This window comes from Schistocerca cancellata, chromosome 5, assembly GCF_023864275.1.
Source record: "Schistocerca cancellata isolate TAMUIC-IGC-003103 chromosome 5, iqSchCanc2.1, whole genome shotgun sequence".
NCBI classification, from domain to species: domain Eukaryota; kingdom Metazoa; phylum Arthropoda; class Insecta; order Orthoptera; family Acrididae; genus Schistocerca; species Schistocerca cancellata.
In genome coordinates, this window is record NC_064630.1 from 242,886,189 (window position 1) to 243,008,084 (window position 121,896).

General features: G+C 42.5%; 1 protein-coding gene and 1 pseudogene across 1 annotated transcript; both read left to right on the forward strand.

Moving 5' to 3' along the window:
• The first annotated feature begins 50,309 nt into the window (after positions 1-50,309).
• On the forward strand, positions 50,310-111,114 carry LOC126187604 (peptidyl-prolyl cis-trans isomerase B). The gene is made up of 6 exons (XM_049928793.1): positions 50,310-50,491; positions 100,320-100,524; positions 106,677-106,796; positions 108,706-108,788; positions 108,883-109,025; positions 109,837-111,114. The coding sequence occupies exons 1-6, from the start codon at positions 50,327-50,329 to the stop codon at positions 109,931-109,933; spliced, it is 813 nt and encodes a 270-aa protein (XP_049784750.1). The 5' UTR covers positions 50,310-50,326; the 3' UTR covers positions 109,934-111,114.
• Positions 56,466-56,583, forward strand: LOC126189250 (5S ribosomal RNA; annotated as a pseudogene).
• Positions 111,115-121,896: the final 10,782 nt, after the last annotated feature.

The window sequence follows — 121,896 nt, forward strand, 5'->3', positions numbered from 1 at the left end:
GGTAAAGTCGTAGTGTCATTACTTTCTGAACCGTCTATATTGCTGCCAGAAGCCGAAGCAACAAGTCATTGTCGATTGTTCGCGTCACGTCTTTGATTATTCCCGTCATTTCGCGGATCAATTTCTACTATTTGCACTTGTCTCTCTGAATTTCTGTCACGCGTAAGATGCCAATTAGGTCCCTCCTGTCTGTTACATGTAAATTCTTGGTTGTGTCTGTTATTAAAATTTCTGTTTTCCTGGCTATCTGCACGACTACTTCTTGTGTAGTTTCGACTGTCACTTCTGAAATTATTGTTATATCTACTACCCTGGTTATTTCTGTAGTAAGAATTCCTATTGTTGTATGAATAATTTCTGTCTTGATGATACCGATTACTGTTTCCGTATGATTGATCATTCCGGTAGGAGTTTCCGTTATTATAACTGTCTGTGTAATTTCTGTTAGAACGTCTGTTATTGTCATAAGGCTGATATCTATTATCCTGACTGTTTCGTCTGTCATTCTCAAAATTACCCATATAACGTCCGTTCCGATCATTATCCCTTCTCTCTGAAAATCTATTGTGATAACTGTTACTGAAAAAATTACAAGAAGTCCCGTCGTCGTTGTCATACTCAAGTTCTTGTAGCAACGTCTTAAAAGTCTCAATGCAGTCTTTACATCTTCCGGCTAAAGCAATTTGTCTTATGGATTGTGGCAGCTTAGTTAAACAAATGCGAATTAATTCAGTCGGGCTATAAGGGTTGGACAGAAATTGATTCTTTCGAATCATGTCTTCAAAGTATTCTGCCGGCGTGCGGAACTCAGACTGTTTAAAATTACGCTGCATAATAAGACTATGTTTGACTCTGTCTTGCGTGTTTTCGGACCAATATGCCGATAGAAATGCATGATAAAAATAGTTTAGATTATTACAATCTCTAATAAGTGCACGCATGCGCGTCGCCGGTTCGTTTTCTAAATATCCACACATAAATTCCAGTTTGTGACGTACAGAAATTGATCTAACCATGAACATGGATGTATGTCGTTCTTAGAATTGCGGAAGATCTTAAATTTCCGAAAAGTTAAGAAGTGTTTATAGTCAAAGTTTTCTCCTTGTGGCGACAAAGACCTACCGCGTCTGTCCCAGTCCCAATGTCGATTATTGTCAAGTTCGCGCGCCTGGCGCTCTCTTGTTGCTTCTCGTAAATGAAATAAATTACTTTCTTCAAACCCCTCTGCTATCTGTGATTCTAAATTTCTTCTGCTGTCTTTTCCTACGATTTCGCCTTCAATTTGTTTGACTTGCTTTCGTAATGCCTCAAATTCCCTTTTAACGCGATCATTAAATTTTCCCTGATTTTCAACATGCTTATTTATGTTCTGGTACTCTTCGGTTTCTGAAAATGGCAATGGAGCTGTATCATCTGAATCTCTGTCCCCATTTAAACTAAGACTTATCAATTTATCTGCAATCTTCTCAACTCTTTCCGATAAGTCACCTATTTGTTCTTTCTGTTTATTTACGTCTTCCGTAAGTGTCGCGACTCGGGTTTCAGTATTGACACATTTAGTAGTTAACTGTTCATACTGTTGTGTTAGGTTATTTATTCTGTCATTTGGTACGGATTCCTCGATTCTTTCAAGTATTTCTTCCTTATCGTGTGCACGTTGTAAATTTAACTCTGAAAATTTTTGTACTATCACGCGATCTCTTTCTTCCTGTTCACTATCCTGTTCCTTTTGTCTTATTTCTATTGAAATTAATCTATTATCGTGAGCATTCAAAATCGGTTGTACTTCTTCTCTAATTTCTTTCTTTAATTCATCTTTCATGTTTTTGAAACATGTCCCTATTCGTGAGTCTAACCGTGTTTCCATTGTTCCCATATCAGTTTTAATTGTTCCTATCTCTGTTTTAATTGTTCCTATTTGTGAGTCTAACCGTGTTGCCAAAGTTCCCATCTCTGTTTTTAATTCAGATCCTAACTGCGATCCCAGTGAGTCTAACCGTGTTTCCATTGTTCCCATCCGTGATCCCAAATTTAATATAGCACCCATCAACTGCTCCATATTAACTGGTTCGAAATTCTTTTCGCCCTTAACATTTCCCGCAAAACCAGCTTCCTTCGTCATAGCTGTAAAGCTATCTGTGTTCGATACTATTCCAGAATATTCTGTCGTTAATCTCGTATTCTGAAAATTCCTTAATCGTGAAAAGTTTTGAACTGGTTCTGGACTATTTTCCCTGCTTATTAAATTGTTTTCTACTTCATTATTCATCATACTGTTCTGCTGTGTTGGCGAGTTCGCCATGTTAACAATTTCGTCATTCTCACTATTCATCATTTTTGCCTTTTTCACCGACCGCCTTATCATTTACAAAACATACAGAACTCGTCACTATACGAAAATTACACACAATGACACTTTATCTCCAACAATACCAATGTTTCCCAACAAACACGTCTAACGAACAATTAAAACCTTCACAATTGCACAAAATTGTCAGACCGGTATACAAGACATCAAAAATTAAATTCTGCAAAAATACCATTAGAAGGAAGACAAGACAACTACAAATGTTCAATTACCAAATCTACACATGCAACATTCTATTACTACAAATTACTACAACAATACTACTGTCTGCTATTTTTACTATCAGAAGATTCCAAGGGACGATCCGAAGCAGCGGTCGCCACGTGCATGGGGGCTTAATTAAATAAAATGCAAATAATTTTAATTTTAGTAGCTGACTGTCCGGTTACGCAGTCTCGTAACCGGTTGGCCCTGACTAGTATTAGTACGCAATCTGACTGCATAGAATAACAACAAAGAATGAAAGAAAACTTCCGTTAACACAATAAATTAATTAAGCCCCCAGCAACTATAAAAGCTACGAAACAACAAAGCACAAATGTAACTGTTTTGTGTGTGGAAGTATGATTCAACGTACACATCTGGCACGGATCTTCCTCAATAAGACAAGGTATTTTAAGCACCATTTACACTGAAGTAATTTAAAAAAAAAAAACAGAAATACTATAATTGCACATAGAAACCAGAATTACACTCTAATACATGAACACAAGCCAGATGCTTTGTTGACTGAACCTGTGACCAATAGACATTGTTAGTTAGGACATTTGAAATAAAAAAAATTTCTTTACCTTCATACATATTGACGAAACATACACTCTGATCATTACAACATCCGCAATCGAATAGCATCGGCTGTCTAGCCCATCACAACAACTACATACAACATGCTCACAACTAGTCACGGCTACATCAGAACTCCTACTGCCCACTTCTCAATAAGCACTCTCTACCATGACTTCTCAACAAGCACTGCCAGTGGAGTAGACTTGGCCACTGTTTCTATGTTTCGATACAGTGTATCGATACCTGGAACTGTTTCAGTGTTTCGGAACGGCTATGGTTCACTGTTTCGAAACAGTGGTGTTTCATTCCGCCCTTGTCTCGGATCTCGAGCCAGACACAGAAACTGTATCGTTGTTTCAAAATAAGACTGTTTTAGTCCACCTGCGCCTGGAACGGACTAATTGTATCGAAACAGTGATGTTTCATTCCGCTCTGTGTCGGACGAGATTCGGGCTCGGCACGGGTACTGAAACACAACATACCACTTCATGAACCACTTTCAAGAGTGTCGAAATCTTTTGACAAGCAATAGCATGAAGCTCAAGATATCCGAAAATAAAGCTTCGTTTCTAGCTGACTGTCCTATTCCGAAATGGCGTAACATCTGCTTTATAAACACTAACCAAACAATAAAACAACGCATACTATTCGCATTCAAAATAATAAATATGTGAAAATCATTCAGTTAAATTACACTTTTTTTATAACATACGCTTCTCTGTTCATGTACAGTAATCATATTAAGAAACGCAAGTAAGACTACAACATTTTAAATAAAAAAAGGCGTAGAGTGACAGTTATTAGACATGTATATAAGTTTGATGTAGGTATAATTGCAAGCAATCTGTTTGACATATCACTGATAGTGTAATGGTGAACGGGAAGCATCGTAAATTCATAGTAACGGTTCGAAACACCTTGAAAAACAATTTTTTTCTGTTATATTTTGTTATTCGAATTATTTGGCGTTATTTGTGAGTCTATAGTCACTGTGTCTATTATCCACAATGATTCCCTTTGTGTGCATGGAAATTAGCAGGATGGGTATATTAGTCATACTAATGGAATGTGGGAATCCCAGTAGCATATCTTTTGTTTCTGCAGTTTGCTCCCACCTCCAGTTCCGTTCGTGGTGGTTCTTCTGTCTTCAGCTAAGGCTTTCCTCAGCCAACTGAAAAGTATGAAAGTCACATGACACAAAAGCAGCGCATTAGCTGCAGGAAATACGAAACTGCCAAGACGCCTAAGTGATAGTTTCATACTTTCTGCGATATGATTAGCGCTCTCGCACCTCATTTGTGTTTATATGGACATACTTATACAGTAGACATTCAAGATGATAAAATGTGTAGGTTTATTAGATTACAAAACAAACTGTTTCACTGTTTCGAAACACCGTATCGAAACATTACATTGTACTGTTTCATTTGTTTCGAAACATTTACGTGTTTCAGTTTGCCCATCTCTACAGTGGAGGCTGCTGAATAATACTCTTTGGCGCAATCTCTGGCGCTGTGACTCAGTGTAGCCACCTTTCACAGTTCAGAAACTTGAAGACAGATTACACAGAATATAAGACGGCAAATACTAATCTGGAAGCTGTGCTCAGTGCCAAGGGTGTGGAAGTCTCAGAGTTGTTTGCAGAACGTGAAATACAGAAAGCAGAGTATGTCAAAATGAATCTGAAGCAGGATACAGATTTTAAAAACTTAATAGAACAGTTTCACGATTTGGAAGATACATTTTGTTGTGTAATAGATTTTCAGAGAACTACGCAACGGTACTAAAAGAAATAAGTTTCAAATTTGAAATATTGATAAAACATATTTTGCACTTGAATAGCAATAAAGCGAAGGAGCTAGATAATTATATAGGTTTACAGTTGGAAGGTATGATGAGAGACTCAGAAAAAGCGTCTTCTGATTTGTAAGACTCGGTTTTAGGCTTAATGAAAGACAAAGGCAATACTGAGGCATAGTTAGTTCTGAAAACTGAAGAACTACACGGGATACCTACTGCTTTAACTGTGTTACACAATTAAATAAGTTAGATTACAGTTTCAAAATATGTTGAGCAGCAGGTAACAATTGCAGAATAGCGATACAAACTAATTAACTAACTAACTGATCATATCAGCCCGCCCGGTTGGCCGTGCGGTCTAACGCACGGCTTTCCGAGCGGGAAGGAGCGCCTGGTCCCCGGCACGAATCCGCCCGGCGGATTTGGGTCGAGATCCGGTGAACCGGCCAGCTGTGGATGGTTTTTAGGCGGTTTTCCATCTACCTCGGCGAATGCGGGCTGGTTCCCCTTATTCCGCCTCAGTTACACTATGTCGGCGATTGCTGCGCAAACAAGTTCTCCGCGTAAACCATCATTACTCTACACTCGTCTGGTGTGAGACGTTCCCTGGGGGGTCCACCGGGGGCCGAACCGCACAATAACCCCGGGTTCGGTGTGGGGCGGCGGAGGGGTGAAGTGGACTGCGGTAGTCGTCGTGGGGTTGCGGACCACTGCGGCTGCGGCAGGGACGGAGCCTCTCCTTCGTTTCTAGGCCCCCGGTTAACATTAAATACAAAACAACTGATCATATCACTGATTAAACACCCAGTTAGGTTTGTTTCTGTCAGATAAGTAAAGTGAGTACCACACGCTAAGTGTACTTCGTTGGCTCCTCGATGCACAAACACCAAAGCATCTTTCATTAGAGATTAAGTGCTTGTCATGTGATCATAGTCAGAACACAAGGTCTTGCTTATCCAGTACCCTAGTTGTGCCCATCCACAAAACAAAAACAATCACAAACTCCTTTCGTGTTGCTGCCATCCACCTTCGGGCCAAGCTGCCGTGCACTCTGGGCACAATTATATGCTCTGTTGCTTTTAAGAAGAAACTGAAATATCTCCTCCTATTACACCCAATACGGTTCCCCAAAAATTAACGCGAATGACAAGTTTTCTGTCTATCGAAAAGTAAAGCAAATGCCCAGATCCTCTCCTATTTACGCTTTTTCCTCTTTTCATTTCTGGCTCCGGTCACTTTGTTCTCCCCTACCTTCATAGTATTGTGTTTCCACCACGTTCGTCTTTTTCTCTCTCTCTTCAGCACATTCTGCCATGTGCATTGCTGCTACAACTCATAGTTTAAAACTACCTCCCTGTAATTTGTCTCTGTAACGAATGTAAACTGCGCTTATTTTTTTCTGTTTCTGCCCCAAAGAGTATTAATTACTAAACGTTTTACACTCATGTTCAGGAAAAAACTGAACACCTTGAACCACTTCATGTAGGACGTTTATATTCATAGGACGTACACATTAGTATGTTCTGCAGAAATGATCAGCATTTGAACCATGTCGGCCCACAGCTTCAAGGTCAACGTCGATGTGGTAAAAAGTGCCTGCGGCTCTCGTTGTCGCTATAAACCGAAGGTAATGGATCAGTGTGACTTGAGCAGACGTGCAGGACGCCTCGCAGACGTAAGTCCGGACCGTACCATTAAATCAGTGAGTTTGAATGAGGGCGCATTATTGACATGAGGGTATGTAATGCATTCATCCGGGAAATCGTTGCTCGTGTGGGACAAAGTGTTTGGACAGTGTAACAGGTGTGTGTAGAAGGGCTCACGAAAGGCCCTAGAACATGATGCGATGGATCAGGTCGCACCATCCAGACCACCCTCCGAGAAGATCGACACCTCATCCGAATGGCATTGCAGGATAGATCTCCGTCCTCCCCGGCTCGGCCACAACAGTGGAATAGTGTGATACATCGTATACTATCAGGGGTGACAGTCCATTCCCAGCTTACGTTCACGTCGTCCACTTCTCTGCCCATCTTTGACGAATGTGCAGAAACATGTTAGACGGCAGTGGTGTATGGAACGTCACTGGGGACAGGAATGGCATCACATAGTGTTTTGGGACGAATCCAGGTTCTGTTTGTTTGAAAATGAAAGCCGCATTTTGGTACGCTACGGACAGGGCGGTGGCGTCACAGTGACTGCATTTGCACAAGACATACAGCGCCAACTCACGGCCTTATGGTATGGCGCTATGTTTACTACATCGATACGGTGTGTCGTGAAATATAGCCGGGTTGGAGATCGGTTTCACGCTGAAATATTCAAGCCTCCGTCGTCAGTGGCAGACCAGTGTATACCACTTTTGCAAGTTTTAACTGTCAATGCGATATGGCGAACGGTACAAAATATTTTTGCTGCTGAAAGTCTCATCTGTAGGAAAAAAAGGCGAACAGTGTTCCCACACAGGCAGAATCAGTAATTTGTCAGGTAAATTCAGTAAGAGCCAATCAGAATGCTTCATTCATTCACAAGACATCCTTTGTGCTGGGGCTTTGGAGCCTGTACAGACTGGTTGTAGCAAGATGGGGGCCGAGGTATCTACAGCAGGATGCTGTCCCTCATCTGCCCTTGTGGCACTGGGACATCTCCAGCAGATGTAGGACACCGAAAATACCAGCCATTTTTTTCTTCTGCAGGACAGAGCTTCGAATGCTTTTTGCATCATCGTTCTGATTTTCCAGTCTGTGCTTAGACAGTGCTCGCTTTCCAAACAATGAGAATGCTTTTATGATTAACGGTGTTTTCCCAAGCGTGCAAATAGATGATGTAGGCTTTTAGTGGTGAGAACCTTTACCGTTTCTGAGACGTATGTTGAAAGCAGGCTGTCACGATTTCTAGGAAGGGTAGCATGGGATGCCTCATTAGGACCATCGTGAAGAATGCATTCGGCGTTATCTTGGACTATTTTCGTAAACAGGTCCTGGTAGGGCGAGAATTTCCACGCAGACAAGCTGAGACATCACGAAAGTTCCTACAACAACAAAAGCGACCGTTCACTATTTCTACGACTGTTTCTACGATTTTCAGAGGTAGACTTGGCTCTTATTTACAAAGACATGTGATGTCAGTATGACACTAACAACATTTTAGCTTAGCCTGCGTGGGTGAACCACAATGCAAACGTCTCTCGCTCTGTGCTGAACCCCCAGCTCTGAAAGCTATGCATCAGCCACAGTAAACATGTGCACGGCTGGACGCATCTCTCGTGTCCCGTTAGGATCTTTCAGAACAATGCATCCTGTGCTATTCTGGGAAGGCTTGCAAAAGATTTCTATAGTGTGCCCAGAGGTAGACTTGGCTCTTATTAACATAGACCTGTGACATCAGTATAATACTGATAACCTTTTAGCTGCGCTTGAGATGGTAAGTCTCTCGGTCTTCGCTGGACCGCAGGCAGAAAGGCAACGCACTAGCAACGGTAACCACGTGAGCGCGGCCCAGAGGTGTCTTGCATATGGGACTGGCGTAAGAGAGCTGTCCTGCGCGCATGCCTTGCGACTTCTCTAGGGAACAGTTTGCTGATACGTTTCATTTGACGATAGTCCAAAATCGTTTTTAAATGCAATGAGTATTTGTGCCCTGCATTATTTTTGGCTGTTTAAGTGTTGTGAGCATGTTTGCATAGTGTTACACGTGGATTATTTTTTGATAATTTACGAGTTGTTTTTGTGTCTGTTGCATTACTTTGTGAACATGTCTGCAGGCTGTGCAATGCATTATTTCGACAGTTTGCAATTAATGAGCTTGTTTGTAGAGCGTTGTACATGCATTATATCGACAATATATGAGTCGTTTTCTTGTCTGTACATCAGTGTACTGTATTATTTCGGTGATTTACGAGTAGTTTGGAGGTCTGTAGGCTGTGCAACGCACTATTTCGACAGTTTACAATAAGTGAGCATGTTTGCAGAGCGTTTTATATGCATTATTTTGACAACTTACGAGTTGTCTGCATGTCTGTACATCAGTCTACTGCATTATTTCGGTGACTTAGGAGTAGTCTCCAGGTCTGTAGGCTGTGTATTGTGACACCAAGCATGTCAGAGCGAGTGTTTTGTATCAGTGTAATAAATAAACTACGTGAAATCCATACCTAAATAAATTGTTCCAAAATAAATAAAGTGCACTCCTTCCTCTCCAGCAGTCCAACACAGGCTCAGTCATTGTCCCATCATTTTTCCCCAGACTGACATGGGATGACAGTGCCTTCAGGGAGTGGTACTCTATACTAGATCAGTTGGACTCCAGACCTCATGGTGAACCCACTGGATGGAGCTACTGCCTATGACAACTCGAATTGTTTAAATTAACACTGAATGCAGAATAAAGACTTACGTCTGTCCAATCCAGCAGCCCACTACAGGCTGAGTCCTTTTCCCACTAATTCCGAGGAAGAGGTGGCGGTTGGTTGACTTAGGTTAGTGTAGGTAGCCCAAGTGACCTATTTTCCTACCAAAACTTTCACGCCATTTGCTTATGTTAGTGGAGGTAGCCTAAGTGACTTTTTTTCTGCAAAAATTTGAACTTCCTGCCTTTTTCTAGGTGGAGAGGAGGGGGGAGGGGAGAGGGGTAGGTTATTGGAGGTAACCCAGTTGACCTATATTCCTGCCAAAATTTGAACTTCCCACCATGACGTCATTGCGACATTGCCACATCTATTGCTACCATCTTGGATCCGCCATCTTGAATAAATTTGGAACAATGCAGAGTGTGGTGACACAAACTTTGTCCCACCTGCTCTTCGAAAACGAAGCCAATCACTTTCGACTAGACTTTAAGGCAAATGGATGGGGAACGCTGTTTTTGGTCATTTGTAGTTGGAAAGCCATTGAAAGGGTCCTGTAGTCCCCTTTCCTTCTCATTGTATTTGCTTTCCAGTGCACTTTGCATCCTACAGAACAATTCGGGTGCTTTCGTTGCTAAATTTCGTACAGAGAAGACTGAGCTATGATTCAAACCAGCTGTAGCCTACTTCTTTCTACGATTTGCAAGCATCATATGGCTATTATATTGTTTTTTAAAGACTTTCGAATGCGTCTATAACGCCATTATAAGTCTTCCATGTTTTATACGTAACCCGACTCACGACTATGATTCCACAAAATGTTTATCCCTTCTTCTCCAATTCCAAAACTCTCTGGCATGTGTGAGTGAATGAATATGGGTGAGTTTCATTTTGTTGTGCGGTGGTTTAGTATGCTGCAGAGAATCAGCGGGAGTCTTACAGAATGGCCAACCCTTGTAGTTTTCAGGTAGGCAAAGAGGTTTGTTCCCTTTGTGTAAAAGTTACGGGTGGTAGGTTGGTGCCAGAAGCCTCATCTCGGGGTTTTCCTAGCCAGGGGTTTGTGTGGGACAAGATGTAGTGTGAGATGAGCAGTCTGCTGCCAGCTCTCCGAGGGTCTGCAGCCAAGGTCTCTTCAAAGAAGGGTGAGCTGATATAACCGCGTGGCACTATGTCTCGCAGTGAGACGGGAGCTTTTTGTAATTCTGTCTCACACTGAACTTGCACATTGTGCAGCTTTTGTCCTCGTTTTTTGTCTTATAAGGATGTTTAGCTGGGTCGCAGCAAGGAATGCAAGGCTTTCGCAGACTTTGATTCCTAATGCAGACGTTGGTGCATAAGAAGAACGTAGCACAAAGGAGTTGCGTATGTTGAAGCGACCTCACGTAGGAAGTGCGCCCTCGGTTGAGTGTGCATGTTTGTGTGTCTGAAATGCGTGTGTACACAATCTAATCTTTTCCGAATCTTGATAATTTTTTCCTCTTTGTGAATTTTCTTTGTTTCATTACTATATGTCCGTTGGAAACAAGCCACGTGGGTTAATGATAGAATTTTTTAGCCCTCGGCCGTTAACCTTTGTCTATTCACGCGTGTCCTCTGTAAAATGTTAATTGTTCACGACTGTGTGGTTTAATGTTGCTAAAATTTGGGCACAGTACGTAGAAATTGTGTTTCCGCGAACCACGTGGCCACACGAGTTAACTGTGAGCCTAACTTTCCCGTGGCCCCTTATCTCTGTCCTACAGATTACTTATTGCTCTGGATTTAGGAATTTTAAATATATCCTGTCCGGATTATTCAATTGTATTCGTGTATGTGCGGACCTCGTTGAGGCTCTTTCTCCAAACCGAGGTTCAACCTTAAATGCAACCGTGAAATTCGGATTCACCCTTTGATTTAATCATTTGTCAACACAGCCTCGTTGCATGTTGGTGTTGCGGCCGTCCTTGCTGTCCTTTGAGTGATTGTGGGTCTGAATACGAGTATTAATTCTTTCCCGTCCCCCTCTAATTATGACCGCGTTTCTAAATTAAGAGATTCTGTTGTGAATCGTTTAGCGTTTCACAAGCAATCGGACGTAGTTACCAGGCAACAGCAGTTATATAAATGTCTTATATCAATGTCTTAAGAAATAAATAATTCTGTTTCAAGACTTATCCAAAAAAAATTGTTCGAATGGTTCTGAGCACTATGGGACTTAACTTCTGAGGTCATCGGTCCCCTAGAACTTAGAACTACATAAACCTAACTAATCTAAGTACATCTCACACATTCATGCCCGAGGCAGGATTCGAACCTGCGACCGTAGTGGTCGCGTGGTTCCAGACTGTAGCACCTAGAACCGCTCGGCCTCTCCGACCGGCAAGTCTTATCCAGTTTACCGATGTTACGTCTCCTTTACCTACGCCATTTACCTTGCTGTTTCCTTGTGAGCCCATCAATAGCGTTTTCATGAGAAAGGGCCAATACTTAGTGTTCCATTTTTATTTAAAACAAATTCTTTAGAATAGATCTTCTTTTTGGGAAGATTGCTGGAAGCTGCTCTTATTCAGTGTTCACACACTTTTTACTTTATTTAATATTTGATTCATGTGAACAATAACTGGAACATATTAATAATTACATGCCATTTTTATGAGTGACAGTACAATGAATGTTCTTTGTTGAGTTTTTTCTTATGAGTCGATTAATTAATTTTCCAACTCTGTTGAACCTTCTGTATGTCGTGTGGATTGAGTTGGTGGCGACCCAATCTTTTACTTTGATTTTAATGTCAGATAGCATTTCCATTTGCGTGTGGCTCTTTTAGCCATCAGGATATAGCTCTGGGCTCCACTCATTTCACCACTCAAGTGCACGTCACTTACACCAAAGCATATAGTGTCGAAACGCTGGTTAACAAGCACTATTTTCCAAGGTTTCTTTCTTTTTGGTCAGGTTTCCTCATTTTCCTCTTTCCTACTTTTCATAACATAATACCAAGGGAAGTGGCGGAATGGTTAGCACACTGTACTCACATTCGGTAGGACGACTGTTTCATATCCCCATATGGTCACCCAGATTAGGTTCCCCGTGATTTACCTAAATCGCTCCAGGCATATGCCGAGATGGTTCCTCGGGAAAGGGCACGGCGGATTTTCTTCCCCATCCTTTCTTAACCCGAGCTTGTGCTCAGTGCCTGATAACGGCTTTGTCGACGAGACTTTAAACTCTAATCATCTTCCTTCTTCTTCCTACAGTAGTCCCAAATTGTTAATTCTGAAATTTACATGTGTTCTCAGCTGTGAGCGTTTCCAGTTCTTTATTCTGAGCAGCATGGCATTCAGCCCGAAGAACGTGATGTGAACCACGTGTGCCTTTTATTCTTATCATTCAGCGTCGCAGAGACCTTACTTGTTGAAGAAAATAATTATGACCTATTACGATAATTAAATTTAGCTACAATAATTAGAAGAATATGAACTTGAAGATAGGCGAAGAAAGACGCCAAATAATTCGCGAGATAATTCACTAGTGTCTTTCACAACAGAAACTACGAATATTGTTCTGCCCCATGTATATTCACACTGCAGACGTCGTGCTGATGTAAAATCAGGTAAGCAGTAGGTCCCAAAGAGGTGTACACGCAGTCATTCATACCACCCTCGATCAGCAAATGGGCCGGGAACACAAGTTAATGAATAAAAAAAAAATGGTTCAAATGGCTCTGAGCACTATGGGACTCAACATCTGAGGTCATAAGTCCCCTAGAACTTAGAACTACTTAAACCTAACTAACCTAAGGACATCACACACACCCATGCCCGAGGCAGGATTCGAACCTGCGACCGTAGCAGTCCCGCGGTTCCGGACTGCAACGCCAGAACCGCTAGACCACCGCGGCCGGCAGTAAATGAATAGTAAAATAAAAATTACCCTCTGCTACGTACTTCACAGTAATTGGCAGTCTAGATGTAGACTAAATAAAAATTCAACATCAGTTAGATGGAAGCTTTAACCTGTTTCACAGGAGTTATTAGAGGTGAAAAAATTAAAACGCAACAAAACGCAGAGCTCCTATCAAAAACAAAAAATGTTGTGTGGGCGACTGGTACATCCTTCTCTCCCTTTAACACGCGTGAAGAATCTTGGGTCACTTGACGTCTTCAAAGTTTGTCTTCTCCGTATTTCGACCTCTCGGAGTTTTGCTTGCGCAGTAAGGTTGCATGAACTGATCGCTGGGTCATTGCCTGAGCTGGTGCAGTTTTCAGATTTCGTCTGCTCTTAACTTTGCGATCGTCGCTCCCCGATGACCTGCATGCTGAGGCACCACGTACATGCCGCAGACGCTTCTGAGCTCAGAAAGCGACAGAATCCTGTATTAATATACAGATCTCTCCCATACAACGGCCTCAAAAATGGTTCAAATGGCTCTGATTACTATGGGACTTAACATCTGAGGTTATCAGTCGCCAAGAACTTAGAACTACTTAAACCTAACTAACCTAAGGACATCACACACATCAATGCCCGAGGCAGGATTCGAACCTGCGACCGTAGCGGTCGCGCGTTTCCAGACTGTAGCGCCTAGAACCTCTCGGCCACACCGGCCGGCAGGTACATGTATACCTGCGTAGCACGCAGGATACTTTAGCGACGTTATAGTCCCTCCCCCCCCCCCCTCCCGTCCACACATGAACCATGGACCTTGCCGTTGGTGGGGAGGCTTGCGTGCCTCAGCGATACGGATGGCCATACCGTAGGTGCAACCATGCAACCACATCGGAGGGGTATCTGTTGGGAGGCCAGACAAACGTGTGGTTCCTGAAGAGGAGCAGCAGCCTTTTCAGTTGTTGCAGGGGCAACAGTCTGGATGATTGACATGTAACATCAACCAAAACAACATCGCTGTGCTGATACTGAGAATGACTGAAAGCAAGAGGAAACTACAGTCCTAATTTTTCCCGAGGGCTTGCAGCTTTACTGTAAATTGTTGATTGATGATGGCGTCCTCTTGGGAATATTTCGGTGGTAAATTAGCCCCCCATTCGGATCTCCAGGTGGGGACTACTGTGAACGACGTAATTATCAGGAGAAACAAAACTGGCCTTCTACGGAAGGTAGCGTGGAATGTCAACTCCCTTAACGGGCAGATAGGTTAGAAAATTTAAAAACGAAAATGAAGAGGTTTAAGTTAGATATAATGAGAATTAATGAAGTACGGTGGCAGGAGGAACAGGACTTCTCATCAGGTGAATACAGGGTTATAAATACAAAATCAAATAGGGAGAATGCAGGAATAGATTCAATGATGAATAAAAAATAGGAACGCGGATAAGCTACGACGAACAGCATAGCGAACGCATTATGGTAGCCAAGGTAGACACGAAGGCCACGCCTACAACAGTAGTCCAAGATTATGCGCCAATTAGCTTTGCAGATAATGAAGAGATTGAAGAAATATACAATGAGATAAAAGAAATTATTCAGATAGTTAAGGGAGAGGAAAAATTAATAGTCATGGGGGACTGGAATTCGGAAGTAGGAAAAAGAAGAGAAGGAAAAGTAGTAGGTGAATATGGACTGGGGGTAAGGAATGAAAGAGGAAGACGCCTGGTAGAATTTTGTACAGAGCATAACTTAATCATCACTAACACTTGGTTTAAGATTCATGAAATAAGGTTGTATACGTAGAAGAGGCCTGGAACCGCGCGACCGCTACGGTCGCAGGTTCGAATCCTGCCTCGGGCACGGATGCGTGTGATGTCCTTAGGTTAGTTAGGAGCGGGACTGGTGACCTCAGATGTTAAGTCCCATGGTGCTCACAGCCATTTGAACTAACGTGTAAAAAATAAAGAAACACAGACCTTCAGGTGTGTGTGAACTTTATGACGCAAACCGCAACTTCCTTTCTATCCCCATTTCTTAAATAAATGTTACCATAGTTATAAAGGTCATTTTGGAAATTCTTGTATGTAATCTACCTCCAATGGGCCACCTTAGCGACCCCAACGTACTAACATAGCAAACGCCTGACGATGTTTGTTGTTTTCCGTGTGAGCGGATGATTAGTTGATTAATAACAGTAATTGTACTCCTATTGAAACGCATTATGCAGTATGAGGCACGATCAAAAATGTTTACTCAATGTTTTAAACCTTAGTTTTCTTCATCTCATTGCGTTGTATTACAACATTCTCAATTTAATTTAGTATTCCTTGGCACAAATATGTACCCCCTTTGAATATGGCGGTCTCTATAATGCGCATACACGAATCCATATTACTTCCGTTTGGAATTTATACCCTAGTAACTGATCGTACGTGTCACACGCACATTTGACTTGTCGGTACTGGAAGACAAACAATTAAACATTCTCTCTCTCACATTCTTTAACCTCGCAGTGACCGTACTAATTACCTCTCTGCCCCTGAAGTAAGTGGGCCAACGTCACGCTGACGGCCCAATTCGCCAACGTCAATTAAGCACGTCTTAAAAGACACACTCTCTGTACTTCTGTTCGTTAAGGAGCAGTAAAAACTATACTCTTAAGATGTGCTTAACGTTAGAAGACGAATTTGGATTCGGTTGTTAGTTACTAGACGCGCGTTATTACAAAATTCGGGTCAGAATCGCGGGCCACACAGATACTTGACTCGAGTTGCATGCGGCCAGTGGGCCGCAGGTTTACCACCCCTTGTCAATACCGCAGTCACCATTCTATCGAACTGCACAATTAAGCTGACCTAGCTCAAATTAATGAAGACTATCATACTAATTTTAGGAAGCTCTTTAGTTTTAAAAGATCAGACGTCGCTTACTCAAACACTGTCGCGCGAATGTTGGAAAAAAAGAAAAAGTTATATAAAACATTTCAGTTATTGTTTTACAAAAGATACTCTCATTTCGTTCCCAGATCCCGTCTCATCTCCGTAATCTAAGTTGTTTTATAATATCTGCCACACATTTAATTATCTTTCCCGGGCCACACATTTAATTGCCTTTCCTTGGGCGCATCGGGAATTATAATACTTCATACTATCAGGGATCGATGTTACACAGTCATCATTTTCTTTTATTTATTTCTTACGCGTTACGGGAAAATATTGTAATTCTCAAGAGCGTTTTTCGAGTATTTTGACAGTTATGCGTGTTTTTCATGTGTGAGCTGCTGCATTATTTTCTTGCCTTTACAATAATACATAAATTTTGCAATTAATAGCGGATCATCTTACATAGTTTTCGGCGAATTTGGAAAAAACTTTTAATTGCTGTTTTCTTGTAGTCATCTTATGCAGAAAGTCTCAAGTATTAAATCATCAAAAATATTTTGTGAATGTTTGCTATCGTACGTTTCTGTTTTCAACGTGTACTTTGCACTGTAAATTACGTGAGTGTCGTTTAGTATGAGAAATATTCTGTACGAGAGGACTACAGAAAAAACCGTAAGCAATTTTTTTCTTTAACAGGTTTTATGTGAAGTGCATTGTTCCATAGTATGGCACAGACCTAACGCTGGGTAGCACTGAGCAGAACAAACGAAAACACCAACCAATCATCACTATGTGCTACAGAAACTGTCCCTGAAGACTACAAGTATACACAATACTTCATGTCTGACTCTCCCTTCCTTAAACACTTTGAACTCGCTTGATACGAGTATACAGGGTGGTCCATTGATAGTGACCGGGCCAAATATCTCACAAAATAAGTATCAAACGAAAAAACTACAAAGAACGAAACTCGTCTAGCTTGAAGGGGGAAACCAGATGGCGCTATAGTTGGCCCGCTTGATGGCGCTGCCATAGGTCAAACGGATATCAACTGCGTTTTTTAAAATAGGAACCCCCATATTTTATTACATATTCGTGTAGCACGTAAAGAAATATGAATGTTTTAGTTGGACCACTTTTTTCGCTTTGTGATAGATGGCGCTGTAATAGTCACAAATGTATAAGTACGTGGTATCACGTAACATTCCGCCAGTGCGGACGGTATTTGCTTTGTGATACATTACCTGTGTTAAAATGGACGTTTACCAATTGCGGAAAAGGTCGGTATCATTTTGATGTACGGCTATTGTGATCAAAATGCCCAACGGGCGTGTGCTATGTATACTGCTCGGTATCCTGGACGACATCATCCAAGTGTCCGGACCGTTCGCCGGATAGTTACCTTATTTGAGGAAACAGGAAGTGTTCAACCACATGTGAAACGTCAACCACGACCTGCAACAAATGATGATGCTCAAGTAGGTGTTTTAACTGCTGTCGCGACTAATCCGCACATCGGTAGCAGACAAATTTCTCGAGAATCGGGAATCTCAAAAACGTCGGTGTTGAGAATGCTACATCAACATCGACTACATATCGATTGCACCCGTGCCATATTTCTATGCAACAGGAATTGCATGGCGACGGCTTTGAACGTCCTGTACAGTTCCGACACTGGGCACAAGAGAAATTAATGGACGATGACACATTTTGTGCACGCGTTCTATTTAGCGACAAAGCGTCATTCACCAACAGCGGTAACGTAAACCGGCATAATGTGCACTATTGAGCAACGGAAAATCCACGATGGCTGCTACAAGTGGAACATCGGCGACCTTGGCGGGTTACTGTATGGTGCGGCATTATGGGAGGAAGGATAATTGGCTCCCATTTTATCGATGGCAATCTAAATGATGCAATGTATTCTGATTTCCTACGTAATGTTATACCGATGTTACTACAAGATGTTTAACTCCATGACAGAATGACGATATACTTCCAACATGATGGATGTCCGGCACATAGCTCGTGTTCGGTTGAAGCGGTATTGAATAGCATATTTCATGACGGGTGGATTGCTCGTCGAAGCACGTTCACCGGATCTGACGTCCCCGAATTTCTTTCTGTGAGGAAAGTTGAAGGATATTTGCTATCGTGAACCACCGACAACGCCTGACAAAATGCGTCAGCGCATTGTCAATGCATGTGTGAACATTACGGAAAGCGAACTACTCGCTGTTGAAAGGAATGTCGTTACACGTATTGGCAAATGCATTGAGGTTGATGGACATCATTTTGAGCATTTATTGCATTAATGTGGTATTTACAGGTAATCACGCTGTAACAGCATGCGTTCTCAGAAATTATAAGTTCACAAAGGTTCATGTATGACATTGGAACAACCGAAATAAAATGTTCATCTATCACAAAGCGAAAAAAGTGATCCAACTAAAACAATCATATTTCTTTACGTACTACACGAATATGTAATGAAAAATAGGGGTTCCTATTAAAAAAACGCAGTTGATATCCGTTTGACCTGTGGCAGCGCCATCTAGCGGGCCAACCATAGCGCCATCTGGTTCCCCCCATCAAGCTAGACAAGTTGCGTTCTTTGTAGATTTTTCGTTTGACGCTTATTTCGTGAGGTATTTGGCCCGGTCACGATCAATGGACCACCCTGTATAAGTGTGGTGAGGTGACCATATAGATAGCTGAAGCACTCAATATTGTAACTATCTTATTATAACATATTAATTATAATTATATTAATTATTTAATAATAATAATATTGTAATTTTAAGTAAACAACAGTAAATCAAGGAACAGTTTTGTCTTGATAACACTCATAAGTGTTAATGTTTTAAATTAAAAGAACAAATATTGCAGATTTAAATCTAAGCTGGTATTATGAGTACCGTACACTATATTGTGGCAGTTTTAGGTAGGGAGTGTTTTCAACTATAGTTGCGTAAGATACCGGTAGAGGTCGGGTCTGAAATAACACTGCCAACCGTTGCGAACACTTGCGCTGCAACCACTACCAAAGCTTGGTGTACTCTAATTTATTTTGTCTTGTGGATGGCTTGTTTCTTTTCTTATTTTGAAATGAATGGAGAGTCTAATCCTGGTGCATAAAAGAATTCGAATGCGTCTCTCACCACAGCAAAGGGAATCAGCGATCGCTATGACTGTTATGTCAGTTCTGCTTCTGTGGAAGCACAGAACGAGGACGTAGGGTGGCAGCCCTTCGAGAGGGAGGCTGGGCTTATTTGCCCCCACCGCTCCTCACCCCTAGGGCAGTATAACCTCTCGTTTGTTTACGAGCTCGCAACCGTCCATCGCCAGCTCCAACAGCTGCGTGATGAAATGCGAGAGCTGAAGAAAACGACTGCCGCCGCCACCGCCACCGCCACCCCTGTGAGGCGGCCGGCGGGGGTGGACGCCGCCACTCAGACGTCCACAGCCCCACCCCCTGCAGAAATGCGGGAGGCAGAGCATCTGCTTCCAGAATGAGATTTTCACCCTGCAGCGGAGTGTGCGCTGATATGAAACTTCCTGACAGATTAAAACTGTGTACCAGACCGAGACTCGAACTCGGGACCTTTGCCTTTCGCGGGCAAGTGCTCTACCTCCTGAACTACCCAAGCACGACTCATGCCCCGCCCTCACAGCTTCATTTCTGCCAGTACCTCGTCTCCTACCTTCCAAACTTTACACAAGCTCTCCTGCGAACCTTGCAGAACTAGCACTCCTGAAAGAAGCCCCTCCTCTGCACATTATATTTATATTATCGTTTCAAAGAACTTCTTTGGGCTGAGAGCAAATGTTAGGCTCTAAATTTGAGCATCTCATAGATCAAGCTAAACTGGGGATGTTGAAGTTGGCTTATTATACACAGAATCATGTACCTTTCAGCCGCTGCTCCAATGAAGTTCGCGATGATCGCTGCTCAGTTGCTACGTCAAAGTAGGAGACGAGGTACCGGCAGGAGTGAAGCTGTGAGGACGAGGCGTGAGTCGTGCTTAGGTAGCTCAGCTGGTAATGCACTTGCCCGCGAAAGGCAAAGGTCCCGAGTTCGAGTCTCGGTCTGGCACACAGTTCTAATCTGCCAGACGAGGAAGTGTCTGAGGAAGAAGACCTGCCCCAGTTCCTGCCGCTCCCAGACGAGCGCATCGTACAGCCCTTCCTAAAGAAGATCGCACCCCCTTTGGGACAATCCATACCCATTCACCCCAGCGGACACGGCCAAACCTCCCCTTCCCCACCATCCGTATGACCTTTGCCACATCCGTGGCTTGTTGTACGAAGTCGTCACCAGCAAGGAGCTACGAATCATCAACGACCACCCAATCTTCACCCCCCCCCCCCCCCAGGACTGGGAGCACGTCTACCGGCTCTCAGAGAAGTGGGTGAAGGAAGAGTGGAGCTCTGGCAGGAAGAAGCCTGCCCCAGAAGATCATGCCACCATCGCCTGCTTCACCAACTTGAAGAAATAGCGCTATGTCAATCCACAAAAGAGGTCATCACATCACCAAAGAAGACAAAGGAGGAACAGCAGCCATGCTGCTTACCATCTGCCACATTCGAACTCTATGATCAGTCCGTTAATTAGTGCAGTGCAGTCGCGGTTGACTGCCACGTTATACTGCCCGCGTAATAGTAGTTTCAGCTGAAAGAATAGACACTGAATTCATTAGTCCTAATATCAATCTATACAACTATATGCAAACTTTTATAGAAAATATGTAGTGTCTGGCTGTAAACTCTCTCTTCACACTTCGGTAGGTCACTTTTGCAGGATCAACAGAACTGAAATTCCATTCTTATCTTCAGGGAAGTAAATTTGGTGGCTACATCCTCAAAGAAATGTTCCTTCTGTCTAATGGTGATGATGTTTGGTTTGTGGGGCGCTCAACTGCGCTGTCATCAGCGCCCGTACAAAGTCCCAATTCTTACACAATCCAATTTTTTCACAGTCCACTCTAGCCACTGCCACAAATGATGATGAGATGATGAGGACAACACAAACACCCAATCCCCAGGCGGAGAAAATCCCCAACCCGTCCGGGAATCGAACCCGGGACCCCGTGATCCAGAGGTAGCAACGCTAGCCACTAGACCACGAGCTGCGGACTCCTTCTCTCTCAGTTCTCCTAGTAGACGAGCTTCAGTTGAAATAATTACAAGGTGTGAGAGTCTCTCTTCATCACTAGGATTTCGAGAGTAGCTTTTGATTCTCTTCAGCGCTGAAAACGACCTTTCTACTGACGATGCACTCTCAGAAATTGAATACAATAATTATACTAGCATATTAAACTGCTGAAAACTTACGTTTAGATTTGAATTAGTGCTCAGAAGTTTTTCAAGCTCACTCACGGTTTCATTTATAAACTCTTCAGTGCTGTACTCCACAGTCAGTTCATTTTTCAATCGAATGGCGTCGAAGATCTTTCCATATGCATTTAAGAGACAACTGAAGCGGCTTTCGTAGAAGAACTGGTGAGAATATTGTCCATAGTTTTCATGTGAAAATAAATTTAAAAATTTCAGTTTAGAATAATCCAGAAATCTTAAATCCAAGGGCTCTCATAAGGTTATCAAACACTTCGAAATTAATGTGTTTGTAGTTGATATTTTTCCGCTTCGAAGGTTGTTCTACTGGAGACAAAGTTTCTTGGAAAACTTGTTCAGTCGTCAAGTGACGCGGCTAGGGATGGGCAAGATTCTTAGATTTTCTGTTCACGGCACGGTTGCAAAGAACGTACAACACATCGGTGAAGGTAGATATTTGGTGGAAGGTGTTCATGAGAAAAACGAATTTGAAACTTTAGTTCTTTTCCTCCACACACTTTTTACCAATCCTGATGCGTAATTCTGTCACTTTGGACAGACGTGTGGAAGACGACGTTGCAAAAATTTATGCAAAAAATTTAAGAGCTTTGGGAGGCCTTGGAAAAAAAGCTCCAAGTCCATTAAGCGAACTAAAAACTATTATATACTCCGGTATTTGGCTAATGGTTTGACACAAAACGAGGTTTAGTAAAGTGAAAAAATATGGCTTCGGGATATGTGACTGATTTCGGGCCGTAGTCGCCGCACAATGACACAGACGTTTGTGCAATCAGTTTTTCTTTACATCCGAATTCTGCTAAGAGGTGCCAGATAAGTTCTGCAGTAGCCTAGACATGTTTGTCACTACTTATATCACAGAACCCCCAAGAATCTTTCCTTTATCTTTCCTTCGTAAACATAACACAGGACAACGGAAACCTGTGCTTATATGTCACATTTGAAATTTTATCAACCATGTCGGCTACAAAAGGAACATCCACAATTTCCTGCTTCGTACATGATAAAACGGTTGAATCCATGGCTTATGTTAGATCATTTTGAATTCGCTTAGGAATTTTTTTATACACAGTAGAGGTTTCTATGTGCTCCGGTAAAAGAGGATCATATTCTGCAGTTTACTTCAACAATTTCACATACTTTCCCTGATTAATAAAGTTTGTTGTTTCGTAGTGTCCGCGTGTCCTCGAAGGGCCGGTTGTTGTTTTCCCAGAAAATATATTTCATTGCTAAGTCGTTTAAGGACGTCCCTGTTCCGTCTTACCTTTTGATTGCATAGGGATATTTCATTTTCACACTGTTCGTCAAGCGCAGTTTCTATTCTTTTTTCCCCAAAAGCAGCTATAGCTACAATCTGTGCTCGGTTATCGACTTCACTAAATTTCCCAAATGTTTGTACCCTGTTTTGGGCCAGCTAGCATTTCTATACTTTCCAAACAGGCAATACAAGAAAAACGCCGCATTTAGATTACCACTGCCGGCTGATCAGTATACATACTACACTGAAAATGTCTGGTGGATTTACTGATAGAGAAGAGTTCGACATTATATTACTGGATACTACCTGACACTTCGACACACTTTCATACACATTCGGCAAACCCGTAAACCGAGCAAAACAATACATTTTTATTACTGATACACTTCGTTTCTCTGACAAGGGAATGGTCAGACTTGTCATGCCGAAACATGTATTGCTTTTTTTAGCACTGTTATTTAACTGTGCAAAAAGGTCCGTATGCAAAATTTTAGCTGCTGACATGAACTGGAAGTCACCTAAAAAAAATCACGAACATGGATATGTTTCCTGCTTGGCGCTTGCAGTGACGGCTGGCCACCCCTGGAAATGGCGAGTCGCGAGCGTTGTGCGCATGGTCTGGAAGTGCGGCCGTCTTATCGCGGCGTTCACTAAAGAGGAATATCGCTGCACGGTTTTGGTGGGAAGGGGAAACGAATATTCGTTTCTGTGGCATGCACGTCCTTTTAATTTCTGGTACGTATTTCGAAACATACCGTCCTGAAACTGGTTAGAGATGTGAAAGATGTTCTGTACATGTTCATCTATACTCCGCAAGCCACTTTACGGTGACCATTCAATCTCCCCTCACAGGTGATGGCGAACCCTGTAAATGGTTTGCTGCTTACCATGGAGATATACCACAGACGCCAAATGAAGCAATCAACAGAAAACACGCGTGAAGACTATGTGTTGTGCGACATGGGTGTTAAACTTCTAGACGAGCATGTAAATGGCGCAGACATGTGGCTAGAAACAACTGAAAAACTCGATATTGCAGACTGTGAATCTACAGACGGCGAAGACACCGACGAAATTTGCACTCATGAAGACTCTTCTAGTGATAGTGCCACGTACCATAATCAATTATCTCCTAAATTAACACCAGCAACTACAATTACCTTATCAGACAAAGAAAAAGCGGTGACGTACTGATTGAACAAAAGTGGTAAGAAACGCCTACGTGTCAGTACTGTTCAAAATAAGTATCGCTTTGTCCGTTCTGAACGTGAATTGTATAGATGGAAAAAGGAAGTCGCTGGACGACGTTAAGAGTCGACTGGAAATTGCGACGGAGATAAATGCGCGATTTTTTGAGCTATTTACCGATGCCAGACAACAGTCATTTAGTGTCAGCAATACAACTTTGCGTAATTGGGCGTTAGAGATTGCCAACGCGATAGGCGCTAAAGAATTTACAGCTTCTCAAAGTTGGATTAGTCGCTTCAAAAGATCACATAAAATTGTGGCACGAAAAATAACAAAATTTGTATCGAGAAACAGGTCGGAAAATGAAGTGACACAAATCGAAATGAAAGAAGCTTTTCTTACGAATGCAAAAAAGTAAGATCGCTAGTTTTAGTGAATCATACGTGTACAATGCAGTACAGTCAGGTTTTCAAAAAGAAATGCGTACGAAAAGAACACTGTCATTCAAAGAGGGAAAACATATTGAGGCGATTGCGCAGTCCACGACTTCACTCATCCATTCATACACTATAATGTCCATAATTAGTCTGGATGGTTCATTGCTGCCTAAATTATATGTGTGTCTTCAAGAAGCAACTGGACGTTTTGGACCACGTGTCAAAAGAACAATGTTCTACGCAAACAATCTTGCGGTAGACGCATCGAAGTCTGGAAAAATGGGAAATGAAAACGTTACACTTTTCATGCGTCATGCTTTTATTCCGATCTGCGAGAACACATCTCTTCTCCTACATTCGTGGTCAGGTCATAAATGGTCTTATTCATTAAAGCTGTATTTCGAGCGCACCCTGTCAAAGAAATAGAGATACTTCAGATTCCACCCGGCACAACGAACGTAATCCAACCTTTAGACAGAGAAAATGGCTCTGAGCACTATGCGACTTAACTGCTGAGGTCATCAGTCGCCTAGAACTTAGAACTAATTAAACCTAACTAACCTAAGGAGATCACATACATCCATGCCCGAGGCAGGATTCGAACCCGCGACCGTAGCGGTCGCTCGGTTCCAGACTGTAGCGCCTAGAACCGCACGGCCACTCCGACCGGCTTCCGTCAGTGGAAGGCATTTTACAGAAAACTAACAGAGAAAATTATTGTGTGCAGATCACTGCAGTTTCCTGTCTATCACCGTGACAATATTATAAAGCCGTAATCAGTAGTACATTATCAATTTTCCTCCCCACGGTTTCAAAATTTGATTAAATATGCGTGGCACTCCTCGAAATATACTGATACTAGGCCTGATTCATTCCTAACACCAGCCCAGTTTTGTCTGCGGACATCTAACAACGTCTGTGATTCGCACGGTCGTCTTTGCTTGTATATTCTTGGTGCACAAAAAACCTAGGTTTTGAACATTGTATCAATATTTTGCATTTTTGCGCTAATTACAAGAAATAAAATTTGGACGTGTTCTAAACCGCATATTTATTTGTGTCTATTTCATTGCTATTTGGAAAGAATGTTGTAGATAACATATCAACCATATTTGTCAACGAATGTTTAATTATCATACGATCGCTTTCACTGGGGAAACAGCTCTCTCACTGCTGCGGCAAGAGAGCGGCGCATAGCTAACGCCACCTTGTCCCTAGATGTCGTTAGTATAACGTAGCGAGAGAGGTCAGGGTTGTACAAGAGGCAGTTATAAGCGCGGAAACCATGCGACAATAATGTCTTACTTCATAAAATTGTTTACAGACTTCCAGGTCATGTCAGCAGCTAAAATTCTGCATACAGACTTCTTGCAATGTTAACTCACAGTGGTAAAAAAAGCAACACAGGTTTCGACATGACAAGTCTGACCATTCCCTTGTGAGTCACATGCCTGTCGAACAAAACAATACTGATACACTTCGTTACTCTGTGTTACGTGCCCATCCATAGCGTCGGTTATGCCAGAAAAACACATACGCCGCCCGTAACTAACACAAGTGCGCGCACGAAGTTGGTCGCTGCCCAGCTAAGCTACTTGGACTCAGCTAACAATGCTCTGTCAGTAATGTTACGCAACGAACGTATTGGTTCTACGTGTTTCGAAGAAATGTAAAGGTTTTAGCTAGATACTGTTGAATAACCGTGTGATTATAATTACGTAATTTATTAAACGTAAATTGAAGGTAGAGAGGGAAAGAAAAGTAAGGGGAGAGATCACTGCTGTCAGCCGCATTGGGACATCAGACGTAATCGGTGGTGACGAATGAAAATGTGTACCAGACCGGGAGTCGAACCCGGGATCTCCTGCTTACTAAGCACGTGCAGTAACCACTGCACCATCCGGGACACAGCGTTATCGCAACTGCACGGACTATCTCGGCTCGCCTCACAGCCGATCTACACTCCCATCGAGCGCCACCTATCCGCAGTCCCTGCCCACGTACCCCACATTCGCTCTTCCGAGACTCCCACAGGAGGTCGGACGTGTTTGTGCATCCGCACTGAAGAAGGTGGAGTCATTGCCCAGCTGGGCCTATCAAATCATATGAATGTTTGTGTCCGTGTTGTGTTGGCAGAAGAGCTAACACCGTGTTACTAGTGGAGGCCGAAATGCCCGCGTTTTAGCTCACGCAGGCTGGCGTGAGGAGGGAAGAACTATACTGACGTGAGGTCTGGAACATGACAAGGAATGAGAATTCAGAAAGCAGACGTAATTGGTTTGATACTTAACTTTAATCCATTAATGATGAACGTCGCTCTTAACGGTACATGATTCACAATGTTACCTGTTCAGAATACATTCATATAAACTGAATATGGCGCCTTGCTAGGTCGTAGAAAATGACGTAGCTGAAAGTTATGCTAAACTGTCGTCTCAGCAAATGAGAGCGTATGCAGACAGTGAACCATCGCTAGCAAAGTCGGCTGTACAACTGGGGCGAGTGCTAGGAAGTCTCTCTAGACTAGACCTGCCGTGTGGCGGCGCTCGGTCTGCAATCACTGATAGTGGCGACACGCGGGTCCGACGTATACTAACTGACTGCGGCCGATTGAAAGGCTACCACCTAGCAAGTGTGGTGTCTGGCGGTGACACCACAGTCCGAAAGAACAGACGCCACACATTCACGTGACATAATTTATTTGTTACAGTTATTGTTACTGAAGCAGTGTTTCATTTGCTTCCCCTAAATGTGCGCCACTGGAATATAATTTCAGAAGAACCGGCGCTACGAGGTACAATCAGCAACTTGCCGTTCCGAGCGGCCTTCGTAAGTCGTTTTCCTTTCCATTACCGACGAACCACTATTTAATTCAGAGGTTAGCAGTCTCCAACAATAACAAACAACAATCACGTACTGACGGCCGTACTCAAATTGGCCAAGGGTCGTACTTATAACCATCTTAATTCGTTGCACTATTTCAGTTTTCTTCGGGTCCTGCAGAAGTAGTAATTACTATCTCATGAGCCGTGGGACCAACACGATGCATTCCAAGATGCTGTGTCAGAATTTCATGACATGTTCCAACTGAAAAGTTAAATTCTTCGGCAATCTCTCGTACAGTCAGTCTTCGATTGGCACGCACAATTTCGTTGACATTCCTGACATGAGCGTCGTCGGCATACGTCGAAAGCGTCCTGAACGAGGGTGAACTTTAACTTCCGCCCGCCCATTTTTAAACCGTCTGAACCATTCGTAACACCGAGAACGATTTAAGCACTTTTCACTGTAGGCTAGACACACCATGATGTGGTGCGTCTCTGTAAAGGTTTTATTGAGTTTCGCGCAAAATTTAATGCAGACGCGTTGTTCCTCTAACTCTGCCATCTCGAAATTCGCAAACTGTGTGACACAACGTTCTACTCAAAACAGCTCTGAAGAATAACTATCACACATACGACAATGAAACTTCCGGCAGTTACAAATTTAACACAGGCGTGTGCAGGGTGCCAACCGCATTCCGCTCCATCACACCATTGGCCCGAAATTACGAATGTTCCAGAATTCTTTGAACAGACCTGGTATAAATGAGCTAGTAGATAACGTCAGAAGTTCCAAGAGGCTTTACGTGGATGACGCTGTTGTACACGGAGAAGTCGCGAAGTGCACGAAGATATGCAGAGGATCGACGCCTGGAGTACGGAGTGCAAATTGACGGTCAACATACGCAAATTCAGCGTATTGCGAATACACGGACAGAAAGATCATTTATTGGATGATTAGAAAATTGCAGAACAATCGCTGGAAGCAGTTACTTCCATAAAATATCTAGGAGTATGCGAACAGAACTCCCACATAAAATTAATGGCGAATAAGGCAGACGCCAGACTGAGATTCATTGGAAGGGCCTTCATGAAACAGTCCATCAACAAATGAAGTACCTTACAAAACACTCGTTCGACCGGTTCTTTAGTATTGTTCTTCAGTATGGGATCCGTAATCGATAGGCTGATACAGGAAATAGAAAAGGCTACAGACGAGTGCCACGTTTCGTCACTGGTTCCTTTAGTAAGCGTGAAAGCGTGACGGAGATGATCGGTAAACTCTGTGGCAAACGCTGCAAGGGGGCATTCTGCATCACGTTATACACTGAAGATCCAAAAAAACTGGTGCACCTGCCTAATATCGTGTGAGGGCCCCGCCGCGAGCACGCAGAAGTGCCGCAACTAATGTCTGAAGTAGTGCTGGAGGGAACTGACACCATGAATCCTCCAGGACTGTCCATAAATCCGTAAGAGAACGAGGGGTGGAGATCTCTTCTCAACAGCACGTTGGAGGCAGATATGCTCAATAATGTTCATGTCTAGAGTTTGGTGGCCAGCGGATGTGTTTAATGTTTAAACTCAGAAGAGAGTTGCTGGAGCCACTCTGTAGCAATTCTGGAGTTGTGGGGTATCGCATTGTCCTGCTGGAAATGACCAAGACCGTCGGAATGCACAATGGACATGAATGGATGCAGGTGACCTGACAGGATGCTTACATACGTTTCACCTGTCAGAGTCGTATCTAGACGTATCAGGGATCCCATATCACTCCAACTGCACACATCCCACACCATTACAGAGCCTCCACAGGCTTGAACAGTCCTCTGCTGACATGCAGAGTCCATCCGCTCGATACAATTTGAAACGAGACTCCTCCGACCCGGCAACACGTTTCCAGTCATCAACAGTCCAATGTCGGTGTTGACGGGCCCAGGCGAGGCATAAAGCTTTGCGTCGTGCAGTCATCAAGGGTACACGAGTGGGCCTTCGGCTGCGAAAGCCTATATCGATGATATTTCGTTGGATGGTTCACACGCCGACACTTGTCAATGTCCCAGCACTGAAATCTGCGGCAATTTGCGAAAGGTTTGCACTTCTGCCACGTTGAACGATTCTCTTCAGCCTTCGTTGGTCCCGTTCTTGCAGGATCTTTTTCCTGCCGCAGCGATGACGGATATTTTCTGTTTTTCCGATTCTTGATGTTCACGATACACTTGTGAAATGGTCGTACGGGAAAATCCTCGGATATGCTGTGTTCTATCATTCGTGCGCCGACTCTAACACCACGTTCAAACTCACTTAAATCTTGATAACCTGCCATTCCAGCAACAGTTACCGATCTAATAACTACGCCAGACACTTGTCTTATATAGGCGTGGGCGACCTCAGCGCCGTATACTGCCTCTTTACGTATCTCTGTGTCTGAATGCGTATGATTATACCAGTTTCTTTGACGCTTCAATGTAATTCCGAGAGTGTACGTTCCTATTAGTCACCCAATACATTGCTCCCCCTAGGTGCATCTCGCGAAAAGTCCAAGAAGATAAAATCAGCGACATTCGAGCCCACACGGAGGCTCATCAGCAATCGTTCTTCCCCGGAACCATCGCGACTGGAGCACGAAATAGGAGAGAGTGACACTGGTACGCACACTGACCTCTGCCACAAGCCGAATGGTTGCTTACAGAGTACAGATATAGATAGATGTAAATGTGACGGTAGTTTTGAGTTTTGCCCTCTCTAAAGATGAAAGCTTCTGAAATAGAAATTTCCCATGAAAGAAATCAGTCAAAATGACCACAAGTGTAGTGCAGCATTCAAAAAAATTTACTTGGTCTGCCATAAATGATGCGTAACTTACTTTTTGAACTTCCCTCGTATATTATTCGTTACTCCCCAAAGCTATATTTCTGAGGATTTCAGAAATTTTGCACTACTTTACACTGCCGAACGGTTTCTCTAGGTCGACAAATCCTACGAAAATGTCTCGATTTTTCTTAACTCTTGCTTCTATTATCAAGCGTAAAGCCAAATTTCTTTTCTGGTCCCTTTGCATTTCGGAAAGGAAACAAGTCGTCATCTAACAGATCCCCACCCTAAACCGCTTCCTAATTGAATAATAACTTGTGGAAGAAAGTGTTGTTTTTATTGCTATAAAATGATTACACTATAATCAGGTCTTCACATCAAGCGTATATTTTTTCTCGATTCGACACACACACACACACACACACACACACACACACACGCTGGCAAGTTGCTCTTACTGATCCGTTTTAGAATAAACCACACGAAATAAGACTAACAGGTGATATTGAATGTATACAAAAAAGGTTATCAAGAATGATCACATGACCCATGGCATAGCATCACAGAGGTAGTGAAAAACCGGAAGAAACCTGTTCGTTGAAGGTAGAAACCAAGTATCCCGCGAAAGCGTACTTACGAAAGTTTCAAAAAAACAGTATTAAGTGAGCATTCTAGAAATATACAGCAATCCCTCACCCAGGAAACAATTAAACAATATTAGACTAATTAGAACGCCCATAGAAGCTTTTAAGTAACAATTCTTCCTGTGCTCCGTATGCTGATGAAACGGGAAGAAACATTAATTCACAGTACAGTGACAAGTATGCTATGCCATGCTCTTCACAGCTGTTTTTAGAGTACAGATGTAGATGTAAATGCAGAGTTGTACAGACAGGCCTTCTACAGTTCTGCAGATGGCTAAATAGACTCACAGTGGACTGTCAGTTGTGTAAGTGATGTACACAGATCAAAAAACGTTTTGCATCGCCCCGGTTCGCATAACTCCTGAAGATGAGCCCCTATTAGACGGGGGGGGGGGGGGGGGGGGGGGGATCCGACAGCCGATCAGTTCCAGTCATTCTACCAGAAAGGATGTACACAGCTCGTGTTGTCTGTAATCCAACCATGCCTAGACGGTCAATACCGGGTGTCGATCGCGTCCGCATTGTTACTTTGTGTCAGGAAGAGCTCTTAGCAAGGGGAGTGTCCAGGCGTCTCGGAGTGAACCAAAGCGATGTTGTTCGAACATGGAGATACAGAGAGACAGGCCTCGCTCAGGCCGCCTGGGGGCTACTACTGCAGTGGATGACCGCTACCTACGGATTATTGCTCGAAGGATCCCAGATAGCAACGCCACCATGTTGAATAATGCTTTTTGTGCAGCCACAGGACGTCGTGTTACGACTCACACTGTGCGCAATGGGCTGCATGATGGCGTAACTTCTCTCCCGACGTCCATGGCGAGGTCAATCTTCGCAACCACGACACCGTGCAGCGCTGTACAGATGGGCCCAACAACATGCCGAATGGACCGCTCGGGATTGGCATGACGTTCTTTTCACCGATGAGTGTCGCATATGGCTTCAACCAGACAATCGTCAGAGACGTGTTTGGAGGCAACCCGGTCAGGACCGCTACAGTCGCAAGTTCGAATCCTGCCTCGGGCATGGATGTGTGTGATATCCTTAGGTTAGTTAGGTTTAAGTAGTTCTAAGTTCTAGGGGACTGATGACCTCAGAAGTTAAGTCCCATAGTGCTCAGAGCCATTTGAACCACATTGTCCAGCGAGTGCAGCAAGGTGTAGGTTCCGTGCTGTTTAGGGGTGGCATTATGTGGGGCCGACGTACGCCCCTGGTGGTCATGGAAGGAGCCGTAACTGCTGTACGATACGTGAACGCCATCCTCCGACTGATAGTGCAACCACATCGGCAGCACATTGGCGAGGTATTCGTCTTCATGGACGACAATTCGCGCTCCCATCGTGCACATCTTGTGAATGACTTCGTTCAGGATAACAACATCGCTCGACTAGAATGGCCAGCATGTGCTTCAGACATGAACCGTATCCAACATGCGTGGAGTAGATTGAAAAGGGCTGTTTATGGACGATGTGACCCACCAACCACTGTGAGGGATCTACGCCGAATCGCCGTTGAGGAGTGCGACAATCTGGACCGACACTGCCTTGATGAACTTGTGGACAGTATGCCACGACGAATACAGGCATGCATCAACGCAAGAGGACGTGCTAGAGAGTATTACAGATAACAGAGTGTAGAGCAATCTGGACCACCACCTCTGAAGGTCTCGTTGAATGGTGGTACAACATGCAATCTGTGGTTTTCATGAGCAATAAACTCTTTTCCAATTTTCTGTACAGGTTACGGAGCTCTCTGAACCAAGGTGATACAAACCTTTTTTTGATGTGTGTATAATGGGCGATCAAAGAATTTCCGTTTGAGAGCGTTGCTGCAACGTATATGCAAGGTAGTGCGACACCTATAGTGGTACGCAGGGTATCTTCTCTATGAGCCGTTAGGCGTATTTTCTCGGATGTTTCGTCAGATACATGCAATTTCGGTTTTGCAACATGTAGCTGGTGTGAGCCCAAACAAGTACTGCTTATCACGTCTTTCATACGAAAGCCAGAGTCGACGGAAATGTTCGGATGTTTCCCTTAAAAAAAAAAAAATACACTCCTGGAAATTGAAATAAGAACACCGTGAATTCATTGTCCCAGGAAGGGGAAACTTTATTGACACATTCCTGGGGTCAGATACATCACATGATCACACTGACAGAACCACAGGCACATAGACACAGGCAACAGAGCATGCACAATGTCGGCACTAGTACAGTGTATATCCACCTTTCGCAGCAATGCAGGCTGCTATTCTCCCATGGAGACGATCGTAGAGATGCTGGATGTAGTCCTGTGGAACGGCTTGCCATGCCATTCCACCTGGCGCCTCAGTTGGACCAGCATTCGTGCTGGACGTGCAGACCGCGTGAGACGACGCTTCATCCAGTCCCAAATATGCTCAATGGGGGACAGATCCGGAGATCTTGCTGGCCAGGGTAGTTGACTTACACCTTCTAGAGCACGTTGGGTGGCACGGGATACATGCGGACGTGCATTGTCCTGTTGGAACAGCAAGTTCCCTTGCCGGTCTAGGAATGGTAGAACGATGGGTTCGATGACGGTTTGGATGTACCGTGCACTATTCAGTGTCCCCTCGACGATCACCAGTGGTGTACGGCCAGTGTAGGAGATCGCTCCCCACAGCATGATGCCGGGTGTTGGCCCTGTGTGCCTCGGTCGTATGCAGTCCTGATTGTGGCGCTCACCTGCACGGCGCCAAACACGCATACGACCATCATTGGCACCAAGGCAGAAGCGACTCTCATCGCTGAAGACGACACGTCTCCATTCGTCCCTCCATTCACGCCTGTCGCGACACCACTGGAGGCGGGCTGCACGATGTTGGGGCGTGAGCGGAAGACGGCCTAACGGTGTGCGGGACCGTAGCCCAGCTTCATGGAGACGGTTGCGAATGGTCCTCACCGATACCCCAGCAGCAACAGTGTCCCTAATTTGCTGGGAAGTGGCGGTGCGGTCCCCTACGGCACTGCGTAGGATCCTACGGTCTTGGCGTGCATCCGTGCGTCGCTGCGGTCCGGTCCCAGGTCGACGGGCACGTGCACCTTCCGCCGACCACTGGCGACAACATCGATGTACTGTGGAGACCTCACACCCCCACGTGTTGAGCAATTCGGCGGTACGACCACCCGGCCTCCCGCATGCCCACTATACGCCCTCGCTCAAAGTCCGTCAACTGCACATACGGTTCACGTCCACGCTGTCGCGGCATGCTACCAGTGTTAAAGACTGCGATGGAGCTCCGTATGCCACGGCAAACTGGCTGACACTGACGGCGGCGGTGCACAAATGCTGCGCAGCTAGCGCCATTCGACGGCCAACACCGCGGTTCCTGGTGTGTCCGCTGTGCCGTGCGTGTGATCATTGCTTGTACAGCCCTCTCGCAGTGTCCGGAGCAAGTATGGTGGGTCTGACACACCGGTGTCAATGTGTTCTTTTTTCCATTTCCAGGATTGTACAGTCCCATTAGTTAGGGCGGTCCCAAATTGGTCTAGCGCATCTTTCGTTTTATCGATACGCATTAACAGGAAGAGTAAAAGACGAAAAATAATTAGTACTCCAACAGCGACTGAGCAGCGCTTCTGCATGGCGGTAGCAGTCAGCCCAGGCCAGGGTGGTGCTGTGGCCGCCTGAGTGCTGGTTATTCCCCGAGTTTTACTTTCACTGTTAAAATACATTGATAAAAGTAATGTCGCACAAGACCAATTTGAGACTGCGCTGGCTAGTGGGCGCGTAAAATAGCACTGCAAAAATCATTTTCTTTGTAACCGGAAACAAACCGGCGTTTTCCATCGACGATGGGCATCACATGAAAGACTTGATGAGCAGTATTTGTTTTGGCTGACGACAGCTACAAGTCGCAAACAAAAAAAAATTGCAAATATCTGCCGAAAGATTATGATGTTGATGTTTGATTTGTGGGGCGCCCAACTGCGCGGTTATCAGCAACCTTTGCTCAGTCCAGTCTCGATTCTTTCATGAATGATGATGAAATGATGAGGACAGCACAAACACCCAGTCATCTCGAGGCAAATGAAAACCCCTGACCCCGCCGGGAATCGAACCCGGGACTCCGTGCTCGGGAAGCGAGAACGCTACCGCAAGACCACGATCTGCGGACTCTGCCGAAAGAAACACCGGAGAAAATGTGCCTGACGTCTCTTAAGAGAGACACCCTATACAAACACTGACATGTAGATAATGGCTTAGTGTGGCAGTCTTTTCTTTCTCACGTGCGTGCGGTAAATGTAGAAATGTGAACCGTGGTGGCATTATTAACAAATGCGTCCAAACAGGACCATCGTGCTGTTATTTCTTTCTCGGCTGCCAAAGGACAAACACGCTACACAACCATCGGAGAATGAATAATGTGTATGAGGCAGCCTGTCTGTCGAAAAGCACCATTATGGAATGGTGCACCAAGTTCCGTGCTCGTCGCGATGCGACAAAAGACGCCAGTCGAGCTGGGAGGCCAGCAACATCCATTATGGCTGATGCTAACTGAAATGACACTCGAGCACTCGCCCTATAGTCCTGATCTCTCCCCATCCGATTATCATGGCTTTGGTCGCTGCTAGAGTATAGTACAGAGGTGTCCAAAAAAATGTATCCACTGTTTAAAAGACCGTAACTGGCAGACTAATTGACAGTGTTGTCTCATCTTTGGTAGTGTAATAATTTGTAGTTCCGGAAATCGCCACACAAGCGTTGTATTGCGTTGTTTTGTTTTGTCAGATGACAGTCGCCAGATAGTCAGTCTTTTGTTCTTAGTTGCACCTGGTTACTCTAGTAAACATGACTGGCGCAAGGCTTACATTCGATGAAAGGAAGGCAGATTTGAAGTGGTATTTTAAGTACGAAAACATTAGTGGGGTTGAAGGGCAGTGGCGAAATGAGTATGAAACAGAGCCACCGACACGTTTAACGAATCGTCGCCTTCGAGACTGTTGTGTCTAGACAAGACAGCCTAGACACAATGAGAAGGAAGCCGAAAGGCACGCGCTTAAACTCACGCAGGCTGGCGAGAGGTCTGAAACAGGATACGTAATGAATGCTATAAAGAAAAGTACGTAGCTTCTGGAATACTTAACTTTAATCCACATTTGTAGAACATCGCTCTTGATGATACATTAATAGAATATCAATATCAATTGAATACTGGTAATGGCGCCTTGCTAGGTCGTAGCAAATGTAGCTGAAGGCTATGCTAACTATCATCTCGGCAATTGAGAGCGTAATTCTCAGTGAACCATGGCTAGCAACGTCGGCTGTACAACTGGGCCGAGTGCTAGGATCTGTCTCTAGACCTGCCGTGTGGCGGCGCTCGCTCTGCAATTACTGACAGTGGCGACACGCGGGTCCGTCGTATACTAGCGGACCGCGGCCGATTTAAAAGCTACCACCTAGCAAGTGTGGTGTCTGGCGTTGACACCACATTCCTCCCCCGCAAATCGGCGAACGGTTGTGTTATAAGGCTTCCGCCCGCCGTGGAGAGGACCCCATGTTGACGTATGCGACGAGGTGGGGAGCCTAACAACAGGCGAAGCTGTGCCACCCGCACCCGGCCATTCGGTCCGAGGGGAGCTAGGAAACGCCTGAAAACCTAGTCCAGGGTGCACGCCAACATGAGGTGTATGCGCCCGTAGATAGTCAGGAGGGGCCGAAGGGTCGACCTCCATCGAGTCGGAGCACCTGACTGGCGAAGACGACAGCTGGTCCGGAGCGGGCAAGAGTTCCACGTCGGAGGACAACCGGTCACGGGAAGCGATCGGCGGCGCGTGACCCAGGGAGGCGCCCGGCGGTTGCAGCGACGCGTCCACTGCGGGCGTCGCCGGCGGGAGAACATGCGGCGGCGGCGCGTCGCCATGGGGCAAAATGGAAGGCAGCGTCGGTAACACCTGGGGATGAGGCGAGCCAGTAGATGGGTCCCCAGGGCGTTGACCGGACGGCACCGTCGCTGAAAGCAGACGGGGAGCGGCACAACCCGTGCGACGACAGAGGTGCAGCTGATTGAGATGCCGACGCACCTCACCAGAGGCCCCTAAAACCAGATACATCGCGCGGCCGAGGCCGCGAAGAAGGCGCCCTGCGAGCCAACACCGTGAACCGCGATAATTGCGATAGTATATAACGTCGCCAGGAGCAAAAGCAGGCGTCTGCCGCTGCACAGGAACCTGATGCGGCGGATGCAGCAAAGACATCAAGGTTCGATGAGGACGACCATGAAGCAATTCAGCCGGCGAGCGACCATCGCGGGGCTGAGAGCGATACGAGGACAAAAAGGTGACTTGAAAGTCCGGACCAAACGTTCAGCGGCACCGTTTGACTGAGGCGAAAACGGCGCGGACGTCAGATGTTGAATACCATTGGCCTTGCAGAATGACTGAAATTCTGCGGACATGAATTGTGGGCCATTGTCGGAAACAATAGTCTGTGGAAGACATTCAATGCAAAAGATAGCGGACAACGCTTGGATGGTGGCAGAAGACGTCGTGGAAGACATCCTGACAACAAAAGGAAAATTACTGAAGGAATCGACAACAACCAACCATCGAGCATTCCAGAATGGACCAGCAAAATCGATGTGTAAGCGGTGCCAAGGGGAAGTGGCTTTCGGCCATGCAAAGAATTTCCGCTTTGGTGCGGATTGTTGTTCGGCACACGCCATGCAAGAAGAGCACATAGTCGTAATCGCAGCATCGATTCCGAACCAAGTACAGTGCTGACGAGCAAGTTGTTTCGTGCGCACTATACCCCAATGTCCTTGGTGGAGAAGCTTTAAGACAGAGGACTGTAACGAAAGTGGTACCACGACCCTGGACTGATCATTATCAGAACGCAACAGCAAAACACCACGTCGAACAAAAAGTCTCTCCTTGTGAGCAAAAAATCGGCGAACCAACGGATCCTCGATGCGTGACTGTGACAAGGGCCATTGCGTAGCAACAAAACGCAAAACGGTAGCAAGGACAGGGTCAGCAGCTGTGGCTGCAGCTACACGACGAAAATCAATCGGAAACGATTCGACCACGTCATCGGTTTCCGTATCAATGAACATGCAAGCAAGTTCGGAGGAATCGAATGCTCTATCCTCAGCAACAGGCAAACGGGACAACGCATCGGCGTTTCCGTGCTTAGCAGTGGACCGATACAAGATATCGTAGCGGTACTGCGAGAGGAAAATAGACCAGCGAATGAATTTCTGCACTGTACGTGGAGGTACAGGCTTGGACGGATGAAAAAGTGATGTCAAAGGTTTGTGGTCTGTGATGATGGTAAAGTGACGACCATACAAGAAATCGTGAAACTTTGTAACACCAAACACGAGAGCCAAAGCTTCTTTCTCTATCTGTGAATAATTTCTTTGCGCTGACGAGAGCAATTTGGACGCAAAGGCAATAGGGCGATCATGCGAGCCATCTTTGTGCGCAAGCACAGCACCGATCGCGAAATCCGATGCATCGACCATCAATAAAAGGGGTTTCTGGGGATCGAAAGGCGTAAGGCAAGTATTAGAAAGCAACGCCAATTTCAACTGGTGAAAGGCGCGTTCGCATTCCGTCGACCAGACGAATGGAACACCTTTACGGCGTAAGCGATGAAGCGGAGCTGAAATGGAAGAGGCATGGGGGATATAGCGATGGTAATAATTTATTTTACCCAGCACACACTGTAGCTGCTTCAAATTCTGCGGCGAAGGCAAGTCTTGTATGGCACGAAGGTGCTCTGGACTGGTATGTATGCCTTGGGGATTGAGTACATGTCCCAGATATGGCAAATCACGAGCAAAAAACACACATTTGTCCTTCCGCAAGCGAAGACCATTTTGTCGCAAGACCTGAAATAATGTTCGGAGATTGTCTAAATGTTCTTCTGCCATCTTTCCGGAGATCACAATATCGTCCAGATAGTTTGCAGCAGTAGGGACCGACGCACAAACAGTTTGTAAATATTGCTGAAACAATGCAGGGGCGGATGCACACCCGAATGGCAGTCTTTTGAATCGATACAAACCAAGATGCGTGTTAACCACCAAGACACGCTGGGATTCTTCGTCCACCGGTATTTGCAAGTACGCATCTGCTAGGTCCAACTTCGAAAAATATTTACCCAGGCACAGTTTGCCAAAAAGATCTTCCGGGCGGGGTAAAGGAAAAGTAGCAAACACTAGTTGTGGATTCACTGTTGCCTTGAAGTCCACGCAAAGTCTCAACTTTCCGGAAGGTTTTTGCAAAATGACTAAGGGTGAAGCCCAGAGAGAAGCCTGCACACGTTCAATTACACCTTGTGATTCCAAATCATTTAATGTTCTTGCGACCTCATCACACAATGCGTGGGGAACATTGCGCGCTCTGAAAAATTTCGGTTATGCGTTGACTTTCAGTTCCAAGTGTGCTTTATAGTTCTTAGCGCAACCAATGCCCGGTTCAATAATGTCTGCAAATTCTTCACGTAGACGAGAAACACTGGCTGAAGGCACAGTCTGGTTCACTGATAGGACCTGATTTACGATAGACAAGTTAAACAACTGAAATAAATCTAAACCAAACAAGTTCACCACAGAAGAAGAACGAAGAACGTAAAATGACACAAGTTTTGTTTGTCCCTTGTATGTTGCAAGAAGGCTGCACTGTCCTAACACCGGGATCTGCTGTCCGGAATAACTATGTAACTTAACATGTGCGGCACGCAACCGAGGTGTGCCCAGTTGTTTGTACGTGTCTTTAGTGAGCAATGAAACTGCAGCTCCGGTATCGAGCTGGAATGGCATCACGTTGCCATTAATTTCCAAGTCTACAAAAAGTTTATTGTCCTGCTGACGACAAGAGCGACTGTTTCGTGCAACGTGAACTGTTTCTGGAACAGAAGCACTTGCGACGTGACGGGATTTCCGTCGACGTCGACGCACACTGTTTGCGGGATGAACACAGTCACTGTTAGAGAGAGAAGCACTGGACGGAGTGGCATTAACTACATGAATTTCCATGGGCGAAGGTTCACGAGCCTGAGTATTCTTGGTTCGATTCCGGCGCGAAGCAAAGGGCCTGGAATGGGTGTGAGTGTCCGATCGGAGCTTTTTCTGGCAAACACTCTGAACATAGCCTTTTTTATTACAGAAAAAGCAAATAGCTTGGCGTGACGGGCAATTCTCACGCGAATGTCTAGTTGCACACCGCGGGCATGATTTTATTACTGAATTTGCGCGCTTGCGCGGCACACATGGCTGCGCGGACGTGCGCGAGGGCTGTTTACAGGTCCGTGCAGCTCGCCCGGCGGGCCGGTTAATGTGACACACAGCTGGCGAAGTTTCAAATGATTCCTGAGCAAAGTCAACTGTGTCTTGCCTATCCAATATGTCTATCACTTGTTGAAGGGAGGGATTGACGAGTTTCAAAATCTGTTCCCGTATACGAACGTCATAAACGTTCTGTGCAATTGCATCACGTACCATAGTATCTGAATAAGGGAGTCCACATGCACACTCAAAAGCACAATCCCTTGTAAGGCCTTGCAAAGTTGCAACCCACTCCCGATTAGTCTGACCGGCCGTACGTTTTGTACGAAAGAACGTATACCTTTTTGCAACGACATTGACTTATTCCTTGAAATAGGCATCTAAAGCAGACAAAATTTCTTCGTAGGACAGAGTTGCTACGTCGCGTCGGGGAAACAATTTCACTATCACACGGTAGGTGGACACACCTACACAAGAAAGGAGATGAGGCTGCCGTTCGTTACCTTGAATTCTGTAGGCGGCGAGATGGAATCCAAATTGGCGTGACCACTCCGTCCAGCTTTCCACTTCCACTTGAAACGGACGAAAAGGTGGTGCAATTGCGTGTTGTGGCTGCTGTAGCGGTGGAGCGGCGGCGGCCGCATCGTTTTGCAGTGCACGTTGACCCTGGACGAGCTGTCCAAGGACATCCAATAAGGCCTGCGTCTGCTGATTCTGCAAGCGATAATATTCGGACAGTACATCTGGAGAATGTGGCGAAGCCATTACACAAGTAAAGTAAGCAAGTAGAAACAACAAGATCCTTTTTGATCCTCGTCGCCAAATATGTTGTGTCTAGACAAGACAGCCTAGACACAATGAGAAGGAAGCCGAAAGGCACGCGCTTAAACTCACGCAGTCTGGCGTGAGGTCTGAAACAGGATACGTAATGAATGCTATAAAGAAAAGTACGTAGCTTCTGGAATACTTAACTTTAATCCACATTTGTAGAACATCGATCTTGATGATACATTAATAGAATATCAATATCAATTGAATACTGGTAATGGCGCCTTGCTAGGTCGTAGCAAATGTAGCTGAAGGCTATGCTAACTATCGTCTCGGCAATTGAGAGCGTAATTCTCAGTGAACCATGGCTAGCAACGTCGGCTGTACAACTGGGCCGAGTGCTAGGATCTGTCTCTAGACTTGCCGTGTGGCGGCGCTCGGTCTGCAATTACTGACAGTGGCGACACGCGGGTCCGTCGTATACTAGCGGACCGCGGCCGATTTAAAAGCTACCACCTAGCAAGTGTGGTGTCTGGCGGTGACACCACAGAGACAAATTTGAAGCCGAACGCTGTGTTAAAGACGTACATAAACAACGATCTGGACAACCTGTAACAGCTAACTCCCGTCGTGTGTTACAACAATTCACTCGCTCACCACAGAAGTCTGAGACAGTGTGCCCGTGAAACTGGAGTGAGTCGCTCAAGTGTTTGGCGAATTTTGAAGACAGCAAAGTGGAAATGCTGCATCCCACGATTGCTACACGCAATGAACAAGGACGACCCAGATCGTAGAATAAAGTACTGCGAGTGGTTTACTAACATGGTGCGCAACGATGAAGAGTTTGCAGAGATTATTGTGTGGTATGATGAGGCACAGTTCAAACCCAATGGTACAGTAAATCGCCACAATTGCATCTACTGGGCCGCCGAAAATTCGAACGTCCATGTAGACAAAGCCGTGAATTTGCCAGGAGTAAATGTGTGGTGCGGGTTGTCTTATCGGCGCTTGATTGGGCCATTCTTCTTTGACGGCACAGTTACCGGTGAGGTGTACCTTCAGAAGCTTCAGACATCCATTCCACCTGCCATCCAAGACTTTTATGGAGATGGAAGAGCTTACTTTCAATAAGGTGGTGCCCCAGCCCACTACCAAAATCGTGTTAGGGCGTATCTCGACGAAAATCTACCAGGAAGATGGACAGGCCGTAGAGGTGCTGTGGAGTATCCACCCACGTTCCCCAGACCTAACTCCTCTGCACTTTTACCTAAGGGGAACGCTAAAGGACGTCGTTTATCGACAAAAGCCACGCACATTGGGTGAACTCCGAGAATCCATCGCACATTCATGTGCAAATATCCAATTGAACACGTTGCAGTCAGTAGTTCGTGCTGCAGTTCGGCGGCATCGTTTGTGTGTGGATGTTAATGGTGACCATTTCGAACACCTACAGTGATAGCTTTAAGTATGATTTTAAGCTACACTTTCATTAAAAATGAGACAACTCCGTCAATTAGTTTTCAAGTTATGGGCTTTTAAACAGTGGATACATTTTTTGGACCCCTCTGTATATTACGATGGTAATCCCAAAAGTAAGGTCTCCTATTCTTTTTATAAGTACATAGACCTGTTTATTTCTACAATGCTTAACATCAGTTTACAGCTTGAACATTTAGTTATTTTTCGACATAATCACCATTTCTGTCGATGCATTTTTGTAGACGCTGTGGCAGTTTTTGTGTGCCCATGTCATACCAGCTCGCCGCCATGCTATTCAGAAAGTCATGAAGCTCTTCTTTCACCTCGTCGTCGAAGCTGAACCTAGGAAACAGGTGATAGTCACTGGGCGCCAAGTCAGGACTATAGGGTGGGTGGGTGATTATGTTCCACTGAAACTGTTGCAGGAGAGCAACGGTTTGCCGAGCGATGTGTGGGCGAGCGTTGTCATGGAGAATGTGCACGCCCTTGCTCAACATTCCTCTTCTCCGGTTCTGAATTGCCCGTTTGAGTTTTTTCAGAGTCTCACAGTACCTGTCAGCGTTAATTGTGGTCTCAGCGATTCAGCTCCGACGGCGAGGTGAAAGAAGAGGTTCATAACTTTCTGAAGAGCATGGCGGCGAGCTGGTATGACATGGGCATACAAAAACTGCCACAGCCGTCTACAAAAATGCATCGACAGAAATGGTGATTATGTCGAAAAATAGATAAATGTTCAAGCTGTAAACTGATGTAAACCATTGTAGAAATAAACAGGTCTATGTACTTATAAAAAATAGAAGACCTTACTTTTGACCGTATAATACGGAAGTTAACTGAAATCAGCAAGCCTTTAAGATGAACAGGAATGTCACTTTTGTTAAAAGACAGTAATTACACTGAAGTTAACGCGAATCATGATAGTGCCTGGACGTTACAAAAGGGGTGACATGGTCCTTAATAGGGTGTGTGATTATCCCAGGCCAGTCGATTCGCGAAATATCCTCTCGCTCCAAGAGCTCCTCCGACTAAGCTGTTCGATGCGGTCGCGCATTCTCATCTATAAAAATGAAGTCAGGGTCGAGTTCATCAGTGAAAAGACGCACAGGGAGAAAGAGTACAGAGTCACAATAACACTGACCGGTGAAGGTACTATGTTCAAAGATTTGAAGGTCAGTACGCCCGTACAGCACTATATTCCCTGGACCACCAAAACGATCACGTTAGACGATGATCCTAGGTGCATTACGTGTTCTCACTCCCGTACGAGAGTACGCCCAGTATTGTCGAACATGATCGTTTTGATGGTCCAGTTGTCATGTTGGGTGGGCGTACTGACTCCAAATCTTTGAACACTGTTCACTGACCGCCAACAATATTGTGACGTTGGACTCCTTACCCATGTGTGCATTTTCTGGTGTACATTCGCCGCTGACTTCATTTTTATGGACCACAATGTTCGACCATATCGACCAGCCCAAGTAGAGGAGCTTTTCTAACGTGAGGATATTCAGCGAATGGACTGGCCTCACTGTTCCCCCGATTTACGTCCCGCGAGTGTGATGCGAAGGTGAGAGATGTATTGCAGCAAGTCCGCACGTACCAACGACTGTCCCCCATCTGTAAATCGCGCTGGTGGTGGAATGGAAATCAAATCACAAGAAATCCTAACTAGCGTTGCGGCCAGCAGGGGAGCAGTTGCAGAGCATGTACGAGGGGCGTTTAAAAAGTCCGTGCAAAAATAGAAACTACTTACGTGTTTGGGGTAAACCTTTATTATTTTTCGACATAGTCTGCTTTTATACTTATACACTTCGTCCAACGCTGTTCTAATTTGTTGATCCCTTCCGAATAATACACTACTGGCCATTAAAATTGCTACACCAAGAAGAAATGCCGATGATAAACGCGTATTCATTGGACAAATATATTATACTAGAACTGACATGTGATTACATTTCCACGCAAGTTGGGTGCATAGATCCTGAGAAATCAGTACCTAGAACAACCACCTCTGGCCGTAATAACGTCCTTGGTACCCCTGGGCATTGAGTCAAACAGAGCTTGGATGGCGTGTACAGGTACGGCTGCCCATGCAGCTTCTACACGATACCACAGTACATCAAGAGTAGTGACTGGCGTATTGTGACGAGCCAGTTGCTCGGCCACTATTGGCCAGATGTTTTCAATTGCTGAGAGATCTGGAGAATGTGCTGGCCAGGGCAGCAGTCGAACATTTTCTGTATCCAGAGAGGCCCGTACAGAACCTGCAACATGCGGTCGTGCATTATCCTGCTGAAATGTAGGGTTTCGCAGGGATCGAGTAAGGGTAGAGCCACGGGTCGTAACACATCTGAAATGTAACGTCCACTGTTCAAAGTGCCGTCAATGCGAACAAGAGGTGAGCGTGACGTGTAACCAATGGCACCCCATACCATCACGCCGGGTGATACGCTAATATGGCGATGACGAATACACGTTTCCAATGTGCGTTCACCGCGGTGTCGCCAAACACGGATACGACCATCATGATGCTGTAAACAGAACCTGGATTCATCCGAAAAAAATGACGTTTTGCCATTCGTGCACCCTGGTTCGTCATTGACTACAACATCGCAGGCGCTCCTGTCTGTGATGCAGCGTCAAGGGTAACCGCAGCCATGGTCTCCGAGCTGATAGTCTATACTGCTGCAAACGTCGTCGAACTGTTCGTGCAGATGGTTGTTGTCTTGCAAACGTCCTCATCTGTTGCCTCAGGCATCGAGACGTGGCTGCACCATCAGTTACAGCCATGCGGATAAGATGCCTGTCATCTCGACTGCTAGTGATACAAGGCCGTTGGGATCCAGTATGGCGTTCCTTTTACCCTCCTGAACCCACCGATTCCATATTCTGCTGACAGTCATTGGATCTCGACCAACGCGAGCAGCAATGTCGCGATACGATAAACCGCAATCGCGATAGGCTACAATCCAACCTTTATCATAATAGGAAACGTGATGGTACGCATTTCTCCTCCTTACACGAGGCATCACAACAACGTTTCACCAGGCAACGACAGTCAACTGCTGTTTGTGTATGAGAAATCGGTTGGAAACTTTCCTCATGTTAGCACGTTGTAGGTATTGCCACAGGCGCCAACCTTGTGTGAATGCTCTGAAAAGCTAATCATTTGCATATCACAGCATCTTCTTCCTGTCGGTTAAATTTCGCGTCTGTAGCACGTCATCTTCGTGAAGTAGCAATTTTAATGGCCATTAGCGTAAGAAATGTCCAAGTCTGCAAAATAGCTACTTGTTGCTCCAATCACCTCCTCGTTTGAATAAAATCTTTGTCCCGCCAGTCATTTCTTCAAATTGGGAAACAAATAGTAGTCCGAGGGAGCCAAGTCTGGAGAGCAGGGGAAATGTGAAACGAGTTGGAATGCTATTTCCATAAATTTTGAGACCACAACTGCTGAGGTGAGTGCTGGTGCATTATCGTGATGGAAAAGGACTTTTTTCGCGGTCCAATCGCCGGCGTTTTTGTTGCAGTTCGGTTTTCAAACGGTCCAATAATGATGAGAAATATTCACCTTTAATAGTTTTACCCTTACCCAGATCGTCGATGAGGATTATCCCTTGCAAATCCCGAAAGGCAGTCGCCATAACCTTTCCGAAGTAACGGTCTTCGCCTTTTTCGGTGCAGATTCTCCCTTGGTAACCCATTGTTTAGATTGTTCTTTGGTCTCAGGAGTATAGCAATGTATCCATGTTTCATCGACAGTGACGAAACGACGATTAAAGTTCTGCGGATTCTTTCTGAACAGCTGCAAACCATCCTTGCAACACTTCACGCGATTCCGTTTTTGGTCAAGCGCGAGCAATCGCGGAGCCCATCTTGCGGATAGTTTTTCTCATGTCCAAATGTTTACGCAAAATAATATGTACCCGTTCATTCGAGATGCCCACAGCACTAGCAATCTTACGCACCTTAACTCTTCTGTCATCCAAAGGTAATAATTATACCGAAGTTACCGCGATTTTGGACATTACAAAAGACGGGACATAGTTCTTAATGGGGCAAGTTGTAGTGCTAAAACGATGAAAATTAATATTACGACGATGTCACACCTTATTTTCATGACTTACAGAAGTATTCATGATATTAAAAATGTAATTATAATTTTATTATTTTCATTTTTGTGCTCAGTGTATCAAAGAGTCTCTAGTGCACAGAATAACTTAACGTTGTTTGTTCTAAGAAACTATATATGATCGTTAAGGATTTTATCGTCATGGATTTTATCAATGCTTTCTGAAGTCGTAACCTCCACAGGGCGTCCAGAAAGTTCAGCATCACTTGTGACCATATGGCCACACGAAAAGTTTTGAAACCTCTTATAAACTGTTCTCATCGAAGGTGCAGAGTCACCGTAATGTTTATCAAGCTTCTCTTTAGTCTCCTAAGGCGTTTTGCCTTTCATAAAGTAGTGTTTAATCACCACACGAAACTCTTTTCCGTACATTTTTTGACAATCACTCGGCTTCCTTGATTCACACAAACGCCAAACACAAAGAAAGAGACCAATATGGCTGAAACTTGGTGCGCGTTCTTTCCAATGATGCTACTAAGTAAACATGACCTCGATACGCGCCGGTGGTGCCATGTCTCGGACTTTACACGGACTTTTCAAACGCCCCTCGTACTGCCGTCCGTGGTGATCACTTTGAATTGCCCTCCCTCTGTTTATTGATTGTATAGTCACTGAATTGCTATTTATTTATTTAATGGGATAATAATAATTATTAAAAGGTGGACATTTTATTTAAGCATTGATTTTACTCTTTCGATTGTTGCGAGTCAGCGATAGTGCAATGCTGCTCGCTTTGGAGAATACACATTTTATAAGAATTATTTGGTCCAGGAAACACTTTTGCGATCACGGTTGCGATTTAGACGGTATTCGCGTAATTGTACTGATTGAAAGTTATCGTTTCCGAAAGACGCAGGTTCGATTAAAGCTGTGTGCACTTTTTCGCGTATAATGAAAATATTCATAACACGTCGCGTAACAAAAAGAAACATGCGAATCACAACCGTGGTCAAACGAAGAAAATATGTGATAACATAAATGTTCTTTGCTGTTATTCAGGACAGGCTCAGATTAGACCTTGCAATTTTTAGTTATAGGAAATGACAAGACGTTACACTTGGGAGATATTTGTTTTGAATAACTTGTATTTACCTTCTCTCTCTCTCTCCTTTTTACAGCCTTTATACCTTCACATCGATTAAGGAACTTTTTCTTCTCTACCGACCAGTACGAGAACAAAATTCAGACTCAACAAAATTTCTTACATCGAATTGTTACATGCTTAACCCTTAACGATCATATAAATAGTTTCGCAGTACAAACAACGCTAAGTTATTCTGTGCACTAGAGAGTCTTTGATACACTGAGCACAAAAATGAAAATAATAAAATTATAATTACATTTTTAATATCATGAATACTTCTGTAAGTCATGAAAATAAGGTTTGACATCGTCGTAATATTAATTTTCATCGTTTTAGCACTACAACTTGCCCTATTAAGAACCATGTCCCGTCTTTTGTAATGTCCAAAATCGCGGTAACTTCGGTATAATTATTACCTTTGAATAAAACTGGCATTTATGTTCGGAACATCGCGTATTAGTTGCAGGTAGTTTCTCTACTAGTTTGTAGCAGCTCTTTCTAGGTATGGTCCAGGTTTTATCGAGCTATGTTACCCGGCAGTCTGATATCAGGCTAAAGCGGTTTCATCGAGCTATGTTACTTGGCAGTCAGATACCACGCTAAAGCTAATTCCGTCCTTAAGTTTTGCTCTCCAGTGTATCTGTGAGTTTCTGTATAAGAGGAGAACAAGAAATCCTAAAAGCACCAGAACACGGCAGTAACTCACACATATCAGGAACATCGCGTGAACATGCCATAATACCCTAAGCAGGCACTTGATAATGGGAATCATTTCTCGAAACGTATTGGGTAAGAATTAAATGTAGGAACACCGTTACTGTCAGCAGCAAATGTTGTTTTGCAAGAAACAAAACGACTATGTTCAAAGTTTTCACCAACTATTTGCCGTGGATAAAGTAAAAAATATCGTAAGTTGTATCATTCAGATTGACTCTGTCTGTGGCAACCTACGCACTTCCCCAATGATGTTACAAATTTTCATTGATTCAAGGGTAAATGTATCAGTTTGGCCATACGCAGTGGCCGAGCGGTTCTATCCGCTTCAGTCCGGAACCGTGCAGGTTCGAATCCTGCCTCGGGCATGGATGTGTGTGATGTCCTTAGGTTAGATAGGTTTTAGTTGTTCTAAGTTCTAGGGGACTGCTGACCTCAGATGTTAAGTCCCATAATGCACATAACCATTTGAACCATTTTTGTATCAATTTGACTTAAGAGACCCTGGTAAGGAAAAGACAGAGTCGGAAGTTATAAGCGAAAATCGTTCTGATATCTCTGACAGGACTGGAATACTCTCTTTCAAATTCCGAAGGTGGCAGGGGTAAAATACAGGGAGCGAAAGGCTATTTACAATTTGTACAGAAACCAGATGGCAGTTATAAGAGACGAGGGGCATGAAAGGGAAGCACTGGTTGGGAAGGGAGTGGGACAGGGTTGTAGCCTATCCCCGATGTTATTCAGTCTGCATATTGAGCAAGCAGTAAAGGAAACAAAAGAAAAATTCGGAGTAGGAATTAAAATCCATGGAGAAAAACTAAAACGTTTGAGGTTCTCCGGTGATATTGTTATTCTGTCAGAGACAGCAAAGTACATGGAAGAGCAGCTGAACGGAATGGACAGTGTCCTGAAAGGAGGATGTAAGATGAACATTCAACAAAAGCAAAACGAGGATAATGGAATGTAGTCGAATTAAATCGGGTGATGCTGAGGGTATTAGTTTAGGAAATGAGGCGCTTAAAGTAGTAAATGAGTTTTGCTATTTGGGGAGCAAAATAACTGATGATGGTTGAAGTAAAGAGGATATAAAATGTAGACTGTCGATGGCAAGGATAGCGTTTCTGAAGAAGAAAAATGTGTTAACATCGAGTATAGATTTTAAGTGTCAGGAAGTCGTTTCTGAAAGTATTTGTGTGGAGTGTAGCCTTGTATGGAAGTGAAACGTGGAGATAAATAGTTTAGACAAGAAGAGAATAGAAGCTTTCGAAATGTGGTACTACAGAAGAATGCTGAAGATTAGATGGATAGATCACATAACTAATGAGGAGGTATTGAATAGAATTGGAGAGAAGAGAAATTGATGGCACAACTCGACTAGAAGAAGGGATCGGTTGGTAGGGCATATTCTGAGGCATCAAGGGATCACCAATTTAGTATTGGAGGGCAGTGTGGAGGGTAAAAATCGTAGAGGGAGACCAAGAGATGAATACACTAAGCAGATTCAGAAGGATGTAGGTTGCAGTAGGTACTGGGAGATGAAGAAGCTTGCACAGGATAGAGTAGTATGAAGAGTAGCATCAAACAAGTCTCTGGACTGAAGACCACAACAACGACAATCTCTCACAGTGGAATACATGTACTGGTACTGTAGCTGCTAAGATTGTAGATTAGACCATTCTCAGAGGCAGTAGTATGGACCAAAACAAGAAGAAAATCTCGTTAAACATGGGCTCTAAAATACATACCTCAGGATCTATGAACGCTTTTTCAGCAGGAGAGGACAATAGCTAAGATGAACAAGTGTTCATAGCTCTTAAGTTATGCAATTTAGAGCCCATGTTTACTAGACCTTTCTTGCTTGTTTTGATCCATACTACCACCTCTGAAAGTTTCCCACGCCACAGTCTTAGCAACAACAGTACCAGTATATGTACTCCATAGTCAGGACTATGGGAACCATTTTCGCTTATGCCTTTTGACTCGGTTGATTCCTGATGGGGGTCCCTTACCAGATATCGATACAGTTACCCTTCTCCATAATCCCTGAAAGTTTGTAAGATTGTTACGGAATTACTGTGTATAATGCGCTCAGCCACTGGCAATTTAGCTGATGAAAGGCCCTTAACGTGCACAAGTTCCTAAGACGAAACCTCGGCGGACACCACTCGGGTCCCCTCCGCTCGCGCCTCCCTGCTTGTAGCTGAGAAGGGGACTCCACTGTGCATGAGGCCCTTCGCTGCTAGGCAGTCGCATTCCAGCCGGCAACGCGTGGGCCTCCCACTGCCTGTGCTTTGGCGCTCCCTCGGCGTGTGTGAATGTGTGTGGCTGTGTGAGTGGATGTGCGGCCGCGACCACGTGACGTCAGCCTTAACGAGATTACGCCGGCAGCCGCGGGACCCTCTGCCGCAGCTCGCCACCAGCCAGCCAGTCAAGATGGCAACGTCGGCGCGAGCGCACCCCCTGCTGCTGCTGGCCGTTCTCCTGCTCTGCACAGCTGCCCAGGTGCGTGCAGTCTCCCTGCCTGTACCCGGGTAGATGTTTCTTTGTTGCCGCCTCATTTTTTTGTGTCTGTACCCAATGTTTCAGCGACTTCCGCTGTGCTCATCGTCAGGAGTTAAGTGTCGTACTAACTGGCCCTGTGGTACTTTCGAGTGTAGTTAGCCGAATTACGTCACAGGGGCGTCATGAAGTCAAGGAACTTTCATATGATACCAGAAATGATATTCTGTGACGGAGGATCGTTAGCAACAATGCTTATCCGTTAGATGCTAGAAAACGTCTTATTTCTTTCTGTGCATTCAGCATCAAGCGCCGATGTCCAGGCACCACAAAGGGAATAAATTCAGACGCTGTCCTGGTAAAAGTTGTTGCTGATTCTGATCTCGGCGGCTTCTTTGATGACAGAATCCCGGTAGGAAGGTGCACGGGATGATAATTTTTCTTCAAACGTAATCATTTGTTTCTTTACGAGGCTGTGCTTGGCAACGGCAAGTTTGTCAAGACCGCGGTATTTAATGTGGCGTCGGTTCCCTATGCAATGCGCTGAAATCTCTCGTGTAGACTAACCGATGTAGCTGCTACCGAATTCGCAAGTAATTTTATAAATTGCAGGAACACCGAGACCAGCGCTAGCTTTTTACTAAGTGCATCATCTCTCTAACTTTGCTGGAGATCGAAAATTGGACTGAATTCCGTGTCTGTTCGGAACGACCCAAGAAAATTAAACAGATGCTGCACCAACTGCCAGCCGCTGTGGCCGAGCGGTTCTAGGCGCTTCAGTCCGGAACCGCGCTGCTGCTACGGTCGCAGGTTCGAATCCTGCCTCGGGCATCTATATCTACATTCATACTCCGCAAGCCACCCAACGGTGTGTGGCGGAGGGCACTTTACGTGCCACTGTCATTACCTCCCTTTCCTGTTCCAGTCGCGTATGGTTCGCGGGAAGAACGACTGCCGGAAAGCCTCCGTGCGCGCTCGAATCTCTCTAATTTTACATTCGTGATCTCCTCGGGAGGTATAAGTAGGGGGAAGCAATATATTCGATACCTCATCCAGAAACGCACCCTCTCGAAACCAGGACAGCAAGCTACACCGCGATGCAGAGCGCCCCTCTTGCAGAGTCTGCCACTTGAGCTTGTTAAACATCTCCGTAACGCTATCATGCTTACCAAATAACCCTGTGACGAAACGCGCCGCTCTTCTTTGGATCTTCTCTACCTCCTCTGTCAACCCGACCTGGTACGGATCCCACACTGATGAGCAATACTCAAGTATAGGTCGAACGAGTGTTTTGTAAGCCACCTCCTTTGTTGATGGACTACATTTTCTAAGGACTCTCCCAATGAATCTCAGCCTGGCACCCCCCTTACCAAAAATTAATTTTATATGATCATTCCACTTCAAATCGTTCCGTATGCATACTCCCAGATATTTTACAGAAGTAAAATGGGTGAGTGTGATGTCCTTAGGTTAGTTAGTTTTAAGTAGTTCTAAGTCTAGGGGAGTGATGACCTCAGATGTTAAGTCCCGTAGTGCTTAGAGCGTTTTGAACCATTTACTGCACCAACTTAAAGACAACCTTAGTAGCCGGCACGTCAGCTCAGCGTGTTCCGTCAGAGGGCTGCCTGCTCTCTGTAATAAGAGTAACAGTAATAAAACTGAGCGAACTATTCAACGATCAACTTGAAGAGGTCAAGTGAGATCCGTTCAAACCAAATGCCGAGAACAATGAAGGAAAAAAGTGACCAGCGCGGCTAACTGCCGTGCAGAGAACCCAGGTTCGATTCCTGGTACTGTATAGAATTTTTCCTTGGTGGGAGGATTGGAACGGGGTGAACTCTGGGGATGGGAAAATTGAAACCGGTCTTTTAATTCTGAAGAACCGTTACTTCATCTACATCTACATCTACACCTACATGATTACTCTGCAATTCACATTTAAGTGCTTGGCAGAGGGTTCATCGAACCACAATCGTACTATCTGTCTACCATTCCATTCCCGAACAGCGCGCGGGAAAAACGAACACCTAAACCTTTCTGTTCGAGCTCTGATTTCTCTTATTTTATTTTGATGATCATTCCTACCTATGTAGGTTGGGCTCAACAAAATATTTTCGCATTCGGAAGAGAAAGTTGGTGACTGAAATTTCGTAAATAGATCTCGCCGCGACGAAAAAAGGCTTTGTTTTAATGACTTCCATCCCAACTCGCATATCATATCTGCCACACTCTCTCCCCTATTACGTGATAATACAAAACGAGCTGCCCTTTTTTGCACCCTTCCGATGTCCTCCGTCAATCCCACCTGGTAAGGATCCCACACCGCGCAGCAATATTCTAACAGAGGACGAACGAGTGTAGTGTAAGCTGTCTCTTTAGTGGACTTGTTGCATCTTCTAAGTGTCCTGCCAATGAAACGCAATCTTTGGCTCGCCTTCCCCACAATATTATCTATGTGGTCTTTCCAACTGAAGTTGTTCGTAATTTTAATACCCAGGTACTTAGTTGAATTGACAACCTTGAGAATTGTACTATTTATCGAGTAATCGAATTCCAACGGATTTCTTTTGGAACTCATGTGGATCACCTCACACATAACCGAGTAACGAACCGAAATATCAATTCGCCATGGCAGCAATGCTAATTTTTTTTTGTTTTAAATAAATCGTTTTTGGTAAAAAGGAATAAATTTTAACCATAAGATTTGCATTGGTTGGAAGTATTGCATTATTATAGAAAATGGGAAAAGCAAACAGTGCTACATTATCAACAATTCCGACAGAAACGAGCAACAAACACATGGCACAAGAATTGGTACAGCATTGCTGAGACAATACTGTCCGTGTTGCAGTGTGTCGTAGCTTAGGGTACGTATGTAACGTGCAGTGCGCGCAACTTGCCCCACCTGGTGTGTACAGTAGTTTCTCGCTGTCTTCGCCGGACATACGTTGTATTACAGAATGCCACCAACCCTAGTCTGGAAATATTTTGCCAAGTGGCTTAGCAATGAAGTATAATGCTTCACTTGCTTTAAAACATTAAAGATTTGTCTGCCATTTCCATGAAATAATAAAAGAGGAAGGAAATTATGCTAACAATAATAAATTAGAACTTAACAATTCATTCATAACACACAATAAGAATAGAAGTAGCTGACCTGCTGCGTGTGACTGCGAAATATACCTTTATCTGCTTGTAGCTCTTGAAAACTGGCAAATTAACACGAGAACAGAGTTCTTCAGCTTCAGTTCTCACTCTTTAGCACTGACTATTCGTGGTGACCAGATACTAGTCTGATCCCCTAATACGGCGTGATTTTCGAGCAGAGTTACAAAAAATTGGAATCAATGGTAGGATACTGGTGATTTTTTTTGTAGTATTCAACCAATTATCACTTTTCGAGAAAAGCGTCGAACAGTGAACGGACGAAGTTTTCTTTTATTTGCCTATTTAATTTCATGTTTTGATTCTATCTTGGAAACTGAGAAAGTCAAAACTTTTCAATCTTTGTTCGATTTCTACGTTACTTCCAGGAAACAACAGGAATAAAAAACCGAAAATCCGATATTTCAGACACCGGTTATTTTGAGCGGTTTTTACGTCCAGGTTAAACAGGCGTGGAAGAAAACAGAAAGTCGGTTGTTTCAGCGATAAGCGCCGCCACTAGGGCACTCAGCCTAGGGAGGTCAACAGAGACTCTACTTGACGGAGTAGTAGCGGTTCCAAGATCAAGAGACCCGACAACGGCCGGGAGTGCGGTGTGCTGAGCACATCCTACGATGCCACTGACACAGAACGACATGGCGGTCGATCGTACCCGATTCGACGGTCTACGACCAGAACGCCGAACTTAAGCTACCATTTTCTTTATTAGCATGTCACCGAAAAATACACGTGAGCTTAAGCTGGATTCTGTGAACTACAAACAAAGCTACAAAAATATAAATTTTGCTTCTTAGTCTCGATTTTAGGAGCAATGTCGACCTAGACTTGGAAATGCTGCACAGAGCGCCCACGGCGCATTAAATATCCCAATTTTTACGAATGTGCTGTTGCCGCACGCAGCCTTATAAACGAATATTTTGTTATGTTTGATGAAACGAAAATCTTAATCCATGCATCTGTCTACTGGGATTCTGTCATCAACGAAGCCGTTGAGATCAGGACCAGCGACAACATCTCTACCTGGACAGTGGCTATACCCTCAGAGGCCCATAGAAACCAGCGCTCGATGCTGAAAGGCTACAGAGAATAAGGTGAACTTCCCACTTCCATTATACAGGGTGTAAATTTTAAGTTGACTAACCAAAAATAAGCTTCACATGAAAAAATATGTAGAATCCAAAGTTGAGTATTTTCGAGGGGGACATCTGCTGATGCTAAAATTTTTTCCGCAGATATTTGGGTCAACATTTGTAAAACTCTAATTCCTCTCTCTCAAAACCCACCCTATGGGGAGGGAGGGTGAGTTTTAGTTTTAGCGAATCAAAATTTACGAAGTAAACAAGTATTTCTTTATTTATCCGTAACCATTTTCCACGCAAAAAATGAGAACATGGATTTTCTTCAATTACAGCATCAACTATCAAGAATCAAAACAAATTCTAAAGTTGCCTCCCGCCCCACCCCCAGAGGCTGGGGTGGCGGGCTAATTTTAGTACCAGCAGATGTCCCCCTCGAAAATACTCAACTTTGGATTCCTCACATTTTTTCATGTGAAGCTTATTTTCCGAGTTATTCTGGTTTGTCAACTTAAAATTTACACCCTGTATAATGGAATCGGTATCCTTACCGATGTTCTTCCATTGCAGACAACACCATAATTTCTGATAGCTTACGCAAATTCAGAGATTTCGTAATTCGGCCAAGTAGATACGAAAGTACAACACGCACTATTAGTACGATAGTTAACTCCTGACGTTGTCGACAGAGAAATCATTGGAAGCTTGAATATACAAACAAATCCGATGCGGCAAGAAAACCGAGAAACATTATACAAAATTGCCGCCGTGTACAACTACGTCACCATGCCCGTGACCCAGTTCTCTGCTTAAAGTAAGTTCTACACCTCTGCAACAATTGCGTTACAACCTGCGCATTCGCAGGACGTCGATGTGGTGCTGGACCAAAATCTAGATTACCGAAAAACGTTTTATTCAGTTACATTGCGAGATTTTGAAGGAAAATACGTTTCTGGTAGATGTATAACCAGCTCTGCGACTGAATCGATAATTTTCTTACAGGCACGATCCAGCACGTTATCCTGGATTGAGATTCATCCACGAATGTTGGTGTGTCCCAGAGGCGTGTGACAGAACCTTTGCTGTTCGTGTTATGCAGCGTGATTCCGTAATGATGATACAAACTTTCAGGGGCTATGAAGAAGGGTAAATGCATCAATTTGATGCAAGGGACCTTGGTCCAAAAACGTTCGAGTCGAAAGTTATAAGCGAAAATATCTCTGACAGTGGACCTCTTCTGCTGCAAGCTCTTTGCTTTGCATGTTTTCGGAGGAGGTAGTATGGACCAAAGCATGGAAAAAAATGTTCAGTGAACATGGGGTCTAATGTGTATAAAGCTAAGATCACTCGTTCATCTTTGCTAGTGTGAAACTCATCTCTTCCACTGAATAACGGTTAATAGCTCTTAAGGAGTGCGTTTCAGGGCCCATGTTAATTAGACAATTTTTTTCTCGTTTTGGTCCGTACTATCCCCTCCAAAAACATGGATAACAGAGAGCCTGCTGATCGCCAGAGGTAGCAGAACGATTTTCCCTTATAACTTTTGAGTCGGTCGTTTCCTGTCCGGCGTCCATTACTTCAAATCGATACACTAACCCATTTCTTTCATTCCTTAAAGTTTGTAACATCACGGAATTACCCTCCATTTACTGACTACTGGTATTAGCTGCAATCTCATACTTTTAGCAGATGATGCAGTTATCTATAGGAAAATTCAAGCCAGTAAAGTTTACAGTGCCAACGGCCTCGCCGCAGTGGTAACACCGGTTCCCGTCAGATCACCGAAGTTAAGCGCTGTCGGGTTGGGCTAGCACTTGGATGGGTGACCAACCGGTCTGCCGAGCGCTGCTGGCAAGCGGGGTGCACTCAGCTCTTGTGAGGCAAACTGAAGAGCTACTTGACTGAGAAGTAGCGGCTCCGGCCTCGGAAACTGACATACGGCCGGGAGAGCGGTGTGCTGACCACATGCCCCTCCATACCCGCATCCAGTGACGTCTATGAGCTAAGGATGACATGGCGGCCGGTCATTACCGTTGGGCCTGCATGGCCTGTTCGGAAGGAGTTGAGTTAAAATTTACAGTAACATCCTGTTAGGCGTCAACAAAGCATCAGTCTGTTGCGAAGACTGACAATTAACTCTTAATGTAGGAATCTGTAATGTTCTGCAGTTCCCTCTGACTTCATTACTAATAAGTCACAGCTACAGGCAGTCATCTCATGCAAGGGGCGTTCAGTAAGTAATGGAACACATTTTTTTTTTCCAAAAGCAGGTTGGTTTTATTGAAGATTCCAATACATCGTGTTATTCCCCATTCTTTTGGGTCAAACCCCTGTATAAACTGTATATGAAGATGGTATCTGTTCTTTCGGACATGTCCTAAAGAACGGATACCATCTTCATATACGTATGTAGTTAAGGCTCACCGGCCATTTGACCATCTTCTTCTATCCGGATGCACAGTGCCCGAACTCTTACAGGAATCGACAGTAAAGCCGCGAGTAATGAGTATAATGGGCAGGGACACTATAAACAGAGTGTGGGACAATGAGTTGCGAATGTGGGTCTCACGGGAGGCGTGTCAGGGATAAGTCCCTGCAGTCGCATTATCCTCTGTGTCCTCGGTGGCTCAGAAGAATAGAGCGTCTCCCCTGCAAGCAGGAGATCCCGGGTTCGAGGCCCGCTCAGGCCACACATTTTCAACTGTCCCTATTGACTTATATCAATGCCTGTATTCAGCTAAGGGTATTGATTTAATTGTAATTTCAAATCCACGTTTTTGAACATAATCTTCATCAATGAGACGGCCTAGCGCCACCTTGCTGGGAAGGCCTGTATGCCCGCTTGGTATCACTGTACTGGTCGACATCGTCTTGCTGCATCAATAACCTCACGCTCATCCATGTACTACTTCCCGCTGAGTGCATCCTTCATGGGGTCAAACAGATGGCAATCGGAAGATGCAACATCTGGATTCTAGGGTGCGTGAGGCAGAACAGTCCAGTAAAGTTTTGTGAGCTCTTTCGGGTGCGCAGACTTGAGCGAGGCCTGGCTTTGCCATGAAGAAGGAGAAGTTTGCATTTCTATGGCGACGAACACATTGAAGTCGTTTCTTGAATTTCCTGAGGGTAGCACTATACACTTCCGAGCTAGTCGTTACACAATGATGGAGGACACTAAAAAGAATAGCTTCTTTAGAGTTGCCATGACTGAGGGTGTCGCTTTGAACTTTTTCTTTGGAGGACAGGTGATGTGGGGCCACTCCAAGTTTCCGGTTCGAAGTGATGACTGCATGTTTCATCGCTTGTGAGGATCGACAAAAAATTGTTACGATCAGCCTCTTAACGTGCAGGCAATTTCGTAGAGATGGTCCTTCAAATGGTTCAAATGGCTCTGAGCACTATGGGACTTAACTTCGGAGGTCATCAGTCCCCTAGAAGTTAGAACTGCTTAAACCTAACTAATCTAAGGATATCACACACATCCATGCCCGAGGCAGGATTCGAACCTGCGACCGTAGCGGTCGCGCGGTTCCAGACTGTAGCGCCTAGAACCGCACGGCCACCACGGCCGGCCACTTCGTCCGACGCTGTTCTAATTTGTTGATCCTTTCGGAATAATAGGAATTGTCCAAGTCTGCAAAATAGCTATTGTTGCTGCAATCACCTCCTCGTTTGAAAAAAATGTTTGTCCCGCCAGCCATTTCTTCAAATTGGGGTAAAATAGTAGTCCGAGAGTGCCAAGCCTGGAGAATAGGGGGGATGTGAAACGAGTTGGAATCCTATTTGCATTAATTTTGCGTCCACAACAGCTGAAGTGAGTGTTGATGCATTGTCATGATGGAAAATGAGTTTTTTGCAGTCTAATCGCCGGCGTTTTTCTTGCAGCTTGATTTTCAAACAGTCCAGTAACGATAAATAATATTCACCTGTAATAGTTTCACCCTTTTTCAGATAGTCGATGAGGATTATTCCTTGCGAATCCCAAGAGACAGTCGCTTTAACCTTTCCAGCCGAAGGAATGGTCTTCGCCTTTTTTGGTGCAGATTCTACCTAGGTAAACCATTGTGTAGATTGTTGTTTGGTCTCAGGGGTATAGTAATGTATCCACGTTTCATCCACAGTGACGAAACGTCGCTTAAAGTTCTGCGGATTCTCCCTGAACAGCTGCAAACCATCCTTGCAACACTTCACACGATACCATTTTTGGTCAAGCGCGAGCAATCGCAGAACCCATTTTGCGGATAGTTTTCTCATGTCCAAATGCTTATGCAAAATATTATGTACCTGTTCATTCGAGGTGCCCACAGCACTAGCAATCTTACGCACCTTAACTCTTCTGTCATCCATCACCATATCATGGATTTTATCAATGCTTTCTGAAGTCGTAACCTCCACAGGGCGTCCAGAAAGTTCAGCATCACTTGTGACCATATGGCCACTCGAAAAGTTTTGAAACCTCTTATAAACTGTTCTCATCGAAGGTGCAGAGTCACCGTAATGTAAAGCTTCTCTTTAGTCTCCTGAGTCGTTTTGCCTTTCATAAAGTAATGTTTAATCACCACACGACATTTCTTTTTTGTGAGGGTGTCAAGGAGCAGTACGTGACTGCCCCGTCTCTCCTGGGCTGGTGATCATATCAGTTGGACCCAAGACAACTGGCAAATCGTGGCATAGTCAGTAAGTCCCGATTTCAGTTGGTAAGAGCTGACGGGAGAGTTCGAATGTGTCGCAGACCCCACGAAGACACAGAGCCAAGTTGTCAACGAAATGGGTCTGAGCACTATGGGACTTAACATCTGAGGTCATCAGTCCCCTAGACTTAGAACTACTTAAACCTAACTAACCTAAGGACACCACACACATCCATGCCCGAGGCAGGATTCGAACCTGCGACCGTAGCAGCAGCGCGGTTCCTGACTGAAGCGCCTAGAACCGCTCGGCCACAACGGCCGGCAGTTGTCAACAAGGCACTGTGCAAGCTGGTGGTGGCTACATGATGGAATGGACTGGGTCCTCTGGCCCAACTGAACCGATCATATACTGGAAATGGTTATGTCCGGCTACATAGACCATTTGCAATCAAACAACGATGAAATTTTTATGGATGACAATGCGCCATATCATGAGGCCACAACTGTTCGCGATTGGTTTTAAAAACACTCTGGAAAGCTCGAGCGAATGATTTGGCCACCCCGATCGTCCGACTTGAATCCCATCAAACACAATCGAGAGGTCAGTTCATGCAAAAAATTCTGCGCCCTGAACACTTTCGTAATTGTGGACGTCTATAGGGGTAGCATGGCTCAGTATGATTGCAGGGGAATTCAGCGACTTGTTGAGTCTATGCCACGTCGAATTGCTGCACTAGGCTGGGCAAAAGAAGGCCCGACCCAATATTGGAAGGTATACCAGGTCTTTTGTCACCTCATTATAAAAGCCGCTCATGTGTGTGTCTTTTAGGGTAACAGAAAAAAGACAACAGAAAAGTGTGTGTGTGTGTGTGTGTGTGTGTGCGTGCGTGCGTGGGAGGGTGGGTGGGTTGGTGGGTCTGTGTTCGACGAATGAAATACAACAGAAGTATACACAGACCGAAATAAGAAGAAACAAGTCGAGTAAACATCTACTCTGCTGTGAGACGCCTCTATTCTGCTGAAACCTCTTTGCTTTCGATATTTTTCGAGGTATTAGTATGGACTAAAACAAGAAAAAAAGTCCGATAAACATGGGCTCTCAAATGTATCCTTAGGAGCTATGAGCTCTTGTTTGTCTTCGTTACATTTCTTCTACTGAACTTCTGCTTACAGCTCTTAAACTATGCGTTTTAAAGCCCATGTTTACTAGACTTACTCGCTTCGAATTATCGTCCTTGTCATATCTCTGAATGTTGAGCATTCCTCCTGGGACAACTTGTGTAGAGGGAGCCGCGCAAGCGTTACATCCCTTGTCTTTCGTTAAGAGTTCCAGACATTGAAACGAGGTTTTAGGAAAATGATAGTGCGCACAGGGGCACGTAATTTTGTTTATAGTTGATTCTCTTCACTCTCGTATCAACGCGACACTGAAGCAAGCATGCCGATGTTTCTGTTTCGAATGTTGTTAAAGCAATTTTTTTCCATGTAAAAAAAGAAAATCATCCATGCTTTGGTATCTTGTGTCATGCAAAAGTATTAATCACGCAAAAAATACGTGTCCCTGTCCGTACTGTCGTTTGCCAAAAACCGCCTTTCGGTGTCTGGAACCGTTCACAAAATGAGAGGGCGATCAATTTCGCTAATTCAGTGAATATATCATCACTTGCGGATATAACAAAGTTAAAACGAAATTCTCTTTAATTAAATGAAGGAACTGAATGATTTCGTGGTGAGTTCAAACTTCTTGTCCCTTAATCCAAACAAAATCCGGCACACATACCCACGTTCACAGAATCGATAGTGGAGTGTTTACTTGCCAATCGGATGCGGTACTGGGAAATCGGTTTACCGAAAACCGGATTTGGGAGGCCTTGTAAACGTACTTAGAGAGGCGTGTAAGCGGTCTTTCTTCCACCGCTCCTTCCGCGAATACAACAAAATGAAACATTAACACGTGGTACAATAAATAGTACGTTCTGCTACGCATTTTACAGCGATCTACAGAGGGTAGATGCAGATGTAGATTCGACGTCAGTTAGAAACGAGGATTCCCGCCTGGTGGTCTCCATGACAGTGGTAAATTTCTAACGCAATCTACAAGTCGTGAACGATGACTGTTTACAACGTATCATATTGGTGTAGGGGTAGTCGAGAAGAACAGTTGTATACAGCACACTTGAGGTCTATCAATGCTGGAAATAATCTCATGGTGGTCTAGACTATTCTCTTGCCCACTCAATCCACCGGATTACAAGTTAGTCGGTCTTAACTGTTTGAAAATCATTCTTGCTTCTTCTCGTTAAAATCGTCCTTGAATATTAAACACACATTCTTCCTGTACTTACAGACTGTAAAATTGGCGTCAGTACAAAAAATGGTTCAAATGGCTCTGAGTACTATGGGACTTAACTTCTGAGGTCATCAGTCTCCTAGAACTTAGAACTACTTAAACCTAACTAACCTAAGGACATCACACACATCCATGCCCGAGGCAGGATTCGAAACTGCGACCGTAGCGGTCGCGCGGTTCCAGACTGTAGCGCCTAGAACCGCTCGGCCACTTCGGCCGGCGACGTCAGTACCAATTATACCAATTTTTTAAAATTTTATGATTGTAAAATTAATAATTATGTTGTTCTGTTTCTCTGCCGTCTCAATTAACAATTAAATTGTTCTGTTTCTCTGGCCGTCTCACTATGACACTGATCTTCTTGTAAGGATTTAGACCGAGATGTATACGTAATTAGCTTTTGCATAACGTTTACATAACTTGGTTTTCTGTCGTTACCCACACGAAAAACTTTAAATTACTAACGTTAACAAAATAAAAAAATATATAAAAATATGACCGACTAAGATGGTGGCATAAGGAGGCAAGAGGAAACTCAGAATCTCATGCCGCGCGCATGCCCCGTAGCATAGTTTGCTTTTGTAGGCCAATTTGAGTTTTTTTCGCGGATTGATTGAACACATGGCATAAGATCATTTCAGTGAATAACATTAGGAAGCACGTAAGTTTTACCGCAGCTTGTGTCCTACCTGCAGTCACTCTGATAAACATTTTACCCCTCAGTAATATTGTACGGTGATCCTTTAAATGTGGTAAGTTTACGAATTTCATTTTCAATAGCTGGAATGTCTCTCCTGCCTGCTGGAGTCTAATCACGTACTTGTTGCACTGGAGTAGTCAGCATGACGCAACATCCTCACAGACTGTTCGCGGCTGCACATACAGGCTTCTTTGCAGGATAACAAGTCGCGACTTTACATCAGGTCAGCTGTTAGGTGCCGGCCGCTGTGGCCGAGCGGTTCTAGGCGCTTCAGTCCGGAACCACGCGGCTGCTGCGGCGCAGGTTCGAATCCCACCTCGGGCATGGATGTTTATGATGCCCTTAGGTTAGTTAGGTTTAAGTAGTTCTACGTCTAGTGGACTGATGACCTCAGATGTTAAGTCCCATAGTGCTTAGAGCCATTAGAGCTATTAGGTTGCTGCATAAATTCGTAGCGTTTTTCCGTAAGTTACACAAAAGAAACACATATCAGAGAGTTTATTCATCAATAGTATATTCTCCTGCAGTATTTACAACAGCCTGCCAACGCTGGTATAACATTCAGATTCCGCGACTGTAGAAATGACTTGGTTTGGGGCGAAGGACTTGTCGAGTCAGGTTCGGAGCGAGCGCATTTTCATCCGGAAAGGAAGTTCCTTGAATGTTGTTCGATAGAGAGCGGAAATAGTGAAAATCTGAGGGCACAAGATCAGGAGAATAAGGTGCGTCCGGAATGACTTCCCAACCCAACTCCTGTACAGCGTTTTTGTCAGTGTAGCAGACTGTGGGAGGGCGTTATCGTGGAGTCACTTCACACAGTCTTCCTGGTCGTTGTGTTTGGACTGCCCCTTCCACACATCTCAGTTGTTGACAATAAATGTCAGCAGTGATTGTTACACCTCGGGGAAGCATTCGTAGTACACCATTCCGTCGCTATTCCACCAGATGCATAACAATGGGAAACTGCTGCTTTCTTTGGGCTCAACCATTCTTACCTTTACCTTATGTTAGCATAAAGAACTATTTCTCGCCACCAGTAACGATACAGCATAGGAAATGTCGCTGTTTTTCACGAGCCAACTGATAACATGCTAGCAGAAATGCACATATGACCACCCGCTGATTTTTGTGATTTTGGCTTAGAGTATGTGGTACCAACGCACCCGATTTTTGAACCTTCCCCATTGCGTGCAAATGTCGCACGGTGGTGAAATGATCATATCTCGATCACAGCTGTGATTAATGCGTTTAAACGCTCTTCATCAAGTCCCGAAGGTTTTCCTGGACTTGGAGGTACATTAATGTCAAAACGATCCCCTTTAAAACGCGAAAACCATTTTCTTGCCGTGCTCTGTCCAATGGCATTTTCCCCGTACACGACGCAAATGTTTCTGGCTGCCTCCGCTGCTGTCACCCCTCAAACAGAAGAATACGTCGGAAATGTTCCGATCTTTGCACTTGGCACCCCATTTTATAGCGTCCACAGCTCCTCGCGCTATCTCCAAATGACGATACGTAAACTCAAGTAGCTATAGTGAGCAACAAATAAAAAATGAAAATCGATAAACAGACCCATAGCAACTGAAGTACCAACAAGCAAAACAAAAACGCTACGAAATTATACACCAACCTAATATTTAATAGGAAATCATACCACGAGTTGGCAACTGTTCGTTGATAAGTCTGCTCCCAATTTTTCCGCTGTTTTTGACATATGATAAAACACTCTGGTAGTCTTGTACGTTAATCCTCGCAATACCCAGAGGGTGGGGGGCAGGTACTTAACGTCCACTTCTTAAAAAACTGCAATTTAGTCAATTAAAAACTTTATATTTTAAAATTTTAAAGAAAAGGTTTATTTCCTCTGACAGATTCCATAAATGTCTTAAATTTTTCAGATAAACTTGTTCTTGTTGTGGTCTTCAGTCCTGAGACTACTTTGATGCAGCTCTCTATGCTACTCTATCCTGTGCAAGCTTCTTCATCTCCCAGTACCTACTGCAACCTACATCCTTCTGAATCTGCTCACTGTATTCATCTCTTGGTCTCTCTCTACGATTTTTACCCTCCACGCTGCCCTCCAATACTAAACTGGTGATCCCTTGATGCCTCAGAATATGCCCTACCAACCGATCCCTTCTTCTACTCAAGTTGTGCCACAAACTCCTCTTCTCCCCAATTCTATTCAATACCTCCTCATTAGTTATGTGATCTACCCATCTAATCTTCAGCATTCTTCTGTAGCACCACATTTCGAAAGCTTCTATTCTCTTCTTGTCCAAACTATTTATCGTACACGTTTCACTTCCATACATGGCTACACTGCATACAAATTCTTTCAGAAATGACTTCCTGACACTTAAATGTATACTCGATGTTAACAAATTTCTCTTCTTCAGAAACGCTTTGCTTGCCATTGCCAGTCTACATTTTATATCCTCTCTACTTCGACCATCATTAGTTATTTTGCTCCCGAAATAGCAAAACTCCTTTACTACCTTAAGTGTCTCATTTCCTAATCTAATTCCCTCAGCATCATCTGATTTAATTCGAATACATTCCATTATCCTCGTTTTGCTTTTGTTGATGTTCCTCTTATATTCTCCTTTCAAGACACTGTCCATTCCATACAAATGCTCTTCCAAGTCCTTTGCTGTCTCTGACAGAATTACAATGTCATCGCCAAACCTCAAAGTTTCTATTTCTTCTCCATGGATTTTAATACCCACTCCGAATTTTTATTTTGTTTCCTTCACTGCTTGCTCAATATACAGATTGAATAACATCGGGGAGAGGCTACAAGAGGCTAGAAGATAAACTTAACCCAAATATTTATGTCTTAGGAGTAAATCTCATTTCCCTAAAGCAAGTCATATCAATATTTTCACGTTCAGGACTTTACTTACACACCAGTGTCTCCTTAAATAGTATGTTGCGAGAAAGAGTCAGCGACAGTTAACGAAATTACTATTTTTTAATAATTTTTAATGTGGGCATAAGTACCCCTGTGTCGATAGTAGAATTTATTAAAGTGCGTTTTGCTACTAAGAGTATGTAAAAGATATTTTCAGGTTCTGGACCTTACTTACCCCTCAATATGTTTCACAAATCATGTAGTTAATATACGTCAACAATAAATAACGAATTTTAAAGGGTGGGCGTAAACCTTCCCACAGTCTTTCCGCGACTGCACATAAGAGGGTTCTTCGTAGGATAGCAAATCTAGAGTGCCAGCGAAATATCGAACGTGTGCCCTTACATGAAGTCCTCGTCGACGAGACTATTTGAAGTATCAGAACAGGAACGTGTACTGGGGTTGGACAAAAACACGGAAACGCCGCGAGAAATGTATCTTTGAACATAAATGCAGATGCTATCTGCGCCTGAAGGTTGCACGGCTCTGTTTGACTACGTTCGGCACCTGTGCGATGTCCTCAACACGCTGGCAGTGTCATTTGTGGTCAGGATAGTGTTCTGTGTATTTGCGGGTACTCCTATTTTATGGCGGAGTTACGTGAATTCGAACGTGGGCCAGTTGTTGGCGCTTGTATCGTGGGTGCTTTTGTAACCAAGTTAGCCAGAGTGCTTGCTGTTTCAAGAAACACCGTATCGAAAATTTATATCGCACACAGAGAAAGCAAAAAAACATCACCCGTTAAGTCAGGACTCGGATGAAATTGTATGCTGAGTGATCGTGACAGACGGTCATTGAAGAGGATTCTGGCGAAAAATAAGACGACGCCAGTTGAAAAAGTCACTGCAAGACTGAATGTCGCAATCGCGAACCATGTCAGCAGTACCAAAACAACACGAAGTTCGGAATTGCTCATCAGTGATACAAATGCCCTTAACAGAAAAACGTGATGCCGAAGCCATAAAACCTGGACTATGGAGCAATGAGAGAAAGACAGCTGCTCGGATGAGACTCGTTTCACATTATGTCCAACTACTGACCGAGTTTACGTCTCAAGTGTGAAACGTGGCAGGGTTTCAGTGATGATTTGGTCAGCCATATCGTGGTATTCCATGGGCCCTATGGATACTCTGCAAAGTTGTATTACTGCCAGAGATTATGTGACAGTTACGCTGATGAGGTCCATTCCATTGTACAATGATTGTTCCTCACTGGTGAAGCTGGATTCCAAGACAACAGGGTATCTGATCTCACAGCCCGCATCGTCCAGGACTGGCTACGCGAGCACAAAGATGAATTGTCGCATCTCCCCTGGCCACTGTAGTCACCAGATCTGAATACTGTGGGCCTTTGTGGTCTACTTTGGAGAGAAGGGTACGTGATCGCTATCTACCTCAGTCATCGTTACCTGAACTTACCACTCTTTTGCCGTAGGAATGGTATAATATTCCATTGAAAACCATACAGGACCTTTATTTATCCATTGCGAAACGGCTGGAAGCTGCTTTGAATGCCACACAGTATTTGGCGAGGTAATGGGTTGTATTTGAGGTGTCTCCATATTTACAGGGTGTCTATAAATGAATATCGGGGTTTTAACGCTTTATAATATTTATTACATCAAAATTACAGTTATAAATGATGTGTCAAATGAAAGAGCAACTCAAACAGTTGTGTTTGGCACCAGTGCGCATGGCAGCGCGCAATGTTTCCGCCGCAATCCGCTAGACAGCGATAGTAGCGAAGATGGTGACTAAAGTGCGCGTCATTTACGACGGCGGCCGAGTTTAGGTTCGTTCTGCGCATCTGACGTCACAAAATAGTCAGCCAATGAACAGAGAACGACGTTGCCAAAGCTTGACTGCAGTGCAGAGCACGGACGAGTGTCTTCAGTTTTAGAAACGTTCAGTCATAAATAAAGTAATTGAGCAAAAGCAGTGTCTTGATAGCAGACTTTCTATAAAAGAAAGTTTGGAAAAAGCGTTCTTTATACCAAGTGCTTCATATTCTATTAATTAATTAAACAAAACAAGCAATAAGCCTCCTGATTCAGGCAATAGCAAGGAAATTCATTCTCACCAACTGCTTTTTCACAATAAAGAACAGCGGTAATTGTTTATTTCCTATTGTACTTCGACGAAACGTGAGTAATTCATAGCCATACCAACAGTGTTTGTCGGTATTTTGCGTGATATTTTAAAGTTCTCCAGGAATTCTGTTGTACAAGAAGCTGTGTTAACATCACGGTTAAAGTGTTGGGCTGCTAAGCAAAAGGTTCTGAGTTCAAATCTTGTTTGGTGCTTAATATTTTCTTTATTTAAAAACAATATCGAAGTGTCTTACTTCATGAATTTTATTCCTGTGAATGTAATTTTTTGAAATTTCTAGTGGCAATTAAAATCGACCATATGGAAAGTATACGCTGTGGACTTTTACCTCTGCAAACTCTTCAAAATTTTGTGCAGTGGTTTACTACATTTAATGCTGCACAAGAACTGCGTTGAACATCGAAACAAAATTAAGTCATTTATGGGGTAAAGGTATCAGTCAAGAGGATGTGTAAAAATCAAATTTTTGGGCCAAATAGTTATTGTGAAATCGAATGATAAGTGTGTCAAAGCAGTCGAAACACCATGTGTCTGCACAGGCGAGCAGTGCAGTGATGACAAAATCGCGCACAGCGCAGAATGCGGGGAGCACGTCTCTGAAGCAGCGAAAGGGTTAATGCGGCCGTGGTGGCTTTACTTCATAAACTGCGCGCTCCCCCCTAAACGTAAGTTTGCGAACTATACTATACTATGGCGCTGCTTCTCTTGGCGAGTGCGTCGTTTGCAACTGGCAACGCATCAATCTCCCGCGTCTGGGCGGGCATGCGCGAGCCGCCAAGATAAAATAATTGAACTATAGTGAACAGAAAGCGTTTTGTGTTTTACATCTACATCTACATTTATACTCCGCAAGCCACCCAACGGTGTGTGGCGGAGGGCACTTTACGTGCCACTGTCATTACCTCCCTTTCCTGTTCCAGTCGCGTATGGTTCGCGGGAAGAACGACTGTCTGAAAGTCTCCGTGCGCGCTCTAATCTCTCTAATTTTACATTCGTGATCTCCTCAGGAGGTATAAGTAGGGGGAAGCAATATATTCGATGAGAAACGTACTGGCAGAAGTAAAGCTGTGAGTACCGGGCGTGAGTCGTGCTTCGGTAGCTCAGATGGTAGAGCACTTGCCCGCGCTCTAATCTCTCTAATTTTACATTCGTGATCTCCTCAGGAGGTATAAGTAGGGGGAAGCAATATATTCGATGAGAAAGGTACTGGCAGAAGTAAAGCTGTGAGTACCGGGCGTGAGTCGTGCTTCGGTTAGCTCAGATGGTAGAGCACTTGCCCGCGAAAAGCAAAGGTCCCGAGTTCGAGTCTCGGTCGGGCACACAGTTTTAATCTGCGAGGAAGTTTCATATCAGCGCACACTCCGCTGCAGAGTGAAAATCTCATTCTGGAATATATTCGGTACCTCATCCAGAAACGCACCCTCTCGAAACCTGGCGAGCAAGCTACATCGCGATGCAGAGCGCCTCTCTTGCAGAGTCTGCCACTTGAGTTTGTTAAACATCTCCGTAACGCTATCACGCTTACCAAATAACCCTGTGACGAAACGCGCCGCTCTTCTTTGGATCTTCTCTATCTCCTCCGTCAACCCGATCTGGTACGGATCCCACACTGATGAGCAATACTCAAGTATAGGTCGAACGAGTGTTTTGTAAGCCACCTCCTTTGTTGATGGACTACATTTTCTACGGGCTATCCCAATGAATGTCAACCTGGTACCCGCCTTACCAACAATTAATTTTATATGATCATTCCACTTCAAATCGTTCCGCACGCATACTCCCAGATATTTTATATTTTACAGAAGTAACTGCTACCAGTGTTTGTTCCGCTATCATATAATCATACAATAAAGGATCCTTCTTTCTATGTATTCGCAATACATTACATTTGTCTATGTTAAGGGTCAGTTGCCACTCCCTGCACCAAGTGCCTATCCGCTGCAGATCTTCCTGCATTTCGCTACAATTTTCTAATGCTGCAACTTCTCTGTATACTACATCATCGTCATCCGCGAAAAGCCGCATGGAACTTCCGACACTATCTACTAGGTTATTTATATATATTGTGAAAAGCAATGGTCCCGTAACACTCCCCTGTGGCACGGCAGAGGTTACTTTAACGTCTGTAGACGTCTCTCCATTGATAACAACATGCTGTGTTCTGTTTGCTAAAATTTCTTCAATCCAGCCACACAGCTGGTCTGATATTCCGTAGGCTCTTACTTTGTTTATCAGGCGACAGTGCGGAACTGTATCGAACGCCTTCCGGAAGTCAAGAAAAATAGCATCTACCTGGGAGCCTGTATCTAATATTTTCTCGGTCTCATGAACAAATAAAGCGAGTTGGGTCTCACACGATCGCTGTTTCCGGAATCCATGTTGATTCCTACATAGTAGATTCTGGGTTTCCAAAAACGACATGATACTCGAGCAAAAAACAGTCTTTGCAGTTTGCAAAGACCGAATATGTAGTTACTGTGCAATGTGCGTTCCAGCTGAAGTTCGGTTGTGTTCCTCCAAGTGATAATAACATTCGTAGATGGTATCATCAATTTGAAGATACCAGCTGCCTTTGTAAAGGGAAAAGCACAGGACGACCAAGAGTTAGCGAAGAGACTGTTGAGCGAGTGAGACAGTCGTTCACTCGTAGCCCAAAGAAATCAGTCGGGAAGGTTAGTCGTGAATTACAGGTTCCCGTGTCGACTGTTTGCAAAGTTTTAAGAAAACGTGTACAACTATGTCCTTACCGTGTACAGTTATTACAGGATCTAAAGCCGGCAGACCATATATTACGTGCCGACTTCGCAAAATAAAAGTTGTTTCATGACGATGAACATTTTCTGGATCATGTTGTCTTCAGTGATGAATCGAGTTTTCACCTTAGTGGACATGTTAACACTCAGAATGTGCGCATCTGGGGCTCACGAGGTGGTACAAATGCAACGAGATTCCCCTAAAGTGACTGTTTTTTGTGCTGTATCCCGGCGGAAAGTTTATGGGCCTTTCTTTTTTGGTGAACCTACTGTAACTGGCGCTTCTTACCTTGATACACTATAGCAATGGCTCTTCCCTCAGTTGGAAGAAGATGAGGCAGAGAACTTCATTTTCCAGCAAGATGGTGCGCCACCTCACTGGCATAGCGAAGTACACGATTGGTTGAACTTCACTGTACCCAAGTGCTGGATAGGCCGCAAGGGGCCCAGTGACAGGGCTTGCTTTGCATGGCCTCCACATTCACCAGACCTAACGCCATGCGATTTTTTCCTTTGGGTTTCATCAAGGATCGTGTGTACGTGCCTCCGCTACCAGCAGACCTCCCTGAATTAAGAAACCGGATTGAAGCAGCCGTTGCTACAATCACTGAAGAGACACTTATCAACGTTTGGGAAGAACTCGGCTGTAGAATTGATGTGTGCCGTGTGACATATGGTGCTAACATTGAAAATTTATAAGGTTCTTGATAAAACTGTTTGAGTTGCTCTTACATTTGACATATCATTTATAACTGTAAGTTTAATACATATTATTATACACTCCTGGAAATTGAAATAAGAACACCGTGAATTCATTGTCCCAGGAAGGGGAAACTTTATTGACACATTCCTGGCGTCAGATACATCACATGATCACACTGACAGAACCACAGGCACATAGACACAGGCAACAGAGCATGCACAATGTCGGCACTAGTACAGTGTATATCCACCTTTCGCAGCAATGCAGGCTGCTATTCTCCCATGGAGACGATCGTAGAGATGCTGGATGTAGTCCTGTGGAACGGCTTGCCATGCCATTTCCACCTGGCGCCTCAGTTGGACCAGCGTTCGTGCTGGACGTGCAGACCGCGTGAGACGACGCTTCATCCAGTCCCAAACATGCTCAATGGGGGACAGATCCGGAGATCTTGCTGGCCAGGGTAGTTGACTTACACCTTCTAGAGCACGTTGGGTGGCACGGGATACATGCGGACGTGCATTGTCCTGTTGGAACAGCAAGTTCCCTTGCCGGTCTAGGAATGGTAGAACGATGGGTTCGATGACGGTTTGGATGTACCGTGCACTATTCAGTGTCCACTCGACGATCACCAGTGGTGTACGGCCAGTGTAGGAGATCGCTCCCCACACCATGATGCCGGGTGTTGGCCCTGTGTGCCTCGGTCGTATGCAGTCCTGATTGTGGCGCTCACCTGCACGGCGCCAAACACGCATACGACCATCATTGGCACCAAGGCAGAAGCGACTCTCATCGCTGAAGACGACACGTCTCCATTCGTCCCTCCATTCACGCCTGTCGCGACACCACTGGAGGCGGGCTGCACGATGTTGGGGCGTGAGCGGAAGACGGCCTAACGGTGTGCGGGACCGTAGCCCAGCTTCATGGAGACGGTTGCGAATGGTCCTCGCCGATACCCCAGGAGCAACAGTGTCCCTAATTTGCTGGGAAGTGGCGGTGCGGTCCCCTACGGCACTGCGTAGGATCCTACGGTCTTGGCGTGCATCCGTGCGTCGCTGCGGTCCGGTCCCAGGTCGACGGGCACGTGCACCTTCCGCCGACCACTGGCGACAACATCGATGTACTGTGGAGACCTCACGCCCCACGTGTTGAGCAATTCGGCGGTACGTCCACCCGGCCTCCCGCATGCCCACTATACGCCCTCGCTCAAAGTCCGTCAACTGCACATACGGTTCACGTCCACGCTGTCGCGGCATGCTACCAGTGTTAAAGACTGCGATGGAGCTCCGTATGCCACGGCAAACTGGCTGACACTGACGGCGGCGGTGCACAAATGCTGCGCAGCTAGCGCCATTCGACGGCCAACACCGCGGTTCCTGGTGTGTCCGCTGTGCCGTGCGTGTGATCATTGCTTGTACAGCCCTCTCGCAGTGTCCGGAGCAAGTATGGTGGGTCTGACACACCGGTGTCAATGTGTTCTTTTTTCCATTTCCAGGAGTGTATATAATATTATAAAGCGTTAAAACTCCGATGTTCATTTATAAACACCCTGTTTTCCTACCTCCTGTACAAGTGATCCTGCTGTAAAATATTAATCTCCGAAATGAATCACAGTATTAAAAAAAATACTGTTTCGGGACTACTGCGCACGGTATGGTTTGATCGCCGAAGTTGGCAGCGAGACGAATCAAAAATGTCGAATTCCAGAGACTTCTACTGATTCAGCACCAGGCTGCTGTCAAGCCCTGTACTGAGCTTGAGCCTATGAACGACAGCGACAGTTTGGCTAAAGCGCACTTACGGTTTTTCCGTTCCATGTTGCTGTTGGCAGTTCGTTTGCCTGGGTCATAGCCAATCGAGTGAAAGGTATTAAGACATGTGTGATTTAAATGGCCAATTACTTTTCTGATAAAAAAGAAACAGCTTAATGTGTGAAATCCGTCGATAATGCGTTACAAATTATAATACAAATGTATTATTTGTTATGGTATACTCAGGGAAAACTTATGTTTCTAGACACTATGCTGATGCATTCGACTTTCTGAAAATCATCTGTAAGAGCGAGCGCAGAAATGTCCTTGGCATGGAAACTTCTTAGCGGAATGTATAATTTATAGTATTCCGATCTTGCTGTAATTACAAGATTCATAACATTCAAGATTCTACAACACAAACTGCTTCAGACAAGCCGAGATATACAATTTGGATGGCTGAGTTGCAAAATCAGGTGTCACTGAAAAAAATGGTTCAAATGGCTCTGAGCACTATGGGACTTAACATCTATGGTCATCAGTCGCCTAGAACTTAGAACTACTTAAACCTAACTAACCTAAGGACAGCACACAACACCCAGTCATCACGAGGCAGAGAAAATCCCCGACCCCGCCGGGAATCGAACCATACATACATCGCACCCCGGCAAGGAAAGTGACACAAGTAAAAATTGACAATGTTTAGCTGATGTCGCTGAAAAATACGTGTGAAGTGCCCCAACGTGGACGAAATACGTCACATCTCTGTCTCGCAATTCAAGGGCAGTTATATAAGTTCATGTCTAGGCTACTACATGATTCGCCATAGCAAGAAAGTGTATTTTCAGCGTTGCTATTGGCAGGTCTGTATGAGTCATTCAAAAAGAGCGGCACATTCCATGTTGTGACACTTTTCATATATAGGTTAAGTGTAATTTTTAATACTATTGATTTTTGTAATGTCTCTGTTTATACAGAGTCTGTATCTTACATTACAATGTCCTTCAGACGTGCATGCATACATTGTGTGTCTGAAGAAACAGACACTGTTTTGATGATTACAGCTGTTGTACAAATTACGAAATTACTTGTGTTGCAGCGTACAAGAAAAATTGGAAATTTTTGCGGTAGAAAAGTTTCATATTGTATCCCTGTTCTCGGCGAAAAGTATTGCTACATTATGTAAGGCTATTTACGATTCTATGTTTTCGTAAACGGCGTTCTTAAAATTGTACCTAATTGATGTTCCTTATTAAATTGTATTAATTTTCGTAAATTATAATTTAGACTTTTTATTTTTCTAATAAGACAATTCCAATTTATTTTTCATTTTTTATTCTAAATTATGTACTAACTTTGCCTGATGTACGTTCAGATGTCGTATTATATTACAGTGAGTGTATATATATATATATATATATATATATATATATATATATATATATATATACGAGGGCGGTTCAGAAAGTAACCTCCGATCGGTCACAGTGCGGGTTGTGGGGGGAGTAGCGACGCCATCTGTGCGTTCACGCACTCAACAGGTCAGTCGGCATCAAGCCGTGGTCGAGTGAACGTCGTACCTGCGCTAGTTTAGTTTTTGTGGCAGTTTGAAATGTGTGCTGCAATAGAAAACCCCGCCAAATGTGAAGTGCGTGCTGTCATAAGGTTTTTTACAGCCAAAGGATATTCTGCAGCAGCTATTCATCGTGAGCTTTGTGCCGTGTACGGACCAAGAGTTATGAGTGAAGGAGTTGTCCGTGAATGGGTACGTTTATTTAAAAGTGGACGAGAAAACGTTCATGATGAAGAGAGGAGTGGTAGACCATCATTGGTGACTGACGAACTCGTTCAGACAGTTGATGCAAAAGTTCGTGAAAATCGACGTTTCTCAATGTCGGAGTTGTCTACTGGTTTTCCACAGATTTCTAAGACTCTCTTGTACGAGATAGTGACAGCAAGATTGGGTTACCGTAAGTTCTGTGCGCGATGGGTGCCCAAAATTCTTACCGACCACCACAAAACTCAAAGAATGGCCTCTGCATTAGACTTTCTGTCACGTTATGAGGACGAAGGAGAACCATTGTTAAACAGAATCGTGACCGGTGACGAAACCTGGATTAAGTACGTGAACCCTGAGACAAAAGAACAATCAAAGATGTGGGCACATTCAAATTCGCCTACCAAACCAAGAAAAGTCTCGCAAGATTTTTCTGCCAGAAAACTGATGGCAACGGTGTTTTGGGATGCCAAAGGGGTGTTGTTGGTTGAATTCATGGAACGTGGTACGACCATTAATCAAGACGTGTACTGTGAAACAATAAAAAAGTTACGACGGGCTATATAGAACAAACGCCGTGGTATGCTGACTTCCGGTATCGTTTTTTTGCACGATAACGCCCGTCCTCACTCTGCTCGCAGAACAACGGCCCTTCTTGAGTCCTTCAAGTGGGACGTTATCAACCATCCACCTTACAGCCCAGACCTGGCGCCAAGTGATTATCACCTCTTCATGCATTTGAAGAAATGGCTCGGGTCACAGCGGTTTGATGACGACGAAGAGCTCAAAGATGCGGTCACAGGCTGGCTCCAGGCACAAGCGAGTGATTTTTATGCAGAAGGAATTTCAAAGCTTGTGAAGAGATACGATAAGTGCCTAAATCGCTATGAAGACTATGTAGAAAAACAGTGCAAAGATGTAGTTGTAAGATGTATATATTAAAATATTTTTATTTAACTTGGTGTAACGGCCCTCGTATATATATATATATATATATATATATATATATATAAATTGGGGTGGAAAATGACAAAGTATTACATGAGCAGTCATAACAAAAACAAATAAGTTGCAAGGAAAGTGGTACAAATCAAAGAACTAATTAATAATTACCTCATAACACCTCACATATGACGAGAACAGAAGTACATGTCCACATTACTGCGGTGTAGAGTATAATGAAATTTTAATATCAAAAATAGTTACGTGAAATTTAAAGGAACCTTATATTAATTATATATAAATTATACCGAATTCTTTAAGTCTATTTTTCTCAAGTATCACGTTTTTGAGTTGTGTCACTGTTCTTGTCGGTGTGCGATGTACCTCAGAATTTATGTTGTGCATCCGCAAGACGGTTCAAAAGATTTGGAGCCTGTGTTGTGGATGCCACGGTCGGCAGAACTCACATATTTGTCGACGACTTACCTCTGACTGCTATCCTTGCTCCGTGCTCTTGCATTGTATCGTTTTCTGAAGATTTTGCTGACTGGGGGCGGATACATTCGTGTTGCTCGCCAGTCACCTCGTCTCGAACTGATGCTGAGCAACGTAGTGGGCAGGCGGCTACAGGGACCAGTCTATTGTTGTGAGTTGCGGCACGTCGCGGTTCCGCTGTTTACTCTGCGGAAAGTAATCACCGCATAACTAAGGCAGCTATCCAGCGATAATTCCCGGAGCGTATCTAGGTTAGGGCAAAGCCCTGGGACAGCCGAGAACAAAGAAAGTCATGAAAAAATTAAAATGGGAATGAAAAGTGGGAAATCAGTAAAATTGATAAATCAAGTGAAGTCTTTCGTTATGATCAAGTAGTCAAAGATAGTTCTGGAAATTGTCCAGAGGTAAAGATACGTGACTCATTTACCTCCTCCACTTAGGTCAAAGGTCAATGTGCAGTACGCCTCGAAGAACAGTTAACTAAAGCTGTAGAACAAAAGGGCCGAGATGTGAGCAAACGCAACGAAGACTATGGCGGTGCATCTGTCATGAGTGATTCATACAGCTGTGTGCGAAAAAGAATCAAGTCACAATTTAAATTTACTTTTTAACGGTACTGGACGGGCTAATCAAGAAACAGCTCTGTATTTCGGAACAGCTGACATCTACAAAACGTTTTGGCCTCCCAGTGCTACAGTGTTAGAATTTAAAAACTTATTCCGCGAGTACTTCCAGTTGGGTTGGCTTACGGGACGTCATCCCTGCCCATACAGAGATATTAATTCATACCGTTCTTCCGAGTAACGATCTAATTGTAGCAACAGGTCTTAAAATTATAATGGAATGTCACTACTTTGCTATTCAATGTCTAACTTACTAGAAAGAATCAATAAGTATGCGACAGCATGCCTACCTAATACGTTCCAAAACGTCGCGCATAAAAACGGGATTTTCCGATGCTCATACCTCGGGTTCTATAGCTAAAAAAAAAAAAAAAAAAAAAAAAGTAGGCTCAAGTGTTTTGGATAGACATTGGACGAGGGACCATTTGTATATCCTTTAGAATGAACGTCTTAGTATCCCTATCCTACAGTTCAGGGTCAAAGATAGAATATTAAGCACTTCCTGCTGCTTGATGGGACGTTTGGAGGCGCCATTAATTCAAGAGCGGTTCCTCGGAAAACCCCACAAAAAGAGTTTTTTTACTATATTTTTGCCTCACCAGCAGACCAAAATCCAGCAGCGGATTTCGAGACGGCTACGGGCAGCAAATGGTTGGAATTCTTACGATATATTCTTAAGATCCCGATCTCGAACAACCTTGAAAATTTTCTCGCCATCTTTATCCGTTTCCGGGATGCAGATGTTCAAAGTTACCCTACTTGTACGCATAAAACACGCACGTAAAATCCGGTGTGAGGCGAAAACGTAGTTTTATAAAGTGACGTTAACACGGAGAAATATGCTGTCAAGTGTCTCCGTTATCATCTGGGAGCCCCACGTATCGCAATGCCCGAGCGGTTCTAGGCGCTTCAGTCCGGAACCGCGCGACTGCTACGGTCGCAGGTTCGAATCCTGCCTCGGGAATGGATGTGTGTGATGTCCTTAGGTTGGTTAGGTTTAAGTAGTTCCAAGTTCTCGGGGACTGATGGCCTCAGATGTTAAGTCCCATAGTGCTCAGAGCCATTAAAACCTTTTTTTTTTTCTGAACGAGCGGAAAGACTCTCCTATCTGGGTACAAAAAATGCGAAAATGTTCGTGTTTATTTAAAAAAACTCAGACTGAAAACTGGGGTACCAGCTGCCTCGTTCTACCTTCCTCAGCATCTTTAAAAATGTTCCCAAAAAATTTGGCATGCGCACATATTCGCGCTTTTTTATGCTGAGAGAGAAGAAGACAGTGGCAGTGGGCAAGACACAGAAAAGTAATAAATACTGGAAAACATTAGAAAGTGGTTGTGTTTTATAGAAAGAGCGAAGGAGACTATGTCAGCGTTAGAGAAGGAAAGGAACACAGTAACAGTGGAACAAAGTTGATAGTGACAGAGCAATGTTTGGAAAAGAATGATAGTGACAGTACCGGGGGGGGGGGGGAGGGGAGGAGGGGGAGAATAAAGAGAAATTGGAAGTGAGTGATGAGAGGCAATGATAATGAGAGACACAGTATATTACAATGACAACGAGGAAGAGAGTGATAGTGACAGTGAGAAGAGGCAGCAGCAGTAAGAGGCAAGGAATGAGATATTAGCAGTAACAGAGACAAAGAGGGACACAGTGACTGTGCAAGGGGGCTGTGGCTGTGACAATGGCAGAAAGAGACACAAAGAGATAATGAGGTAGACTGAGTGAGTGAGTAAGAAGGGCAGCTGGCAAGGGATGGGTATCAGCGACTTACAGCGATGGACTAGTCACTAGTGGGACTGAGTTATGGTTAGGATAGTTCGTGCGAGTGACAAGTGACTTACATGTTAAAAAGGTCGCAAATATTTTCGCACGCCAAAAATTTAGGAAAATTTTAGAAGGTGCTGGGAACATAGAATGAGGCAACTGGTACCACACTTTTCAGTCAGAGTGTTTTAAGTAAGCAGGAACATATTCCCCTGATCAGTATAGTACCTAAGGTCTTGAAACCTGAGAGTATGTACGTTAGCGTTGCGTAGAACCTTTTAGGAGCAGTGCTGTCAGAAAGGATTATGTAACAAACTGCATGGTGAAACTTTCAACGTCATTGAAAGACGCAGCATTGAGAGGAAATTCTCTAGCAACCGAAGAACAGTAAAGTATACTGACATAGACCATAAATAAACTTAGAGTGACATTTTATTTACCCAGCGATTGACAACATTTGTTCACTACTTGGTTTTAAGTGATGAAGTAAGTTACTGGCACACATGGTCAGGTGAAGTTGGTAAGAAATTCATCGACACCGTTCGGTGTACAATACTCGAGCATAGCTGATATCAGTTTCCGCAACTTAACGCCCAACTGTGCTGATGTTTCTAATAGTACTCGCAAAAGTAGAGAGTTCTTTTCCAAGCTAAAAATATTTTTAAAAAAATAGACTTTTTATTCACTGAGTCAGGAGCGGTTATCTTGTTAGGCAATACTTTCGGCAGCAGAAGGGCAATGTGTATGGTCATAGACTGTTTGACCGGATAGAGTGAGTCTACCAATGAGTTGCAAAATCATAACTGGCAGAGCCCAAACCAAGGCGCCGTACACCTCGCAAGAGCGCAGTTGGCAAACTGCAAGACCCGTATTTTAGCGCATAAACTACAAAGATTCTTCAGCCCCTGGCTATCCACCCCGCAGGGATCGTGCAGATAAAATTAGGCAAACTTTTTTTTGGGGGGGTTGAAATACAGCTTCATCGGTGGCTCACGGTCTTACTGTCTTGGTGGATAGTAAAACTGTTTCATTGGACACTGATGTCATTCGAAAGACTTCACTGGAGTGCACGTTGAATGTGTGGCAGTGTGACTTAAAGTCCCATACCACCCTCTGAGTGGGGAAGTTCAGGTCACAGGCAAATATTAACTAACTACGAACTATATTATGTATCAACAGTGATGGTTGATGATGATCGATATCCATCGAGTGGTCAAGTCAACACTAACACTTCATTAGTGGCCGTAACAGTGCTATCGTTAGCCACGGTCAGAACTGGAGTCCTCAAGGATGGTGAGAGGAACAGGGTGTCGGTGCCAGTGCCGGGGAGGTGTGGTGCCAATGTTTTGTAAGCCATCGACCGTGTCACGTAGGGATTCTACTTTGGCATAGAGACGCCTTGCCTTCTTTCACATGGACGCCTTGAGAACGGCCACGCCCATTTCCTCGTGGAGTGTAACTACGCTCGTAGGGGAGGAGCATGCAGGCTCCACCGAAACAGCTTATTCTGCTGGCGCTGGAGGGTCTGCATCCAGGAGGCACTAATCGTAGCCCACACAGTGGAGCAATAGGTGAAGGAAGGGCTGACAACCATCTGGTACAGCCGGAGCTTGGTCTCGAGGTTCAGTTCCCTGCTGGTGAATATGGAAACAACACGTCACACTTTCCACTTCACCTTGGAAGAGGAACAGGCTTTAACGTATGATTCAATAAAAAATATCCTCTGCCATTCACTTTACAGTGATTCGTAGAGTATAGATGAATGTTTAGATACGAGGGGTGTTCAATAAGTAATGCAACACATTTTTTTCTTGGCCAATTTAGGTTGAGAAAATGCGGAAATTGTTGTGGGACATCGTGGAATGTTCCCGCTTCAGTCCCTATAGTTTCATGGAGTTCCGATAGGTGGCGGCACTATATGCAGCCTTCAAAATGGTGTCTCTAACGGAGGTCCGTTCCAACCAGAGAGTTGTCAGTGAGTTTCTTTTGACAGAAAACCAGAGTACCACAGATGTACACAAGCGCTTGCAGAAGGTCTGCGGAGACCTGGCAATGAACAAAAGCACAATGAGTCGTTGGGCGAGGTGTCTGTCATCATCGCAACAAGGTTGTGCAAACCTGTCCGATCTCCCACGTGTCTGCTGGCTGCACACAGCTGTGACTCCTGCGACATTGGAATGTGCGGAAACTTGAAACGTCCCCTTAGAAAAATTATACACGACTGTGCTTAAACTGACACACAATATTTTTAGCGCAACGCAATCTGACTTTCAAAAATCTCTACTAAAGAATGGCCCTGACTATCATTAAACTATACCTTTCACAAATCACTTACCTCACAAAAATCTTCGTTACTCGAACTACTGCAATACAGCGAGCGCCACTATTGCCAGCTAAATAAAAGATTCAAACTACAGAAGGCACTAACTACTGATAGGCATAGTTAGCAATTGAAAGATGATAATAGAGAACAAACAATGTATTTACCTTAACAGTCATAATATATATAGTAGTTCATAATATCCAGTATTACAAATTATCAAAACTCCGCCATCTCTCTCCCCACATCCACCACTGCTGGCGGCTCACCTCCAACTGCGCAACGCTACGCGCTGTTAACATCCAGCTGCCCAACACTACAATGGCAGACAACAATGCAAACTAGCCACAGACTGCACACAGCACAGCCTTTCACACAGAGCGCTACGTAACGTTGCCAATAAGAAAACATAAACAGCCTACTTACATAGCCCCCATGCTCCCCACAAAAAAATTTACAAATTGTTTTGGGCAGTGGCCAATAATGATTTGATAATTTTTTTCATAGTTACAATAACAAAGATATCAAATGCACACACTTATTAATACAATGTTGGTCAAAAGCTAAAATTTTCTCACAGTCAATAAAGACAGTCCTGATCATTCATCACAGTAAAACTGCCGTTTCTTTTCTCAAAGTCTGAGCAGTAAAAGACAATGCACAGGGAAGTAGTGGATTTCCATGCAGTCTTGAAGAAGTAGTGTTGTCCTTCCAACGGAAAGACAGTGCTGACTCTTGACATGCTGACAGATAAAGGGCCACAACAGAGCAAACCCACAGCAGAGTCATTCGACGTTTTGAAGAATATTGATTGTGTGTCAGTTTAAGCACAGTCGTGTATAAATTGTTCTAAGGGGACGTTTCAAACTCTCATTCAGAGTGATCGACAGACCACATTCAAATACATCGCTGCTCTATTGGACGTCTCTGTTGGTACTGCTGACACACTCGTCCACCAACTGAGGTACTCATAGGTGTGTGCCCCCTGGGTTCCTCGCCACTTAACAGAGGACCATAAAGAGCAACCAAGTATCGTCTCTGCAGAACTGCTTGCGTGTTATGAGGCTGATCGTGACAATTTTTTGTCGAACATCGTCACTCGCGATGAAACATGGTTTCATCGCTTCGAATCGGCAACAAAACGGCTATTCATGTAGTGGCGCCATACCACCTCTCGTCCGAAGAGAGTTCAAAGCCGTACTCTCAGCTGGTAAAGTCACAGTGACGGTCTTCTGGGACTCTGAAGGAGTTATTCTGTTTGATGTCCTCCCTCATTGTGCAACGATCAATTTGACATGTATTGTGCCACCCTCAGGAAATTGAAGAAACGACTTCAGTGTGTTCGTCACAACAAAAATGCAAACGAACATATCCTTCTCGATGACAAGGCCTCACACAAATCTCCATACCAAAGAGGAGCTCACAAAACTTCACTGGACTGTTGTTCAAAAAATGGCTCTGAGCACTATGGGACTTAATATCTGAGGTCATCAGTCCCCTAGAACTACTTAAACCTAACTAACCTAAGGACATCACTCACATCCATGCCCGAGGCAGGATTCGACCTGCGACCGTAGCAGTCGCGCGGTTCCGGACTGAAGCGCCTAGAACTGTTCGGCCACAACGGCCAGCTGTACTGTTGTTCCTTATCCACCTTCAGAGCAATCCTCGCACCTTCTGACTTCCATCTGTTTGGCCCAATGGAGGATATACTCCGCGGGAAGGAGTACATGGATGATGGGGCAGTCGTTGGCTCCGATGTCTACCAGTAGATTAGTACCATGTGGGCATATAGGCCCTCTCACTAAAATGGAGTAAGGCTATCCCACTGAACGGAGATTATGTTCAAAAATAGGGTTTAACTTCTGTTTTGCCTTATAATAATTTATTAGATGTTATTCAACTTTTTATGAGATATTCGATGTTGTAATTAATTTATTTACAATGTTTCCATTCTGAACAAAAGGCGATACCTATTTAAACACAGATTGTCATAAGGAACAGTACTTGTCATACATACGACTACGACTATATGTACACTCCTGCTTACAACCTGCTAAAAGTCCGTGAAGTGGCTCTTACAATTAAATTTACCCAAAGGATACACTTCGACTTGTATCGGCTTTGTACATGTTTTAGTGTAGAGCACAATAAGAGATTCACACTTCTTATATGTGCGCATATGGTTGTTAATGGGGTGAAACATCCCTTTGAAGAAAAAACTGTTTAATATTTCTCAACAAATACTGTTGAAAACTTCAAATGGTTCAAATGGCTCTGAGCACTATGGGACTTACCTTCTGAGATCATCAGTCCCCTAGAACGTAGAACTGCTTAAACCTAACTAGCCTAAGGACATCACACACATCCATGCCCGAGGCAGGATTCGAACCTGCAACCGTAGCGGGCGTGCGGTTCCAGATCGTAGCGCCGAGAACCGCTCGGCCACTCCGGCCGGCGAAAACTTCAAACAAAAGTTCTGTGCTTTGTAATGTACGTTTACAATCGTGCACTAAGATTTGTCAAAAAAGTAATTTTTTCATAATTCTCTCCGCTTCACTATTTTGTTTTTCATTTCGACATTTGACTAACAGCAAAACGTATAGCATCATTACTACCAAATTCAGTCATGTGTGAAGAAATGGTATTCCAAAGATGCTTGTGCTTGTACTTGTACTTGGTGGGCAAAATGAGAGTGCACTTAGCATTTGGTCTCCGAGATACCAACGTGAGTTCACTATAATGCTCCTCAGACCACTATAGCACGTTTGTGGCTCAGAGACACTAACAATTATACTGCTCACAGATGACGTCGTCATCGGGGAAGACATCAAGCATGAAGCGATGCTGGTGGTTTGCTGCTGTCAGCGCGTCTTTGATTACTACCACAGGTCCCAAGCAAGTGCAGGAGAATGTTTCCCATAGCATAATAATGCTCTCAGCAGACTTCGTCCGCGGCGCGCTGTACGTTTCGGGCCGGCGTTCACCTCGATGTTGGCGGTTGTGCAGACGATCATCGACCTAGTGTAGCAAAAATGTGATTCACGCGAAGAGCCGACTTGTTTCCATTGCTCGACTATCGAATCCCGATGGTCCCTTGCCCGCTGTACTCTTTAATTGACAATGTTGTTGGGTCAACATGAGAACGTGTAGGGCAGGTCTGCTGTGGAGTTCCATGTCAAATAATGTGCAGTGAACGGTGTGCTTTGAAACACTTGTGAGTGCACCAGCAATGTGCTCTTCCGGCAGAGACTGCCACAGATCACCATCTATCCTATTTTACAGAGCAGAAAAGCATCCAAAACCCACATTCTGTGAAGAGTCGTGGACACCCATCCATTTAGCGCTTAGTGGTAGTTTCACTGTCCTTCATCTCTTTCCCTAGATGCTCGCAACAGTAGCACGTGAGCATTCAACTAGCTTCTCCATTTTCGAGATACGTTCAGAGGCTCTGCCTAACAACAATCTGCCGTTTGTCAGTCACTTGTCTCAATGGATTTCCCCATTTTAAGCCCATATCTTCGCTAGGGTGATCCCCCGTCCGTGGATGCTCCGCTTACTTACTTCTGGTACCGCGTCACATGTCTAAAACACCACCAAGCGGCATCCAAAGTCGCGGTGGGGAGCGGTCATAAAGTCTTGGCTGATCGGTGTGTGAATATATGTATTTGTGTGTGTGTGTGTGTGCGTGCTTGTGTGTGTGTGGGTGGGGGGTGGGGGGGGGGGTCGGTGGGAAAGACTTATTAAACAACCCAGCAGAACAACTGACATTGAAGCCGACACATATTGGGCATGCGTACACTGATGTACACGTATTTATAGCTTATTTCTGACAAATTCGTCTTTGGAATGCCTTTTCACCATATATGATTGAATGTGGTGTTAACGATGTTATACATTTTGATATTAGTCAAATGTCGAAATGAAAAACAAAACAGGAGAGAGGATTTAAAAAAATGATTTTTGCATCAAATCCAGGAGCACATTCTAATGTGCATTAAAACAGAACTTTTTATGTGTTACCGTTTCAACGGTATTCGTTCAGAAATTTAAACTCACTTTTTAAGGGGGTGTTTCACTCCCTTTATGGCCGTATGGTCATTAATAAAAAAAATATGTCTCCCACATTGCTCTACTCTGCAACATATTCATACCGATCAGAATCGAACTGAATCCCTTGGGTATGTTTACTTGCTAGTGATATGACGATATTGATGATTTATTTGTTTATTTAATCGTATGGCTAGGGCCCCCCGTCGTGCAGACCGTTCGTTGGGTGCCGGTCTTTCAATTTGACGCCACTTCGGCGACCTGCAGCCGATGAGGATGATAGGATGATGATGACGACAGCGCAACACCCAGTCCCTGGGCGGAGAAAATTCCCCGATCCAGCCAGGAATCGAAACCGGGCCCAGAGGATTGACAGTCCATCGCACTGACCATTCAGCTACCGGGGGCGGACGATATTGATGATGATAATGGGTTACTGATATTTCAACTTGCTTAGTCTGTGTGACATGCTAGTTCCAATTGAAGTCACGTGAAAAGAGGAAAACACAAGAATATTTACACGAAATTTCTACTTATTGTAATGAATGACATCTTTATCAAAACATGTTGTTGTGGTCTTCATTCCGAACACTGGTTCGATGCAGCTCTTCACGCTACTCTATTCTGTGCAAGCCTCTTCATCAATGAGTAACTACTGCAACCTACATCCTTCTGAATCTGCACACTGTTCTCATCTCTTGGCCTCCCTCTGCAATTTCCTTTCCCATCCTTTCTTCCAGTACTAAACTGAAAATTCTTTGATTACTCAAAATGTGTTCTATCAACCGATCCCTTCTTTTGTCAAGTTATGAGACAAATTTCTTTTCTTCCCACTTCTGTTCAGTACCTTCCCATTCGTTACGTGATCTAATCTTTGGCATTCTTCTGTGGTGCCACACATCATAAGCTTCTACTCTATTACTGGGTGACCTGTTCATCGTCCGTGTTTCACGTGCGTCTTAACACTTGAATTTATATTCGATGGTAACAAACTGCTGTTGCGTGAATTTTAAAGATATTGCTCTTGTTCAGAAATGTTTTTTTGCGACAGACAGTGTGCATTTTATAGCCTCTCTACTTCGGCCATCATTAGTTATTTTGCTGCGCAAACAGGAACAATCATCTACTACTTTTAATATAAATTTCCTAATCTAATTCCCTCGCCATTGCCTGATTTAATTCGACAACATTCCGTTACCATTGTTTTGCTTATGTTAGTTTTCATCTCCATTCAAGCTACTGTCCAACCTGTTCAACTGCCCTTTCAAGTCCTTTCCCTGACAGAATTACAATGTCATCGACAAATCTCAAAGTTTCAATTTCTTCTCCTTGAACTTTAATTCCTCATCAGAATTTTTCTTTGACTCCTTTCACTGCTCGGCCAGTATGTAGATTGAATAACACTGGTGATAGGCTACAGGATTTCTCACTCTCTTTTAAACCATTGTTTCCCATTCATGCCCTACGACTCTTATAGCTAGCATCTGCTTTTTGCACAAGTTGTTTCTAACCTTTCACTTTGTGTATTTTACCCCTGCTACCTTCAGAATTTCAGAGTCGATAAGAGTATGCTTCTGACACACCACAGAAAAGGCTAATATGTTCCTCTACAACAGACTCCGACAGAAAAGTGGGGAACAGCTGTATCAATCCACATTCCCCCTTCCTCAACACAAATTTTGCCATGTGAACATAGTCGCTCTCTTTTAACACTAAACAGTCTAAATCCTGAATGAGATTTTCACTCTGCAGCGGAATGTGCGCTAATATGAAACTTCCTGGCAGATTAAAACTGTGTGCCGGACCGAGACTCGAACTCGGGTCCCGAGTCACAGTTTTAATCTGCCAGGAAGTTTCAGTCTAGATCCTTTTACCCAGTCTCTCTCTGCGGTTAAGTCTTCATACTCAGCACCTCCCTCTCACTTCCACAGTCTATTTTTGTCTCTCTCCCACTGACCCCTTTTTCTCCCATTAATTTGCAATTTATCCCACTGCCCCTGTCTCTCACTTACACTGTCTCCTTTTGTCTTTCTTTCCCATTGACACCGTCTTCACCATACCGCAGCAAGTCACAAATTCTGAAGGTCCAACTTATTTTGTCTCCTATACCCACGTGCTTAAGATTTCGGTTCAAAATTCGCCCTGCCCTGTTCCCACACGTTAAGGTTCGCCTGTCTGGGAGGGTTCAAACCCCCGAAGCCCATGTATGGTTTTTCCATCTCTATTTTTCATTTCCACTGTCTCCTCTCTCATCTGCTCCCATTGCTTCTATCACCATCCATCTCTCTGTCTCTTTTCATATTACCATTCTCTCACTGACTGTCAGAATCTGCTGCCTCTTAGCCTCCCACTGATACTCTCTTCATACATCTCTGTTTCTCTTTTGCTGCCAATTTCTCTCTCCCACCACCACTGTCTCCTCTCTCTTTCTCTCCTATTGGTACTGCTTCTTCTTTCTTCCACCATCATTGTCTCTCTGCCAGTTCTTTCAGCACAAAACTTTTGATGATAAAGGCGGAATGAGGACTGATACAGCTGGTCCCCCACATTTCTATCACTGTCTTTTAAAGAGGAACATATCAGCCTTTTTTGTGCTCTGACAGGAGCATTTTTCCGCTAGTTCCCTTCTTTACCCTGCTACATTAGGATGTGCCTTGTATGTAAAACGAACTCCATAAGTCAGTAAGGTTTTGACACTTTATTTATATACTTTGACACATATACATAAGATTAACACACAATCGTTTGCTTTATATTTTTTTCTCTATGTTTTGCTCATCGATCGCAGTTCATCGAAAACGCCTTGTATCTTAAACGAGTAAAAACGTTATTAGAGATATTCTACTGAATTTGCAGTCTTTCTACTTTTACATAATGTCTGGGAGTCATTTTAAGTTCTTTTCAAGCATGTTAAGAACCTTTTTAGCCCATTTTTCTTTGTCACTGTAGTACTACTTCCGCCATATGTGTATAGGCAGGAAGTTTCCATTACCCAGACACAGCGCATCATAAAGTTTTCTTGGTGAAATAATACTGACTGAAGACATAGCTTTGTTACCTCAGAACCCTTGCGATGACTCTAGAACCCTTGACATGTGTTCAGTACGTCAGTTAAGACTAAGGTTACGTCTCAGACCGCATATTATGTGCATAAGAACGGTAACTTTGAACCACTGGATCTCTCTAACGGGTAATGATATCGAAAAAAGTTTCAATGTTCCCCGAAAACATCATCTTTACGATATCTGGTAAAAATTTTGACTATTTGTCATGATATAAATTACAGAAGTGGCCGTCCCAACAATTGGTACTTCTGCTACTCAAAAATCATGGTTTTTCGGAATTTTCTCAGGAAATGCCCATGAACAAACGATGCTTTTATAAACTTTCTAAGGTCCACACTAGACCACATATAATGCAAAAGAACCAATAGATTTGCTCAATTTGTGTGGACTGGAGGAAGTGTGTAATGTTTAAATTTTGAACTTGTGCAGTAGGATAGCTTTAGTATGCCAGTTCTTCCGAGAGGTATACCAATGGTTGTTAGGTCAAGAGCTAACCAAGACACTTGATCCCTCATATCTGTAATCAACAGAAACCGAGATATGACCCCCCTGAAAAATCGCACTTTCTCGCGCGTCTTTTTGGAACGTATAATTACAGTAACAAAAAGAGAAAGGTTAGCGCTGAACATATGGACGACCTCACGCTGGACAAATATTTATGTATAAAGAAGCGTGTGAAATGGGAAGGCAAATGGAAGACTCAGATGTGTGGGAAGGACTCTGGGAAAGTGTAGAATATCTGTAAAGAAAGTCTTCTACGATACGTCAGTGCGCTTAATTTTATTCAAGTACTCACTGCTCCAATCCTTGCAGTCCTTATCAAGAAGGCATCGAACAATTATTAAGAGACGCATTGCTAGGATCGTAACAGATCGGTATAGCAAGGATTCTAGGAGAAATTAAATGGAAATCTTTGGAAGAATGACGATGAGAGTTCTCATGAAGACCTGTTGAATAAATTTAAAGAAGCAATCTTTGAGAAAGATTGTGGAACATTTCTGCTGCCTTCAGAGTTGTATAGGTGACGCAGGGGCCACGAGAGTAAGAAAAAATGAGATTAAATTAAGACGCTTTTTATCATCACTCACTACGAGAATGGAATTCCAAGTTGCTACTATTGGTACGAAGTACCCTCCGCCGAGCACTATAAAATGCCCTGTGGAGCGAATATGTAGATGTAGGTTCCATATTTCACAAGTCGTAACGGTCGTTGACTTGTTGCGCGCCCTGACGTGGAACTGCACACTCTTCCACCGTCCCCTTCCCGATCCGTTACACAGGCGCCGTTTTCGTTTTAGTGTGACGTCACTGCTAGCAGCGTGGCGTAACAAAACAGCTCGCGTCTTTCACTGCAGACTGGAGGGAGGGACAAAAAACACGGTGGGCGATGCGTGCCACGCAGCTGCGGCGGTGAGCTCATCCCAGCCCGTCTTCCAGAATGCGAACGCACTTTGCGTCGCCTCTGAAGCAGCTCTGAGCTCAGTATGCAGCAGAACACGCCAGCGCTTAACCAAGGGGCAAGCACCTCCCATTAAATACTTCCTGTATACAGTGGCATATACAGAAAACCTCAAGGAGGGGGCGCTAAAGATTTCTTAAGCTGCCTTTACTTTTACCGTAATAAAAAATAATCAAGTCACATGCAAAGTTTAAGAAAGTTTTATTTAAACTGATTATACACACATACATGACAATGCCATCTTATGATATAAAAAAGTTACAATTGTGAGTCTGCCAGTACATCTGCTGGTGGTTTTTTTTAGGCTGAATGGTGACCGGAATCTTCAGATGTTTCTACTTTTTCTTTTGCTTATTACATAACGATCCATTTTATTATAGTGTTACGACGTATGTATATTAGATGTCAATTATTCTCGAATAAACACTATTCGCACTGAAAAATGCAACACTAGTATACTTAGCACTAAAACACACAAGGTATTTCTAATAACACTAAGCACAACACTGACTGAAGTCCTTGGTAATGGCCAATAATCGCAATTGTTCACTTTTTATCACTTCCAAGTTATCGCGACGATTGTAGCTTTCAAACTGACCACCTGGCAGCGACTTTGCTTTCTTTATATGCATTATGTGGCTCGGTTGTTTGGAGAACATTCGCTGCCAGAATGTCCGCTACCAGAATTGTATGCAGTGCGAACAAATACCTACTGTGAAAGTGACAAGCCAGTATGTATCTTACGACGTGTAATATAAGGGCGAGTTTCCAATGATAACGTCATCCGGCAATTTATGTGTGTGGAACTTTTAGTGTCGATTCCGTTGCTTTCTAGTGCATTTGATAGAGGGCCTATATAGTAACAATGCGTTTTTAGGAATCTTCTCTAAAGTCACTATTACCGGAGACACACGCACAATAGTTTCCCACACCTAACTCGTAATACGAGTTAGGTATGGGAAACTATTGTTACTTCATTAGTAAAAATATTGTTACCAGACTTGTAACGATATTTTTACTGAGAAATTAGAATGAATTACTGTTCTTAATACTTCACAATCAACTGATCACTCTCACAATCTTCACACTTGCTACAACTACGACTTTTTACTTGTTCATCCTTTAGTTTTAATATTTCTGCTTCTGTATATAAACTAGCTTCCTATTCGGCGAGCAGACCTTATTTATAACGCTACGTATCGAAGGTTCTCTGTACAAGAAAACATTAGTTATTTGCGACTTTTCTCAAACAAATGCCAGACAGAATAACATATCGAGATCACTAGAATGGCCGCGACTTTTCTCGTAGGTATGTGTTAGTATCTATCTGCCAGACAGAAACGGATAAAATACGATGACGCTGACGCGCGTGCTACATATGAAAGTAAAATTACTCGATAACTCGATTCAGTCGAGTCGACTGACGAAAGGAACGAAGGAATAGCGTGCGGGCTGTCTGGTGGGGGCGGCGCTGATAGCAATGCGGGCGGCCTAGCAAGGGGGAGGGGGGGGAGCACCAACCCATATGTATCCGCCACTGGCTGTATACCAGTGAGGTGAGATTTGAATTTTGTTTCAAGTATGCGAAAAACAGATTTTATAGGCTGCCTTCGTGACTTGAAGTTTAACCTGTAAATAAATAAACAAATGCAAGGTCACATTTACTATAATGTAATACTGTAATTACAACATGCTCCACCATCAGGTAACAACTCGTGTTTAGCTCAGCGGCACTGCTCGCAGGAAAACAACAGTCTCGAAATTCCTGCATACCTCTGCATCTATATTACGAACACTACCTAATCAAAAGTATCGAAACACTTATTATAGCATCCGTCCACCCTTCGACTTTATGACGGCCTGAATTCTGCTCGCGACACTCAAAAATTGGTTCAAATGGCTCTAAACACTATGGGACTTAACATCCTAGGTCATCAGTTCCCTAGACTTAAATCTACTTAAACCGAACTAACCTCAGGACATCACACACATCCATGCCCGAGGCAGGATTCGAACCTGCGACCTTAGCAGCAGCGTGGTTCCAGACTGAAGGGCCTAGAACCGCTCGGCCAATGCGGCCGGCCATGACATTTTAATGAGGTGTCTTGCGGGAGGAATGCTAGTCCATTCTTCCTCCGGTGTAGGGACCAGAGAAGGCAGTGGTGTTGGATTCTGGAGCCCCGAGTGAAGTCGACTTTGTAACTCATCCCAAAGGTGTTCCAGTGGGTAGAGGTCAGGACTCTGGGTAGGCCACTCCATTTGATGAATGTTATTGTCCACAAACTCTTGACTCACATATATTGTTTTATGTCAGGGTGCACTGTCATGGTGATACAAACAATCTCGGAACTGTTTCGATAGACCTACTGTACACAGTACACTTTGCTGTAAAAATTTGTTTATGCTCTTCCGCATTTAGCGTTTCTTTAGTGCAATACGGAGATCACATCCCAAACAAGAAAACATCTCCAAACTGTAACACCATCCCCTCCATACTTCATTGTTGGCCCACACATGATGGCAGGTAACATTCTCCAGGTGTTTGCCAAGCCCACACCCTTCCACTGGATGGCCACAGAGTATAGTGTGATACATCACTTCAAATCACTAGTTTCCAGTCTTCCATTGTGCGGTGGCATCTCTCTTAACACCACCTGAAGCATTGCTTAGCATCGAATATAGAAATGTGTGGCTTATGAGATGCTGCTCGTCCACTTTACCCCATACTTTTTAACACCCTACGCAGTCATTGTGGTAGCTGGACTGTTGGTAGCACTTTGGAACTCACGAGTGGTTCTTTCACGTGATTTATTTACAGCCACCCTCCACAGTGCTTGACGATTCTTGTCTTGTCAGTACGTGAGGTCTTCCTGGCTTTGATTTAGCTATCATTGCTCCATTGCATTTCCACTTCACAATCACGCCACCAACAGTTGATTTGGGCCACTTTACAAGAGCTGAAATGACTCTGATGGATTTGTTAGTCAGGTGACAACCAATTAGTGGTCCATGTTTGAAGTGACTGAGCGCACCTGACCGACCGATACTGCTATGATTGCTTCTGTACTGATGACTCAATATCTGTATTTACAATCTCCATTTATTCAAGTGGGTCCACCTCTAGAGACATCTAGTGGCCAATTCTGCATTCGATACTTTTGTCTTAAGATTTTCCGTTTGTGGATTACATATACAATATTTACAATGTGTGCAGTCTGTAAATACTCTCACCTATCAGCACATGTCTTTCTTTGTTCTGGAATTTTTACATTCTGCTTGAAATGTGAAGGTATTTTGCCTGTGTGATACATTCCGTATAACAGTTGGAATAGTTTTATCCTGGTTGGTTCTCCTAAAGATGTTAGTAATTGATGTTAAAAAGTTCCTGCACAATTCTTGTATAATCTTCAGGTTCAATATTTCAGCTTTTCCCAGGAACTAGTTGCACACGATTTTTTATTCTTCTTATATGCAATTATTATTTACGTTCTCACTTTTGAGGGGTGGAAGGGGTGGCTGTATCGGCAGCAGCCAAATTGCCACTCTTCAGTCCTTTAATTACATAACTTATTATCATAACCCCCCCATGATCCATGGACCTTGCCGTTGGTGGGGAGGCTTGCGTGCCTCAGCGATACAGATGGCCGTACCGTAGTTGCAACCACAACGGAGGGGTATATGTTGAGAGGCCAGACAAACATGTGGTTCCTGAAGAGGGGCAGCAGCCTTTTCAGTAGTTGCAGGGGCAACAGTCTGGATGATTGACTGATCTGGCCTTGTAACATTAACCAAAACGGCCTTGCAGTGCTGGTACTGCGAACGGCTGAAAGCAAGGGGAAACTACAGCTGTAATTTTTCCCGAGGACATGCAGCTCTACTGTATGATTAAATGATGATGGCGTCCTCTTGGGTAAAATATTCCGAAGGTAAAATAGTCCCCCATTCGGATCTCCGGGCGGAGACTACTCAGGAGGACGTCGTTATCAGGAGAAAGAAAACTGGCGTTCTACGGATCGGAGCGTGGAATGTCAGATCCCTTAATCGGGCAGGTAGGTTAGAAAATTTAAAAAGGGAAATGGATAGGTTAAAGTTAGATATAGTGGGAATTAGTGAAGTTCGGTGGCAGGAGGAACAAGACTTTTGGTCAGGTGATTACAGGGTTATAAATACAAAATCAAATAGGGGTAATGCAGGAGTAGGTTTAATAATGAATAAAAAAATAGGAGTGCGGGTTAGCTACTACAAACAGCATAGTGAACGCATTATTGTGGCCAAGATAGACACAAAGCCCATGCCTACTACAGTAGTACAAGTTTATACGCCAACTACCTCTGCAGATGATGAAGAAATAGATGAAATGTATGACGAGATAAAAGAAATTATTTAGGTAGTGAAGGGAGACGAAAATTTAATAGTCATGGGTGACTGGAATTCGTCAGTAGGAAAAGGGAGAGAAGGAAACATAGTAGGTGAATATGGATTGGGGGGAAGGAATGAAAGAGGAAGCCGCCTTGTAGAATTTTGCACAGAGCATAACTTAATCATAGCCAACACTTGGTTCAAGAATCATAAAAGAAGGTTGTATACCTGGAAGAATCCTGGAGATACTAAAAGGTATCAGATAGATTATATAATGGTAAGACAGAGATTTAGGAACCAGGTTTTAAATTGTAAGACATTTCCTAGGGCAGATGTGGATTCTGACCACAATCTATTGGTTATGAACTGCAGATTGAAACTGAAGAAACTGCAAAAAGGTGGGAATTTAAGGAGATGGGACCTGGATAAACTGAAAGAACCAGAGGTTGTAGAGAGTTTCAGGGAGAGCATAAGGGAACAATTGACAGGAATGGGGGAAAGAAATACAGTAGAAGAAGTATGGGTAGCTCTGAGGGATGAAGTAGTGAAGGCAGCAGAGGATCAAGTAGGTAAAAAGACGAGGGCTAATAGAAATCCTTGGGTAACAGAAGAAATATTGAATTTAATTGATGAAAGGAGAAAATATAAAAATGCAGTAAATGAAGCAGGCAAAAAGGAATACAGACGTCTCAAAAATGAGATCGACAGGAAGTGCAAAATGGCTAAGCAGGGATGGCTAGAGGACAAATGTAAGGATGTAGAGGCTTGTCTCACTAGGGGTAAGATAGATACTGTCTACAGGAAAATTAAAGAGACCTTTGGAGAAAAGAGAACCACTTGTATGAATATCAAGAGCTCAGATGGAAACCCAGTTCTAAGCAAAGAAGGGAAGGCAGAAAGGTGGGAGGAGTATATAGAGGGTTTATACAAGGGCGATGTACTTGAGGACAATATTATGGAAATGGAAGAGGATGTAGATGAAGACGAAATGGGAGATAAGATTCTGCGTGAAGAGTTTGATAGAGCACTGAAAGACTGGAGTCGAAACAAGGCCCCGGGAGTAGACAACATTCCATTTGAACTACTGATGGCCTCGAGAGAGCCAGTCATGACAAAACTCTACCATCTGGTGAGCACGATGTATGAGACAGGCGAAATACCCTCAGACTTCAAGAAGAATATAATAATTCCAATCCCAAAGAAAGCAGGTGTTGACACATGTGAAAATTACCGAACTATCAGTTTAATAAGTCACAGCTGCAAAATACTAACGCGAATTCTTTACAGACGAATGGAAAAACTGGTAGAAGCCGACCTCGCGGAAGATCAGTTTGGATTCCGTAGAAATGTTGGAACACGTGAGGCAATACTGACCTTACGACTTATCTTAGAAGAAAGATTAAGAAAAGGCAAACCTACGTTTCTAGCATTTGTAGACTTAGAGAAAGCTTTTGACAATGTTAACTGGAATACTCTCTTTCAAATTCTGAAGGTGGCAGGGGTAAAATACAGGGAGCGAAAGGCTATTTACAGTTTGTACAGAAACCAGATGGCAGTTATAAGAGTCGAGGGGCATGAAAGGGAAGCAGTGGTTGGGAAAGGAGTAAGACAGGGTTGTAGCCTCTCCCCGATGTTATTCAATCTGTATATTGAGCAAGCAGTAAAGGAAACAAAAGAAAAATTCGGAGTAGGTATTAAAATTCATGGAGAAGAAGTAAAAACTTTGAGGTTCGCCGATGACATTGTAATTCTGTCAGAGACAGCAAAGGACTTGGAAGAGCAGTTGAACGGAATGGACAGTGTCTTGAAAGGAGGATATAAGATGAACGTCAACAAAAGTAAAACGAGGATAATGGAATGTAGTCAAATTAAGTCGGGTGATGCTGAGGGAATTAGATTAGGAAATGAGAAACTTAAAGTAGTAAAGGAGTTTTGCTATTTAGGGAGTAAAATAACTGATGATGGTCGAAGTAGAGAGGATATAAAATGTAGACTGGCAATGGCAAGGAAAGCGTTTCTCAAGAAGAGGAATTTGTTAACATGGAGTATAGATTTAAGTGTCAGGAAGTCGTTTCTGAAAGTATTTGTATGGAGTGTAGCCATGTATGGAAGTGAAACATGGACGATAACTAGTTTGGACAGGAAGAGAATAGAATCTTTCGAAATGTGGTGCTACAGAAGAATGCTGAAGATAAGGTGGGTAGATCACGTAACTAATGAGGAGGTATTGAATAGGATTGGGGAGAAGAGAAGTTTGTGGCACAACTTGACTAGAAGAAGGGATCGGTTGGTAGGACATGTTTTGAGGCATCAAGGGATCACAAATTTAGCATTGGAGGGCAGTGTGGAGGGTAAAAATCGTAGAGGGAGACCAAGAGATGAATACACTAAGCAGATTCAGAAGGATGTAGGTTGCAGTAGATACTGGGAGATGAAGAAGCTTGCACAGGATAGAGTAGCATGGAGAGCTGCATCAAACCAGTCTCAGGACTGAAAACCACAACAACAACATAATCATAACATAAAATAATTTAAGAAGTTAAAAAAGGCAACCATGTTTATAACCAGATGAAGGACTTCATTATTTTTTTCATTTGGAATTGGGTGGTGTGCATAGCGTCGATTGTGGTTGGAAAGAAGAGTAGATTTTAGGGATGAATGTGTTGTCTGAAACGAAATCAAGATTGAAATTTCATTGGAAAAGAACATGAAATGTGTTGAGGTGTAAGCCAGCATTCTCAAGCATGTAGGAGATTACAAGGTTTTGGGACTCAAGACTATGGGAGATGTAGGAGAAGCCATGGTCGACTAGGTGTTCGATGAGGTGTGATAAATTTATGAGTAGGTGAAGGGCACAAGAGAGAGGAGGTAGTCAAATATGGAAAGTGAGGTGGATTGCACATATTGCCAGGAGTGGGAGCAGTAGAAGTCCATGACACAATGGGTTAGCTAAGCACGGAGCAGATGAGGGTTTTATATGTGTGGATGATGCTCGTGGTATTTAATACCCATTTTTGCTCAGTCAGTACTTCTGTATTATTGTGTGGTTTTTGGCTGGTTAGTAGCTGAGGGCTTCAGGTTAGTTTCTGATTGTTAGTCCAAAATATTTTGGATTTTTAGTTAAATGGATTCCACAAAAAGTGCAGAATCCTTCATGGCCTTCATGAACGAATTAGCCTTTACAACTCAGTGACATAATTTCTTTAATATATTTTATCTCAGCATATATATGAGTGAGTTCATTGCATTTATGATCTGTGCATGAAATACTCTCCCTGAATTAGTGCTGCTTTGACTGTGTAACACAGTAGTGTAAGCAAAGTCTGAGAAATGGTTTTAGTGAAAAGGCTGAAACAGCAGATTACATGATTCTTTCCAAATGATGTGGAACTCATACCAAGGAAGTTTTAACACATCTTTGGGCGAACCAGTTATGACTAATCTGTTCCACCTGGCATGCAGAAAATATTAGATGGGCAAAATACCTTCAGCTTCAAGAAGAATGTAACAATTCCAATACCAAAGAAGACAGACACTGGAAGACGTGAGTTTAACTGAACCATTAGTTTAATAAGTTGTGGGCAAATAGTGGCACAGATTATCTAGGTAATAAAGAAACAAACAGTAGAAACTGACCATAGGGATTTCAGTTTGTGTTCTGGAGAAATGTAAGATACACTAAGTAATACTGATACTGTGACTTAACCAGGATGACAGATTGATGAAGAAAACACTGTGATTAAAAAGCTCATGATAAAATTGAGTGGAAGACACTTTTTGAAATTCTGAAGTTGTCAGTGATAAAACTTGGGAACTGAAGGATTAACTACACCTTATGCAGATCGTAGTTCTAAGAGTTGAAGGACATGAAACAGAAGCACTAGTTGAAAAGCAAATGAGCCGAGGTTGTAGCCTATCCCTGATGTTATTCAATGTACACATAAAGCAAGCTGTGGAGGGAACTACAGAGTAATTTGGAATCTTGTAATATTATGCATGAGATCCACTTATGACAGCATAGCTCTGTCCAACACAGTCGTCCAATAAAATGCTTTTTTAGTGAACTTGGCTTGTGAAGTTTTGCAGATCACCCACTGACAATGTCAGGAATATATGAAATATTCAAGGTTTGCCAAATGACACTGTAATTCTGTTAGAGATAGCAATGGACTTGCAAATCAGTTGAACGGAATGATTAGTATCTTGAAAACAGGTTACAAGATAAACACCAAGAAAAGTAAAACAAGAATAGTGGTGGTTAATCACAATAGATCAGGAGAGGCTGAGGGGAAAATAAGGCAGTGAAAGTTGTAGACAAGTTTTGCCATTTGGGCAGCAAAATAACTGAGGATGTCAGGAGTAAAAAGGATGTATGATGCAGACTGGCAATAGTAAGAAACGCTTTTCTGAAAAATAGAGGTATGTTAATAATAAAAGTGTTAGATATTGAAAAAAAGGTCAGAAATAGTACAGACAGAAAGAGATCGTAGTAGTGTAGAAAAATTCCAAAGATATGATTGGTAAATCTGATAAATAATGAAAAGGTATTGATTCAAATTAGGAAGAAAATATATTTTGACTGCAAGGTTTGTGTGTGTGTGTGTGTGTGTGTGTGTGTGTGTGTGTGTGTGTGTGTGTGTGTGTATGTATGTATTTGACAGGGGATGTAAAGCTTAAAACTTATAGAGGAAGTTGTGTCTTGGCTACAGTAAGGATGTCACAGTAGTCATGCAGAAATGAAGAAACTTTATAGGACAGGGTGAGTATCTCCATGAGATGTAAACATTGAGTATCATTTCCCTCAGCAGTGCAGTCTCCATGGAAATTAAAGTAAACCTGCAGGTGGCATGCCATTCAAACAGCCACAACAACAGCTCAAATCCCTTATATTCCAAATATTTTTAATCTGTAATTTCTTGTTGAGCAACCAAAAGAGTTACATCACAATCTTTCATACAGTGTGCCATTTGGGTGCAGAAATACCATTGTTCTGTTTTGAAAAACCAAGTTGATGCCCATATCTTGGTGATTAATTATGTTGCAAAATAGTTTTACTTTTTAATTAATAAGCCACTTGTCACTAAATTCATCTAAGTGGAGAGAGACTACCAATATATCATTACCTCTAATATAGCTTTAATGGTTCAAAACTTATTTGAAATTAAAAACTTTGGCACCTGTCCCTTTATGGTCTTCATCTTGGGAAACAAGTGGAAGTTGCCTGGTGCAAGATCGGGGCTGTAGGGCGGATGAGGGAAAATTTCCCATCTAAATAAATTAAGGAGTTCTTTAGTGCAGTTTGCCATGTGAGGTCAGACATTGTTGTGCAAAAACAAAATTTTTGACATCAGCTTTCCTCGGCCTTTGTTTTGAACTGCTCTTCTAAGGCTGTGTAAAGTTTGACAGTACCAGGCAGAATTTATGGTTGCTCCACGTTTGAGAAAATCAATAAGAAGCACACCTTGCCTATCCCAAAATACAGTCACTATCAACTTTCTTGCTGACAATGTTTGCAAACAATTTGTTGGTTTTTGGGGAGATCCTGTGTGCCCCATTCCATGGACTGTAATTTAGTCTCACGATTGACGTGTTTTGCCCAAGTCTCGTGACCGGTTATGATTCGATCCAGTAATGAATCACCATGTTTGTGGTAGGCCTCCAGAAATGTCAACATAGCCCCCATTCGCAGTTCTTTATGGGGCTCTGTAAGCATTTTGGGCACTCATCGAGCACAAAATTTGTGGTAGCCTAGCTTTTGAGTGACAATTTGAAACAACAAAGTCCATGAAACTTGTGGAAAAGAAAGGAAAAGCTTTTATTGTGAAGCGACAGTTTTCACGATTCGTTTCATCAACTTTACTGACAAGATCGTCAGTCACAATACTTGGGAATCCACTCTTCTCTTCATCACAGATGTCAGTTCAGCCATTTTTAAACTGGATGCACCATTTCTGGACGGAACATTCACTCATTACATTTTTTCCATACACTTTGCCCAGTTCAAGATAAATTTCTGAAGGTTTTAGGTTTTTTGCCAACAAAACTGTATCACAGACCTCACCTCAGAAATGGTGGGATTTCTGATTGCAGCACATATTTCAAATTCAAATATCGAAAAAACCAGATGTGCAGAAACATTCCTGCTGTCATGGATGGATGCCGACTGAGCTGCTGAGCATGCACATACCAATATATAAGTGATTGGCTTGTGCCTAGTGGCATCAGACAGAAACGTTCCCTGTTTTCTGAATAGCCCTCGTAAAATACTAGATCTTCTCTTTAGGACTGTTCTTAGTAAAATTTGATATAAACAGTTGTTGGGTTACCTTGCCATTAACGTATAGTGTGGGAATGTTATTAGAGGTGCTTCGAGTCAGGGCAGCGCCTATATAACATACATAGAAACACTATAAAAGAGCCCAAATTGGAAAAAATCAATATCTACAGTTAATTTTGGATGTCAATACAAAAAAGGTAACAGCAAAGACAGAAAGATATTGATATTGCAAAGCACTTAATGCCAGTTTTCTTGTCTAATATATTCCTATCCTTAGTAAAAATTTACGATGATTTATTACACTGTTACTTATTATTCTATTATTTTGTTTGCAAGTGAAGTGAATAAATAATCTGAAGAAGTCACAGAAAATAAGCTTACATATTGGTCATTGTACTTCTATTTTTTTATGATAAAAAACCTTACCTAGCTGCAGTGTTTACTTGACCTGAAGGATGTGAATAATTGGTTATACTGTTCCTAGAAGTATGCATGTGGACATCTATGTCCATTTTGTAACTAATATTTATCAACCATTTGTGTAACTTGCAGGCAAAAGACTACAAAGTAACACATCAAGTATACTTTGATATAAGTCATGGAGATGAAGATCTTGGAAGAATAGTAATTGGGCTCTTTGGAGGCATTGCACCAAAGACAGTAAAAAATTTTGTTACTATTGCCACAAAAGGAGTTGATGGTAAAACGTATGCTGGCTCAGGATTCCACAGAGTGATTAGGAAGTTTATGATTCAAGGTAATTTCTACTAAATGTGATAATTTTATGCTGAATGTTTGTTTCCCCATCTTGTTTATAGTGATCATTATGTTCTTATAATTTTTGACATTAAAGACATATTCATTCCAATAACACAAAGTACTGTTTGGTACATTCTCCACATGTACTCCACAAGTTATGTTGCAGTATATGGTGGTGTGCACTTTTGATGCCATTGTGATTTCCCTACTTTCCTGTTCCAGTCACAAAATGAGTGGGGGAAGAACAGCAGTCATTACCCATTCATATGTGCTCAGATTTTTCTGGTCATTTTGCAGGTAATATATGAAGGAAGAAATATGTTGCTTGACCCTGTTTGGAACCTCTCTTGTAGTATCTGCCGTGGCACTTTAATGAAAATCTTCATGGTGCCCTCACTAAATAATCCTGTGAAATATGTGCCACACTTCTTTGGAGCTTCACTATTAATCTGTCCTGGTAAGGCTCCTAAACTGACAAATAATGCACTATAGAGGGGTCTCATGACGGTGTTGTAAACAACTTCTTTTGTGGCTGATTTACATTCTTTAGGATTCTTCCAGTGAATCCTAGCAATATCTTCTCATTTTCCTACAAATAGTCTTATGTGGTCATTCCACTGAAGGTTATTCCAGATAGCTACTCCCTCATATTCTGTTTACTACAGTGAGGCTTAGTGGTGAAGTGACAGATTGTCGTTCCAGCACTCTCATGTTTAATTTCTGGCATAATTTTTGTGTCACACACTGGTTCAAAGTCCAAATTAATACTGTAGGTCCCTGGGTAAATCAGCTCAGAACACAGTGTAAGGAAATACTGTGGTGTTTGAGCTGAACTTGGTTTGATGACAGCTTTATCTTTTACCTACTGCTTCAGTAATTAATTGTCAGTAGTGTAAATGACTAATAATTGGCCTTATTCATTTTTATGTACATTACATTAAATTTATCTGTGTTAAGGATAAACTGCCAATCCATTTGAAAACTGACTATGGTGTACTGTCTGCTTTCTGATAGTCTTTCTACTGTTATATGTAGCAAATGTAAATCTTTTAAGTATAAACAGCTTTATAATTTAGTTTATTTACCTGCACATGTGAAACTGTGGTTACATACAAATTACAAGAAAATACTGGCCAGTAAATTGCAAGCAAATTTTATGAAGGAACTCTAAATGTTTTAATACAAATATAGCAAAATATAAAACTATATTGATGGTATTTTGTAGGAAGACCAAGTCCACAAAATTTTTTCGCTATTTGAACACTGCAAAATTTTACTACAGGACAGGAAGGGGTTGTTTTCTCAATGTGAGTGGGTTAATGTTAGTCATAATGTGTTACTAGTATACTTTACAGAAGCTCCCTCCAGCATCTGCTTCTGTCTGTTGACATATAACTAGGCTTGTTCCACATGTTTGAAGGCTCTCCTTCATGGTGGCTTTATTGAACATACTATATGATGGAATGAATGATCAACAATGCATATCTATTATACCTTGATGATTTTTGATATTCTGATATTTATGAACAATTAAAATCTAATATTCCTTACTGTAAAAGTGATTTGAATTTATACATCAATTTTCAAGATAGATAGTGGAACTGATAGTAGTTCCAGCTTGAACACACAAAATAGGCAGTGTATGATTTAGTCTGTCAGAATGTGAAGGAGGCTATGCCAACCAGATGGGCAAATACAGCAAATGATAAAATACAGCCGGCCGGTATGGCCGAGTGGCTCTAGGCGCTTCAGTCTGGAACCATGCGACCGCTACGGTTGCAGGTTCAAATCTTGCCTTGGGCATGGATGTGTGTTAGTTAGGTTTAAGTAGTTCTAAGTTCTAGGGAACTGATGACCTTAGATGTTAAGTCTGATAGTGCTCAGAGCCATCTGATAAAATGCAACGAAAAAGATTCAAGTCCCTAAGAGATTTTCCTAACATTGTTAAAGGAAGGGCAGTTGGCAATTCATAAAATAGACACTGAAGTCAAGAACTATGTATACAGTATTTCATATAATTAATATTCCTGTCTGTTGTGTATAAAACATAGCAGAATTTCATGTTCCTCTTTCCTCCCTGAGGAAAGAGGAGAAAGCTGGAAAAGGTTACGAAAGGAGGGCCACTCAGATGGCAGGTTGTGAGGGATCCATCTACTGTGAGGAGGAGGGGAGACAAAATCAAGGGGAAGATGTTGGAGAGAGAGAGAGAGAGAGAGAGAGAGAGAGAGAGAGTAGGAGGACAAAAGTAGTACACTGTTCCTTTTCTGCTTATTGAATTATTTTTGGCATTTCTGAAGTGTTCATTGTTATTGATTAATATACTGCAATCTCCAAATAATAAAATATTTTGTACACTTTATCTTTCCATTGAATACTCTCAACAAAGTTTTGTATTTTGCTCTCTTTATATCAATATCATTAAAATTTCCTCATAGATTTATTTACAATTTATTGGTTAGTACTTTCTTGTACTTAGTATGCAATCCAAATTATGTACATTAAGTAAAGCCAGAAAGCTGTACATGTTTCAGTTTTCTATAACTAATGGAAAAGAGACCACCCAAACACTAGCAATAAACACAGCCAGTTCCTGCACATAGCGAACATGAAGCTTATTTTGGAAAAAACGAGTAGGAAACAGAGTTGTTATTTAGTAAAATAAAGGACGTGCCACCTCTTTCACAATGGTATTCCAGTGCCCACTCATCATATAAAATTTCCTGGTACATCCTTATACGACACCTAATCTCAATCCTTTACCACATAGGTTATATCCCAGTGAAATTCACAGATGCAAGACCTGTTATGTGCATCCCCACAGCATATCCCAGTTATGTCCCACCACAGGCATATCCTATCCTATCAGAGGCAGGGCCATCTGTGGAAGTAGTCATGTCATATGCCAGCTCTGCTCCACCTTCTGCACTGTCTTTTATGTGAGAATGACCACTCGTATGAATGCCCACCACCAAGCTGTGGCCAAGAAGAGAGTTGGCCAATCAGTGACAGAACAGGCAGCCATGCACAGCATGCTTGATTTGAATAGCTGCCACCTGGATCCTTCCCACAATGTCAGTTTCTCTGAATTACATAGATGGGAACTGTCCTAAAAATACAGCCTTTGATCTCACCATCCTCCTAACCTTAATCTCTGATTACCCGTATCCTGAACTCTGTGCTTGTCACTTCATAAGTGAGAGTATGGTGGTGCAATGTTCCTACCCAGTCTTTTTTTATTTGCATATCAGCTGCTCAACACCTTTCAGCTAAAGGGTGAATGGTTACCATTATTTCTTACATTATTTGCATTTCCTGAATTTCAGCAGACAGTCCTCATAAACACACACACACACACACACACACACACACACACACACACACACACACACAGTGGTGTGGCCTGTCATATTTGGAGGATTGTGGGGATTATAAGCATTGTTTTTAAAGTATTGGCTGTGTAAATCTTCATTAAATAATGTAGGCTGTCTGTTATTGATAATGTAGTGTAGAGAAGCTAGTTGTCATGTTGCTCTCTGTGGAAAGAATTGTTTTGACTGATCCTGAAAGCCTTAGGATTTTCCCTCTTGATTGGATCTGCGAAACTTGGTATTTGAATGAATGGGGTATGTTGTTCAAATATTTATTTGAGACACTTATCCATTACTGTTGATCATTAATGAGGAGACAAACTTTTATTTTCATTGATACACAAAAATGCAAATGTATGGAGGAAAAAAGAGCTTGATAAGCCCACCCAAACATAAAAATCACAGGCAGTGTGAAACAACGATTTTCTGTATAAGTTTTGTAAGTTTCAATGACTGGCAGTAAATAATAAACAACAAGCCACAACCAATACAGCTCTGCACTTGACAATGATTCATGTCCTCCCAGTCACAGAGACAAAAGTAGTGGATTCAGAAAACAATGAGGACATTTTTCCCTGGCTGATAGCTACATTTTTTGAGAAGAGGACCCACTAGTGTGTAATGCTTGAAAATTAGCCCTGCTTACACATCATATTTTAACTATGTGTATTTTATTTTCTTATCAGAGGGCAGCTGTAAGATATGTTGAGCATTTACCACCAGTTTTATCTGATGACGAGATGTATGTTGCAGAAGTTTTAAAACATTTTGGTCACTCAGGCCTCCATCCTAAGCTGTAAGCTGTTGAGAGAGAGAGAGAGAGAGAGAAGGTAGTGGCATTAATTTATAATGCTGTTTTATTTTTCATCTGTTCTTAGCATCACCTTCTTTAATTATGAATATTATCAACTACCGTATTTACTCGAATCTAAGCTGCACTCGAATCTAGTCCGCACCTGAAAAATGAGACTCGAAATCAAGGAAAAAAATTTTTCCCGAATCTAAGCCGTACCTGAAATTTGAGACTCGAAATTCAAGGGGAGAGAAAAGTTTTAGGCCGCACCTCCAAATCGAAACAAAGTTGGTCCAGTGTAATATGAGACACAATTTAGGTCGAATGAATGACTATACAGCTACAGTAGTTTGGTTAGAGTCGTAAGCTTAGCAGTTAAGCTTTACCAGGTAGTCATTGCTATGCGTCAGGCGCTCCGTCCGTATTTATACGCTCCGTCCGTATTAATACGAGTACCCTTCCTTTTTCACGTGCTTCGTCTGGTTTGAATTGATTGCTTATTTTTCTTCGATTTGATAAGTGCCGTTCTCTTTGTTATAGGTGTTTACGTCACTCTAAGCTGAAAATGCATAACTATACTGTCATGCATTGTTTGTCGCATTCTGATAATGAGTGTTTACAGCCTGTCGCCGCTCGCGGCATGGCTTGCTTTTGTGCACGCTATTGCCGCTTACAATTTTTAAAAAAAGAGAGGAATCGTCTCATTAGTGAAACAATTGCAAGAGACTGCTATTTGTTGTTACTTACACTGCTGCTTTCTTTGATAATGATCAACAAGAACCAAATAATAGAATGCGTATGATAGATGATGTTGTGAACGAGAGTTTCGCAAAAATTTTTCTCTGTTTGAAAATCTTTGCAGATGCCTCTTTACTACATTACATTCTGCACAGAAATAAGAGTCATCCTAGATTTAAAAGTCTAGTCAATTGCCGTGCTTCATTTCTGACTGTATCACTATTAGGCATAAGACTAATACGAATATAAACATGACATGATATGTATATTCTTCTGTGTTTGCTGTTGTCTCACTCTAGTTTTTGTAGTTTATTAGGCAGACAGGATTTAAATGAGGTAGCAGCAAACACGAAAGAATACATGGCAAAATGTTTATATTCCTATTATAGTGAAGAGAATACTGCATGTGATTCACAATTCATAAAAGTTCATATTAGCAACCATCTTTTCTCATAGGTAGGAAAAAAATTCAGAACGTAGAGTTGGCCATGTTGACAAACATCCCAAACAGTCTTGCCAGTCGGATTTTTGTAGTACATTGAAATGCGTCTACATTCGAAGATTAACAATACGGAATTTGTATTTACTTCGTTGGATAATGTATGAAAATGCAGTGGTCGAAAAAAGCTCATCTTCCACCTTTTTTTTTTAATTTATTTACTGATGCAGAGGTTTTGGCGCCAGTATATTATCTTTGTGTCTGCAAAGCAAGCCTGTGTAGCGCTACATATATTCGACGGCAGAAGTGTTGTGGCGGCACCTACCAGCATTTTTCAGAACTTCCGCTTACTTTGCACTCGATTCTAAGCTGCAGGCGGTTTTTTGGATTACAAAAACCGGAAAAAAAGGGCGGCTTAGATTCGAGTAAATACGGTACTTTTTAACATGGTTTAACATGCCTTGAAGCATATATAACACAAAAATTTATAATGAGACTAGTTAATGTGTTTTAGGCAGGTATCCATTGAACACTGTAACATGAAGACGGCTGGTGAATGATGACTGTTCAATCCACTAAGTTCACTGAGTGCCCTAAGATTAGATTAGATATACATTTTGTTAACAGATCCATAACAAGGAGATCTTAAAGGCTGTAGAACATACCACCACCACCACCATCACATTATTGCAAATACATACAAGTACAAATGAAATATTTGCAGAGGATTTACTCAGTTTGAAACATTATTTCCACTGTAGAGAACTATGACACTAATGTCTTTAATGTCAGTACAAAAATTGTCTTTCCAGGTGGTGACATAGTAAACCATGATGGTACTGGATCAACAAGTATTTATGGAAAATATTTTGATGATGAAGGCTTTGAGTTGACACACAGTGGGCCAGGATTTATTAGTATGGCTAATGCAGGTAAGTACTCTCACTAATCAGCACAGTCTTCTTTTTCTTTTGCCTTTGTCCAACATTGATGCAGAGTCAGCATGGTTAGTATGGATTTGGCACAGTTAACTTAAGGGGTGACTGGATGCCCTTCCAGTCACCACCCTGTTACCACCAAGGATGGAATATATGTACCCCAACTGTCTGCATGCAGAGTTATTCATGTGGAAGTGAGCAAACGTTTTTGAAATGATTATGAATCATGTAACTGAAGTGGAACTGGGGTACCAGCCTGGTATTCACCTAGTGAGATGTGGGAAACTGCCTACAAACCACATCCAGTCTGGCAGCACACCAATCCTTGTCGTTAATCTGCCAAGCAGATTAGGTCTGCGGCCAGTGCATTTCCTCATCCCAGAAGCAGCACCTTAACATGCATGGCTATCCAGAAGGTACTGATCAGTCTTTCTTTCTCTCAGTGAGACTCCGTATTCAAAGTTCCTAAGCATGCAGATGGATAATAAATAGAGGGGGCACCAGTACATGAATAAGTTAACTTAAAAGTTCAGTTCTGCCTGCTTTGTGCTTAGAAATCTTTCTCATTGATTGTAAGTGTAGGCTTCCACGGCCGTTGTCTTCTTCAATAAAATTCTTCAGGGTATCAGACCGCATCATCATAATTTAAAATGCGCCAACGTTTCGGCCAGCGTTGCAGCTAGTTAACGTAAGGCCCTGATGAAGACTTTCTCATTGAGTTGACCTTTGGACTGGCAGATTGTTAGCAACTTTCCCTCAATACTGTCCTGTGGCACAATCTTCTGAGGTAGTGCAGTTAAGGTCAAAAAACATCTGTTCTACTGAGGCATGTAGTAAGATTATAGTATGAAGTTGATAATGGAACATATTGCAAAAACCTTTTTTGGGACCTAGGGATTCTTAAATTTTTGTAACAGTTTATGTAACACCTAACGATATTTGTGGTTCATAACGAGAGTGAATTTAGATTAACTGTAAAATCACAGCCTCAATACCAGAGTAAAAAGTCGTTTCCCTATGGATTATGCATCCCTCTCTAGGATTAAAACTGGAGTTTTGCAGTCTGTTGAAAAAGTCTATAGCAGTTCAGTGACAGGTATCAGGCAGGATGCTGAAAATCCCCAGATATCTTAAACAAAGTACAAGAAACCTACCATTTAAATCTTTGTATTTTGACAATTATTCATGAATGTACTTTGCTTACCGATATTTCTCTTTTCACAAAAAATAATGAAAAGCCATACATACAAATGGAGAAAGCTGACAGAAAAGTCTGTAAAAGATTATGTACAGCAAGCTTCCAGCTATCCAGGTCTTGCAGACCCAAGGCTGCACAGGTACCTGAACAATATGAATAATACACAACATACACATATTCAAAAGAAACTTATATGTACTGTATTTACAAAACATGCTGTATGTCACATTTGAAAGCCCAGTACAGTACTTACACATTACTTGCCAGAAACAATGTGTTGGAAATTATCAACCTTTAAGCCTTAAGGAAAAGGTTAAGTGAACATATAGACAGGAAATCAATTGCGGACTTGTTGCAAGTTCAGAGCCCCTGCATTGACCTGAAGATGAAATGGAACAAAATGGAAAAATATTTCAGGAGTGTTTGACAGTCGCATCCTGCATCATATTCATCATGAGTCACATGTATAATAGTCTGTTCTAAACTAAAATACTCATTCTACTTATAACAGAACACTTCACACTTATTTAATTCTTTCAAAATTTGCCATACTGTTCATATATAAACATTACCCAAATGATCAGGAACTTGCTGTGTATAGTTTGCCCATAAAACAATAATATTCATAACAATGGGTTGCTCATGACTTTTAGTATGACCCTTACAGAAGCTCAACTAATTATCTTATTTTTGTCACTTCCTCAGGTAAAAATACAAATGGTTGTCAATTCTTCATAACAACTGTTCCAACACCCTGGCTTGATGGACATCACACCATATTTGGCAAAGTGAGTTACTGACATCATTCTGAAATTTGTGACACCTTGGTATGTGAAACAAGAAGCAGAATACATAAAAATAATAATTGTTTTCTTCTTTCAGGTTGTCACTGGTCAAAATGTTGTTCACATGATAGAACATGTTCCTACTGATTCGAATGACCGTCCACTGAAGCCAGTTATAATCAAAGAATCAGGCACCATAGACACACCTGAGCCATTTACTATTACTGATGATCTTTATGAGTAATTATAAATATCAGCATTCCTACACACTGCATAGATGGTTGATACCACCTGTAGAAATTGATCTTTAGATGCGCATTGAATATTATAATGCTATATTTCTGTATCTGAGTGGCTGTGAATTATATTGCAGATTGTGTGTTAGTTCAGGATGCAGTGTGATTTCCATGTATAGCTGCTTCAGTATACATCTACATGCAGTATCAAAACTCCTTGCACAAACTAGTCACCAAATAGCTGCATGTTGTTCTGCATGTTTCCAAGGCTTGTAAGCAACTGTGATGTCATTTTTAATAATTGTTCCTACACTTATAAATTTCTAGAATTCCATGGTATAAGTATTGTTAGTTTCTTATAGTTGCCTGAAAATTCTTTTCTGGTTCTACATTCGTCTTCTGTAAATTTGTGAGACAATGAATCATTTGCAAAATTCATTTGTTACATATTTCAGTCATTAATAATTTATAAGCATATATCTAGAAAATATAATACTTAAAAACAGTAGAAATGACCCTCATATAAATTTTCCTACATTCCTCTTTCTTCGCTTCTGAACCTCTAAATTGCATACACAAAATACGCAATGTTTTGGTTTGCAAAAGTTGCTTTAACTGTGAATGTGGACACAAGCTAGTGAGTTTCAACTGAACAAATGAAAAACAAAATGTGCCAGACATACATTTACTAGGTTCCACACATGCACACATACACAATCATTTCTGGCTTTTTAGATAATGATTTACACACATAAACATTATTTAATGTCAAACTTTATTTAATGCAAGTCTATGATTTCTTTTGCATGCTGCAGTCTCTGGGCATGGATCAAAGCATCTGCAGTGCCTCTGTTCTTCTCGTTTTCTGTTCTGTCTTTTTTCCACTGGATGATAAAAAAACTGAACGTTTAAATATTTAGGGAACATAGGTTGCAAAAAAAGTTAGGAGCATGTTTTGTAGAGCTCTGCATACAAAAGCAAATAGTTTTTCACTTTCACTTTCATGGAAACAAGTGATAATAATCATGGCAAGATGTTTGGAACAGTATGATTGGATTGCTCTTGTTTTATAATAGTTTTTGAAGGAAGATTTAATTTCTTTTACAGATGTATTCTAAGCTGTTGTATTTTTTAATTGTGCAATAACTTTCATAATATATTCTTTTCTTTCTTGAGAAAACTTTGCATCTAAAAACCATCTTGAAGATAATTTCTTACAGGCTTGTAAATTATTCACAATCTGTTCAGATGAACATGCTTCCTTAAAGTAGTGTATTGTTTATTTTTAAACAGTACCAACAATATAATTGAATAATGTTTTCATATATAATCACTAACTCTGAAAATTAAGGAAGTTGTTACTAACAAACTGCTATGTGTTGAGAAGCAGATTCTCAGAAGGAAAAAGACTGCAATTTTTCAGTGAAACAGGGCAGAGAAAGCTAATTTAATTTTTCATTTATCCAATTCATTTCACATTTGCTTATTAATATGGTTTTAAGATATTTTCTGAATATGAGCCCAAGGAAATTCCAAAGAGAGGAAGAAAAGTAAGAGTGAATCTTATATAAATATTCATACTGTGACTTAGATGCCTGTACAAAACAAATAACAGGCACATAAAAGTAAAAGTATCATACAGCAGAATAATTATTTCCACACTTAGTAATTTCTGTAGAATCAGACTTATCAGTGACAAATTTTTATGAAAAGCAAGGATAGAGTTTTTGATAGTTAAAAGTTTTCTCAAGACTTTTTGTGATTAAGAACATCCTTAAGTTTTAATTTGATACATTGCAACACAAACCCATATAAAAGATTTTTGTAGCAATCAGAGCTTTAAACTATGATTTAATAATGTGTTTATAATACACAAAATTAAAATATTTTTCCTTTGTAATTAGGTATGTAAATGAAAATGTGATATTTAGTTCTATTTATCTCCAGTTCCACCAGAAATTCCATTCCACCAGTCTTCCAGCAAGTTAACAAACCCTCTTAGGATATGAGTTTTTATACTATTTCTACAACATGTAAATGTATATATTAAAATGATTTGCATTAAAGTAATGCACAATTTGATGACAAGAAAATTTGTGATTGTTCCTGTTCCCATAGTATCATACTTAATCAAAATTATGCCTTCAACCTACATTTTTACTTCCTTAAAATATAGTTTAAAGCCATAAGTATTCTACAAATGGACCAACAGTGATTTCTGCTAGTTATGTATCATGAACTAGTTGTCTGGAGAGAGAGAGAGAGAGAGAGAGAGAGAGAGAGAGAGAGAGAGAGAGAGAGAGAGAGAGAGAGAGAGAGTTCATAACTCTACATTTTTAATAAATTTGCATTCTAGGGTGTGTTGAATGAGTAGAAGCCTCAATATTTAGTCTCATAGAACATTACATCTTGGCAGAAGCAGCACAATGCTAGATGGCTAACTTATATTTGAGCCTTGGGAGGTAAATTCCAGTTAACGTGAGTGTTCACACTAATCCCCATACAATCGAAAAGTGTTAGCCACTCTTACTTTTGGACTCAGGGAGGTAAATTACATTTGACATCAATGCTGCTATTAGACAGATTTTTAACTGTCCCAGTACATAGACAGCTAATAGTTTTTTGTGTTCAGTTATATAAATGCTAAGGTATATAGTAATAATGTAATTCCATAATTATCAATGTGAGTAGATTATCATCACTTGAAATTGGTTGTTAGTCTGTTTTACAGAAGTAGCCTTCCATGGCTGGCTCTGCCATTTATAACTTGAGTCATTCCATACTTCTGAAGACTCTCCTTCATGATGAGATTTATGGAATACGATGTGTGAATGAATGAACTTGTCACATTTGTGCCCATGATGTGGCTGTGTCATCATACATGTAGGTTCTAGCCTCGTCAGACATTTGATGGAGAAATTACATTAACAAAGGAAAATTCAGTCAAGAAAACTAACAAATGTGAGACAGAATCCCTGGCTAGTTGTTACCTTTTGGTGGCAAAATGTGTAGTACTGCTGATACATGCACATAAAAGTAACAATGATGATATTATTCTAGCTTTAAGATCTGTTATCTCTTCTCTTGGGTAGAAGAGAAAGATAGAATGGGATCTGAGTGACCTGCCTTTCCTTTTTAATCTCTCCAACTCAACCCCATTCACCTCCCTGGGGAAGGAACTAATAGTTTTGAAAGCTATGATAATTTCATTGCTTCTACCTTTATGTGTGTGTCTCTCTGAAGTACAAAATATTTCACCTCCTGAAGGTTAGCATTAGTCAGCAATATTGCCTCATCTCTACTAAATTACATCAATACTATGCAGTGTCAAAAAAAAAAAAAAAAAAAAAAAAATACATCCATAAATATTTGTAATCTATAGGGCATTTGTATTTTTGCACATCTCATCAAGAACCATCACTGACATCTAAAGAAAAGTATGCTATAGATTAAATTTCTCCATCCATCCAGCCACCCATTTTGTTTTGTAAATTCCACTCTGAAGGAGAACCTTTAGGGATGTGGAAGGAATTGGGGGATTTGTTAAAAAATTGAAGCAGCTGTTCGAACTGCATTAATAATTAACTACTCTTTAACTGCTTTAAACTTTTTGTGGTTATTCTAGCTAAATTTAACAGACAAAAATGAATATCAAAAGTTCTATTTTGGACCAAGTCCATCTCTGACAGCATTAGGCGTGTCATCATCACTGCAATGGTCATCACATTATTGTATGTAACAGAGGGACATTTTGTTGAGTCCTGTTTTGGCCTCTATGCTAGTAATGGTTGCATCAGGGTTTTATCTTCAAAGAAAAAAACTATGGCTCAAATCTACCTCACAAGTGATTCTATTCTATATATTACGAGCTATACCTTGACATACATCACATTTAGTAGGGTGCAAAGTTTTCAAAGAAATTTTCTCATTTACCCTCTGACAACCCACTTACTACTAAATATTTCAGACATACCATAGCTGTGGGACCACTGAACGAGAAATGTATCTAATTTAATCTTATTTCTTACCTTACAAGTTATCGGCTAGACACACAGTACTATAAGAGAAATAATTATTTCCACAATTAAATAACTGTGTACAAAGCAGAAGGCCAAGAACAAGAAGAGCATTAGCATACTAACAAGTGAAGCAACCCAGCTTAAACTGGTAGAACTGAATAAAAATTATTTTAAAATAAAGAGTTGAGAAGTAAAGATTACAGAAGCCCAGGTCACTAAAAAAACAATACTGTGTAACAGGTAATTATGGTCAGCAGACTTGCAACAGTCATAAATGAGATATCATTTGACAAAATGCTAAACATTTGCTAGAAACAATGAAACAAGAAACATGTAATTCTTAGAAAGCCTTTTTTCCAAAAAGAGACATTGCTGTGTTGTATGTTCTTACTTTGTCCTTCATCGAAGTGCAACTGAAGAGTTTCAGTGAAGTGATGAAAACACAGCAGAAAGGAACTGTTTGGATAATGTGATTACTGTGACTTTTAATGTAAAAAAGAAAATACTTTCCTGATGTTGCAGAATTCAGCTAAAATCATAAAATATAGCTTTTGATATTGGGATATTGCAAGATTAGAGTCTAACATTCTGTTGACAGTCAAGTCATTAGAGATGGGTACTACTGCAGAATGGATACATAAAAACAAAATTATGTAGTGCATCCTAATGCTGTCCATGTCTAGTGTGCATACTGTGCCATTTTGATACCAATTGAATGACAAATCACCCATTTTGTATTTTTAAAAAGGATCATTCTTTGATAGACACTTAGAAATAAACAACAAGTTTCCCTCACACCCACCTTTCCTCCTCTGACAAGGTCAGTCACTCTTAAACTGGCTTCTGAGTGACTTGGCACACACTCTCATCCCTCTACCATCCTAAACACCCTCAACTACTTTGTCTTACCTACATTTCAGACTGAACACATGGTCACAAGTATTAGGAATACTATCTTTATTTACATTCAGGTGTATTTATCTGCTGTACTGGGAGTTTCACCTCCGATAGGTAAGTAATGGTTTGCTTATATGTCTCACATTAAATCACTCTAAAACATTGTTCAGGGTTTAACAGAAATGTACAGCCAAATATTTGGGATACTTTCCACATGTTGTTGTTGTGGTCTTCAGTCCTGAGACTGGTTGGATGCAGCTCTCCATGCTACTCTATCCTGTGCAAGCTTCTTCATCTCCCAGTACTTACTGCAACCTACATCCTTCTGAATCTGCTTAGTGTATTCATCTCTTGGTCTCCCTCTACGATTTTTACCCTCCACACTGCCCTCCAATGCTAAATTTGTGATCCCTTGATGCCTCAGAACATGTCCTACCAACCAGTCCCTTCTTCTTATCAAGTTGTGCCATAAACTCCTCTTCTCCCCAATTCTATTCAATACCTCCTCATTAGTTATGTGATCTACCCATCTAATCTTCAGGGTTCTTCTGCAGCACCATATTTTGAAAGCTTCTATTCTCTTCTTGTCCAAACTATTTATCGTCCATGTTGCACTTCCATACATGGCTACACTCTATAAAAATACTTTCAGAAACAACTTCCTGCCACTTAAATCTACACTCGATTTTAACAAATTTCTCTTCTTCAGAAACACTTTCCTTGCAATTGCCAGTCTACATTTTATATCCTCTCTACTTCGACCATCATCAGTTATTTTGCTCCCCAAATAGCAAAACTCCTTCACTACTTTAAGTGTCTCATTTCCTGATCTAATTCCCTCAGCATTGCCCGATTTAATTCGACAACATTCCATTATCCTCATTTTGCTTTTGTTGATGTTCATCTTATATCCTCCTTTCAAGACACTGTCCATTCCATTCAACTGCTCTTCCAGGTCCTTTGTTGTCTCTGACAGAATTACAATGTCATCGGCTGACCTCAAAGTTTTTATTTCTTCTCCATGGATTTTAATACATACTCCGAATTTTTCTTTTGTTTCCTTTACTGCTTGCTCAACATACAGATTGAATAACATCGGGGATAGGCTACAACCCTGTCTCACTGCCTTCCCAACATGTATAGAAAAAAAAAATATGTTCATGGGCAAATGGGTCCAGAAACACTTAATTGCTATTTCGGAACTCATTTCCTACAACTTTTCACAGCACATTCTTACATGAAATGTTCAAAATACCATCCTGGTTACACATGGTTAAATTGTAACTCTTAGATTCACTGCCAGTGCTTTGTCTTCCATTTGATGAAATCTAATACTGTCATGCAACACAGGCCATTACCTTACTTACGTGTAGCAATGACTTTTTAAGTGATCTTCATGGATCTGGTCAGCATGTAACTGTAATATTTGCCTTAGTTACATGTATTCATTTATTTATTTTCATTGGATCTGTAGACAACATACATTAGCACTGACTTTTAAAAAGATCATTACAAATCTTGCAAATACATACAGAGTTAGCAGTGACCACTTGGTGTATGGATTATCATGTGCTCCTTGCTGTACCACACAATGTTTACATTAACAAAGAGAGTCTTGGAAACAAAGTACTCCAGAGAGAATGTTTGAAACAATTGATTGTCAGCTTAATAAGTGTGGAATAGTTAAATCTGTTACTTGGAAATAGACGGGTCTACGGGGAGGAGGACACCACAAATGGAGGAGGCAATTCCTCGTGCAACTGAAGACAATCCTATAACAATGTCAGTGTAAGGTAAATGTGGCAGCAAGTAATGTTACTACAGGACTATATGGTGAGTGTCACATGATAGCTTAATACATCCATACCGTTTACAGGGTGTGCAGGCAATATCAGCAACTGATTTTTCTCCACAGGTACAGTGTGAGAAATGGTTTATTCAGAAATGTGTCAACCCTTATTTTGTGCAGCTGTGCTGTTTATAGATGAGATTTTTGTTAAATGTGGTCAGATTACAAACTGTGTCAGTCACCACGCAAGGGCTGATGTGAATCCCCTTGCAGCTGTTAAATCAAGTCATCAGTAAAGACTCTCTCTGTCAATGTTTGGCCCATCATTGTTGGTGTCTATATTTTACGGTCCCATATTCTTCCAGCCATGAAGTTGCACTGCTACATTAAGGAATAGTCTGTTTCTGCTAGAAGGAGTGCTACAGATATGTACTTCATGCAAAATGGATCTGCTCCTTGTTTCAGTGTTAATACTCATTACTTTCTGAATATCCAATTCTGTGACAAAGGGTTAGAAAGCAGTGAACCGATTGCCTTACCTCGATATCCCTTGGGCCTAAATCCATAGACTTTTATTTGTCAGTGTACTTGAGAGCTCTAATGCATCAGAACAGGTATGTCTTTATGCCCATATTGTTGAAAGCTGTGAAACCATGCACAATACTCCTGGGATACATCAATGGAGATGGCGTTCAATGTGATGATGGGCTGATCCATACATCAATGCTAAGAGAGTCCATTTTGAAATGTAAGAAAGAGTTTAATGTGGTAGACCCTATACTGGTTTGTTCTTTATACTTGCCATGTTATTAACAGACTGCATCAGTGAGTATCCTCTAACAGGAGCCTCACAGAAATGTCAACTCCAAGCATGCTTTGGTGTGGCCATTGGTCAAGAAATGTTTATGGGCTATTGGTAATGACTAGTCAGTCAAAATCATACAGCCATTAAAAATGCATGTGAGTATTGTTGGAAATAAACTTAATACCTGATTTGCTCTGCTCTGGTGTGTCTGCCATAATTAATGCACTATAGAGAGTAGTAAAAAATGAGTTCCAACATGGAAAAAAAGTGTCTCCAGATGCATGCCCATAATACATATTGTTCTTCTTCGTGTCAAAAATGTGTCCTGCCAGGCTGACAGTACTTTTTTGTTACATCTTATATGTCCCCATATGGTTGTTTCTATTATATCTACATCCATATTCTGCAAACCACTGTGAAATGATTTGGCAGAGGTTACTTCACATTGTATGAGCTACTAGGTCTTCTTCTCATTCCATTCAGGGTATGGAGTGTGGGAAGAACAATTGCTTAAATGTCTCTGCTTGTGCTGTGGTTAATCTAACCTTGTTCTTCTAGTCCCTATGACAGCAGTACATAGGGGATTGTAGGACATTCCTATGTTCATTACTTAAAGCTGGTTCTTGAAACTTTCACCAGGCTTTACTGGGGTACTTTGTGTCTATCTTGAAGTGTCTGCCATTTCAGTTTCTTCAGCATCTCTGTGACACTGCCCAGTGGGTCAAACAAATCTGTGGTCATTTATGCCGCCCATCACTGTATACATTCAGTATCCCTCATTAATCTTATTTGGCACAGGTCCCACACACTTGAGCAATATTCTAGGACGCACCGCACAAGTGTTTTGTAAGCAATCTGCTTTGCAACCTGATGCATTTCCTTAGTATTTTACCAATGAATTGAAGTCTGCCATCTGTTTTATCTATGACTAAGCATATCTGATTGTTCCATTTCATATCCCTATAAATTGCTACTCTCAGGTTTTTTATATGAGTGAACAGATTTCAGTTCTCTCTGATATTTTAATCATTGGATTCTAGGTGTTTTAATTTTGTGAACTATACCGTTTTATATTTCTGAAAATTTAAAGCAAATTGGTAATCTTTGTACCACTTTGAAATCATAACAAGACAGAATAGTATACAGTTACTCTCACAGTTATGTAACAAATACATAAAACACTGTATTAATTCACTCATCATGTTTTGTAGGTTCCACAGTTAACAAGAACCTTTAGGAATATCAGACAAGTCATAAATACATCAATAACATGAAGCACCTGTTAAAACAGCATTAATAATTTACCACCTAAAATGTTTGTGGTCACTCAAGCTAATTTATCATAACAAAATTAACAGGAAAGACACAACTCTGAAAAAGAACTTTATGCTTCTTAAGTTATTTTAAATAGCTGCTGTTCTTCTTCTATTAGACTGTTGCTAAGCTTAGTATCACCATGAGCACATTAACATTTATCACGAAACAATACTTCTGTGTACACAATAAGAGACTTCTACTTACTGTACTGCAGCAGACATACAGATAGATAAAAGGTGACAGAAACACTAGTTTTCAGAACCAAATGAAGAGGTGTGAAGAGAATGTGTAGGGCAGGATGAGAAGAATTCCTACAATGAAAAAACCAGGAAATGACTAAATTAGGATAAAAATATCTTGGCTGTGAACTCTTTTGTGTCTTTATTTTTGCCAAATACATCTTCCTCTTTGGTGTAACTGTATCAGAACAGATATAAATAGGAAGCTCTTCACTCTCTGCTGTCTTGTGTCTATCTCTTAATCTTTGGCTAATGTTGTAATTATTATTATTATTAGTAGTATTAATGCAGCATACCAAACCACCTCCCTCATCTGTCTTCCTTGCAAATTTTCTTTCGTAGTCTCTTCATTGCAGGCAATTTCTGTTCAATATAAGTCGTCAGCAAACACTGCATTTTTTAAAATTCTTTTTAAAGTCACTGCACCTACTGTTTACGTACCCTCATTCTGAGGTTAGTTTCATGTCTGTGAAACAGTCTATTAATTAGACCCTCAGCTCTCTGTTATGAAGGTAAGACTCCGTCCATGCAAGAAAGTTGTCATTATATCATAGATCACTAATTCAGACAATTCTGGAAAGAGTGACATGTCTGTAATCAGAGGTGGTTTCATATGTACAGTTTTGTAGATGTATGCTACTACATAATATTTAAGACTGTCAGACAATATGCTTAGTCACCTAATCATTACAAATATTAACTTACAGGTAACCCTATAAAGTCAGGACAATATTTCAATATTCTACTTGAAACATCATCATGGCCAGCAGAATTACTACTTTTTTGTGACCTGATGAATTTTCTAATTTGCTTGGGGACTATACTTTCAAAACTAATTTATGTTAGCAGCACATGCAGTGTGTACAAGCAAATCTAATGCATCTGTATTTAGTCATCTTTAATGATTGCTATATTTGCTGCCACTATCAGGAAAATATTTTAAAAGTGTCAGCATTATGCAAAAACTTTTTCTGGGGCTCCTTTTCATAGGATCATTATTTTTGTTAGTTTCTTATGTTAAAATGTTCCAAATAGCTTTTGTCTTATTCTTGGAGTAAAATACAGGGTGTCTCAAACCTTTCGGGTCAAATTGAAATAAGTGGCAGTGAGATTACATCTGATTATATTGAGATAGCGAAGCAATGGTCAGAAATGTATATTTATTGTGCTATAGACATACACAGCGTACACTGCATAACAACAGTGTAGCTCATAATAATCATTCAAAGTGATGGCTTCCAGTCTTAATGCATGTTATCACAATGGCTCATGGAGTTCTGCCACACTGTCACAAACATCCCGGGTGTGTGTTGTATGTATGTTGGAACAGCCAGTAGGTAATAAACAGCGTACAACCCTGACCACCAGATATACTGTTCCCACTTACTCATAGTGCAAGTATCATGTAATGATCACATGCATCACACCAACAAATTAGCCTGTGCCACACACACACTACCAGCCACAGTGTCCATTGCACAAGACAGCTTGTGATGTGATGTGTCCTTGGTGAGGGGTGTTACTGTGTACAGAGCATAACGCATAGTCAAAAATGGACATGCATTTAATGTACAGTGCAGCATGATGTAGTGCCCTTAAAGCAACATGAATGTACAGAGGATGCTTTCCCAACTGGCATCATCCTAACTGAAAGAATTTTACCTCTGTGGATGCCACCTTATGAGAGTCAGGTTTGTTCATGCCACAGAGAGCTGGCCAAGGTTCCCGCCAAAGACATGTACCAACACCAGACTTTGAGGAGATGGTGTTGGATCACATGTCTGGCAACGCAGCAATAACCAACTGTCAGTTTGCCTGTAAAACGCGCACTCTGAAGGGTGCAGTGTGGAGACTACTGGTGAAACCTGTGTGAGCACTGAGACCATTGGATTTTGACCCATGTTCACTTCTCTCAATGGATTATCCCCCACAGTACTGTAGCACCAAACTTCATACAGTCTTTATAGTTTACAGATGAGGCCTCATTCACTCCTGATGTTTTCAGCAGCCACAACAGTAATGTCTGGAATGAGAACAATCCCCATGCCATCCACATCAGTGGTCACCAGCAATGATTCTCGGTCAACATAGAGGCAAACATTGTCCAAGATCACCTAATAGGGCCTTATTTGTTGCCTCCCCATTTAACTGGTCCACGTTATCTGGCATTCCTGTGAGAGGAGCTGCCACAGTTTTTGACGACTGTAACCCTCAGATGTGATTTCAACATGCACCAGACCACTTCAGTGTTAATGTCCAAGAGCACCTGAGTGTCCACATAACCCTATCACATCATCGGATTGAAAGAGGAGGTCCTGTCCCATGGCTAGCATGATTGCCAGATCTCATGCCTCTGGACTTTTCCCTCTGGGGTTTCATCAAGATGTCGGTGTATGAAATCCCCCTAGAAACAGATGAAGACCTGCTTGCTAGGGTCCAACCTGCCTGTCTCCTATTATAACAGGCAACAGGGATCTTTGGTAGAGTGTGGCATAACTCCATGTGCTGTTGCCAGGCATACATTGAGACTGGTGGTTGTCACTTTGAACAAGAGATGCACTCTTGTTATGTGGTGTACGCTATGTAATCCATAACACATTTCCAACAATTGGTTGCCTACCTCAATATAACTGGTGTAGACCCACTATTAGCTGTTTCAATTTGACCAAACAGGTTTCAGACTCCATTTGGTTGTTTGAGCATAGTGCATGACTTCTGCTTTTTTTAACAGCAGATTTGAGTATTTGACAATACTTATGCTAATGGAGCTTAAGCTCTGAATTAGTTAGAGCTCTCCCTTCCTGACAAAAGATACTTTAATCTCAGGTTATCCATCCACCCTCACTTCTATTAAACTGTACCCATATTTGTTTTACATGAAGATAAGACTCAACATGCTGCAGAAATATGTTTAACAAAGAGCTAAATTTACCATCAACACTCAATGCTTTACAAACTTCTCCCCAGCATTCTTCCCATAATTTCTCTCTAAACACACTGATTGAGCCATTACTTATGATTATGTCGTACAATACTTTTTTGCTATGGTCTGTACTTAAGTTATCAGTACATTTTATTGTCAACATTTGATGTCATGGCCAGGTAAAACACTGGCACTGGTATTATGAATATTTTAGAACTGTTGGCTGAATAATCTTGGCTCATTAAATGCAAGGAAGTGGTCAAGACTGCCAAGGGAAATAGATGAAATGAGTAAGAATACAGTTCTGTTGGAAGACTGTGAATTATAGTACTTACCTGCGATACTCCCGACTCTGGCACAAGAAAAACTATAGGCATAATTTCTTCACATTTGAGGATTGCCGGGGGAGTTATTAGGGACTAGTCACATGTTCCACAGACACTATCATATTGCTTTAGAAGTCTGCATTGACTACTTATTTCTGCTCTACGATTCCTCTAGATTATGGAAGGAGTTGTAGATGAGAAACAGTTTTAATGCACATTTGAAAACACTTTGTCAGTCACACATTTTATTTCCATCAACTTATTGGTCCACAGCTCGTGGCCTAGTGGATAGCATTGCTGTCTCTGGACCACGGGGTCCTGGGTTCGATTCTCGGCCGGGTTGGGGATTTTCTCTGCCCGGGGACTGGGTGTTTGTGTTGTCCTCATTATTTCATCATCATCATCATCGTCATTTGTGACAATGGCTAGAGTGGATTGTGTAAAAATTGGACTGTGTAAAAATTGGGACTTTGTACAGGTGCAGTTGAGTGCCCAAGAAACCGACCATCATCATCATCTACTTACTGGCAAATAATGTTACCATCATTACTCATTACTAC

Coding starts and splice junctions, on each gene's coding strand:
- LOC126187604 (XM_049928793.1), top strand. CDS start 50,327: ATGTGCGGCCGCGACCACGTGACGTCAGCCTTAACGAGATTACGCCGG. Junction 50,492..100,319: donor TGCTCTGCACAGCTGCCCAG/GTGCGTGCAGTC, acceptor TGTAACTTGCAG/GCAAAAGACTACAAAGTAAC. Junction 108,789..108,882: donor ATCACACCATATTTGGCAAA/GTGAGTTACTGA, acceptor TTCTTCTTTCAG/GTTGTCACTGGTCAAAATGT.